Source organism: Oncorhynchus mykiss, chromosome 16, assembly GCF_057628025.1.
Source record: "Oncorhynchus mykiss isolate SJ-2025 chromosome 16, ASM5762802v1, whole genome shotgun sequence".
In the NCBI taxonomy this organism is placed as follows: Eukaryota; Metazoa; Chordata; class Actinopteri; order Salmoniformes; family Salmonidae; genus Oncorhynchus; species Oncorhynchus mykiss.
The window spans coordinates 54,913,912-55,031,704 of NC_143037.1; the positions used below are offsets into that span (position 1 = coordinate 54,913,912).

The 117,793-nt window shown below is 43.5% G+C and overlaps 7 protein-coding genes and 1 long non-coding RNA gene across 15 annotated transcripts in view; 2 read left to right on the forward strand and 6 right to left on the reverse strand.

The window, feature by feature from the left end:
* Positions 1-3,746, reverse strand: part of LOC149976927 (uncharacterized) — a 7,929-nt gene extending 4,183 nt beyond the window's left edge. The window contains exons 1-2 of the long non-coding RNA XR_016487371.1: positions 3,591-3,746; positions 1-3,175 (exon numbers count right to left, since the gene is read on the reverse strand). The exon at positions 1-3,175 is cut by the window's left edge and continues 4,183 nt beyond it. This is a non-coding gene — a long non-coding RNA (uncharacterized LOC149976927). The remainder of the gene's footprint in view (positions 3,176-3,590) is intronic.
* A 16,064-nt stretch (positions 3,747-19,810) lies between these two features.
* On the forward strand, positions 19,811-29,218 carry LOC110492236 (E3 ubiquitin-protein ligase TRIM16-like). Of its 2 annotated transcripts, none has more exons than XM_090203321.1 (8): positions 19,811-20,656; positions 22,742-22,837; positions 23,166-23,399; positions 25,791-25,941; positions 26,101-26,160; positions 26,240-26,302; positions 26,438-26,491; positions 26,669-29,218. In XM_090203321.1, coding segments are annotated over exons 1-8 (1,275 nt in total). In that variant the 5' UTR covers positions 19,811-20,041; the 3' UTR covers positions 26,671-29,218. The 2 variants fall into 2 exon arrangements, with proteins under 2 accessions (XP_090059447.1, XP_021422050.3); XM_021566375.3 differs by having other exon boundaries at positions 26,607-27,718.
* Positions 21,688-53,696, reverse strand: plekhm2 (pleckstrin homology and RUN domain containing M2). 4 transcript variants are annotated; one of them, XM_090203318.1, is made up of 21 exons: positions 52,942-53,696; positions 51,752-51,858; positions 51,524-51,633; positions 50,987-51,086; positions 50,795-50,882; positions 50,379-50,544; positions 49,856-49,909; positions 47,873-48,152; positions 39,604-40,476; positions 39,097-39,166; positions 38,443-38,533; positions 36,596-36,660; positions 35,773-35,861; positions 35,368-35,500; positions 34,853-35,043; positions 33,876-33,941; positions 33,379-33,538; positions 32,343-32,522; positions 31,370-31,486; positions 31,068-31,212; positions 21,688-23,225 (listed from the first exon to the last, which is right to left on the reverse strand). In XM_090203318.1, the coding sequence occupies exons 1-20, from the start codon at positions 52,999-53,001 to the stop codon at positions 31,075-31,077; spliced, it is 3,138 nt and encodes a 1,045-aa protein (XP_090059444.1). In that variant the 5' UTR covers positions 53,002-53,696; the 3' UTR covers positions 21,688-23,225; positions 31,068-31,074. The 4 variants fall into 4 exon arrangements, with proteins under 4 accessions (XP_090059444.1, XP_090059446.1, XP_021422048.2 ...); XM_021566373.3 differs by lacking the exon at positions 21,688-23,225 and adding an exon at positions 27,721-30,527; XM_090203320.1 differs by lacking the exon at positions 49,856-49,909 and having other exon boundaries at positions 52,942-53,669.
* Positions 53,697-53,879: 183 nt separating this feature from the next.
* ddost (dolichyl-diphosphooligosaccharide--protein glycosyltransferase non-catalytic subunit) lies at positions 53,880-59,184 on the reverse strand. Its single transcript, XM_021566378.3, has 11 exons — positions 58,835-59,184; positions 58,176-58,286; positions 57,984-58,070; positions 57,770-57,873; positions 57,474-57,568; positions 57,270-57,363; positions 56,987-57,135; positions 56,702-56,849; positions 56,413-56,533; positions 54,528-54,634; positions 53,880-54,401 (listed from the first exon to the last, which is right to left on the reverse strand). The coding sequence occupies exons 1-11, from the start codon at positions 59,160-59,162 to the stop codon at positions 54,252-54,254; spliced, it is 1,494 nt and encodes a 497-aa protein (XP_021422053.3). The 5' UTR covers positions 59,163-59,184; the 3' UTR covers positions 53,880-54,251.
* A 292-nt stretch (positions 59,185-59,476) lies between these two features.
* Positions 59,477-68,135, reverse strand: zbtb17 (zinc finger and BTB domain containing 17). 3 transcript variants are annotated; one of them, XM_021566379.3, is made up of 15 exons: positions 67,920-68,135; positions 66,066-66,286; positions 65,631-65,807; positions 65,118-65,435; positions 64,941-65,030; positions 64,478-64,737; positions 64,117-64,259; positions 63,441-63,741; positions 63,217-63,304; positions 62,792-62,908; positions 62,494-62,614; positions 62,282-62,412; positions 61,598-61,870; positions 61,319-61,408; positions 59,477-61,064 (listed from the first exon to the last, which is right to left on the reverse strand). In XM_021566379.3, the coding sequence occupies exons 2-15, from the start codon at positions 66,268-66,270 to the stop codon at positions 60,700-60,702; spliced, it is 2,679 nt and encodes an 892-aa protein (XP_021422054.2). In that variant the 5' UTR covers positions 66,271-66,286; positions 67,920-68,135; the 3' UTR covers positions 59,477-60,699. The 3 variants fall into 3 exon arrangements, with proteins under 3 accessions (XP_021422054.2, XP_090059449.1, XP_090059448.1); XM_090203323.1 differs by lacking the exon at positions 67,920-68,135 and adding an exon at positions 66,629-67,496; XM_090203322.1 differs by lacking the exon at positions 67,920-68,135 and adding an exon at positions 66,625-67,496.
* Positions 68,136-68,428: 293 nt separating this feature from the next.
* On the reverse strand, positions 68,429-72,523 carry hspb7 (heat shock protein family B (small) member 7). Its single transcript, XM_021566380.3, has 4 exons — positions 71,929-72,523; positions 70,606-70,785; positions 69,611-69,744; positions 68,429-69,477 (listed from the first exon to the last, which is right to left on the reverse strand). Exons 2-4 carry the CDS (start codon positions 70,769-70,771, stop codon positions 69,298-69,300), a joined length of 480 nt encoding a protein of 159 aa, XP_021422055.1. The 5' UTR covers positions 70,772-70,785; positions 71,929-72,523; the 3' UTR covers positions 68,429-69,297.
* A 2,546-nt stretch (positions 72,524-75,069) lies between these two features.
* clcnk (chloride voltage-gated channel K) lies at positions 75,070-97,465 on the forward strand. The gene is made up of 19 exons (XM_021566381.3): positions 75,070-75,647; positions 77,096-77,227; positions 77,410-77,538; positions 78,183-78,322; positions 78,467-78,544; positions 78,631-78,706; positions 78,947-79,072; positions 79,629-79,713; positions 87,095-87,196; positions 87,356-87,440; positions 87,597-87,758; positions 88,498-88,567; positions 88,856-88,966; positions 89,393-89,609; positions 89,947-90,080; positions 90,783-90,853; positions 90,984-91,064; positions 91,203-91,289; positions 95,831-97,465. Exons 1-19 carry the CDS (start codon positions 75,482-75,484, stop codon positions 95,867-95,869), a joined length of 2,091 nt encoding a protein of 696 aa, XP_021422056.2. The 5' UTR covers positions 75,070-75,481; the 3' UTR covers positions 95,870-97,465.
* fam131c (family with sequence similarity 131 member C) lies at positions 97,087-115,133 on the reverse strand. Of its 2 annotated transcripts, none has more exons than XM_021566382.3 (6): positions 108,459-108,854; positions 101,891-101,946; positions 100,712-100,802; positions 99,642-99,824; positions 98,129-98,227; positions 97,087-97,928 (listed from the first exon to the last, which is right to left on the reverse strand). In XM_021566382.3, exons 1-6 carry the CDS (start codon positions 108,487-108,489, stop codon positions 97,654-97,656), a joined length of 735 nt encoding a protein of 244 aa, XP_021422057.1. In that variant the 5' UTR covers positions 108,490-108,854; the 3' UTR covers positions 97,087-97,653. The 2 variants fall into 2 exon arrangements, with proteins under 2 accessions (XP_021422057.1, XP_090059451.1); XM_090203325.1 differs by lacking the exon at positions 108,459-108,854 and adding an exon at positions 115,031-115,133 and having other exon boundaries at positions 97,291-97,928.
* Between the last annotated feature and the right edge of the window lie 2,660 nt (positions 115,134-117,793).

Below are 117,793 nucleotides of genomic sequence, written 5' to 3' on the forward strand. Positions count from 1 at the left end.
TGGCTGGAACAAACACCTGCAACCACACCGGTCCTTTGCAGATACGTTTGGCCACCCCTGCTGTAAACAAACATAAAAACTGACCATAGTGGATAGACAGAGAGCCATCAGGGAAACAAATTAATTGATGGGACCTGAAATGCAAAAGAGTCTCTTTTATCTCACTCTACCTCTCCTCCCTTCACCTCCCCATCGGTTCCGCTTCTTTTGGAAAATAAGTTATGCACTGCAGTCCTAACTCATGTTGCCAAAGGACGCGTCGCTTGCTTTGAGACATACAGTACAGTTTGGACGGGGAGAGAAAATATGGGTACAGCTTTGGTTAGAAAAATCGTAGCACACAAAAGCAGACAGACGGTAGACCCAAACAGACAGACCGTGGACACTTAGAGCAAGCACCTATCATGTTATGTTACTGAGTTACAGCATTAAACTCGTTTTACGAGACATCTTTAATGGATTGATTAACTTTACTCTAAAATATTATATATGCAGTGCCAGTCAAAAGTTTGGACACACCTACTCATTCAAGGGTTTTTCTTTATTTTTACTATTTTCTACATTGTAGAATAATAGTGAAGACATCAAAACTATGAAATAACACATATGGAATCATGTAGTAACCAAAAAAGTGTTAAACAAAGAGATTATTTTTAAAGCGATTCTTGTTCAACAAGAGATTCTTTGCATACTCTTGGCATTCTCTCAACCAGCTTCATGAGGTAGTCACCTGGAATGCATTTCAATTAACAGGTGTGTCTTGATAAAAGTTCATTTGTGGAATTTCTTTCCTTCTTAATGCGTTTGAGCCAAACAGTCGTGTTGTGACAAGGTAGGGGTGGTACACAGAAGATAGCTCTATTTTGTAAAAGACCAAGTCCATATTATGGAAAGAACAGCTCAAATAAGCAAAGAGAAATGACAGTCCATCATTACTTTAAGATGCTGAAATATTTCAAGAACTTTGAACGTTTCTTCAAGTGCAGTTGCAAAAACCATCAAGTTCTATTATGAAACTGACTCTCAATGAGAACCACCACAGGAAAGGAAGACCCAGAGTTACCTCTGCTGCAGAGGATATGTTCATAAGAGTTACCAGCCTCAGAAACTGCTGACCAAATAAATGCTTCACAGAGTTCAAGTAACAGACACATCTCAACATCAACTGTTCAGAGGAGACTGTTTATTTAGAATTCAAGGCACACTTAACCAGCATGGCTACCACAGCATTCTGCAACGATACGCCATCTCATCTGGTTTGCACTTAGTGGGACTATAATTTGTTTGGGCTGCAATCTGAGGTGCAGTTAACTCTTATTAACTTATCCTCTGCAGCAGAGGTAACTCTAGCGCTTGATGGTTTTAGAGACTGCACTTTCCAAATTGACTGACCTTCATGTCTTAAAGTAATGATGGACTGTCGTTTCTCTTTGCTTATTTGAGCTGTTCTTTCCATAATATTAACTTGGTATTTTACTAAATAGGGCTGTCTTCTGTATAGCCCCCTACCTTGTCACAACACAACTGATTGGCTCAAATCCATTAAGGAGGAAAGAAATTCCACAAATTAACTTTCAATAAGGCACACCTGTTAATTGAAATGCATTCCAGGTGACTACCTTATGAAGCTAGTTGAGAGAATGCCAAGAGTGTGCAAAGCTGTCATCAAGGCAAAGGGTGGCTACTTTGAAGAATCAACAATATAAAATATATTTTAATTTGTTTAACACTTTTTTGGTTACTACATGATTCCATATATGCTATTTCATAGTTTTGATGTTTTCACTATTATTCTACAATGTAGAAAATAGTCAAAATAAAGAAAAACCCTGGAATGAGTCGGTGTGTCCAAACTTTTGACTGGTACTGTATATATATTACTTAGAAGCTTAACAGACTGCATCAGGGAGAATTTCTACTCACCCCATCCAGGACGTTCACGACAAGAAACAAAACTCCCACAATGGCACCGTCAGAACACGGGGACGCACACCCACCACCACACCATTTAAAGGACCACAACGAGAAACAATGGGTAAGCAAGCACCAGTCTTGTGCTGATGGGATGCGAAGAGAGAGAAAGAGGCTACACATGCCATGGGAAAATACTTATGGATGCAATAACTTAGGTTAAGGTTATATGGGTCTGGCTTTGAACACTTTAGCATTTCTATCACCATATTATGACCGTTGTAGTGAGCCCAGTCTTTAAACATTGTGCATATGTTTTTATTGAGTCTGAATCACAGAGCAAACAGGCTAGCTGCTGCTGACTTGAGCAGTGCAATGTTAGAGTTAAGGCTCAGGGGTCTTTGTGTGTGTGTGTGTGTGTGTGTGTGTGTGTGTGTGTGTGTGTGAGGGGGCTATGAAGTCTATAATAGGATATAAAGTCTGGAATTCATTTATGAAGATCAAATCGGTTTCTGTAATAATGTAATATGTAACTTATTAACACCACTGCTTGCACTACTTATACAGCAGCTTTAGAATCAATCAATTCATGTCTCTCTCTGGTTTCACCGCCCTTAATACTCCAGGAAATGTACACTGGATCCAATGGGATACTGACTGTGACCCAAGTGGCACCCTATTCCATATATAGTGCACTACTTTGACCGGATCCCTATGGGCACCCTTTCCAAAGGTAGTGCACCAAATAGGGAATAGGGTGCCAATTTAAATCCTTAATGACTCACTTTATGTGTGTGTAGTTTCAAATGAACAGGAGCCCTAGCTAATGAGTAACCACTAATATAACAGGGATACAACTGAACCGAAGGAGGAAAAGGGTGTTATACATACGCAATAAGTCACGATGGGGTGTGGTATATGGTGTGGTATATGGCCAATATACCATGGCTAGGGCTGTTCTTAGGCACAACGTTATTTAAACAGGGTAAGTCATGACAAATGACAACACATTTTGTTTTGCAATAACAACCTGACCACCACAATGATTCTTTGCAGGAAAGCAGTGGGTGTGTGGTGAGGGTGTGTGAGCATCGCCATGTTCCACTGACCTGGGCTGGAGGCCGGGGCACGCTGACTCACCAAAAGGGCATCCTGATTGTCAGCCAGGGCCTGCTTAGCCAAGTAGCGCTCTCTCTTCATCTTCAGCTCCAGAGACATCTGGCACCATCCAGTCTATCGCTTGCAGGAAGAAAAACACTACAAGCTGGAGAGAGGGATGGAGGGAAAAGAGCATACATTGGGGGTGACAGGAAGGTAAATAAGGATAAATAGATAGTGAGACAGAGGGATGGAAAAGAAGACAGGGTGAAATTAGACAGAAACCTCAGTGGAAGAAGAGGGATTCCGAGGAGAGTAGTATCAATAGAGTAAAGGTGATAAAATATAAAATAGTAAAATACCATTGGAAAGCCTGGGAGGCAAAGATTAGCAAGCTTCAAATGATCACAGGTACAAAATAACATACACATGTAGTAGATAAGGGGGTAGGACAGAACAAGTAATGAATAGAAAGACGGATAGGGCACAGTATAAGGAGAGAATGCAAAAGGCGCAGGTTAAATAGAGGAGCAAGTAGAAAGCAAACAATGACAGAGACAGACAGTCAGTTCCTTGCATACCTCGAAAGCGATGATGAAGCCTAACCTTACAGCCAGGAGTTCCCAGTAAACCAGAGTGTAATTTCCATTGTTGTCCCTAAAGGCTTTATATCTACAGGCAACACATTCATGGTTGTCAACAACAGGTCAGGATTGTCAACATCACCAATTCTGCCCTCTACTGGAAAGACTTGAGATGAAATGTGAAACATGCTAAACAAGGGAGTTTGGTATAAATATCCTAATATTAGCATTTGTTGGCAGTGGCTAGTCTAACAAAACTAAAGTGTGGATTGCAGTTACTCCTTTTCCATAGACCGCTGTCAAGCTACGGAATCACATATCTAAACATTTCAATGAACTATGCCTTAAAGTATATACAACAGCTATACTATATCTACTATAGTGTGTTCCAGTGTGTATTTATGATCATTATTACCTGCACATGGGATGGCTGGTGGAGCTGGGTGGAGCATAGGCCAGAGTGAAATGAACAAATCAGTTCAGATTGTTGTCAAACTTTTACTGGTAAAGCAGTCGCGGTAAGAAACCTGATGTGAAGGCAATCAAGAAAGCCTGAAAGGGGTAGATTGACATACAAAAGCATTTTAGATGGTACAGTAAATTAAAATGAACAGAAATTATAAAAACACTACATAATCATATTATAATCCTTTCAATATACTGCTTAAAAGGACATTACAAAATGTAAGGTTATCAGATGTTTTCAGACAAAATATTTCCAGACCAATTTTGGAATTGAAAGAAATACAGCACACTGGTGATGAGGTCATCACTACACGACTCACATTGATTTTTTAATTTTCCCTTTATTTATACAGGTTTCTCTCACTGAGATAACATCTCTTTTCCAAGAGAGACCTGGTCCAATAGCAGCAGTGTCACGTTCTGACTTTAGTTCTTTTAACATGTCTTTGTTTTAGCATGGTCAGGGCGTGAATTGGGTGGGTTGTCTATGTTCCTTTTTCTATGTTTTGGGATTTCTGTGTTTGGCCTGGTATGGTTCTCAATCAGTGGCAGCTGTTTATCATTGTCCCTGAGAACCATATTTAGGTAGCCTGGTTTCACTTTTGAGTTGTGGGTGATTATTTTGGTTCGCACCCGGGTATGGGCGAGGGGATGGTCTAAAGTTATACTGTTACATTAGTGTTTGTTACCACACGGGATCGTTTTGTTTGTTTCACTTTGTTATTTTGTATTTTTGCAGTGTTCAGTTTGTCTAATTAAAATGGACCCTTACCACGCTGCAAATTGGTCCGACCTCTCTTACTCCTCATCAGAGGAAGACGACAAACGTTACAGAATCACCCACCACCAAAGGACCAAGCAGCATGGTAACGGGCAGCAGCCGAAAGTGCAACTCCTGGACATGGGAGGAGATTTTGGATGGCAAGGGATCCTGGGTACAGCTGGGAGAATACCGCCGCCCCAAGGCTGAGCTGGAGGCAGCGAAAGCAGAGAGGCGGTGGTATGAGGAGGCAGCACTGCAGCGCGGCTGGAAGCCCGAGAGGCAGCCCCAAAAATGTATTGGGGGGGAGCACACGGGGAGTGTGGCGAAGTCAGGTAGGAGACCTGCGCCAACTCCCCGTGCTTACCGTGGAGAAAGAGGGACCGGGCAGTCATCGTGTTATGCCGTGAGACGCACGGTGTCCCTGGTGCGCAGGCATAGCCCGGTGCGACACCTAGCAGCGCCTCGTATCGGCCGGGCTAGAGTGGGCATCGAGCCAGGTGCCATGAAGCCGGCTCAGCGCATCTGGACTCCAGTGCATCTCCTCGGGCCGGGTACATGGCACCAGCCTTACGCATGGTGTCCCCAATTCGCCAGCACAGCCCGAGGTGCGGCGAGGTGGAATAGCCCGCACTGGTCTGGCTACGGGGAGCATTCAACCAGGTAAGGTTGGGCAGGCTCGGTGCTCGAGAGCTCCAGTGCGCCTTCACGGTCCGGTCTATCCGGTGCCACCTCCACGCACCAGCCCTCCGGTGGCAGCCCCCCGCACCAGGCTGTCTCTCCGTCTCCTTTCTACAGGTGCTCCCGCCTGCTCAGCGCTGTCAGAGTCTTCTTCCTGGCAAGCGCTGCCAGAGTCTCCCGTCTGTCCTGAGCTGCCGGAGTCTCCCGTCTGTCCTGAGCTGCCGGAGTCTCCCGTCTGTCCTGAGCTGCCGGAGTCTCCCGTCTGTCCTGAGCTGCCGGAGTCTCCCGTCTGTCCTGAGCTGCCGGAGTCTCCCGTCTGTCCTGAGCTGCCGGAGTCTCCCGTCTGTCCTGAGCTGCCGGAGCCGCCCGTCTATCCTGAGCTGCCGGTCTGCCCGGAGCTGCCGGAGCCGCCGGTCTTTCCTGAGCCGCCGGACAGCCAGGAGCTGCCGGAGCCGCCGGTCAGCCAAGAGCTGCCGGAATCGCCCTTTACTCCGGAGCTGCCAGAGTCTCCCGCCTGTCCGGTGTTGCCGGAATCTCCCGTCCATTCGAGACCTGTGGCTTGGGTCCTCAGTCCAAGGTCAGTGGCGAGGGTCGCCGCCTTAGAGGCCACGGAGGTGGGTAAAGAGGCGGAGAAGGACTATGGTGGAGTGGGGTCCACGTCCCGCACCAGAGCCGCCACCGCGGACAGACACCCACCCAGACCCTCCCCTATAGGTTTAGGTTTTGCAGCCGGAGTCCGCACCTTTGGGGGGGGGGGGGGGGGGGGGGGGATACTGTCACGTTCTGACCTTAGTTCTTTTATTATGTATTTGTTTTAGTATGGTCAGGGCGTGAGTTGGGTGGGTTGTCTATGTTCCTTTTTCTATGTTTTGGGATTTCTTTGTTTGGCCTGGTATGGTTCTCAATCAGAGGCAGCTGTTTATCTTTGTCCCTGATTGAGAACCATATTTAGGTAGCCTGGTTTCACTTTTGAGTTGTGGGTGATTCTTTTTTTGTATTTTTGTAGCGTTCAGTTTGTCTTATTAAAATGGACACTTACCATGCTGCAAATTGGTTCGACCTCTCTTACTCCTCATCAGAGGAAGACGACGAACGTTACAAGCAGAGGGAACAACGTTTCAGACAAAACAACTTACATACACTAAAACAACAGTAAACAAAACTATGAAACACACATACAGTACAACAAAAACATTTGACGTTAAAAACATGAAAGTCTTGACTAAAAACAGCTGGCCTAAAAACAATTACACTCTTCTATGATATATACATCGATCAAGTGTTTAAACTCCACCAATGATACTAGATCATCAAATTTTTAAATGTTCAGGAGAGAATTCCAGAACCACGGAGCTAAGTAACAAACTATTTCTACCATGACCTGTTCTAATTTTTGGTACTGTTAGAAGCAAATCAGAATGGGACTGTAATCAATATTTATTTACCGACCTGACTAAAAAAAAGAACATAGATAAATTGCATTTTACCCAATATGGCCTCATAAATCAGTGTATACCAGTGTTTAAGCCTACGCAAGGTCAATGACGACAAGCCAACAGCGCTGTAGAGATCACAATGATGTGTTAGACATTTTTGATTTGTAATGAACTTGAGGGCTGCACGATACACTGAATCAAGTGATCTCAGGGTGGTGGTTGAGGCTTGTATATATAACATCACTAAAATCTAAAACCGCCATTAATGTACATCATACCAGCTCCTTCCTGGCCTCAAAAGAAAAACAACTCTTATGCCGGTAATAAAAACCTATTTTCAGCTTGAGCTTCCTTATCATGTTCTCTACATGCACAGTGAAGCTCAGCTTAGCTTATCAACCCACACACCCAAATATTTGTACACTTTAACTTGCTCTATAGTATCTCCAGCCAATGTAGCAATGACATGATTAGTAACATGCTAGGCATTTGAAAATACCATGCATTTTGTTTTACCTGAATTTAGAACCAGCTTTAAATCATACAGATTCTGTTGTATGATGTTAAATGATCTTTGGGCATTTTCAAAAGATAAAGATAAACTACTACCACTTGAATAAAGAACAGTATCATCTGAATAAAAATTAACAGCCGCTGTTTCAATAAGATTCCCAATGTTGTTGATATACAATATGAACAACAGTGGGCCCAAAATTGAACCTTGCGGAACACCTGAGCACACCTCTATGGACTCAGATTTACAACCATCCGCCAGTACACATTGTGTACAATTTGATTGGTTTATAAATTACCTATCTAGAGCATGACCAGTAATTCCACAACATTTTAACCTTTCCACTAACACAGCATGGTCCACGGTGTCAAAAGCCATTGACAAATTAATAAAGACACACACACACAATGTAACTTCTTATCAAGAGCACAGTGGATGTCATTTAAAATCTTCAATGTTGCTGAAACAGTGCTGTGGCCAGACCTAAAACCTGATTGCATTCCATTTAAGATGTTTTCTTGGAAGTAGACCTTTAGCTGCCTACTAACTAAAGGACTCCAGTACCTTTGACAGTACAGACAATTTTGATATGGGTCGACAGTTGTCAAGTAGGGTTACGAAGGACACGAAGAGAGTAAAACTCAGTGTCTTACCATGATGATCATGATGACCATGGTGCAAGTGAGAATGCGGGACAGCCGGGCCTTGTCTGGGAAGTAGGGCTCTTTCACTCCCGTCACAGGGTTGTGCTCCATGGGGTCTGAAATTGACACCCTTGATAAAGATTAGCAATAATGACATATATATATATATATATATATATATATATAAACCTGTTGGATGCATTTGCAGTAAGTTTTGGTTGTGTTTGATGTGCCCAATAGAAATGCTAAATAATATATTGTGTCATTTTGGAGTCCCTTTTGTTGTAAATAAGAATACTTTATGAACACTTCTACATTAATGTGGATGCTAGCATGATTACAGATAATCCTGAATGAACTGTGAATAATGATGAGTGAGAAAGTTAAAGGGTTAAAGATCATACCCCAAAGACATGCTAATCTCTCACTATTACCAATAACAGGGGAGGTTTTCATCTTTTGGGAGTATGACCTTTTGACTCTCTCATTATTCACAATTTATTCAGGATGATCCATAATCATGGTAGCATCCACATTCTCATTTCCAATAAAAGTTACTCCAAAATGACACGATACACTATTTACCATTCATTTCTATTAAGCACAAAATAATCTGAAACAACCAAAACTAACTGAAAATGTATCCAACAAGTTTGGAGAGTCACAAGCTTTTTATAGTCATTACGTGCTGGGAATATTGGACCAAATACTAAACTTTTGACTAGTTCTATAAACGAATCTTTAGGGGTGTCAATCATTTTGACCCCTACCTTTTTGAGAAAAAAAGTATTACATGTTAAACTAATTCTCTTTCTCTGAACAATTGTATTAGTATGAAATCATTTAATTTCCCAAATGTTGTTAGCATACAATATACTGTAGCTCAGTATTTGAATTATTTATTTTATACAGTCATTATTGCTCATCTTTATCAAGATCGTCAATAATTTCGACCCCACTGTATGTAAGCACAGCAGTCGTCTCCATATCTGTGAACTATACTACAGTAAAACTGATGTGACCAGTTATTTGAAATGAGGCAAAAAAAATATATATTTCACCTTTATTTAACCAGGTAGGCCAGTTGAGAACAAGATCTCATTTACAACTGTGACTTGGCCAAGATAAAGCAAAGCAGTGCGACATAAACAACAACACAGAGTTACAAATGGAATAAACAAACTCACAGTCAATAACACAATAGGAAAACAAAAACTGGGAGGTAAAATTTGGGAGGTAAGGCAATAAATAGGCCGTAATGGCGAAGTAATTACAATTTAAACACTGGAGGGATAGATGTGACTTGATGTGCGGAAGATGAATGTGCAAGTAGAGATACTGGGATGAAAAGGAGCAAAAAATAAATAAATAACAATATGGGGATAAGGTAGTTGGGTGGGCTATTTACAGATGGGCTATGTACAGCTCTGACAACTGATGCTTAAAGTTAGTAAGGGAGATATGAGTCTCCAGCTTCAGTGATTTGTGCAATTCGTTCCAGTCATTGGCAGCAGAGAACTGGAAGGAAAGGCGGCCAAAGAGGAATAGGCTTTGGGGGTGACCAGTGAAATATACCTGCTGGAGCGTGTGCTAAGGGTGGGTAATGCTATGGTGACCTGTGAGCTGAGATAAGGCGGAGCTTTACCTAGCAAAGACTTATAGATGACCTGGAGCCAGTGGGTTTGGCGACGAATATGAAGCGAGAGCCAGCCAACGGGAGCATACAGGTTGCAGTGGTGGGCAGTGTATGAGGCTTTGGTGACAAAACGGATGGAACTGTGACTGCATCCAAGTTGCTGAGTAGAGCGTTGGAGGCTATTTTGTAAATGACATCGCCGAAGTCAAGGATCGGTAGGATAGTCGGTTGTCTAGCCCAGCTGATTTGTACGGGTCCAGATTTTGCAACTCTTTCAGAACATCAGCTACCTGGATTTGGGTGAAGGAGAAATGGGGGAAGTTTGGGTAAGTTGCTATGGGGGGTGCAGGGCTGTTGACCGTGGTTGGGGTAGCCAGGTGGAAAGCACGGCCAGCTGTAGAAAAATGCTTATTGAAATTCTCAATTATCGTGGATTTATCGGTGGTGACAGTGTTTCCTAGCCTCAGTGCTGTGGGCAGCTGGGAGGAGGTGCTCTTATTCTCCATGGACTTCACAGTGTCCCAGAACTGTTTAGAGTTTGTGCTACAGGATGCAAATTTCTGTTTGAAAAAGCTAGCCTTTGCTTTCCTAACTGTGTATATTGGTTCCTAATTTGATGCTAATGCAGTACGCCACAGGATGATTTTGTACTGGTCAAGGGCAGTCAGGTCTGGAGTGAACCAAGGGCTATATCTGTTCCTGGTTCTACATTTTTTGAATGGGGCATGCTTATTTAAGATGGTGAGGAAAGCACTTTTAAAGAATAACCAGGCATCCTCTATTGATGGAATGTGATCAATATTCTTCCAGGTCGTTAGAAAGGCCTGCTCGCTGAAGTGTTTTGGGAGCGGTTGACAGTGTTGAGGGGTGGTCGCTTGACCGCAGACCCATTACGGACACAGGTTGAAGACAGCAGATATGTATTTAGAGAGCAGGTTGGTCAGGATGATATCTATGAGGGTGCCAGTGTTTACAGATTTGGGATTGTACCTGGTAGGTTCATTGATCATTTGTGTGAGATTGAGGGCATCTAGCTTAGACTGTAGGACAGCCGGGGTGTTAAGCATGTCCCAGTTTAGGTCACCTAACAGTACGAGCTTTGAAGATAGATGGGGAGAAATCAATTCACATATGGTGTCCAGGGCACAGCTGGGGACAGAAGGTGGTCTATAACAAGCGGCAATGGTGAGAGACTTGTTTCTGGAAAGGTGGATTTTTAGAAGTAGAAGCTCTAATTGTTTGGGCACAGACCTGAATAGTATGACAGAACTCTGCAGGCGGTCTCTGCAGTAGATTGCAATTCCACCCCATTTGGCAGTTCTATCTATCTTGTCGGAAAGTGTTATAGTTAGGGATGGAAATGTCAGGATTTTTGGTGGCCTTCCTAAGCCAGGATTCAGACACGGCTAGGACATCCGAGTTGGCAGAGTGTGCTAAAGCAGTGAGTAAAACAAACTTAGGGAGGAGGCTTCTAATGTTAACATGCATAAAACCAAGGATTTTATGGTTACAGAAATCAACAAATGAGAGCGCCTGGGGAATGGGAGTTGAGCAAGGCACTGCAGGACCTGGATTAACCTCTACATCACCAGAGGAACAGAGGAGGAGTAGGATAAGGGTACGGCTAAAAGCTATAAGGACGGGTCGTCTAGTGCGTTCAGAACAGAGAGTAAAGGGAACAGGTTTCTGGGCGTGGAAGAATAGATTCAAGGCATAATGTACAGACAAGGGTATGGTAGGATGTGAATACAGTGGAGGTAAACCTAGGCATTGTGTGATGATGAGAGAGAATTTGTCTCTAGCGACATCATTTAGAACAGGTGAGGTCACCGCATGTGTGGGAGGTGAAACAAAATGGCTAGATAAGGCATATTGAGCCTCTACAGTGAAATAAGACAATAATCACTAACCAAAACAGCAATGGACAAGACATATTGACATTAGGGAGAGGCATGCGTAGCCGAGTGATCATAGGGACCAGTTGGAGGCTAGGCGAGCTGGAGACACGGCGATTCAGACAGCTAGCGGGCCGGGGATAGCAGAAGGGCCTTAGGGGGGACGTCGCGACAGAAGAAAGTCTGTTGTAGCTCCCTCGGACGGTTACGTCGGCAGACCAGTCGTGTTGGATAGGCAGGGCTCCATGTCGGCAGTAAAAGGGTCCAGGCCAATTGGCGAAATAGGCATTGTAGCCCAAGAAATTGGCTGATGGTCCTCTTCAGCTAGCAGTCCGATATGCTCTAGACAGCTAGCGGGCCACGGCCAGCAGGCTAGCGGATGGGCTTTCAGCGAACGTCGCGACGGAGGAGCCTGTTGACACTCCTCGGGCGGATCATGTCGGTGAACCAGTCGTGGTGGAATCGGCAGAGCTCCAGGTCGGCAGTAAAAGGGGTCCAGGCCAATTGGCAAAATATGTTTTGTAGCGCAAGGAGTGGCTGATGGACCTCTTAAGCTAGCCGAGGGCTGGGCCTAGCACGAGGCTAGTTCCAGGCTCACTGGTGCTTGCTTCGGGACAGAGATGTTAGCCAGGTGGGTAGCCACTCGGATAGCAGCTAGCTAGCTGCGATGATCCAGGTGAAAAGGTTCAGAGCTTGCGGTAGGAAACCGGAGATGGAGAAAGAGCAGTCCGGTAAGCTCTGGGTTGAAACGTGCTGTGCAGACTGGCAGGAGTTGACCAGCCTAAGGTTAGCTGATGACTGCTAATCGTTGAGCTCTGTTTTTACAGTATGTATGGTAACACATCACAGAATTACAAAAGTATAGAAATTGAAATGAATGAAAGTCCTTTAATGAATTGGCTCTAATCCAGACCATGCAGTCCATGCAGTCCCAGTGTTGAGCCAGGGTGGCCATCTTACGTTTTCAGTACTCCAGTAAGGTGACTGCCCAGAATGACATGAACACACTGAAGAAAACTGTCCAGGGTGGTCAAACAGGTAGCCCACCTGCCAACACAGACACACCACATGTATTTACATGTTTTATTTTACCAGTTAAGTTGACTGATAACACATTCTAATTTAAAGCAACAACCTGTTACAGAGGAGAGGAATGATTAGGTGGCCATGATGGTATGAGGGTCAGATTGGGAAATTAGCCAGGACACCGGGGTTAACACCCCTACTCTTACGATAAGTGCCATGGGATCTTTAGTGACCACAGAGACGGCACCCTAAACACATCCGCCTGCCATCTATGGATTTAGTAGTAGTGGGACGGCTAAGCTAAAATATCCATAAAGATTGTTCATTAATGTGATAAAAGCAACACATTTGGCATAGAGGTGAATGTATGTATTCTGAAAAGATTTAGATAAGCACGTCAGACAGTCACTCATACCTTGTTACTTCCTATTAAATATAGCTTGTTTGAGTTAGGTTGATGCCTCCGAACATTAGGAGCGTACTTCCTAAACTGGATTACATCAAAATCTGGGCTATGCAGATGAATCCGGACATTCTGGTATTGACTGAAACTTGGATCTCTGGGGACATTCTGAACTCTGATATTTTATATTGAGTGTTATAATGTGTTCAGAGCTGACAAACATTTCGCTGTCTCTATACTGAAAACCATTTCCCTTCCCCAAATAGTTTTGCTGCTATATTTAAGCCTTTGTCTGGGGAAAAATCAAACTGTTATAGGGGTCTACCATCCTCCCCCCACTAACGTTTATGCACTCGAGGAGTTAACTAGTTTATTAAATCAGAAGTTATTACCCTGGGTGACCTAAATTATGATTGGGATTTTCAGGCTTCAGACAGACAATCTAAACGATGTGTAATTATCTAAACCTAACCCAGCTGGTGACTACGCCTACACGGCCCAACCCTAAAGATCCTTCAAAGTCAACTCTGATTGATCTTATCCTAACGAATACACCAGATAAATATGTTTCTACTGGTGTCTTCACCCAAGACATTAGTGATTATTGCCCGGTTGTTTGTGTCAGAGATGTGAGAATAAAAAAAAAACGAAGCCTTGTCACATCACAAAGAGGAACTTTAAAAACTTTTTTACATTATCTTTATTTCATTGACCTTGATTGTATTTCCTATCCCTGAACCTGATTTAGCTTTGAACCTTTTTGCAGATGTCTTCAATATTTTTAAATAATCATGCTCTCTTCAAAAAATGGAGGGTTAAAGGTAGATCGAATGACTGGTACACTTCAGAATTATCAGAAGTCATTCATAAAAGAGACAATGCTTGGGTCAAGGTCAGGAACACAAGTTTAGGCCTTGACTGGCATGCTTTAAGCAACTGAGGAATCATTTTGTAAGACAAATCAAAAAGTCTCAAATCTGATTATGTAACCAACCGGTCTTTCAGATTGTAATGGGAACCCTGCTAAATTCAGGAAAACTGTCAAATTCCTGATGGGTTCTACTTCCTCCTCTCTGCCACAACAAATTAGTTGGCATCATTACGGAAAGAATGCAATCAATTGAGGTATTTAATCACCATTTTATTTCAGCGGGATCCATCTTTGTAAGAACTTCTAAGCTTATTCACAATGATAGTGTTCCACTTTTTGGGACCTACTATCTTCACTATTTAAACACCATCCGTCAATTTGTTAAAAATTGTAAACTTAATCTATATACAGATGTTACTATTATGTATGCTATTGCCCCGACTGTTGATCGGGATGTGTCAAAACTATAGTCTGTCATGCCTGCACCCGCTGTTCCCCCCTGGCGCTCGAGGGCAACAGGCTCATCAGCATTACGCACTCCTGCCACCATCATTTCGCACACCTGCCTTTCCACGTCACGCGCATCAGCGTATTATTGGACTCAATCACCTGTTTATTACCTCCTATATTTGTCAGTTCCCCATCTCTGCTCCCCGCTGCTGCATTGATTGTCGAATGTCGTTGTTTTGCCCGTGTGCCGACACTGTGCCTGTCTTGTTTCATGTCTGTTCTTCATTAAATGTTGACTCCCCGTACCTGCTTCTGGTCTCTGGCGTCGGTCCTTACAGAGTCAGATTTTATAGCTATGCAGGAATCCCTTTCTGATTTACAACTTGTGCTTAATACAGGCAAAACAAAATACATGTTGTTTTCAAACTCTCGTAAGAATGTTAAAGATGAACTACATTACTACTAGTCATTAGAGGGTTCTCCAATCAAACATGTTTCTGTCAATATAAATACTATAGGCATTTGGATTGATATGGATTTGACATTTATAAAACATAGATGAGCTGGTTAAGAAGCTAAGATTTAAAGTTGTTATTTTTCTACAGAAACAGATTGTGCCTTTCTCTAAGCAGTAGGAAGCAGATTATTCAGTCAACCTTTTTATCTGTTCTTGATTATGGTGATATTATTTATTAAAAGGGCAGCTGTTTAAACCTTTGGATGCCATCTACCATAGTGCCCGTGGTTTTGTTGACAGGTGACAGTTTTGATCTTCATCACTGCATCCTGTATCAAAAGGCTGGCTGGACTTCGCTAAAGACCCATAGATCTCTATATTACTCCCTTTTTGTTTACTAGGCCCTACTTCATAATTTCTGTCTTACCTAACTTTGCTGTTGAAGTATAGACACCAGGGTTGTGTAATCAGTTCACAGGATTGGATAACTCGAGGTTCCTTGGGTCTCCACCGAGCTAGGTAGATCTGCTTTTAGTTTTAATGCACCGTATTCCTGGAACTAAATTCTAAATACATTTCATCTTGATGTTCTGGTTTCGTTTGGGCAATTTAGAGTATTGATTGGGGACTCATTTGTGGAGTAACTGTTTTTCTGGGTGATTTGATGTTTTATATATAGTTATAGTTTGGGCATATACAGGGCACATTTGTAAAGGAGACCTAGGTCTAAATATAAACAGTACAGTACCTTAGCCATGGGGCAGATATCAGACATGTTCCAGGGCTTGCAGGTCTTACAGAGAGGACACATCAGGTAGCTGTTCCCACAGCTACAGATCTCCTTGCTGTGGACAGTCAGGCACAGAATCACATACACAATTCACCACTCAAAAGTAGTGAAGTGAGTGCAATTTCAGACACATTTGAATTATTATTATCCGTTGATTGCTTGCTACAGAGTACATCATCAGAGGCTCTCTGGCTTTTATACAGTACAGTGATTGATATTACTAAACCACAATGAACATGAAGAGTTACACTAATGTCTTTGGGCCTGTAAGAGACTCAATGCTTTTCTTCCTTTAATCTTTAGACTCCCTATCTTTATGGCCTGGTAAATTGACTGAGTCCCCACCAAGCCATCAAACACTGGTCCCGAGAAAGTATTATCTCGTGGACAGATTCTGAGTGTAAATAAACGACGAGAAAACAAGTGACAAAGTTATGCACACATTTAACTACTGGGTAACGGAGATGACTGAGAAAACAATGGTCAGCAGTTGCCATGGAAACACATGGGAGACACAGGGAACATTGACAAGACATGGTAGCTCAGTTAGAAGAGCATGTTGTTTAAAACGCCAGTTCAATGCCTGGGATCGCCCATACGTAAAATGTATGCACGCATTACTTTAAGTTGCTTTGGATAAAAGTGTCTGCTAAATGGCATATAGTATATTATTATTTTCCCCCTGACACACGCATAGACGGACACACAAGCGCACACACACACGTTTTCACTCTCTCACACACCTTACTTCCTGGTCGAGGTTTGATGGTCAAACAGTGGGTGCGTTAGAGCGCATAGTTTGAGTGTTGCAGGGAAGCTAAAACATATGTTCATATTCCTGTGTTGTACAGAAGTTTAAAACATGGTTTACCACTATTATTGATGTGTGGATATGTATCATGTGTAATATATTTCCTAAATGTTTTTGTTGACCTTTTTCATGCCTTTATTGCAGTTAATTGTCAATTATGTAATTGGTATAGTTTGTGATGCATTCTGGGTGATGTTACTATAAGACACACACACAGCGAAGCAATGCATTATGTCCTAAGACTGGTACGTCTAAGACTGGTACTGGTAACTCAATTGAGCCTGTACATTTGCAGAGCAGAGCAGAGCAGCTCACAGATTACTGCACCTGTACATAGCCCACCTATAATTTAGCCCTATCAACTACCTCTTTCCCAACTGTATTTAATTTATTTATTTATTTTGCTCCTTTGCACCCCATTATTTTTATTTCTACTTTGCACATTCTTCCATTGCAAAACTACCATTCCAGTGTTTTACTTGCTATATTGTATTTACCTTGCCACCAAGGCCTTTTTTGCCTTTACCTCCCTTCTCACCTCATTTGCTCACATTGTATATAGACTTGTTTATACTTTATTATTGACTGTATGTTTGTTTTACTCCATGTGTAACTCTGTGTTGTTGTATCTGTCGAACTGCTTTGCTTTATCTTGGCCAGGTCGCAATTGTAAATGAGAACTTGTTCTCAACTTGCCTACCTGGTTAAATAAAGGTAAAATAAATAAAATTTTAAAAAAAGAGCTCCAGACTGCGACTTACACTAGGCCACTCTGTTCCTCAAATTATACTGTAATTATATTGTAATAGCACCCCTTTGAGTGTTCTTTTGGTCTCGATTTGTAGTAAAGATAATTATAATAAGAGCTCTGTACAGTTTTCAAACCATGAACCTTGATTACAGGCAAAGAAATGAATGTGTTAGAAAAGCATTGTAAGTGACTGAGTTTCAGGACTCATGCAGGAGTGTTGGTGCCCTCGGACCAAGCCTACAGAGAGGACCAAAGAGACAAGCGGGACCAATACTGCCTCTGGTTGAGCTCATCTGGACACACCTCATACTCTGGCAGCTCAAAGGGGCCCTGAGACACACACACACACACACACAGGGATTCCCAGTTTGGGATTGGGATTCCCAATCACGCCCGGTTGTGATACAGCCTGGATTCGAACCAGGGTAGTGACGCTAAGGCCTGCTGGTGGCCTGCTGGTGGCCTGCTGGTGGCCGAAGATGCAGTGCCTTAGACCGCTGCGCCACTTGGGAGCCCCACTTCTCCATCTAGGTACTCACTTCTCCATCTAGGTACTCACTTCTCCATTTGACTTGCGAAAGGCACAAGTGTAGTAGTCCAGTGGCCTGCTGGTGGCCTGCTGGTGGCCTGCTGGTGGCCTGCTGGTGGCCTGCTGGTGGCCTGCTGGTGGCCTGCTGGTGGCCTGCTGGGCACGGACTCAGCCATGATGCTGGGAATGCATAGCTTCCGAAGGATCCAGTCAGACGTATCGAAGTCTGGGTTTGGTTGAGCCTGATACACAAAACCAATGTTCTTCATAACACACCATAGTATTGGGATTACCGTATTCTATACTACTGTATTTGGTATTAGCACTCTTAGAATGAGCTCCTCTGCGTAATAAACCAACACATCCCAGGGTGCGCTAAGTTTCAGATAATGGATGGATTTTTTCCTCGCTCACTGTCTCCTCCTAATGCCCAAAAAATCATTACATTACAGAACAGTCACAAAATAATGAATTATTTAGTACAGTATGCCACATAAGCATTATTAGACTGACCATAGAACTGTCAGAGCATTAACATTAAGGAGCAATTGTCCTCTCTACGATAACATGCAAATATAATGTTATTGGGTAGGAAGACTAGATCTAACTACTTGTTGAGCTAGGTGATCTAGTGTACATCAAATGTACATCATATGTTACCTTTTCCAGCAGCAGGCCGGTATTCTGCAGGTTTTGGGTGAATTTGTCCCTCCATCGAGCCTTTTCTCCATTCAGACCTGCTTCTCTCCTCCTCTGGCCCTCCCCCGACCTCCCTGACTGCTGGTCTCCAATCTCCCCCTCTTTTGGGAGCGACACTTTCTCTGTTTCACCTCCCACACTAGAACAAAGTCTGATTCAGGTTCAGCCAGACAAAGACACGAGTTAGAATTTGATTGGTGGCATTTTCTTTATATTATCTGTTACCAAGAATCTGGACCAACTCAGTGGGCCTGTGGTTAGTGTTCACCCTGAGATTGGAAGGTTGGGAGTTCGATCTCCGGACGAGTCATACCAAAGTATGACTGCAAAAATGGGATCCAATGCATCTCTGCTTAGCACTCAGCATTAAGGAGATAGATTGGGGTTAATGAAGAGGAAGAATGGATTTGGTATTCCAGCAAGAGATGGAGGAGTGGAGCAGGGAAAGGAAATGATAATACTACCTCAGTGGCGAGGGGGCTGGGAATGGGAGGGAAGAGTGTGTGGATCTGCAGTAATCTCTGCCTTCTCTCCTCTCTCTCTGCATCATTCTCTCCTCCCTCCACAGGGACAGAGCTGAACAGAATGGTATACCGCAATCCTCCCAGCCAAAAAGAAGCAGAGTTTTTCTCCATCCCTTTCAGCAGAGGAAACATGGACATGCCCTTACACCAGTAAATAATGTAACACCTACTCAGTAAGATTTTAAAGGGTAGGGAGAGGACCAGCATTATCTTAGGGGTGGTGAATGCTGTAGGGCATATGAGAGGGGAGGGGAGTTTTCTGATCTTTCTGTCGGAGTGTATTGCCCCAGTCTTCATTAACACACACAATGTGTGTATTGGTTCTCTTACTGGCACATACTCATGAATAATTAATATTACCAATAGAAGAAGCCCAGCCCTTTCAGCTTGGCCACACCTCTCTCACAGCCAAGTCACTTATCGGTATTGCCAAATGTGCCAATACACCAGTACATAGATACGGTCTTAACATAAGGGACCAGGGTGGGGCTTTGTTAGTTGGATTGGGATAGATTTTTCATGCCTGAAAACTGCAGAGATGTTCTGATTCAGAAGAACACACGTGCTTCTTGGTTTTTGTTTTCCATCTGCTGCTTTTCATCTCTACCCCTCCCCCATTACCGCAGTCACAACATAGGGAGAGAGAGAGAGAGGTGGAAGGGGGTTGGGGTAGTGTGAAATATTAACAATCGCCAGAGAGGGGTTATAAAGCTGAGCTTCTAGGAAGCTTCTAGATTTGAGAGGGGGGTGGGAGGAGGAGAGAAGGGGAGACAGTGTCAATGCCACTCATGCCGGGACTCCTGCTTTTACAAGAGGAGGAACAACAGATCCTTTGTGCTCATTAAAACATGACACCAACCACTAGCCAAGAATGAGGAAACAAGCCAAAGCTTACACAGTACAACTGCATTCTAAAAGTGATGCGTGCATTCTCATGTGTCAGAAGGAGTTCCTTGTTTCCAGTAAGTTTAAAACTGGTTCATCACTCAGGAGTTCTGAATGTTACAAGCTGCCACACTTCTTGATAGGTAACATTAGTCACAAAACTTCATGCTGAACCAGTGTTATAAAACAACAGTATTTTTTTTTTTATACACTTGGACGAAATGGCCTCTAAGCTGTGGACAAAGGAGGAAATTAGCTGTCCAGTCTGTTTGAACACCCTAACAGAGCCTACAACTCTTCCATGTGGACACAACTTCTGCCTGGACTGTATCAAAAAATGCTGGGATGAGAGTGGTAGTATCAGCAGCAGAAGCAACGCGGTTTCCTGCTGTCCTTACTGTCGAGAGACATTCAGATTGCGCCCCACACTGACTAAGAACTCAATACTGGAAAATATGGTGGAGAAGCTAAAGATGACTTTACTCGATACCTCTCCTGGGTATCCGTACGATGGGCCTGAAGACGTGGTGTGTGACGTGTGTACTCTTCTAGGGTCCAGGAGGAAGGCAAAGGCTGTGAGGTCCTGTCGGGAGTGTAAGCTGTCCTACTGCCAGTCTCACCTTAGAGCCCACCTGGATATCCTTCTGTTACAGAAGCACACTCTGGTGGGTGTGGTGGCCAAGGAGCTGCAACTGGAGAAGCTGTGTCCCCAGCATGACAAACCGCTGGACATGTACTGCAGACTTGAGAGGAGGTGTATCTGTTCTCTGTGTGCAGTTGAGGAACACAAAAGCCACGAAACTGTCTCCGCTGAGACTGAACAGGCCAAGAAACAGGTGGGTTTTCATATCCAAAGGACATTCGATAAATATTGTAAGTGAGCTTCTAGACTTGAGAAAGGGATAGGGGGAGGATAGGGAGAGGGGTAGACAGTGTCAGTGCCACTCATGCTGGGTCTCATGCTTTTACAAAAAAGGAGGAACGATAGATCCTTTGTGCGCATTAAAAAAAAACTACGAGGTCATCTTTTCTATAGTTACCATGACACCAAACACGAGACAACAATGAAGAAACTAGCAAAAACGTACACCGTACAACTGCATTCTAAAAGTGTTGCATGCATTCTCGTGTCAGAAGGAGCTCTTATTTCCAGTAAGTCTCAAACTGGTTCATCCCTCATGAGTCCTGAATGTTACACTTCCTGATAGGTAACATTAGTCACAAAACTTCATGCTGAACCGGTGTTATAAAACAACATTATTTATAAAAAAATGTATACACTGTGACAAAATGGTCTCTAAGCCGTGGACAAGGGAGGACATCAGCTGTCCAGTCTGTTTGAACACCCTGACATCTTCCATGTCGACACAACTTCTGCCTCGACTGCATCAGAAAATGCTTGGATGAGAGTGGTAGTATCAGCAGCAGCAACGAAGATTCCTTCTGTCCTTACTGTCGAGAGACATTCTGCAGGTGCCCCACACTAAGAACACAATGCTGGAAAAGATGGTGGAGAAGCTAAAGTAGATTACTTTGCTCGACTGAAGACGTGGTGTGCACTCGTGTAGAGGCTGGGAGGAAGGCAAAGTCTGTCAAGGCCCGTCGGGGGTGTAAGCTGTCCTACTGCCAGTCTCACCTTAGAGTCCACCTGGATAACCATCTGTTACAGAAGCACCAGGGATGCAAACTGCTGAGAGCCCAAAAAGGTCACTGAAACATGCAAAAAATCCCTGCTTGGGGGAAATGCAGGTTAACTAATTAAACTAAAAATAATATGATTTACATGATCAGTCTGTGTGTAAAATAAAAAGTGGTTAATGTGAACCTAACTCACAGCTGAAAAAAATGTAAAGAAAGCAATCCAATGTTGTTTGTTGCCTAGACTTTACTGCAATTGAGAAAGAACAATACACAAATATTGCAGTTAGCCATGACATTCTTTATAATAGAACGCTTGTGACCACACGCATCTAAATATTGCACTATGGGAATATTTTATTTTTTTTAAAAGTAGAAATAGAATTAAACAAATATACTATCTATTTTTGCTCTATAATAGTGGCCACTAGACATCGATCAAGTGCACAAAACTACATGTGTGCAGAAATAACGTTCACTGAGTAAAAAATGTAATAATCCCATTCACACCCAAGTGTTACTGTCAAGTTCAACACAAAAGCAATATCTTTGGGCTACACTGCAAATTATTACATTGTACACTTTCTGCCTATGGACATCTGTTCTACAATGTGCCAGCATTCTTTGTTGGAATAATTGATCTCTTTCAGGCAGAGAGTACAGCTGGCATACCCCTTCTTATCCACTGTATTGAAAAAGTGAGAAAGAGGGAAAGTCTATGGTGTTCCTTTCACCTCTATGGTGACATCCATCTTAAGCCAGGCCCAGCTCCAGCTACACTTGTTTAATAACAAGCAATGCCCAATTTTCACCTAATTATCTCATTCTGAAAATTAACCATATACTGTAGAGGGAAAACATTTGTTCACAGTAGTTTGTTTGTTAGCTAACTATAACTAGTTAAAATTTCACACATATTGCCAAGGTCCAGTAAGCAACTAACGTTAACGCTTTATAACTTGAGGAACGGCAAGGGGTCATAGCGAATTGTCAATTGTCAAGCAGCAGGTGGGTTTTCATTTGTATGTGGATAATTAGATAAATATTGTCAGTGAGTAGCTCCATGAACAAGACCTCTAGATATGCACAAGTGTAACATTTAAAGTAAATTAAAGTATGATCTGTTGGAACGAGAGTGGTAGGTGTTGGACAGTATGCAATGTTTTGAATACAGTTCTAACTCAAACCTACTGTTCTTAGGTCAGTGTGGCCTACCATATTGCATGTTGGAGTGAGAATTATTATGGCCTTCTTAACTGAAATGTATGGGTTTGTTCCTTAAGGCACTGTTGGCAGTGGAACAGATCAAATCCGACAGTAAACTCCAGATGAAAGAGGAGCTGCTGACACAACTGGGAGAGGCTGCGGGATCTCTTAAAGTGAGTTACAAAAAAGTAGTTAACATTACTGAGCCACCATTCAGTTTGCCACCCTTCGGCATGCTGTGCCAGTGGAGGCTCGTCCAGGCAGGAGGATGGTCCTCCTCATTAACGTACCCTATGTTCCAAAATAGAGCCTTGATGATGACATAAAATTATTGACTAAACAACTAGGATGCTGTCGACTAAACAGAATATGACATGTAGGTTCCCATTCTCATACTAACATACCACTTAGAATGCATGCCCGGACCATTGCTAAGTAGTACTATGGTAGAGTGGATATTGGAATAGAGCCCATGTTTGACTGTACTCCCACTCCCTGTAGGGATTTGCACAAGCTGCAGTGGAGGTCAGTGACATGATCTTCGTTGAGCTGATCCACTCCCTAGAAAAGAGGAGAGCAGAGGTGAGGGACTCGATCAAAGATAGGGAGAAGACTCTGGCTGCTCAGGCAGCAAGAGCAGAGACACGACTGAGACAGGACATAACAACACTGCAAAGGAGAAACAGCGATCTGGAGAAACTCGCCCAAACACAAGACAGAATACTCTTTCTCCAGGTAACTTCCATTTGGGACACACACACATGCCATCCCCCAGGTGGTAGTGCCAACCGGGTCTCAATGCTGAGCCAAGTCTTTATAAGCTGACAGGTGCACGCAATTAATGCTGCATTTAGATGGTATGAGGTAGAAAGCAAACAGGATGACATTGTTTTCAATGAGAATATGACGGTAAATGCCGTTGAGGCTGGCGGTGAATGGCGTCAGCAGCCACGGTAGACGGGAGTTGCCGCCAGAGTTAAAATATTTCAACATCTGCCTTAGCGTTGTTTTCTGCTGGGTGTTGATTTGCACTGTTTAAGGGAAATCACCATAGCAACGCGTACCGTCACGCTGGCTTGCTTTTGCCGCCACCTTCTCTTGTTTTCTTGTCCCCCATGCTGACTGTATGATGGTTTTTGCATCACTCATCTAAACACAGCCTCAGTCAGTTTTCCAGCTGGAAAAGCTGTGCGGCTGCTGGTTCTATGGGCATATTATATTGTACATATTTATGTTTCGTCACCATCTGAACAAATAATAATCAGCTTGGACTGACCGACCAACAGGTCAAGAAAGAGCTGGCCCTGGGCCTAAAGTAAAGTGGCAGTCTCATGGGTGCATATACAGTCATGGCTAAAAGTTTTGAGAATGACACAAATATTAATTTCCACGAAGTTTGCTGCTTCAGTGTCTTTAGGTATTTTGTCAGATGTTACTATGGAATACTGTATAATTACAAGCATTTCATACACGTCAAAGGCTTTTATTGACAATTACATGAAGTTGATGCAGAGAGTCAATATTTGCAGTGTTGACTCTTCTTTTTCAAGACCTCTGCAATCCGCCCTGGCATGCTGTCAATTAATTTCTGGGCCATATTCTGACTTGGCAGCCCATTCTTGCATAATCAATGCTTGGAGTTTGTCAGAATTTGTGGGTTTTTGTTTGTCCACCTGCCTCTTGAGGATTGACCACAAGTTCTCAATGGGATTAAGGTCTGGGGATTTTCCTGGCCACGGACCCAAAATATTGATGTTTTGTTCCACGAGCCACTTAGTTATCACTTTTGCCTTATGGCAAGGTGCTCCTTCGTGCTGGAACAGGCATTGTTCGTCACCAAACTGTTCCTGGATGGTTGAGAGAAGTTGCTCTCGAAGGATGCGTTGGTACCATTCTTTATTCATGGCTGTGTTCTTAGGCAAAATTGTGAGTGAGCCCACTCCCTTGGCTGAGAAGCAACCCCACTCATGAATGGTCTCAGGATGCTTTACTGTAGGCATGACACAGGACTGATGGTTAGCGCTTACCTTGTCTTCTCGGGACAAGCTTTTTTTTCCGGATCCCCCAAAGAATCGGAAAGGGGATTCATCAGAGAAAATTACTTTACCCCAGTCCTCAGCAGTCCAATCCCTGTACCTTTTGCAGAATATCAGTCTGTACCTGATGTTTTTCCTGGAGAGAAGTGGCTTCTTTGCTGCCCTTCTTGACACCAGGCCATCCTCCAAAAGTCTTTGCCTCCCTTTGTGTTCAGATGCACTTACATCTGCCTGCTGCCATTCCTGAGCAAGCTCTGTACTGGTGGTGCCCCAATCCCGCAGCTGAATCAACTTTAGGAGACGGTCCTGGCGCTTGCTGGACTTTCTTGGGCACCCTGAAGCCTTCTTCACAACAATTGAACCGCTCTCCTTGAAGTTCTTGATGATCCGATAAATGGTTGATTTAGGTGCAATCTTACTGGCAGCAATATCCTTGCCTGTGAAGGCCCTTTTTGTTCAAAGCAATGATGACGGCACGTGTTTCCTTGCAGGTAACCATGGTTGACAGAGGAAGAATTGATTCCAAGCACCACCCTCCTTTTGAAGCGTCCAGTCTGTTATTCGAACTCAATCAGCATGACAGAGTGATCTCCAGCCTTGTCAACACTCACACCTGTGTTAACGAGAGAATCACTGACATGATGTCAGCTGGTCCTTTTGTGGCAGGGCTGAAATTCAGTGGAAATGTTTTTTGGGGATTCAGTTCATTTGCATGGCAAAGAGGGACTTTGCAATTAATTGCAATTCATCTGATCACTCTTCATAACATTCTGGAGTGTTTGCAAATTGCCATCATTCAAACTGAGGCAGCAGACTTTGTGAAAATGTATATTTGTGTCATTCTCAAAACTTTTGGCCACGACTGTACATTCAATACCTCGTCACGCACGTTTACTTCTCACATTTATGCACACATCAAATTAGGTTAACTAAGACCCCTAGACTTAGTGAGTGCAACGATATTAGCAGGCCAGTTATTGGTTTCGTAACAGTACATAATAAGGAAGGTATGAGACCAAAAACTGAAATTATACCAAAAGAAGAAAAAAAAAAAAAAACGGATTGATTAATGCTTCTCTGGTCTCTGTAGAGGTGGCAACCCATCAGCCTGCTGCCGGATTGTGAACCTAGTGTTATCAGTGAAAGACATTCATTTGGAGCTGTGATGTCAATTATCACTGAATTCAAGGAGCTGCTTAAGGACATGAATGTTGACTTCTTAGAAAAGATTAAACAAGCAGGTTAGTAAGGTAACTTAAACGTTTTACATGTGAAATTGGTGGCAGCGGTGAGATTTTCTTCAGTCTGTGAATGAAGGAGGGTTCTGTTTAAATGGAAAGATAATACAAGAATACAAACTTACAATAACCTATTTGGGCATTTCTTGATCCTCTTTGCAGTTGCAAATGTGTACATTTTGGAATCTCCAATACCTATGACCAAACCTCAGGGCAGGCAAGGTAAGACATTTGCCTCTATAGTCCTTTTTCCTGCACACCAAAAATGAAAATGAAATGGATTTTCCACTTTTTCTTCAAGTGAGAAGAGCCCATTCTGAATGCCAGCCAATGCCACCGGTGCGATTGCAAAAAGCATGGAGCAGTAAGTGCATCCTTATTTTCGTTGCAGAATATTATTTATTGAATGTTATTATTAAATGTGGACCCTAAGGTAGTGTCTCTACAACTAGTCGAATGCCCAATCTGTTAACTAAAATACTAACACTCGTCTCTCCAGTGAGCAGAGATTTCACATTTGGAATTCCAAAGACCAGACCCGACTTCTTACACTGTGAGTCATTGTGACAGAGTTATGGCTTTGTATGTACAGTAAGGCTAGTTTTAACAAGAAGGAATGTGAAAGAGAATAACCTGAACAGTGAAGACTGTTGTCTCTTTTTGTTCAGATGCTTTTCAACTCACTCTAGACACTGATACAGCACACCGCAACTTGTGCTTCTCTGACCAGAACCGCAAGGTGACTCTGGTCAAGTCCAGAGGTCAATCCAGGACCAGGTCACGTCTCCCGAAGACCTTTGACTTCTGGGAACAAGTGCTGTGCTGGGAGGGCTTGACCGGTGCCCGTTACTACTGGGAGGCAGATTGGAGAGGCAAAGGAGTGTTCATTGGAGTGACCTATGAGAGCATTCAGAGGGGAGGCAGGGAACTAGCGTGTGGCCTGGGGTACAATGTAAAGTCATGGAGCTTACAGTGCTCTGACACCAGTTACTCAGCATGGCACGATAACATTGAAACCAAGATCACTGCCAAGGTCTCATCCCCTAGAATAGGGGTTTATTTAGATCACAAAGCAGGAACTCTGTCTTTTTACAGCATCTCTGACTCCTCCATGATTCTGCTCCATAGTTTTTTGTCAGAGGACTTCTCAGAGCCACTGTATCCTGGTTTTGGTGTTGGGGTACAATCCTCGTTGATACTTTGCCAATTGGGGAGACAACGACAATTGAGGACATAGACATGCCAATCACTCTTTGCAACTGACTTGTAAGATTGTTTCACATATTATTAGGCTATTTTGCATTCAGAACTACAATGATCCCAATCTGTAATGTATCAAAGTTTTGTATCAAGCTGCTCAGTGCCATATTTGTTATCCTTAGCTATCCAATCTTTTCTGATCTACAAGTTCAAAGGGGTTATGGGGGCTTCTGGACATGGTATCCCTCATGGTGTTGATCACAAGAATGCTTTAGTAGTAACCACAGTTAATAACTGTTACATTCCGGTACATAGATACATGGGATTTAGATAGCGCTTCCAAAGACCCTAAAAAAGGTGCCTTATATTAATTTCAAAGAAACTAAAATCCAAACAAAAACACAGCTAAATTAAACCGAAGCAAAACAGGAAACCAAAAAAAGGCTGCTGAGAGAATAGTCTAGTCCTTACTCTCCATAGTCATAGTTACAAGCCAGGCATCCACAGACGGCAGGGACTTTGTTCAATAACTTAGAACACCCGTGTTAAGGTCATTAAAACAAAGACTAGTTGTTGAAAAGCTATGGTTTGAATTTCTTTATTCATGTTGTTCTATTCACAAGGTTTTTTGTACATTCGTTATTAGCAATATAAAAACACTAAATACATGCAGGTTTTAGTGTGATGATCACAGGTTATCATACAATAGAGCAATCCCATTAGTTTCATACATTTCAAATAAAAAAAGACAGCTAAACACAATACGAAGAATATATATAGATATAAAAACATATTTTCACAAGTAGTCAATCAAAAGAAGTAATCCACCATTGGCCAGCAATGTCCAACATTTAAATTACTGTTCATAAAGACAAACTTCACTTAACTCTGGATATGAATCCAAGATGCTTCATATTTCCTTTCCTCAATCAAATATTGACAAACCTTTCAAATACTTAAGTATCGCAATTGTACATTTCTCTAGAACATAATTTAACATTCTTACTTCCATTGAGCTCTCTAACTCCACTGCTTAGAAAACTAAGGGATAAGTACCAACAAAATAAAAGGGATATAAAATAGCGGAAGTCACTTGAAACTAAAATGTAGGACATGGTTTCTCTGGCTTGAGGTGTTGGGTCTTTTCTGCATGGGATCTAGGCTACTACATTTAAATTATTTGTAACATTTCTAACCTGAGAAGCAAAATTCTGGGATGTCGGCTTCCCACGCCTACAGAAACAGTAGAATAGAGGCAAGACCACGTGGCACTTAAAATGCTCAAAGCAGAGAATGTTTAGTAATTACGCCTATTACTATAATGCAATTTGAGGACAGGGAACACACACATTGTGTATTCACAACCCAGCAAATTAATTTCACTGATTTTTAATCATGTTCGATTAGAAGCCAGCAGCAGTATAAGGCCACATTCAAGAGTAGTACTTTATTTGGTCAAAACAGGGCCTGAGGTCATTATCACCAATCAAATGAAGGTAATGAAAAAGGACGCGATTATTAGGAGCAACAGGCAATTAAACTGAAAGCCTCCAGAAACCTCCTGATGATTGAAGTAAATTCCACAGTAACAGAGTGATCCTGAGACTCAAGATTTTTCACTTTAAAAAAATCTATGGTGAACAAAAAATTGATTGCAAAATTAAACAAACCATAACGACGACTTTTAAAAATGTTGATTGAAAATTTGACAAACACATTTACTGTTCAAGTAGATGTGTTTTTGTCAAATGTTCTGTGGAAATAGTTCAAAGTAGTCCTTGTGCAGAGTTGTATGGTTTGTTTAACTTTGCTATCACTGGTTTTTTGTTTGGCATACATTTTAAAGTCTTAGCATCACTCTGCCCTTGAGCAATTTCAGGATAGCCATGGCATTGGATAAATTCCCCTCTTGTCAACAGTAACACAAAAATCTTACTTTCACATAACATAATTAGCTACATTATCAAACAAATTAATGTGAGGATTTGCATTTAATTATGTGGGGGATACATTGTAAGGGGTAAATTGGATTAATGCAATGTCAAATCATATGAATAAAGTAGTGTAATCTCTAGTCAAACTGCTTTTTATTTATTTACTAATGCATATGGACTGGTTGTACTATAACTACTGGACTAAAAGCAATGGTCTGTCATTGCGCAACAGAGTCTCCAGAGCAATAAAACTACAGGTTGTGCAATAAAGTAGGGATGCACTGATGCCTCCACCTGTTGTAGAACATTGACATATCCCACATCTTGACCAGGCCACTTGCAACACATACAATGCAATGACAGACACTCCCCTCAAAGGATAGAGGTGTGTGCCAAATGACTAGAACAAACCACGCAAAATAAAAGCAAATATATCCCCTTTATAAATTGCATACAATTAGACTCGCATAACAAGTCGTGTTACAAATGAACAACTATTTGCTCCCATTTGTGCTTATATTTAAAAGCAGCACTGAACATGAACTTCGCACAGAACCCCAATGAACTTATCAATACCCTCAAATAAAATCACCACGGCTGAAACACAAAAGCAATGTGCAATCTCGCATTCAACAGCAAGTTACTCTCTCCTCTCATCCTTTTTGTTAAAAGTGTATCCATGCTAGGTTGAGACCATTCTCCGCTCTGATACTTTAATATTAACTTTGACCATCCAACCCGACATTACTAAAAGGTGGAAAACCCAATGGTAAACCAAGATGGCCGACCAAGGCAAGAGATGAGTGCTGTAACTAATAGTGTATGCCACTTCAAGTGACTGAAGAATAACTATCACAACCTTTGCATGGGAGAGAAGGGTTTTGTTTGAGGTATTTGACAACAGACAAACCTATAAAAGACTAAATCAATGTAGGTCTGGATTCATGGAGAGATGGGCAATGTACATTTGCGTAAGGATTGATAAAAATACAATACTATAATTCAATACTATACCGTGTTTTACATACGCACTAGACATGTAGTGTGTTGGTTAAGGTTCAAAAGAACCTCATATATGTGAGTGAACGTCTTATTCTATAACGAGTGCACCTCCTCCCCTGACGGCCGACTCAACGAGAAGAGGAAAGTCAAGCAGAACGTACATACATACATACATACATACATATAGGGCTGGCACAACTACTGTGTAATTGTGTAACTGACGATTACGGATGAAGACAATCATGAAAATAAAATAACAGTAAAAAATATGTATATATATATTTTTTACATTGAATGAGCCGACTGAAGACAGGACCACAGGCATTGTGCAGTTGAGTCCCTTTCAGAGGTAACATGGACTCTTTACAACATGATGAAACTTTGTTGCTCCTTGCTGAAAGAAGCAAGACGTTTTAGCAACAGTCTTTAGTTGCCTAGGCAATGACCCCATCTCTGCAGCAGCAGCACGTGCAGTAAGGAGCGAAGGAGAGGAGAAAGAGTTTAAAAAAAAAATTATATAAAAAACATTTTGCTACTCAAACGATTAAAACAGTGACCAGTCATTTGCCTGACCAATAACCGTCATCCAAAATGCCATGACTGTCACAGCCCTACATACATATTTGTGAAGGCCAGGAGTGTGAACGGAGATTCAAACTGCTGTGTCTCGCAACATCCCATGAAGACACATCCTCATATGCTTAACTTACCGTATACTCTTCATAATGTAGACACAACAGAGAGTGCGTTTCCCTCTATCTATATGGCTGTTGTCATAATTATATGTAACAGGTTTGGTGTGAATTCCATTCAAACTCAGTCACCCAGTTGAAATTAAATTTGACAATTGAACAAATCCACATAGAAAATAATGGTATATTTTTTGCAGAATTGCAGAATTGCAGAATTGATAACATTTGAATGAAATTGACTACGACCCTGATGTGTAGAGTAGGAATAGATAGGAGTGTTAGTGAAAGCCTGTCCATCCACCTGTCTGTCAGCACCAGGGCTCTCTCTGGGCACGTCCCCGGGCCAGGCTGTCACTTCTCTGCCAGGCACTCCTCATCAGAGCCAAGGCCTCGCCACAATGCTTCTGCACCGACGGCTCTGACACCCTCCTACGAGGCAGACACACCTGGATCACAAGAAAAGAGGGTTGAAAAGAAAGTGCGAGACAAAGAGAGCAAGAGAGGGACAGAGACACAGGGAAATCATGTTATTGAGCTGATCCTTTTTTACTGTTATCCTTGCCTGTCTCAAACCCCTTCCTCTTCGATCCTTCTCTCCCTTACCTGGAAAATGTCTCTCCAGGCACTCTCTAGCGCCTCCAGCAGGCGGTCTCTCTCCTCACATCCGCTGAAGTACAACACCCAGGGAGGCAGGAACTGAGCCCTGTCCACTGCAAACTCCTATATACAGAGATAATAATAATAATATAATAATTATGGCAAGAGCAATACAGACAAAGGCAATGCTACCAAATACTAATTGAGTGTATGTAAACTTCTGACCCACTGGGAATGTGATGAAAGAAATTAAAGCTGAAATAAATCTTTGACATTTCATTCTTAAAATAAAGTGGTGATCCTAACTGAGCTAAGACAGGGAATTTTTACTAGGATTAAATGTCAGGAATTGTGAAAAACAGTTTAAATGTATTTGGCTAAGGTGTATGTATGTATTCTCGGCCCTCACTAGCATGAAAACTAAATACAGGCACAGACTGTGTGCGGAAAATTAAATAAGACTGAGACTATCTCCAATACAACCCAACATTGCAAAGTTATGAGCATCATTTCAAGCACACCCTTCTCATTAACCTGTGGTGAGTTATTCACAATTTTCGATTAACAAATAAGGTTTTATATGGAAGATGGTTAAATAAAGAGCAAAATTATTGATTATTATTATATTATTATTTGTGCCCTGGTCCTATAAGAGCTTGTGACTTCACACGAGCCGAATTGTGACAAAAACTCAGTGTGTGTGTGTGGGGCAGGCTTACAATGATGGCAAAAAAACAACATTTGAAAGTGTGCTGACCCTGGTGCTAGAGGGGGTAGACAGCTGGAGGTTGAACGTTTGAAGGGGTACGGGACTACAAACAAAGTTTGGGAACCACTGATCTACAAGATTCTTCATTTAATTAAAATGCTTTTATAGTGGTGGCATGTTCAATAGAACAAATTCAATTTTAATTGAGACAAAGAGAAAAGACTAGAGGGCACAGGCAAGTGAGGACAAGGCAGGCGTGAGGGGACTCACAACAACACAGTATTCTTTGTCGTCCTCCAGACTGACAGCAGTGACATCAGAGAGATCAGCTCCGCCCAGCGAGCGGAAGAAGCTAGTCTGGCAGTCCTGGTGGCATGTCAGCAGCTTCCTGTCTGTCACCACCAGGCAACAAGGAATACACGGTGTGGGGGCCACGCCCTGGGGGATCACCTGAAGACAGAAGGGAGGTTTAAAGAATAAAAACAGCTATGGTGGGGGGTGATATAGGGAAACCAGTCTAATTTATTGATAAAATACAGATATACTTAACCTATGTACTTCAGAGCTACTGTTAAAACGACAGGTTTTTTTCTGGACCAAAATCTGGCTTAGGTGGTGGGCATGGCAGGGTTGTGGCCAATGATGCAGTTTTAGATGCCCTCCTGTTGGCTGCAAAATGTATCTTTTAAAGCAAATTTCCTGCAATTTTTCAGATCTTTCCATGGGGCCGAGAGAAAATGTGCTATTTTAAAGCTAATTTCCTGCAATTCTACACATTTTGCCATGGCTTATGCTATCCCGAGTGACTCAACATAAAATCAATGACAAAAATATTGTTCGTTCTCAAAGATCTTTTTGAAAAAGTATATTAGGTCCATTATGATTTCGACATACTTTATATCGTTTTAATCGTTTAAGTTTACACTGAAAACCTTTTTCTATCCCGGAAATGTTTATATAAAAAAAGATTGGACATAGACGGTACAAAAACAACAACAATTCTATGTAGAAAAACCATGAACTAAATGAAAACAAACATATTTCTGATTTAAAAATCAGAGAAAGATCCCTTGTCTGCAGTGAATCTTTGATTGAACCTGGAGGAACTGAACTCAATGTTGGGAGATAGGGAATGACATGGTGTGGGACAGTTCATGCAAAAATATGTTTTTAATCTAGTAGGGTTTTCTTCCCCTCATGGCTATAGCATGGCAAAATCTGCATGGTCAGCCATGCTCACTCTCATTATTCTCACGGTGCAGTGTGCATGTGTGTCAGAGTGCAGCGTGTGTGTGTATGCCCTCACCCCTTTGGAGACAGACTGGCAGAGCACCAGCATCCAGTCGGCCATGTCTCCCTCATTATCGGCGCTCAGCTCCAGAGGAGGCCGCTCTGTCAGGATCACCTGGAAGGCATGAGGCTGCTCTGTGCTGTTGGAGCGCCGGCAACCTCCACAGTACTCACCCCTGAGAGAGCGAGGAAGGGTGGGAGAGAGCACACAGAAGATGGTCAAACAATGAAAATAGGAAAAGTCAATAGCCTACTATTTACAAAAAATATATATATTTTCATAGCGATAGATACCCGACTATGGGTATCGACTATGGGTCATCAAATTATGACTTTGGAAAATTCAGCAAAATAAGTGCAATCACCTACGTTTGAACCCAGTGCATTTGTCCAAACAACTTGATCCATAAAAGCGCTAGGCACAGATCCATTCCCTTGTGGAAATAATCCCTTCATAAACAGACACAACACACATGTTGGAGGATGAGCAGTAACACGGCGTGCATGCCTTACCCCATAGTGATGGACATTAGTGGTGTCCCATCAGTCTTCTCTGTATACTGGTAGAGAACCCCTTTGCTGAACAAGGACAAGAGGAACACATACTGAAATATATTTAAGCAATAAGGCTCAAGGGGGTGTGGTATATGGACAATATACTACGGCTAAGCTGTTAGCCCCCCAAACCCATGAGGTGCCTTATTACCATCTTAAAAAGGTTACCAATGTAATTAGAACAGTAAATAAGTAGTTTTGCTTCATACCCGTGGTATATGGCCTCATATACCATGGCTTTCAGCCAATCAGCATCCAGGGCTTGAACAACCCAGTTTATAATCTTGCTTTGAGCACAATGAAATGTGCAAATGTATAATTATATTATTACATTGAATATTGCAGTTACATTAAAATAAGAACAGGAATGTGTTACTGTAGCTGTGCTTCAACCTGTTCAAGTAAAGTTACACATTACATTCTATAACAAACGTAATAGAAGGCAGATATATCAGTAACACTTCCTGGAAAACGCATCCAGGTACAATGCTTTATTACTTGTTATAAGCAATTCCGAGCCTGTATGATGTCTTATTATATGGGTTTATTAAAGGTGCAATATGTAGCTTTATGGGCAACCCAACCAAATTCACACAGAAATGTGAGTTATAGATCCGTCATTCTCATTGAAAGTCTTATAAGCGATAGATCTGTTTTATGGGTGTTATGTTTATGCTTACCGTCCTTAACTTTTGTTTTTGCGTCTTTTTTTACTTTCGATTTTGTACACTAGCTTCAAACAGCTAAAGATACAATATTTTTGGTTATTGAAAATATATTACACAGAGGTTTAGACGTTACAATGATTCTCTACACTGCTTGTTTCATCACATAAACAGAAATTAGGCAATCAGTTTAGAACTTTAGCAACCAGGCAATGGCAGAGTGATTTCAGCATATTGTTCCTCTAAAAGCCTATGACTGCCAATACATACCTCAGTACGAGGTAACAGCTCTTCCACAGCTCCTTGCCCAGGTAGGTGGTGCATGCTCTGTAGAGTAGGGGGCCCTCTTTAGTGCTGGACGAGTCCCCAGCGCCCACCAGGGCTGTCTGGGTGGCCAGAGTCACATCCATGGGGTCCTCCCAGTGAATCAAAGAATACAGGCGAATGATCACTTGAGATACCTACACAGACACAACGCATCATTACACAAGTGTATCCCTTGTCTATTACACATTGTTGTACATGTGTTGAGCATACTGATTGAGTTGGTGATGTCTGTGGCTAGTCATAGCTATGCCTATAACCACTCCATCAGATCCATGATTGATGAGAGTTAAGTGTGTATTGTAATGTGATTCCAATCAAAATAAGACTTCATTTCATGAGAGCATAAAATCAGTATACAGGCATTCTTTCAAAATGAAATGTCTTTATTTGTATATTTTAGAAATGAAGGATGTGTGCAGGCCCAGCTAAGTGAGACAGCAAAAATTGGTGGTCCTCACCTCACAGTGGGACTCCTGGGAGACAAACTTGGTGAGGGCCAGTTTCTCCATGGTGGCGTCAGTCAGCACAGAGGGGTAGGGGGGCTCCCTGCACCCCTTTATCATGGCCGACGTCAGGGCTGCCAAAAAACATCTGGGGAAGAGAGAGAAAGAAAGAAAAAAGAGGATGGTGGGTTAGAAGAGAGGGGGAGGGATAAAGAGTAACTTATTCTGCTTCTCTTCTCCTTCATTCGTACTGATATGGAAACATAAGCGAGAGCATGCCAACTAGGAAGTTGCTTTCCACAGTCCAGTCCTTTAGAATTAGCACAGATGGAGGAAAGGAGATGGGGAGAGGAAGCCATTTTAGACTGTGGAGATGACGCCAGGGAGAAGGAGGGAGAGCAGATTAGAGGAGGCACTCACACAGTAAGCGATGAGTCGGCCGTGTCCAGGAGGAACTGCCGTCTTCTGTTGGTGCACACCAGCAGGAATGTCTGCTGGTCCAAGCCCACCTGAGAGACGGACAGGGACAATAACACAGCACAACTTAGTGGACTGGACATTGACAATAATTTCCTTCTTGTCGTTTTCCCTTCTTCTGTCCATCAGCTTTTTAGGTGGAGGCAATGTGCAATATAAAAGTAATCTTTTCATTTTTTTAGACTTCCGGTCACTTCCCCAGAGTCAGTTCATCGGACTCTGGGGAAGTAAATAAAAGGCCCTCATAGCCAAAATCCCAAAGTATCCCTTCAAGGCATCTTTCATGCACTTCCCTCATACAGTCCAAAGTACTTCATAAAATGATATGGTGGCATCAACACTATTTGGAAAATGAAACTCATTACAAGACTCTAGTCCATAAACTAAGCGTTGGGATTTTACTTTTGGTAAATTGCTACCGCTGCACATATGTCTATGAAGGATCTACTACAATTTGCATTTGAACATTTGAATGACAGAAAGTCACAGTCAACAGTTTTCAAATTGGTTGCAAGATTGCCGGCCATCTTGGAATTCCCATAAACAATGACTGGAACAACGCGAATCTAGTAAACTCATCATGAACCATCTGACCTCATGAACATTGTGACACTGTGACCCTGAAGCTAAACATTGACCAAGACAACCCTAAAGCTAAAACTTGAAGAAAAAGTATTGTGTCCTTGCAGCCATTCGACATTACAAGAAACAATTCACAGACAATCCTGACACTAGACAACATATCCCAGCAGTATAGACAACTTACAGAGACAAAGTCCAACTCATTGTAAGAGATGGCATCCTCTACTGTATAGGGCTTTTCCGCTGCACCTGAAAGAGCAAGAGAGAGAGAGAGAGTGTTTAAGTGTGGGATGAACAGACAGACAGCTACAGTGCATTCGGAAAGTATTCAGACCCCTTGACTTTTTCCACATCTTGTTACGTTACAGCCTAATTCTAAAATGTATTACAATACCCCATAATGACAAAGCAAAAACTACTGAAATATCACATTTACACAAGTCAGAGCAAAATATTTATATTTAATGGCTGCCTTTTGACATTGCTTGTCACGCTCTGTCCTATCTATCTACAGTGCATTTGGAAAGTACTCAGTACTTTGTTGCAATTACAGCCTTGAGTGTTCTTGGCACACCTGTATTTGGGAAGTTTCTCCCATTCTTCTCTGCAGATCCTCTCAAGCTGTGTCAGGTTTCATGGGGAGCGTTGCTGCACAGCCATCTTCAGTTCTCTCCAGAGATGTTAGATCAGGTTCAAGTGTGGGCTCAGGCTGGGCCACTCAAGGACAATAAGAGACTTGTCCCGAAGCCACTCCTGCGTTGTCTTGGATGTGTGCTTAGGGTCGTTGTCTTGTTGGAAGGAACCTTTGCCCCAGCCTGAGGTCCTGAGCGCTCTGGAACAGGTTTTCATTAAGGAGCTCTCTGTATTTGCTCTGTTCAGCTTTCCCTCAACCCTGACTAGTCTCCCAGTCCCTGCCGCTGAAAAACATCCCCACAGCATGATGCTGCCACCACAATTCTTCACCCTAGGGATGATGCCAGGTTTCCTCTAGACGTGATGCTTGGCATTCAGGCCAAAGAGTTTAATCTTGGTTTCATCAGACCAGAGAATCTTGTTTCTCATGGTCTGAGGGTCTTTTAAGTGCCTTTTGGCAAACTCCAAGTGGGCTGTCAGGTGTCTTTTACTGAGGAGTGGCTTCCATCTGGCCACTCTACCATAAAGGCCTGACTGGTGGAGTGCTGCAGATGGTTGTCCTTCTGGAAGATTCTCCCATCTCCACAGAGGAACTCTGGAGCTCTGTCAGAGTAACCATTGGGTTCTTGGTCACCTCCCTGAACAAGGTCTTTCTCCCCGATTGGTCAGTATGGCTGGGCCGCCAGCTCTAGTCAGTGTCTTGGTGTTTCCAAACATCTTCAATTTAAGAATGATGGTCACTGTGTTTTTGGGGACCTTCAATCGTGTAGAAATGTTTTGGTACCCTTCCCCAGATCTGTCCCTCAACAGAATCCTGTCTTGAAGCTCTACGGACAATTCCTTTGACCTCATGGCTTGGTTTTTGCTCTGACATGCACTGTCAAAAGTGGGAACTTAAATAGACAGGTGTGCCTTCCCAAATCATGTCCAATCAATTAAATTTACCACAGGTGGACTCCAATCAAGTTGTAGAAACACCAAGGATGATCAATGGAAACAGGATGCACCTGAACTCAATTTTGAGTCTCATAGCAAAGGGTCTGAATACTTGTGTAAATAAGGTATTTCTGTTTCTTATTTTTAATACATTCTGCAAATTTTCTAAAAAACATTTTTTCATTATGGGGTATTGTGTAGATTGATGAGAAAAAAAATGTATTTAATCCATTTTAGAATAAGGCTGTAATGTCACAAAATGTGTAAAAGTCAAGTGGTCTGAATAGTTTCCATATGCACTGTAGATAGATAGGATAGAGCATGACAAGCAAAGTCAAAGGCAGCCATTAAATATAAATGTAATGACCATCACACAAAGACAGAGAGACAGAGAGAGCGAGAGATAGATAGAAACAGTAAGAAAGAGAGTATCTGAGAGCGTGATGAGCAGTAAACCCTCACCTTTCCTCAGCAGGTAGATGTAACAGTCAGTCAGCAGCAGGTAGAGAGGCTGCAAGTCCCCCTCCATGTGACCCGTGCTCATCCTCACCATCTGGGAACAGACAGAACTAAACACTCAGGACTGCACCGCTCCCGAGTGGCACAGCGGTCTAAGGCACTGCATCTCAGTGCTAGAGGCATAACTGCAGACCCTGGTTCGAATCCAGGCTGTATCACAACCGGCCATGATTGGGAGTCCCATAGGGTGGCGCACAACTGGCCCAGCGTCATCCGGGTTAGGGTTTGGCCGTCATTGTAAACAAGAATTTGTTCTTAACCGACTTGCCTAGTTAAAAAAAGGTTCATATAAACTCTAAATATACACTGCAAAGCATACTAATAGTACTTGTTTATTCACCAATACATTTGAATAATTTTTCCCCAGTTATGTATTCAGAATGGACATGGTTGTGGCAGCGTCCCGATTCTCAATGCTTCTCCTAGTGTGCACACTCCCTTTTAAGGATTTAAATGCTTTGGATTGGAGGGAAGCATCTAATATTGTTAAATCCATGACAGGGAGGGTTTAAATCCAATGATAAATGCTCAAATTATCATAATGTATGCCCCCCCCCCCCCCCCAACATAATATACCACAGTGAAACAGAGGCTTACCTTGAAGAGCTGCTCCTCATTCTCTCTGAAGACGTGGATCATGAGCAGCAGCAGGTGATTGTTGTCCACCCTGAAACGGCCACACAGAATCAGCACACCACTGTGGCTAAAGTATTGCCAAAAAATATATACTTAAAAAGGTCCATTGTGTAATTTGGTGTGCGACCTGACTGATTTCAGATAGAAATGTGAATTATACATCTTTCATTATGATTGCTTCCCCTCCGTAAGTTTCATTTTACTCATATCAGCTTCATACAGCAATATTATAAAACTATATTTCTGGTTATTAAAAATGTTTTTCTTAGCGGTTTAGATGGTACAATGATTCTCTACACTATACATTGCTTGTTATGTCACAACCTGAAATCAGACGGACATTAAAACATTTTAGAAACCAGAAATCTAAATTCGAAACCAGAAATCTATATTTGACATATTGCACCATGAAAAAAAAGGTTTCATTCATGGTTCACCTAAAATTGTGTTAAGTAACCCTCAACTCACTTAAATTCTGCAGGATGAGAGTTTTCCGTTGGACTGAGCCTGTCCTCTTCCGTCTCCTCTTCAGTTTCTCCAGCAGCCAATCCATTCTCAACCATTACTGCCTCATCCTTTTCCTCCTCATCATGCTCTTCCTCCTCTAGGGAGGGGTCCTGTCCTGGCGGTGCCTCTGCCTCAACTTCATGGCCACCAAGAAGAGCCTGTGACTGGCCATGCCCTGCAGTGTCATGGTGGCCACTACGCAGGGCAGCAGCATCTGGACTGTGGGGGGTAAAGCAGTAAAAGTCTGCAGGAGCCGGGGGGGCCTGCAGGAAGTTGGGACTCGGGGCCAGAGCAGGGCGCAGCAGGGGGGGGTCCCTGGCTTCCGGGTCAGGCGGCTCACCCATCGAATCCCCTCGAAAGGGCTGCTGCCCCGGGGGCTGCGGGTTGGCTTCAAGGCTGGTGGAGGAGGGCCTTCTGGGGAGGGAACTCTGCTGGGTTTTCACCCCCTCCTCTTCTTCTTCTTCCTCTCCAGCTGGTCGCCCCCAGGTCTTCTCCCCATCCAGAGCACCGTTGAGCCGGTCCATGACGTCACGTAGGGGCTGGCCAACGCTGTCCATGGAGGTGTCTGTCATCTCCGGCAGCCGCAGGAGGCCCTCTGACTCTTCCTCCTCCCCTGTCTCCCTCCTGCTGCTCCTCCTCGCCGTCTCGGCCCCCCCTGAGCCCTGCGGCAACCCCACAGTGGGGCTCCAGGTGTCTCCTTCTGGTCCCTCACATCCAGCCGGGGCTCTATTGTCTGCCTCCGCCTGCTCGAAGGCCACATTGTTCTGGTCACCGCTCACTGTGGAGCTTTTCACGCTACAGCGCTTCTTGGATGGCTTCCTTCGTCTGGCCATCCTGGTGGAAAAGAAACAACCACGTCATAATGGGTAGTTCATGTGTACTCTTCCTGGGCCCATTGTATAAATTAACAAATCACATTTTCCAAGCCATAGAGCTACAAGGCTTGCTGACCTGTATGTGTGTGCCAATAAAACAAATCAAATATTGATTTGTCACATGAGCCAAATACAACCTGACAGTGAAATTTGGGATGCACTGATATGGCATTTTTAGCCGATACGCATATTTTCCTTGCCCCCCAAAAAGCGATACCAATAACAGATATGAAAGATTTTTGCGGCCTTTTAAGCATTCTAGTACAGTTAAAAAGTTCTCACACACACAGCGGACTAAGGCACTGCATCTCAGGGAAAAAAGCTCACTACAGTCCCTGGTTCGAATCCAGACTGTATCACATCCGGCCGTGGTTGGGAGTCTCGTAGGTCGGCGCACAATTGGCCCAGCATCGTCCGGGTTTGGCCAGGGTAGGCCGTCATTGTAAATAAGAAATTGTTCTTAACTGACTCGCCTAGTTAAATAAAAAAGGTCATAAACACACACACACACACACACACACACAAGCATGGTGGCGACACAGTAGAGGCTTAGAGAGAATGGCACCGAATCGCTTGTTCACAGCCTCGAGTACTTTGTAAGTTTTAACCCCACGGTCTGTGTCGGCAGTTTTGTTGAGCAGACGTTTAAATGCCACGACAGAGGGTATCACGTCTGCTGCATACGTAGTTGATCAGCTTATTTCTCGAGTCAGGTGTTTGGAGCTAGGAGTATGTGTTACGGTTTTCTTCTATCGAAAGAGAGGCGGACCAACATGCAGCGTGGTAATTTTGATACATGTTTAATAACGAATAAACACGAACAATTCAAAACAAGAAACGTAACGCGAAAACCGAAACAGCCTATACTGGTGCAAACTAACACAGAGACAGGAACAATCACCCACGAAACACTCAAAGAATATGGCTGCCTAAATATGGTTCCCAATCAGAGACAACGATAAACACCTGCCTCTGATTGAGAACCACTCCAGACAGCCATAGACTATACTAGATAACCCTACTATAATACAATCCCAATACCTACAAAAAAAATAAAAAAGATAAAACACACCACATAATAAACCCATGGCCTGACCAAAATAATAAAGAAAACACAAAATACTAAGACTAGGGCGTGACAGAACCCCCCCCCCCCCCCCCAAGGTGCGGACTCCCGGCCGCACACCTAAATCCATAGGGGAGGGTCCGGGTGGGCGTCTGTCCACGGTGGCGGCTCCGGCGCGGGACGTGGACCCCACTCCAACAAAGTCTTAGTCCCCTTGTATCGCGTCCTTTGATTGGCGACCCTCGCCGCCGACCTTGGCCTAGTAACCCTCACCAAGGTCCCCACTGGACTGAGGGGCAGCTCGGGACTGAGGGGCAGCTCGGGACTGAGGGGCAGCTCGGCACTGAGGGGCAGCTCGGCACTGAGGGGCAGCTCGGCACTGAGGGGCAGCTCGGCACTGAGAGGAAGCTCGGCACTGAGAGGAAGCTCGGCACTGAGAGGAAGCTCGGCACTGAGAGGAAGCTCGGCACTGAGAGGAAGCTCGGCAATGAGAGGAAGCTCGGCACTGAGAGGAAGCTCGGCAATGAGAGGAAGCTCGGCAATGATAGGAAGCTCGGCAATGAGAGGAAGCTCGGCAATGAGAGGAAGCTCAGGCAGGTAAATGGCACTGGCAGATCCTGGCTGACTGGCAGTTCTGGTAGATTCTGGCTGACTGGCGGATCCTGGCTGAATGGTGGATCTGGAAGATCCTGGCTGACTGGCGGATCCTGGCAGACCGGCGGCTCTGGCTGCTCCATGCTGACCGGCGGCTCTGGCTGCTCCATGCTGACCGGCGGCTCTGGCAGCTCCATGCTGACCGGCGGCTCTGGCTGCTCCATGCTGACCGGCGGCTCTGGCTGCTCCATGCTGACCGGCGGCTCTGGCTGCTCCATGCTGACCGGCGGCTTCTTGCAGACTGGCAGCACTGGCGGCTTCTTGCAGACTGGCAGCACTGGCGGCTTCTTGCAGACTGGCAGCACTGGCGGCTTCTTGCAGACTGGCAGCACTGGCGGCTTCTTGCAGACTGGCAGCACTGGCGGCTTCTTGCAGACTGGCAGCACTGGCGGCTTCTTGCAGACTGGCAGCTCTTTGCAGACTGGCAGCTCTGGCGGCTCCTTGCAGACTGGCAGCTCTGGCAGCTCCTTGCAGACTGGCAGCTCCTTGCAGACTGGCAGCTCCTTGCAGACTGGCAGCTCTGGCTGCTCCTTACAGACTGACAGCTCTGGCTGCTCCTTACAGACTGACAGCGCTGAACAGGCAGGAGACTCCAGCAGCGCTGGAGAGGAGGAAGGCTCAGGCAGCGCTAAACAGGCGGGAGACTCCGGCAGCGCTGGAGAGGAGAAAGGCTCTGACAGCGCTAAACAGGCGGGAGACTCCGGCAGCGCTGGAGAGGAGGAAGGCTCCGACAGCGCTAAACAGGCATGAGACTCCGACAGCGCTGGAGAGGAGGAAGGCTCTGGCAGCGCTGGACAGGCGAGGCGCACTGTAGGCCTGATGCGTGGTGCTGGCACTGGTGGTACTGGGCCGAGGACACGCACAGGAAGCCTGGTGCGGGGAGCTGCCACCGGAGGGTTGATGCGTGGAGGTGGTACTGGATTGACCGGAGCGTGCAGGCGCACTGGAGCTCTTGAGCACCGAGCCTGCCCAACCTTACCTGGCTCGATGCCCACTCTAGCCCGGCCGATACGAGGAGCTGGTATGTAACGCACCGGGCTATGCACCCGCACTGGAGACACCGTGCGCACCACAGCATAACACGGTGCCTGCCCGGTCTCTCTAGCCCCCCGGTAAGCACAGGAAGTTTGCGCAGGTCTCCTACCTGGCGTAGCCATACTCCCTGTGAGCCTCCCCCAAGAAACAAACATACAGTCAATAACAGAGTAGAAAAATAAGTCTATATACAATGTGAGCAAATGAGGTGAGATAAGGTAAAGGCAAAAAAAAAAGCCACGGTGGCGAAGTAAATACAATATAGCAAGTAAAACACTGGAATGGTAGATTTGCAGTGGAAACATGTGCAAAGTAGAGATAGAAATAATGGGGGTGCAAAGGAGCAAAATAAATAAATAAATACAGTAGGGGGAGAGGTAGTTGTTTGGGCTAAATTATAGATGGGCTATGTACAGGTGCAGTAATCTGTGAGCTGCTCTGACAGCTGGTGCTTAAAGCTAGTGAGAGAGATAAGTGTTTCCAGTTTCAGAGATTTGTGTAGTTCGTTCCAGTCATTGGCAGCAGAGGACTGGAAGGAGAGGCGGCCAAAGGAAGAATTGGTTTTGGGGGTGACCAGAGAGATATACCTGCTGGAGTGCGTGCTACAGGTGGGTGCTGCTATGGTGACCAGCGAGCTGAGATAAGGGGGGACTTTACCTAGCAGGGTCTTGTAGATGACATGGAGCCAGTGGGTTTGGCGACGAGTATGAAGCAAGGGCCAGCCAACGAGAGCGTACAGGTCGCAGTGGTGGGTAGTATATGGGGCTTTGGTGACAAAACTGACGGCACTGTGATAGACTGTATCCAATTTATTGAGTAGGGTATTGGAGGCTATTTGCTAAATGACATCGCCGAAGTCGAGGATCGGTAGGATGGTCAGTTTTACAAGGGTATGTTTGGCAGCCAATTCTAGTTTTAACTTTGGATTGGAGATGTTTGATGTGAGTCTGGAAGGAGAGTTTACAGTCTAACCAGACACCTAGGTATTTGTAGTTATCCACATATTCTAAGTCAGAACCGCCCAGAGTAGTGATGTTGGATGGGCAGGCAGGTGCAGGCAGCAATCGGTTTGAAGAGCATGCATTTAGTTTTAACTTGTATTTAAGAGCAATTGGAGGCCACGGAAGGAGAGTTGTATGGCATTGAAGCTCGTCTGGAGGGTTGTTAACACAGTGTCCAAAGAAGGGCCAGAAGTAAACAGAATGGTGTCGTCTGCTTAGAGGTGGATCAGAGAATCACCAGCAGCAAGAGCGACATCATTGATGTATACAGAGAAGAGAGTCGGTCCAAGAATTGAACCCAGACGCACCCCCATAGAGACTGCCAGAGGCCCGGACAACAGGCCCTACGATTTGACACACTGAACTCTATCAGAGAAGTAGTTGGTGAACCAGGCGAGGCAATCATTTGAGAAACCAAGGCTATCGAGTCTGCCGATGAGGATGTGGTGATTGACAGAGTCGAAAGCCTTGGCCAGATCAATGAATACGGCTGCACAGTATTGTTTTTTATCGATGGCGATTAAGATATCGTTTAGGACCTTGGGCGTGGCTGAGGTGCACCCATGACCAGCTCTGAAACCAGATTGCATAGCGGAGAAGGTATGGTGGGATTGGTAATGGTCGGTAATCTGTTTGTTGACTTGGCTTTCGAAGACCTTAGAAAGGCAGGGTAGGATATATATACAGTGGGGCAAAAAAGTATTTAGTCAGCCACCAATTGTGCAAGTTCTCCCACTTAAAAAGATGAGAGGCCTGTAATTTTCATCATAGGTACACTTCAACTATGACAGACAAAATGAGAAAACATTTTTTAAGGAATGTATTTGCAAATTATGGTGAAAAATAAGTATTTGGTCACCTACAAACAAGCAAAATTTCTGGCTCTCACAGACCTTCTTTAAGAGGCTCCCCTGTCCTCCACTCGTTACCTGTATTAATGGCACCTGTTTGAACTTGTTATCAGTATAAAAGACACCTGTCCACAACCTCAAACAGTCACACTCCAAACTCCACTATGTACCGGTGCCCGACCAGTCGACGAAAGCCAACATCATCCACGACAGAGAACGGTTGATTGTCAAGGGCAATGAATTCCATTATCTTTGCGTTAAATGGATTTCGACTTTGAGTTGTCTCGCTGAAATGTTCTTATTCTTTCAAATGACTGCTCAACTTGAACTTCTTTAGTTGTTGGAAGTGTGTGCTTAGTATTTCTCTGCTTTTGTTCTGTGTAGCCCTGTACTTTTTGTGGCGTCATTAGGTCATCTACCTACGCTGTATAGGGATGCACGTCAGCTTTGACATCGGGTCGATGCCGATGTTGCCATTTTTAGCTAATATCTTCCGATTCCGATATGCTCACCGATAAATCGTGCATCCCTAAGTGAAATGCTTACTTACAAGCCTTAACCAACAATGCAGTTAAGAAAAATAAGTGTTAAGAAAGTATTTACTAAAATAAACTGAAGTAAAAAGAAAATGGAAAAATAACAAATAATTAAAGAGCAACAGTAGCAAGGCTATATACAGGGGGTACCGGTACAGAGTCAATGTGTGGGGGCACAGGTTGTTTGAGGTAATATGTAGGTAGAGGTAAAGTGAAAATGCATAGCTAATAAACAGAGAGTAGTAGCAGCGTACAAATGGGGAGGGAACAATGCAAATAGTCTGGGTTGCCATTTGATTAGCTGTTTAGGAGTCTTATGGCTTAGGGGTAGAAGCTTTTTGGACCTAGACTTGGCGCTCTGGTACCGCTTGCTATGCGGTACCTGACTAGGGTGGCTGGAGGCTTTGGCAATTTTTAGAGCCTTCCTCTGACACCGCCTGGTATAAAGGTCCTGGATGACAGGAAGCTTGGCCCGAGTAATGCACTGTGCGTACGCATTACCCTCTGCAGTGCCTTCCGGTCGGAAGCCGAGCAGTTGCCATACATGACAGTGATGCAACCATGCTCTCGATGGTGCAGCTGTAGAACTTTTTGAGGATTTGAGGACCCATGCCACATCTTTTCAGTCTCAGTCTCCTGAGGAGGAATAGGTGTTGTCGTGCCCTCTTCTCGACTGTCTTGGTATATTTGGACCATGATAGTTCATTGGTGATGTGGACACCAAGGAACTTGAAGCTCTCAACCTACTCCACTACAGCCATGTCAATGAGAATGAGGACGTGCTCAGTTCTCCTTTTCCTGTAGTCCACAATCATCTCCTTTGTCTTGATCACGTTGAGGGAGAGGTTTTTATCCTGGCACCACACTGCCAGGTCTCTGACCTCCTCCCTATAGGCTGTCTCATCGTTGTCGGTGATCAGGCCTACCACTGTCGTGTCGGCTGCAAACTTGGTGTTGGGAGTCGTGCTTGGCCATGCAATTATGGGTGAACAGGGAGTACAGGGGGACACTGAGCACGCACCCCTGATGGGCCTCTGTGTTGAGGATCGTGTACTGATGTGGTGTACTCCTCAATGTCATCGGAAGAATCCCAGAACATATTCCTAGTCTGTGCTAGCAAAACAGTCCTGTAGTTTAGCATCTGCATCATTTGACCACTTCTGTATTAAGTGAGTCACTGGTACTTCTTGTTTTAGTTATTGCTTGTAAATAGGTTTCAGGAGGATATAATTATGGTCAGATTTGCTAAATGGAGGGTGAGGGAGAGCTTTGTACGCGTCTCTGTGTGTGGAGTAATGGTGGTCTAGAGTTTTTTTATTTTTCTCTGGTTGCACATGTAACATGCTGGTAGAAATTAGGTAAAACTGATTTTAGTTTCCCTGCATTAAAGTCCCTGGCCACTAGGAGCGCCGCCTCTGGATTAGAATTTTCTTGTTTGCTTATGGCCTTATACAGCTTGTTGAGTGTGGTCTTAGTGCCAGCAACAGTTTATGGTGGTAAATAGACAGCTACGAAAAATTTAGATGAACTGTTAAATGAAACAGTGTGGTCTACAGTAAATAGTGTGGTCTACAGCTTATCATGACATACTCTACCTCAGGCGAGCAAAACCTCGAGACTTCTTTAATATTAAGTACTTGGTACTTCGTGCACCAGCTGTTATTTACAAATAGACACTGACCACCACCCCTTGTCTTACCGGAGGTAGCTGTTCTATCTTGCCGATGTACTGAAAACCCAGCTAGATGTATGTTATCTATGTCGTCGTTCAGCCACGACTGAAACATAAGTTATTACAGTTTTTAATGTCCCGTTGGTAGGATAGTCTTGATTGGAGCTCATCCAATTTATTTTTAAATGATTGCACGTTGGCTAATAGTGGGTAGGGGTGCCTTGTAAGGATCCAACGTTTAGTTGATAATCCGCCTCTAATGACAAGGCACCCCGACCTACGTCCCCGATATTTCCGTCTCTTCTTCATGCGAATGACAGGGATTTGGGCCTTGTCGGGTGTCCGAGGGCTTTGTTGATCTGATAACTTTAGCTTACAGACATCGAGATTAAGTGATAATGTGCCAATTGGATTCAACAACTCCAAGCTCTGTGTTGAGGCTGAGAAAAGTATGGGTAACATAAAAGGATAACCACCTAACTAGGCTAATTCCCATGTAGTTTAAGCCACAGAGGCTAATGTTCGGGGTGTGTGCTGTACCTGATAACCTCTAGCTCGTTGCTGATGCTCTCCATGTCGTCCCTGGTGTCGTGGTGGCAGCTGGCTGTGTGGACGGGTGTAATGTCAGCCGAGGTGTTGGTGTCCGAGTACTCGTTGAAGGGGTTGTGTCTGAAGGTGGGGCTGCGGGGCGGTGGCGGCGGCGTTCCCCTCACTGTGATGACGGCAGCGGCTGCCCGGAGAATCACAGAATCACTGAAGACCGTCTGAGGGTCTGAGGCATTTGAGCGAGGACAGCTGACTGGGTCGGTGAGGTCACCCTCTATGGAGGGACACACACACAGTCAAATGAATAGACGAACAGTCACACGTACAGTATGCCACAGGCTACTGAACACACTCTGGGTGTAAATGAATGAGAATAGATACTGGTGCTTTGGCTGGGACAGGGGTGAGAAGGTCACACAGGCAGAAAGACAGACATAAGCGACAAAGGCCTTGGCTAAACCATCCTACCATAGCTTACTGTACAATATAGTTGATAAAGCATACATAAGGGCACAAGTGTTTATTAAATTGATTTAGGATGTTTCATTATCTGTTCAAATTAGGTGCCTAATTGATATTGTTGAAGTCAATCAATGCAACATACCAGGACTTGCTTGGAGAAATTATACTTAAATTAAACTAGTTAGCCTATGTCAAGTGAATGAATGCAGTGCCACATGCTAATGTTGGTGACAAAAGCTATAAAGGCTGGGTTGAACCTAGACCAAATACATGCATTCCAATGTTTCCACAAAGAGAAAGAGAGAATATTCCACATATATGCCAGTAGATACCAGACAGAGTGAGTACCATTTCATTAGGCAATGCAGCTCTCATTAGTAATATTCCACATCAATGCTGCATTAGCTTTAGGATCACATCTTCAAAGAGAAACATGTTGCGTGATTCATTAAAACATGATCGTCAACGTCTAACAATTCACCAGTGCATAGAAATTTCTACTTAGAAAATAACTTACCTGGCCATAAATCGTATTAAATGTTGGCAATAGTGCCACATCATAATTTATTGCATAAAGTTGAGCACAAAATGCCCCTAAAATTATATATACATAAAAAATGTTAACATCTAGGCATCATTATGATATTCCTCCTGTTGTACTCTACAAATGTAATGATATTTGCCAGCAGCATACCACCCTGCATACCACTGCTGGCTTGCTTCTGAAGCTAAGCAGGGTTGGTCCTGGATGGGAGACCAGATGCTGCTGGAAGTGGTGTTGGAGGGCCAGTAGGAGGCACTCTTTCCTCTGGTCTAAAAAAAAAATATCCCAATACCCCAGGGCAGGGATTGGGGACACTGCCCTGTGTAGGGTGCCGTCTTTTGGATGGGACGTTAAACGGGTGTCCTGACTCTCTGAGGTCATTAAAGATCCCATGGCACTTATCGTAAGAGTAGGGGTGTTAACCCCAGTGTCCTGGCTAAATTCCCAATCTGGCCCTCAAACCATCACGGTCACCTAATAATCCCCAGCTTACAATTGGCTCATTCATCCCCCTCCTCTCCCCTGTAACTATTCCCCAGGTCGTTGCTGCAAATGAGAACGTGTTCTCAGTCAACTTACCTGGTAAAATAACGGATAAATAAAATAAATATTAAGGAGTGATGCTTGATTCAGTAGTGTCTTCAAAGAGAAGTGTAAAAGCATTACCAATCCATTTAGCCTACTTCCCAAGAAACTAGCAGTAGATTAATCAAAAGCCCTTTGATTCCTTTCTCTACCATTCCCTCTTAGCATTAGCTAGCTGCTTGTTCTTTATCAGTATTGATATTGCAATTAAGATACTCCAATTAAACCACTGGCTACACAAACACACAGAGGACCAGCATGCATTCAGCACACACAGTGGGATGGCGGACATGCATGATGCTGTGAGACGGGCAAGGGGGTGGCAGGAGAGGTGAGGACGGAGACAGAGAGGGAGGGAGGATAGGGGACGGGTAACCATGTCCCACCTTCCCAGTCTGCACTTGGCTGCAACACGGGGAAGATGTCACCGAAATCATAATCTAAAAAAGGAGGGATAAGACTCAACATTAGAACAGGAAGGCCCGAGAGAGAAGAGACAATGGCACACACTGAAAACATGACATATGAGAGAAATATGATACACATATGATGATAACAGACACAGGTATGGCAAGGCAGACAGAAAACTACAATTAAAAAAAATTAAGACTCGATGGTTTGTGGAAAGTGATGAGAGATACTGTATGAGAACATTCACACCATACTGTGTTGGGTGCTCAATGAAAATCCCTTCAATGTGAGCACTAGACTATTATTTCTACGTAATAACCCATGAACGGGTTAACCTGATCGATCCAACATCAGCTTCAACACCCCATTACTCGACACACCGGCCTATGAATTAGGCTAATGGACCGCATAACACGGAGTGGGTGGAGACTGAAACCAAGGTAGAGAAAGAGAAAGCAAGAAAGAGAAAGCAAGAAAGAGGAAGGTGGAGCCCCTGACCTTCACTGGACGGGGCGATGGCGCTGTCATCCCATTCCAGGTTGGTGGAGGTGAAAGAGTGCAGGGACAGGCTGTCTGAGCTTGGGAGACGCTCCTCAAAGTCCAGAAGGTTATGGGGCTTGTAGTACTCCGGCATGTAGGGGGCCACGTCCAAGTAGGGGACATCCTAACACCCAGAAAACAAAACAATGGAGGTTTGAGAGTGTTGTTGATATTACATTATACATGTCTCTTTATTGACTGAATTATTTATTGGGTTTTACGCACCAACCATGTACTCTGTTTACATTCTTTGGTTAAGCCAAGTTGTACCTTCTTTTGTTACAATAAAGCCTGAACATTGAACTGTTGGACTTTTGTAAATTAGGGGTATTGATGTGAATTCTAATGGTTTCAAACAACGGTTTAATACTGACCAACTCCAGATCAAAGCGAATGAACTCCAGTCCCGACACCAAAGTGAGAAAGAGCGTGAGGTGATCATGGCTGCATACCAATGCATTTCTGGGGGAGAGATTCAAAGCAAATGGTGTATTTACAATAAGGAGACTAGCTACACGCATTAGTCAAAAGGAATAATATGATGCTCTTTAGGTCAGAAGACTCACTTGAAGTAATACTTCTGCAGCAATCCTTGGTTCTCTTGGAAGAGACGGAGGTAGCTTTCTAAGGAGCTCTCACTCAGTGCTAGGTATAACCAGGCACGACCTGCACAGAAACACAACAGAAAAATAATTGCTCAGTACGAGGGACATGGGTATAAGTAGATCATTTTTACAAGCACCCTCTATTCTTTCTTTCCTGTCTGAACTTGCAAATAAGTCAAACAAGTATACCTACAAAGAAACCTCTCTGTAAAAAGAGAAACAAACATGTGCAAACCACAGTGGTAATTACTGTAATCCTGACCTCAAATAACAGCAGTCTTGTGCTACATTTCTGGCATGTGACACAAGAGGAACTTACATTTGCCAAACCACTAACAAATGTCATTCACATTATGACAGTAAATGGGAGTGTATGAATTTATTTACAGAAATGGCATGTATTCGTGTTTACTACTATGAAATGTTTGTCTCTTAAGTTGCCCACAAGACTGATGTGAATGTGTGCGTAAGATGTGGTGAAAATTATTGTGTTCTTACTTCGCCCAAGGTTGGTTGCTATGTGCTGGAGCTCGTCTATCTGCCGGACCGCTTCCCTGCGGGTGAAGTGTAGAACCAGGACCCAATAACCTGAGGAGATATCCTGCAGCCTGCAATGCACAAAACAGGAGAGTTGAAGAACATAGTTCAAAACGTACAATCACAGACAATGTCAGAGTTAGGATGTATCAAAGTACTGAGAAGATTGGTCTCTCTCAGTCTCCTTACCCATAGAGCAGTGCATGGTCGAGGTGCTCACACAGCCGCTGTAGGACCCGGTCGTGATTCCGAATGGCTGGGGTTTCATCTTCACAGGCAGCAAAGTAACTCTGCAACTGCAGTCAGTGCACAAAACAGGTGGAACTGATTGATGTGAGTAGGCCCACAGCCAAACTAGAAATATGGTGATTTCTTCCCTAGTCATGAGACCCTGAGAGGAGTACGCCATGCATCAAATATTGACAGCTGACAAGCATGATTGTGCAACGTCTGTCTGAGGATACAGTATAGGCTTTGATGGAAGTATGGAGCCTGAAATTGGTTAAATGCTACAGTATATCTGATCCCCTAAATGGTATTACCATGACTAACTTAAATTAATCAGACTTTTGTGCGTCACCTCAGAAATGACCAGTTAAACAGCACTGACTGAATATACTGGAATGTAGAAATGTAATAAATTCCAGTCCCCTGATGGTAACGTGACCACGAGACAGACTGGGGACAGGAATTAACCAAATATAGGCAGAAGATGATTTGAATATCATATCAGGCAAGGTCTATAAAGCAGTGGTAGTCTGGCACAGCACAAATACTTTGGAAGGAAGGGACTCAATGTTACCACACTGCACAGGTTTATGCAAAGGGTGAATGTCAACATTCAAACAGGGTTCAGCCTAATTTATGAAGACACCTAGAAGTCAAATACTGAATGTAAATGTTTTCACAGTACTCATGTTAATCTGAAGCAAGTTTATTGAAATGTGTTTGGAAAATTAGCAACAATATGTTGTCCTTCAAATAGACCTAGCTAGCTACCCAAGGGTTGCTGATTCGACCATGACAAAGAATTTTAAAAGCAAGTTTATTACGTGACAGTATCGATATGCGGCATAGTTTTCACCAGACATTGAATGTCTCGACCAACCAATACAATACTAGTGACGTTAGCTAGTAAACAAAACACCCATGTTGATATACTTAATCCATATTTGTTAGCTAACTAAACAATGTTCAAGGACCTTGCAGTCATCAACTGTTTTCTTTCATGAACCAGGCCTACTTATCCTAGCATGCGTTTATTTTTACGCCTGCTACGTAACTTAGGGTAATACTCATGTTTAGTCTTCAAACAAGTTAGCTAGCTAATCATGCTAGCATGAAGAATGTGTGCTTACGAGACATAATATCAAACTTACCTTCTTGACAGACAAAGAAATGTTTTCCAATATTCGGTCCTTGACTTTAAGTTGATCCATCACTGGTCTCCTTGGCTGCCTGCAGCTGTCAGCTGATTCACAGAAGTCTCGATGTGGTCTGTTGATGTTCTCAAAGCTAGACAACTGATAGCTAAGCTAGCTAGCCATTATTATTTAATGCTGGTACAGTAATTGGCTAGCACACAACATAAACCATCAAGCAAGCAGCTGGCTAGGTAACGATAACGTTACCGTATTAACGTTTCCGTAGTTAAACTAGCACACAAGACAGTGGCAAGTGCTAGCTACTAACGTTGACTAGTTTCCTAACTGACGTTAGCTAGCTACGGTCTCAATACTAGCCTCGGAAACGCTTCGAATGACTATTCAACTAAACTGGCTAACAAGTTAGCTTGCTAGCTATCTAGCCAACGCGTTACCTTAGCGCTACAGAATGAATCTCCCGCTGTCATAGGTTGCGTACAGTTTCGGTGTAGCTAGCTACCCAGTATTTTAATATCAGAATTGTCCTTTAATATATACACTTCTTCAAACTTACTTTTACTTTAGATAAACTTATCATTGTGAAATTGCGAGACCATGAGCAAGTTCAGGCCCAATGTTTAGTCTAGTGGAGGAATAAGTTCTTGACAATGATAAGCTCAGCAGCTAGCGATTCCAAGTTCTACGTCACTAACCGCCTGTCAATGAGCTCGTGACACACCAACAAAATTGTTGTAGACAGATGTGGGAACGGATATATTTTCGCAAAAAAATGTAATATATGTTCTGCCCTGTCCTGCTACAGGATATGTTATCGACTAATGTCATGTCAACATTTTATTGTAGCTTTCAAGGACTTGTTTAACTTTCTAGTAGTTTAAAATATGTTAGGCTTACCACAGAAACAGATTTTATAAGACAACTAAAATATTCAGTGCATTTCCATATCAATGTGTTTTTAATTCTCGTACAAGTGGGTGGGGGAAAAAAACAAATTCATGGAATATTTCCAAACAAGTGCTTCACCTGATATTGAGATCTGGACGCAACAACATCCAATTCCCAACTTAATTTTAGAATGCTCACAGATAATTTAAGTGATTATTTTATACATGAACGTTTTTTTTTTTTTGTACAAAAGCTGAGTAAGTTGGCCTGCAAAGCCCTAATTAAATGCCCCCACAACCAATATAGAAGCAACAATTACAATTGTCAACTCTTTTTGCAGGTTCTGACAGACAATTTAAGCAACCAAGAACCTTCACCCCCATTATCTACCAGCCCTCCCCTAATACACATGTATCACCCTAGTCTGACTTCTCCTTTTCTTTCATGTGAAGGAAGACTATGCTGAAGACAAAGAGTCCTCCCATCATAGAGAAGACACTGGCATAGTAAGGAAACGCAGAGGGGATGAAGCGGTCATACTGGGTGTGCTGCAGGGGTCGCACCGACACCTATGGAGAGGATGTATACATTAGCAAATGAGCCTCTTACAGTTCAGGACTATATTATGTTGTTTTCTTATAGGGTGATAGGTACCTTCCATTACAAAACATGTTTTAATGTAACAGTTCCCTCACCTGAGTGGAGGAGTACAGGTGTGTGTAGCCTAGCCTGTTATAGTCCACCTTGAACTGGAACACTCCATACACGTCAGGCAACTTAAACTGGACGCTGTACTTATCTCCTGTTAATTAAGGGGAAAAAAAATAAAAAAATAAAATAAAATCACATTTCAAATCAATTTGTATTAGTTACATGATTCGTAAACAGGGGCAGACTAACAGTGAAATGCTTACTTACGAGCCCTTCCCATCAATGCAGAAATAACATGAATAAATACACAATGAGTAACGATAACTTGGCACCAGTACCGAGTCAATGCGCAGGGGTATGAGGTAGATATGTACACATAGTTAGGGATAAAGTTACTAGGCAACAGGATGGATAAAACAGTAACAGCAGCATATGTGAGCAGTCAAAAGAGTTAGTGCAAAAAGTGTCAATGCAGATAGTCCATTGTAGATATTGGTTAACTATTTAGCAGTCTTATGACTTGGGGGTAGAAGCTGTTCAGGGTCCTGTTGGTTCCAGACTCTATGTATCGGTAGCAGAGAGAACAGTCTGACTAGGGAGGCTGGAGTCTGAATTTTTTGGGCTTTCCTCTAACACCACCAGAGGAAGGCCTTAAGAGGTCCTGGAAGGCAGGGAGCTTGGCCCACGCACTAACCTCTGTAGTGCCTTGCAGTCGGATGCCAAGCAATTGCCATATCAAGCAATGATGCAGCCAGTCAAGATGCAGCTGTAGAACTTTGAAAGTTTAAAGATGCACACTTTTGAATACAATTCTTTGATTTGGGTTATTGGAAAACTATTCTGGCTCGTGAGAAATACAACAAAAAAGAATTATGGAAATAATAATGGAAAAAGATTCATGTCCAACGTTCCCTCTATTTTTTTTGCCAGCACTGAGCATATTTCAGGTCTGTTGAGCAGAAACTTGAATGTTGTGAACATTTTGTGCAACGTCCGGCATGCGTTTACACTGAGCCTGTACCCACTAAGTTACCATTTTAACAGTAGCAAATTAAGCTACAGTGGCTATTTGATCATAATGTAAGTCTATCAGAATGGCCTACCATAAAAATAAAAAAATAAATGGAGAAAAGGCATCCCATAACATTTTCACATGAAAAAACAGCTATTCTATGACAGCCTACAGTAGCCGCCAATGTGTGGCGTTCAATATAGGCCTACATTCCATGAGACTTTTTCAAAACTTTATGCAGAGCTTGACATTAACCTTTTTAGCCACTTGTCCTTCAGACAAGTATGTGACTGAAAATGTATTGTATGATGCAAGAAACCACCTTATTCATTATTCCCATAACATTATATTAGAGAATCAGACAAAAATGTATGCTACCCTCTGCCCATTAGATTCTTCAAGCCCGTCTCAAAATACAATACTGCCCCTCTTAACCTGACTTACTTTTCAAAGATGGCTAGAAATGTACACATTTCATGCATTTTGTTGGCAGCAATGACTCCATTGCGGACCAAAAACTAGCTATAACTGGGATAATAACCTACTAACAAGCAAAGAATATCAACAAATGTGCACACGGGCTCTGCACCTTGATCTCAAAACAAGAGCATCTAGGCTACTCGTAAGTTGCAGTCGCTCGTGCCTGTAAATCCCCATTTCGATACACTCTGCCTACAACAAAAACAATATTTCATAGTTTGCTTTATTTCGGTATGTTGCATTGAAAGGGGCTGATATTGAGTCGATCACAATTACCACAGTAGAGGGAAACGTTGAGCTGAAAAATATTGTAAACTAACAGTGTGAAAATCAAGTCAACTTCAGAGAAGTTGAATGTTGTGCATCTCTGCAGGGGCAGGTATTTTTTCACGGACTGCTTAAAGAGAACATTGGTCATGTCTGTGAAATATTCATACCATTTTTCTTCAGGTAGGTCCTGACGAAGGGGTCAATTCTCACAAACTCCAGCTGGATGTCTTTTCCGTCAAAGGGAACCCAACTGCCCTTGGACAGCTTCTCAATAACAACGCTGTACTCCTGTGTCGGAAGTAAGGGACAGAAACAATGCCATGCCACGATGAAAACTAATATCTTCATGCTCACTCATGAGCTCAACGGGCATATTTTCAACTTTGAATGTCCGCTAAACATAAAAATTGCTAAATACTGTCATCATAGATTAAATCATGGCCTTCAGTGCCTCACCACAAGGTCTGTGATTGTGTAGGCTGCAGGAGGGGTGCTCTCGCCCACAGGATGATGGGTAACAGCTCCCACCCGGAGTACGCCAGCCTCCTTGAACACCCATTGGGACAGAGCCTCAGCCAACTCCATGTTCCCAGTCTGAGCGTACCTTCAAGGAGGTGCAAGACAGGAATTAAAACAGTTCCATTTCTAGAAATACAAGGGTGATTATTGGACAATTAAAGTGAAAAAGTAGGGCAGGCAATTGCAGAGCAGATGATGAAAAGCACTAGGAGAGAGAGTTACCTTTGGGAGCCAGGTGTGGCCTTCTGCACAGCTGAGTTGAAGAAGGCGTCGCTGAAAAAGTACAGTGAGCCGCTGAATACCACACGGGCGTTGTTCCTGGCCTGGAGTCCAGCAATCAGAAGAGTGTTCTTTCCAACAGCATGGGGGTACTGTCCAGAAAGAAGGAGAACATAGTGTCAACCAAAATATAACGTTCCAGGGATAAACACCTTATACATGCACATAAGTTATTACATTTTCAAAGGAGAATGTTTGATAAGGAAGGAAACAGTGCTGGTATTACCTGAGAGATGGGGCGGTCAGGGAAGTAGGAGTAGGATGTGGAGGAGCCAGTCAGGATGTCCAGGACCAGGGGGTTATCTGGGTCTGCCACCATGCTGGGAGAAGATGACAACAATCCTTCACCATGGGAAACAACCAAATAACAGTGTAGTAATAACCCTTGTTAAGAGCAAATAATTGTTCTCCACTGTAATGATAGACTCACCCAACACCCTTGAAGAGGATGGGTTTGTCACTGGGGTTCCCAACAATAGTGGGAGCCTTCAGCAGATTCTCAGGATCAGCAACAATCAGGGTATGCTAGGGGAAAGAAAAACAGTTACATCTTATGATCATAACCCACCTCAAGTGCTCTGTAATTCAAATGGACACTCAAGCCACATCTTTTCTTGAGAAGTCTACATTACCAGACAGGTGTGCAAACAGTGCCTCTATAAGCAATTGCAAAAACTACAGCTTAAAGGTTCACATTAGAATGTTATCTACATCTCTTCTGCTTACCTCACCAGGGTCTGACACATCATAATGGTGGTGGTCAATTACAGCAGTCTTCTCCTCATCAAACTCAATCCCACATTCACTGCCCAGCTCTCTAAGTGGGTCACCTAGGGCAAAAGAGATGACAAGACAATGGCACTAGTTCCAGAGTAAATGAAGAAGCCATTTGTGTGGTTTTTACACGCATCATGGAAGAATAATCCATCTTTGCACTTACCAATATCAGAGCCAGCAGCCACCAGGACATTGCCTCCACCATCAATGAATGATGTGATGGTCTCAACATTGATGTTGCCACCAAAGTCTTAAAGGAAAAACATATGCATTGAATAGTTTAAACTTTGTAACAAGAGTCACTGAGTAAAGTTATGAAATGCCACAAAAATGTTCAACTGCAATATTAACTAACCTTCCACGGATGGGGAGAAGATTATGAGGTGGTCATAGAGAAATTGGCCATATTTGATCAGGGATAGTGAAGGATCATCTGCAGTCTTGAATGAAAGGTCAAAACCACGATCTGCAAAAAGAAACAGCTACATCAGCCGGCTGCAAATGTATTTGCTTTACACATTTGATCCCCTAGGATATGCTGTTAACCAGTCATTTCTAGTGCATAAAAAGAATGCACTACTTTGAGGGATGCTTGTATTAAAAATGTGTATTGCCTTGGATATACATTTGGGAAACGTCATGTAACCGCACATGCGCAGTGGGGTCTGTAAAATGTGCAGGATGTAGCTCAGCAGTACACTACAATCACAATTAGTGCAAAAAGCTAACATCGTCAGGTGGACAGATACGAGCTATCTTCGTCTTCAACATCGACAATGGGAGCTAGCTAGGTACTATTTGACCAAAATCAATGCCACACGCCCCAGCAGTGACACCTTTTCCTATGCAACGTTAACAAAAGTAGCTAAGATTAGCTAGCTAGTAGTGGACAGATACGAGCGCTAACTTGGATTAATATCTGAACGAAAACACGTTGTTATTGAATGTAATATTGCGAAACCATTAGCTACCTAAGTATCAATGATTGAGAAAAGCATGAGTATTCCTTCTCACCTGCCAGACTGCGGAAGAAGATTGAATGGGTGTCTCTTATGTTGAGGTTGTCCAACAAAACGAGTGTCTTTCCGTCAGCCAATGCCATGTGCATCATAGACGATATTGTTAAGAAGAAAATACAATTGTTTCCCAACAGTCTGGATTTTGTTTGAGCCATGCTTACGGTCCGTTTATTGGATAATAACGTAGTACTACCCCGGCTCGTTTGTATGTCTGATGTCCACGTCGCCATTTTGGGAAATAAGCCGACGTCAGCTTTAGCAGTAAACCTACCTTTGGCCTCAGAATTCAGCCAATCGCACACAAGAACGCGTCCATCGTGCATTCATGTTTGACAATGAACACCACCAGGGCACTTTTATTTTATTATGAGGGAGTGTGATTTTCTGTAATATCTGTGCGAATACTTAATTGTTTGTATTTTTTGTCAATAAATGATCTGCAATACTGTGCATAATCATAATTTAAAGACACAAGTGGGTCATACATTCTTGTCCCAATATGCAACATATAATGCATTATGCCGGTCAGTTTTCAGTGTTACTCAACTTTTTTATTCACCCAAGGAACACGTGTGGTGTTAGGTTCAACCACATACATTTAACAGTGAAGGGGGGAAAAACGAGCAGCTCAGTTCTGTTTTGATGTAGCCGTCTTTATTGATCAGTTTTTATACATTCTCCCCCTCACCCCATATTTAATCAGCCATTGATTTAATTTAAAACAGAAGGTGTATGTCATAATCTGTATTATAATCTGTATCAACTAAAAAAAGATTTGCACGACCCAGTATCAACCAGGACTGAATATAATCATAATCTACACACATTGGTATGCGATGTTAGGTGTTCCTGCTGCCATTAAACTAAGCTTTCTCAAGGAAAATTTTTATTATTATTATTATTTTTATTCTAATATAGGCTAGCATACATAGTTAGTTAATGATTTCTTGTACTTCTTAATACCTGCCAAGTCAGTGCTACAAATCATTGAGGAATGACAGTGCAGGGCTGTTTCATGATTTACACAGGGATCAATTTGAAAATAATCTTGTCAACTTGTGGAATGAATCCACAACTTGTCATTTCTCATATGGATCCCACCAATAGGAAGTGATTTCAGTTTTCTAGTTATCTCCACAAAGAGTAATTATAATAGGTTAGTAGGAAATAGAACAAACGTCAACGTGCACAGCATTTACATTGTTTTCCTGTCGACCATGGACGTGCAATGTGAAAGAGAAACAACATTTCTAGCAAATCCTTCTCACTCAAAATGCTAGTAGCACTACACAAAGTAGTCTATCAATCGTTTATGTACACTTGTGCTTTTAATTAAAATACTTCAATGAAGTATACTAAAATACCTAAACTAAGAGAGGAACATTTACACTATCTCAGTAAAACAAGGCAGGAATCTGTAGGCAATATTTTACTACCTATCTGTTTTTTACTGTCAGGGAGAAGAAAAACAAAAGTGGTGTGATGTATCAACTGACCTTCCTGCCCTGGGATATACCGCATGACGATTTTCTAAATGAATAGCCCATTTCTATATTTTATAATATACATTTTAAACATACAGTGCAAAATTGACTATAGCATGTTACATACTACTGCTACCGTCTAAAGAGATTCTAGAATTAGGGGAACTTATGTCAGAAGAGGCTGACAATGCTTTGCTAAATCTCTATAAATCTCTATTAATGATTATGTAAACTCGTGATTAGAAATCTTACTTTCCTTTTCCCACACAGGGCAGGAAATTGTCAAAAATTATGACTAATTACTCACTCAACGCACTGTAACTTGGGGTGTCATTGCACACCAGATATAATCAGTTCTTCAATGTACTTTTCTTCCCTAAGCCTCACACTCCATCTCTTCTCCCTCTGTTCCAGCCTCATCTTTCCCCTCCGGCTGGGAGTCAGCTTGGGCCACCACCTCTCCCCCCCCCTCCACCTCCTCCTCCTCGGCCTCACGGGTGTGGAAGACGAGCTCCCCTCCCTGGATGACCTGCTCGGAGGTGGGTTGCCAGGTTGTGGTAACAACTTCCCCCACGGCGGTGGCTCCTGCAGCAGCGGCGTACTGCTGGTAGAAGTCCGAGTCAGCCTGGAACATGACCAGGGCCTGGGCCGTGTGGATTCGCACGTGTTGGGCCAGCGAACTGGCATCCAGGAACTTGTCACCGCACGAGTCGCACGCATACAGGATCTGAGTGTTGGGGTCTGGGAAGAACAGAGAAGACTGATGGTGAGGATGTACAGTATGTGTATAAGGAAGTATCATCTATAGCCCCAGACTTTATTGTGTGTTATCCTCAATGATTTTATTCATGTGCATGAATGGCTTTTTAAGTTTTATGTGTGCTTGTTTTTTTTAAATGGTCTAATTAATAAACGAAAAAATACTGATATTACATTCCGTGTTATCCAAGTGATGAATAGTAATAGCTGATCAAAGCTGTGTTGGCCAGTCTCACCTGCTTCCTGCACCTTCTCCACAGCCTTGGTGATCTCTGCTTTTAGAGCCTCCGTCTCGTCTGCTGAGACAGATGAAGCCACAGGCACCACTGGAAACAGACAGAATCCATAGAAACGCACAACAGGAGAATTTTCTTCATTATTCCGAGTCCATTTCTTTCTTATTCTCACACAGCCACATTCCTTTCAACTCATTCATATTACAGTCACATCCACTGCATACCACCATTCTCCTCCCCCTATCTGAACTTCATTAACCAGCATGCTATCGGTCTGACCTGTCAGCTGGGCCACAGAGCTGCCAGCCAGGGCCCCTGTCGCCAGGGTGACGATGTCCTCAGTGGTGACGGTGACGATGTTGATCTCGTTGTCGTCCATCTCTGAGGCCGACCCACCGTGAAACCCGTCACCCCCATCGTCGCTGTCGCCCCCAGCAACCACCAGGCGCTTCATCCCGGCCTTACCCTGGTGGACGGTCTTGACGTGGGAGCGCAGGTTGTCAACGCGGTTGAACCCGCGGCCGCACTTGTCACACAGGAAGGGCTTCTCTCCTAGGGGATGGTGGGATGAAAAAATGACTTGAATGTAGACTAATGTTATACCTCAGGGTAAGGAGGTTGCAGGGACACTAAAGACAGAGGAGATATAATGTACCCAGATACCCAACAGCTTTGTTTTCTTCACTGGAAATATACCTATATTCCATTTTTTTTGTTACATATTATGTACTATTTTTTGACTATCCATTAACCTAATGTACAGTAGCAGACATAGAAAGATGCCTGAGCAGAGACCCAACTTCTGTTTTTCAGAGAAAACAGAAGTTAGGTTGAAAATACGGTTTCCCTGAAAACCAGAAAAAAATCTGCTTTCTGTCAATGTCGCCAAGGGTGTGGAATACATTAATATCCACTACTTCCAGGGAACCTCACTTTCTGCTCACTCACAATGGTACTTCCTACCTGTGTGAATGATGATATGCTTGGAGAGATCCCCAACGTTGACAAACGCCTTGTTGCAGATGTGACACTTGTGTGGCCGGATGTTGTCATGGTGACGGATGTGATTGGCCAGCTGACTGGACTGGACAAACCTGAAGTCGGAGAGAGGACATAAACGGCTCTATGTTATATCAATAGGATCATACTGTGTGTGTGTGTGTGTGTGTGTTTACCTTTTGCCACAGCGGTCGCAGACATAGGGCTTCTCTCCGGTGTGCTGGCGGACATGAGCGATGAGTGAACTGGCCTGGGTGAACCCCTTCCCACAGATCAGACACAGACACGGCTTCTCCCCTACAGGAGACACACACACACACTACAGTTACATTACAGTCTCTAACCAATGATGCACTGCACAGGCATTTCCTGTTATTATGGCACATGTTTATGTTACACACATGTTAAGGCTACACAGTACAAAGCATGAGGTAAATGTGAACCGTCATATAAATCAATTTCTAGGACTGTTACCTGTGTGTATGCGCTCGTGTCTCTGTAGCGCCCCGGGGTCGGAGAAAGCTCTCTGGCAGTGCATACAGATATAGGGCTTCTCCCCACTGTGAACACGCAGGTGTCTCTTCAAATTCCCTGGGAAACAAAACTACAGTTATATACCAATACGAAGACCAGAGACTAGTTATATATATATATATCTCTCAACACAGAAAGCGACCAGGGCCTGTGTTCATAAAGTGTGTAAAAGTAAGAAAGAGTGCTGATCTAGGATCAGGTCCTCCCATGCAAACGTATTCATTAGAATCAGTGTTGCCTTTTAGATCATAATTAATAAGATTACATGAACAGTGAGGTCCTGATCCTAGATCAGAACTCCTACTCTCTGAGACGCTTAATGACTACAAGCCCAGAAGTCCACCTCTCGTCTAGTCTGGTGTTACCTGAGGTGGTGAACTGTTTGCCACACTCTTTACACTTCAGAGGGCCGTCTGTGATGTGGATCTTCAGGTGAGCCTTTAGATTCCCAGTCTGTCCAAACAGAGGAATAGCCAGGTTAGAGTACAGTTAAACATTTCAATGCAAGGATAGAGAGAAACTATATACAGGGTTGTACAAAAACACTACAACATTATCAGTGTAGTTGTGTTTTAGTAGTGGTCCTAACCTGGTTGAACCGCTTGTCGCAGTGCGGACACCTATGGCCCTTGTCGGCATCATGGGTCTCCAGGTGGCGCATCTTGGCAGTGGGGTCGGAGAAGGCCCGGTCGCAGTAGTCGCAGTGGTACGGCTTCTCGCCGCTGTGCACCAGCATGTGGCGCTTCAGGTTGCCAGACGTGGTGAAGAGCTTGCCGCAGTCTCTGCAACTGTATCGGGCCTCGCCTGTGTGACGCTTCCGGTGCAAGTTGAGCAGGCTGATCTGCCGATAGCTCTTCCCACATGAGGAGCAGCAGTAAGGTTTCAGGGGGCTACGGAGAGAGAGACATAAGATATATTTAAGTAAGATATAGCTACTTATATTTACTCAGGTGTTGAGAGGTTTGAGAGGATGTTGATGTAACGAAACTCAGATTTTTATGACTGTCTTGAATTTAATTCAGTATCAATTTGATCATCGTTATTATCAGCAAGTTACAAGGGGATGTGTTGCACAAATCGCCTCGTTCATACAAAGTCTTGTTTTTAAACATTAAGAGAGGGTAGATCTCTTCAAGCAAATCTAAAATGAGAAAGTAAACCAATCGATCTGCAAAGAGAACATCAACAAGGCCCCAGAAATAGAACAAAGGGATTGGTTTGTCATTATGCCCATGAGAAAGACAGGTGATGAGCTTGATACGAACCTGTGTGTTTTCTCGTGAGCCTTGCAAGCAGCCGGGTCGGAGAAGGCCTTGTGGCAGTCACGGCAGCTGAAAGGTTTCTCTCCTGTGTGAATGCGAATGTGTCTCTTGAAGTTCCCCGTGTGGGTGAACTTCTTTCCACAGTCCTAGAAAATACATGGCACATAAGTTAGAAATGCGCAACCCCCAATTACATGAGTGTAAATGCAATATCCTCCATTTGATAGGACAATATACAAACAGTTTAAAACAATAAGTCCTCTAATAGGGAATAGATCATGAAAAAACTTTCAAGCCGATAATTTCCATGTTTATTCACAGTGTGCAAAGTAACCACACACATAAACAAGCACGCGGTTCTCACCTCACACTTGTGAGTCACAGAGCCGTAGGACCGTGACTCGGTGCGGTCGGTGACAGCACCCAACCGTAGCTGCTTCCTCTCCTCTCCGCTCTCTGTCCCCTGGCCGTCTTCTCCCTCATCTCCTTCATCCTCCTGCTCTTCTACTTCTTCTTCTTCACCACCTCCCTCCTCTTCCTCCTCCTCCAGCTCGCCCTCCTCCACCTCTTTTTTCTCTTCATTTACTGTCTTTGGTGCGCTACTCCCCTCATTGGAGTCATTATCTATGAATAGGAATTGCATTACCATCAGACACTGTGGCCCACTGCAGTCAAATATTTAGAAAATATAGCCTTCCATCTTCCCTTACTTGAAGTAGTCACTGATCCGATATGATTGGATAGGAGAAAGCAAGGTAGCTTTAACCTATCCAGTCATGGCAGATCTGTAATTACTCCTAGGAAGGTCAGTCAATCTGTTTGTTTACCCTGTGAGAGGTTGCGTCGAGGAGCTCTCCGTGTCCTTCTTCTCCTGGTGCTCATGTAAGACCTACAGGCTGCAGACTTGAATGGCAACTCTAAGTACAAAATAAATATTCATCAGCACAGCAATATCAAACATACAGATCATCAATGAAAAGTATGAAGACAAATTATTCACATACTGGGCGTGTAGTCCGCATCCGAGGGGTCATCCTGAAACTCAGGCACATCTTTGGCGGTGCTCTCCAACTCCTCACTTTCAGCTGCAGCTTTTCTCTGTGTGGCGTAGGTGGAGGTTTTGGGGGGTCTTCCTCTCCCCGGGGTCTGTTTGTCTGGGGTTTTTCTGGAAATCTGGCCATCGTCCAGGGTGGTCTCCTTCGGGTCCTCCTGAAAGCCCTTTGGCCCTTCATCCTCTGCTGAGGGGTTTGGGATTTCCTCATCATGTGACCTTGTCTCTGACGGCTCCTTCTCCGTGTTTTGCTCTCCTTCCTCAATCTTGTCTTTATGGTTTGGAAGAAATTATGGGTGAGAACAATATTAACCAGAAATAGTCAATTTCCTGAAGAAAATCAGTGTGCCTGCTTCAGCTGTCCCAAAAAAATGTACTGATAACATTAGTGGTCTTGTTAAAGCGAGCATGCTAATGACTATGTACTAATAACCGCTGTTTGTGAACTGATCTGTACTGTACTCACGGTCAATTAAGTATTGTGTTGTCTGGGATGTGGAGACTGCCAGAGACTGGTAGGCAGAACAGGCATTGACTATCTCCTGCATCTGCAGGAACGTGGCCACCGCCACCACATCCTCCACATTCTGAGGACTCAGACTCAGCTTGGCCGTGTACATGAACTCAAGGACTTGGCCCAGACCTGCAGAATACACAGGGATGGATCCATGAGCCCTGCTGTGACTGAGGCAGGCAACCTAAGCATGATGTTGAACATGGTCTTGGATATTAAGGTAAAGAAAATAATTCAGTGTTTTCCCTCCATATATTTTTGTCTTAGGTGGGGAATACCATAATTCATAATAGTGTTATCATTTTCGAACAAGGCTTTTAGGGGCAACAGCAGACATCCACTTATTGCAGAAATCCTAACTCATCAACCAGGGAAAGGCTTATGTACCTGCTGCGTTGCTAATATCCAGGTGCACCACATCCTTCTGGTCCAGGAAGAGGGTGCGGAAGTAGGCGCTGCAGGCAGCCAGCACAGCCTTGTGGGCCTTGAAGTCCTCCCCATCCACCACAAAGGTACAGTCACAAAGCAGGCCCAGCTGACGCTGGTGATTGAGCTGTTCCAAAACCTTGCCACTGTGCCAGGGAAAGTCCATCCTGGAGAGTGGGCGCCTTGGGAAGCCATTGACACAGTGGATTGGGTTACAGTTGTATTGATACTTAGTCAAGCAGGTGAGGCAACACATTACCACTGTCAAACTAACCTACATGTTTGGAACTTTAAACAAAAACATATCTGGAGAGGGGATTCATTATTACTATTTTATTGTGTGTTACTATTTTGTTTTTTTATTTGTTAATTTTCTTACTTTTTAACTGTATAGTTGGGAAAGGGTTTGTAAGTTAGTATTTCACGGTAAAGTCTACACTTGTTGTATTCGGCGCATGTGACAAATACAATTTGATTTGATTCTCACTTAAAATGTGACTAATAATTATGATATAATCACCCACGGTTGGTTTATTCCTCAGTGCATCTATCATATGTAATTTAATAATTTGACATTTCCTGACAACTAAATAATCGGGGCTCACAAGATATAGAGCCCACAGTGGAGGTTTCATAATACCCACAAAACCTAGCGGTCAAACAGGGAAACAGTTCCAATTGTATTTCCACCATTAATTTTTTCCCATAAGGGACTTCAGAAACACTTAAAATAGGGGCGTAGGCTTACCCTGGCATGATGTTTTGATAACTCTCTCGGACAAGGTGATTCTTATCAATATATTTGTCTCTATTTACTCTCAGATTCAAAAATGCTAATTAGCATTAAAGTAGACATCTCTAGCTGACGCCTTTGCTAACAGGTATTGTGTCAATTTAAAACTTGCACATGACCATTCACAGAATTGCCAATATATATATTTTTTGTGCCAATTTATTGATTACTAAATTTAGCTAACAGATAGTTAGTTAATCCAGAGATTCTTACCATTGCTTTGATTTGGTAGTCTCGTCCAGATCATCATGGCATTTTTAGTTTTTTTTATGATAGCCCTATTAGCAGATAATAAACATTTATTTTTGGGGTGGTGAATATATTGTATTGAAACAGCAGGGAGCAGGTCTCGAACCCTCGACCTTCTAGCCCGAGGTCCGGCACGCTATCGACTGTGCCGCAAAAGCATGCTCGTGCGGCAGAGACGATTTCCGCGCTTATAAACCCAGGGTCGTTACAATATTCATAAAAGACATCAAACCGTCACGCTTGGGTAAGCCTACAAAAATCACAGCTCTTATTTGAAATGTTTCTAAAAATCCACTATGGGGAAAATGAATGGTGGGAAAACGATTGGAACCATTTCCCTGTTTGACTGCTAGGTTTTATGGGTAATATGACTCATTCTGTGGTACTCTATGGTGTTGTTTTATTTAAACAATTATAGCAATGCAATATTAAACTTATCAAAATAAGCCAGGGTTGGCCTATATCGACAATTGACTGTTTAAAAGTCCTAGTTTAACCATCGATGCGACAGACTGTATACCAATGGTTCGCAAATCATTTGTAATTTAAGGAATTTCATGAATGTATTTTTTGACGATGCAGAAGATTGATTACGAATCCTATATCCTTCTACCCTCGCTATCCGGGATTAATTTAGCGTGTCTAGACATGCATGTTTTGGACAAACAAGATGGCGTTTGGCTATAGAGAGGCCTTTCTTTCTGCTAGTCCTTAGAGCCTCGTTCTGTACTTTAAGCATACGCCATCTTTCAAAAGGAGTGCATTAAAATTACCTCTCAAGAATCGCAGGTTTCTCCACTCCAAACGCTTGTTATGTTGTTGTTTCGTAATATTTTCTCACAATCCGTTGAATTTGTTCAATCGAGTTTTTCGGTGATCGATCTAGCCCCAAAGACTCGATTCACCGCCATCTTCCACTCTCTGATCGATTGATAGTGGCCGGGTGGATAGTTTACATGATGCGCATGCGCAGTTTTATTTCTGAGCGTGGAATGGTGTAAAAAAATGGCCACGTGATGGCGCACTAAACCTGGTCGTATTCAAGATGGTTCTCACAGTAAGAATTTCTTTCACTACCACGTTGTGCCTAAACTAGTATATGTTATTTTAATCCTCATAATGACATACTAAAAACAATGGACAGCTTAAGTGTAAATGTTTGAAAGGGGTAAGAAAATATAAATGTAGCTATGGCCATTCTTAGTGGTGTGCACTTTTTCTTTTTTCTGACACTGGCCTAGGTCTTCTGAGCCATGAATAGACAAACATGAAACATCAAACATTGATGCACACAAACGTTTATATTCTCTAAATGAAAAATCAATCAACTACTTTATTCACACAACTATTACAATGCACAATGGTAGCAGTATCTATAGAGTTCCGTAGAAGAAGTTACTTAGTTGATGGATGGATGTGTGTGTGCAGGCTCGTGGAAAGGGCTGGAGCAGAATAGGTGGAATGGTATCAAATACATCAAACACATGGTTTGATGCCATTCCATTCACGCAGCTCCAGCCATTATTATGAGCCATCCTCCCCCCAGCATTCTCAATTTTGTGTGTGTGTGTGTGGAGGGGATGTGTGTGTGTGTGGAGGGGATGTGTGTGTGTGTGTGGAGGGGATGTGCGTGTGTGTAGAGGTGATGTGTGTGGAGGTGGTGTGTGTGTGTGTGGAGGTGATGTGTGTATGTGTGAAGGTGATGTGTGTATGTGTGGAGGTGATGTGTGTGTGTGTGTGTGTGTGTGTGGAGGGGATGTGCGTGTGTGTAGAGGTGATGTGTGTGGAGGTGGTGTGTGTGTGTGGAGGTGATGTGTGTATGTGTGAAGGTGATGTGTGTATGTGTGGAGGTGATGTGTGTGTGTGTGTGTGTGTGTGTGGAGGTGATGTGTGTATGTGTGGAAGTGATGTGTAATAACTGGGAAAACACAAGAACAAATTAGGCTAACTGTTGTCAATCCAAGGCAGCTATTGGAGGATGTGGTATTTTGAGGAGGTGGTATGGCAGAAGAAAAAAACGTTCCAGCTTAAAGGGCAGAATGAACATATAATGATAAAGACATTAAATGAGAAAAACGGAATATAGCATTACAAAATACAGGCAGTGGGGGAACAGGGGTCATGGCTCATGGGAGAGTCCTGTCTGTCTTCTTAGATCTTGATCTCAGTGCGGAAGGTCTGTGTGAGCTCATGCTTGGATGGGTTTCTACGGGCCTTGACTGTTAGCGTTCCCTCGGTGCCCAATGATGATGTCACAGAGGTGGGGTCCACATCCTCAGGTAGCTGGCACTTGTGGGTGAAAGTGTTCATCACTGTGCCATCCGCTGCCAACTGTTGAAGTGAAGATAGACATGAGAAAATGACCAAGATATTTTTCATATCTCAAATATTTCTAAAATATTTTAGAAACAAAATTCTCAAAATCATAGAGAATTTAATTGTCACTAAAAAGAGATATGCCCACCTTTTCTGCATGTACTTCGATCTGGTTGTTGGAGGTGGTGACAATGACGTCCTCTGGAGAGAAGTCTTGGACATCCACTGTGAACTGGTAGCTGTCTCCCATTGTCTTGATCTTCCCTGCTGTCCCTGTCCGACCTGGAAACACAACCAAGACATATGGTAATGTGCTTACTGAGAGCTATCCATTCTTGACTGGTTGAGTGCAGTCCATTCTTGACTGGTTGAGTGCAGCCCAATCACTCTTATCCTTATATAATAACTAAGATGATCATTCTTACTTAATTAACCTTAGATGCACCTTAAAAACATTAATATGTAAAATAAATTCACACACAGTCCAAAGGTTTGGCCTGTTTACTGTCTATGCATTATTTTATTTTTTTGAAGTGTTGTGTTAGAATGTAAATTAGTTAACGTGTGTCCCCAAATTGGAAATGAGCATTACGCTGTGTGAGCTGCCTGGGTGCCTCTTACTTGTCTGCTTTGGCTACATGATCGCCAGTTTGACAGTGTGTGTGTATGCTGGTTGATATGCAACAGTCTGGCCCGTCCTCTCCTACACCTCATCCCAGTCATTCTCTGTGTGTGAGGTCACGGCGCTGGCAGTGTGTCCAACATCCCCCCTCCCATCCAGCCCTGTCTTCCCTCCATCGGCAGCCACCTCCTCCTTTTTCCGGAGGCACGGGCATACCAGTCACAGCACCAAAATACCCTGCTTTTCCCTACTGCTAATACCCACCAAACAACCCTCCCATTTGCCCTGTGAAGTCCTGTTGAGTAGCCTTAAAGAGAGTTCAGCAGTCAATCTACACACATGAATACACGTGTGTGTGGCACAGAGACACATCTAATACATCATGAATTATCCACAGACAAATTCATTCAGCAATGGAATTTGATACTATATGTATGGAATAAGTAGAATATTACAACCTAATATATCAATCATTATGTTATGCTGGTCCAAAATTGGGAATTCATGTAAAATCAACTCACTGGGAAATCCCAAGGCATCCGTTCCAGGACGCATGAAAGAGCCAAAGTCCTCTGCAAAGAGCCCCCTGCTCTTCTCCATGTATGGGTTGTTGGAGGATGAGGAGGAGGAAGAGGTCTGCTGGAAGCTGCGTTCCGATCTGTAGGCAGAGGAGTTGGTCACACTCATTGATGGCTATCTGCCTGAGAGGTGGGAAAAGGATCCGCTTTTTAAAGAGAGAAAGGGAAGATATCCTTGTTGTTCAGTCTTGGCCCAGTCCACGCAGTTTACATCAGAGGGAAAGTGGGCAGATCTTTGGGTAGTTCGTAAAATGCTTTCTTTACTTTCCCACTGTTTAAAAATGTGTGTCTGTGTCTATCTTTTGGATAAGTGTGTCGGTTAAGTGTGTGCACGAGCATAGCCAGTCAGTCACACATACAGGCTCTTATATATTTGGATCCAAGCTATGTTTTTTTTTGTGTGTGTGGTGGGGGTCACGTGTGCGTTTCTGAAGGATAACAGTGAGCTATATTTATCATGTGAGGGAGAGCGGGTCTGGGGTCGGAAAAGTTATGGGCGATGAGGGCTTGAGGTTAAGAGAGAGAGAGGGGGGCTCTGACAAAGAGAGAGAGAGACGGTGAGAGGAAGGCAAGAGAAGGGGATGAGTCAACAGTTGGCATTCCAGACACTCAATACCCCAAATAGTTATCTACTTCTTTCCTCTACTCTCTCTATCTGTTTTTTTTCTCTGTAAGCATCAGTTTCCCTTTCTTGTCATGACATTTGATCATATTGTGGATCAGTGGTTACATAACATGTACTCTTGGCCATAAAACTTCTGCTGCCTGCTATTCACCCACATATTGGTTACAATTGGTGTTATTATACTTATTTCAAGTAATTACTATTACAAAACTAGTGGTAACTGAACCAATTAGTACTTGGGGTTCATATCTAAATGAAGTAACTACTGCGTATCAGTTTCTAAATATGCTGTTTCTAATTAATTAATAAAGTGCAGCTAACCTTTGTATTCCTGTCCTTTGTTCTTAGTATGTAGGCTACACTGTTTGTTTTTTACTTCAGAGAAGAGGTGAGGTGGAAAGAATGCGCCTGAAAACAAAGCCTTTGGTGGAGGACTGATGATTGCACCAGGGATTAGGTGACATTGTTTGGGAGGGCACAGTAGCTATTAATATCTGTAGGGAATTCAGGACATCAATGGAACATTTTGAGTCTCTTTGAGCCACTCGTCAATGTTGATGATACTTTGCCCGAAAAAATCAACATTGTCCACTGAAATGGTTGTAAATAACAGTCTGCAATTAATTAACTAATTGACTTACTTTTCTCAGCTTCACTGCTCCTTAATCCACGAGGGGAAGCCCAAAATAATGGATGAATTAAGGGCAATAAAAGTTCAGCTCTGTATGGTCTCTTGCTCTGTCCTTTAAGGTCACGTAGAAGTGATTCCAATTATACAATTTACTGCACTGTGACACATCATATTCCATCCTATCAGTGTAAATGCTAAGTCCACTACTAATCGTCTAAATCCGGCTCAGCAACTCACCACCTCCCCACAGAGACTGACCATGTCTCCAGTCAAGAGACCTGTCTGAGTGGGCTTCTATTCTAGACAGATTAGTGATTTGGAGAGACAAGAGAGGGAGAGGGGAGTGGGGGGAAACAGGGAAAAAGATGAAGGGTGCTGGAGAGGGAGATATTTGGGAAGAGAAACTAACAAGAGAGACAGAAAGAGCAGTTTGCCAGAGAAGTGAGTGATTGAAAGAAAAAGAGAGAGAGAGAGAGACAGGGAGGAAGAGAGACAGGGAGAGAGAGAGAGACAGGGAGGGAGAGAGCGAAAGGGAGGGAGGGAGTGTTTTCGTTCTCAGCATGTGCTGTTCTGAGGCATTAAGAGAGGGAACGCACATTAAAAGTGAACCTTATACACACAGCCCAGTAACTCATGTGTCTCATCAGTGACATTGAGTCACTTCTGGAGAGGTCACTGACGCCATTAGCTATGACCAGCACAAGGCATGTGTTTTGGATAGTGGGAAATGTGCACAGCAGATAGACCCATAGACATTCTAACACACACACACACACACACACACACACACACACACACACACACACTAATATCATTCCTATTTTTGGGCATGTGGTTGTGTTTGTCTCAGCTGCCATGTATTATATAACACTCCCATTCTCACTCTCCCACTGTGTGTCTGACTGACTGACTGCCACTGGTCCCGGAAACAGATTAGAGCACTGAGTTCCAACCAAGATGATTTTGTATGGAAGTTACTAACTTGTAATATCATTTTTCACATTCACTTCATTGTGTTGTTTCCATGGAAACCAGTACGGAGTTGAGAAATCAGAATAGGGTGTCATTCACATACGTAGCTGTAAAATAATACTGAAGGTGGCTTAAAGTGCAACTGCACTTCCTGATTTGGCCTCATTTTAGATTTGGTTAATTAAGAAATGTACCATGGCATTATGATTGGATCACATGCAGCTGCACTTTAAATGGATGATTACTTGTGTTCTGCCAGCTGTGGGCAGGATTTATACAAACCCAACCTTCATTTAAACAAACCTTCAAAACTCTGTTTTGGATGAGACTGACTTTTCTTATTTACACGTTGTAGGCTGTTTTCTGAATGAGAAGTTGTTTTTTAGGAGCAGTTGCTCTTTAAGGGAAAGAGGAAGATACAAATTAACTTGTGTGTGGTTGCATATGCATCAGACCAATAATTACCTTCACCTTGAGTGGAGGTGGGTTAGGGAAAAAAATTGTCTGGGAGCCTGAATTAATTCCAGTCACAATTTCAAAGCGGACTACCAAAAACCAAACCTTTACACAAAGGCTCCCCTATTTCTCATGCACATTATTTCATATTGAAAGTGACTTGTGAGGTCTGAGGGGCTCACAAGTCAACACAGGGATGCTGGCCCATGTTGATTCCACTGCTTCCCACAGTTGTGTCAAGTTGGCTGGACGTCCTTTCGGTGGTGGACCATTCTTGATACACACAGGAAACTGTTGAGGGTGAAAAACCCAGCAGCATTGCAGTTTTTGACACACTCAACCCGATGCGCCTGGCACCTACTACCATACCCCGTTCAAAGGTACTTAAATATTTTGTCTTGCCCATTCACCCTCTGAATGGCACACATACACATCCATGTCTCAATTGTCTCAAGGCTTAATCCTTCTTTAACCTGTCTCCTCCCCTTCATCTACACTGATTGATGTGGATTTAACACAAGTCATTACACAATTACAGACAGACAACATGAAAAACTACAGGTAATCTAGTAAAAAAAACATAGAATTCACAAGAGTATAACAAAATCATAAAACAGCTAATTAAAAACATTGACAGGTCAGGGAATCAGCCTTAAAAAACCTTCATTAATTATTTAAAAACAAAAATGTAGGAAAGTTACTAACTTGTAATATCAGTTTTCATGTTCACTTCATTGTGGTGTTTCCATGGAGACCATTATAGAGTTGTTGAGAAATCAGAATGGGGTGTCATTTACATACGTACCGGTAGCTGTAAAATGACACTGACTGCTGAGTGTTCATTGAAAAAAAGTGAATGAAGGGGAAAAGGGTGACCGAAGGGGGCTTATGGGAAATAGGAAGAAAAATATTGTGTGTGTGTGTGTGTGTCACCTTGGGGGGGTCACCTTGAGCAGAGGTGAGAGAGAGAAAAGAGAAAGAGACATTGGCAGGTTGCTTGAATAAATTCCAGTAACAATTTCAAAGCAGGTGACCAGAAACCAAACCTTAACACGAAGGCTCTTATATTTCCCATGCACATTCTTTCATGTTGAAGGTGACATCTGAGGAGCTTTAAAGCAGCAGTCTTTTATATGCACAAACAAGACACATACAGAAGGTCAACTAAGGTGTTCTGTTTCTATCACCTCTCTCCAGACTCCAACTTTCTCCCATATAACTTCCTTGCTCTACTACTCACATTCTCACCAGTGGTAAAGTGAGGGTCATATTGGATGTAACACGTTCTATGCTATGAGACATCACAGTCATACTGTGAGATGACAGAAGGCATTATATTTCATAAGAAATGTTACCCATATTAGATGTTGCAAATAAGACTTTTTCCAAATACATAATATCCATTGGCCATATTGGTCTCTTTCACACACTGAGACACATTGAGATAGAACATATAAACCATTTTTTACATTTAGTTAGCGCTGTGAGGCTAGTTCTGTTTTCAACAATCTTTTAGAATAATAAAAGCATATGAAACTGAAGTTAATCAAGTACAAAAATTGCAAATAAAAACTCAGGAATACACACCCTGCAGCAATGGCAGGTGAAGGGCATTCCTCACATTGGTGGCATACCTAATGGCACTCTATTCCCTATATAGTGCAGTACTTTTGATCAGAGCACTATGGGCCCTGCTCAAAGTAGTGCACTATAAAGGGAATAGGGTGCCATTTGGGACGAGAACATTGAGTTCTTTCAAATTGTTAATATATTCCAAATGGGGCCTTCCACCCATGACCAGTATGGTAATTCATTAGAAGTGGTCTAATTTGTGAATAGAACACACCAATACCACACAGGCATCTTGAAGGCAAGTCCTCTGTATTTTCATTCAATTGATGTGACATACTTGATTTTGGTTATTCTTTTAGTTCACAGAACACTTGTGAATTAGGTAAATGCATTTTCTTTCAAATATATATTAGTACAGAAATGTTCAGGTGTTTAAAATTAAATGTCATGATAAAATGATAGTTACACAGTTTAACCATTGAAATACCCAAGCAACTATATAAAATAGAACATTCAGAACACCTTTGTGGAACTTGAACAACTCCACAAACAGCTTCAAGCAAATGGACTGCGTCCAACATATTGACTCAGCAAAAGTCAATGAAGGAGACAAAAAGGACGTAGAGCTACAAAATCAAAGGGACAAATTCATAGAGGGACAAAGACTCCTAATCCTCACCGATGAGCAGCCGTGGAAACCATGGAAACGGTCCCGCTCCTGGGTAAAAGGTCAGGCAAAAGGGATTATTACATTATTTTTTTTACCGCCGATCAATGCTAAATATAATGTTACAGTTTTTCTCAATTGCGTACAAGCAATTTTTGGATCTCTATTGAAACGTATCTATAGCAGAACAGCAAAGATCAAATCATTTTCTTGTCTTTGTAACTGCTTTGCATATCTCCTGTTTTTTTTTTACCTTTATTTAACTAGGCAGGGGCAGAACGACAGATTTTTACCTGGACAGCCAGGGGATTTGAACCAGCAACCTTTTGGTTACTGGCCCAATGCTCTAACCACTGGGCTACCTGCCGCCCCAAAAGCTCACCTTTTGCAAAATACAAATGTCATCAGTGAATACAAAATTCACTGTTAAGTGTTTAGTTCACAGAACATTAACGCATTGTTTTCATCAGAAGAGAAATGTGTGTAAATGTGTTCACTGTTTCCGACAATCAGTAAATACTACTTTAATAAATTCTAAATCACCCCATTTGAGTAGTGTCATACAATGTACAATATAGGGAAGATCTAGGCAATAGGGACTGTCTTATTTTTATGATTCTTCACAATATTGTGGACATGCCGAGATGCAGAGAAAGTTGGTTACTCCTAAGTAACTTGACCTACTCCTAAGTCATCATCTCCAAACATTGTCACCTTCCATTAAAGAGATTTGCTTTGCTGAGGCCTATAAATTCATATCGGTTGCGTTCCTCCATTGTATTCACCTGTCCTTGTTTCTTTAGTGGATTGTGTTTCTGTGCGCCAATGGAAAGTCTACAAAACTATTAGCAAACCAGCCTTTGTATTGAATACATGAAATTGGAATGTTATGATACCGATTAATAAATCCTGCACACAATGTGCTTCTTTTTTGTATATTTTTTATAAGTAATAATATTTTATTTGATGTGTATGAAATTGTTTGGTGAAATACGCATAAAATTAGAGTAATTGTCCATAATTCTGCAGCTTTGGATAGTTGTACTTCCAATTTTGATCATGTTGATTCACTGACTGCAAACTGTTTTTATTGATCTACTGGGATTTTTTTTAAACAAACTAACTTTCTGGTTTGTCTGCTTGGACTCTGGAGATGCTGTAAGTATGGTTGCATTAATCTTTTTGCAGGCAATTGTGTTCTTTTTGTTGAATGTATTTGCAGTTTTGACAGTATAATACAGTTTTGATTATTTATGATGTATTTATGTGTTGAGGCAAGTATATTTTGAAACACATTTACTGTTTTGCAAAAGACCACAGAGTTCTATGTCTTGTGGGCTCAGTTTTGAAAATCGATATTGTTCCAAAAAATGCTTGTACGGGATTAAGAAATATTGTAAGTGCCTACTTCAAGGGTAATCTGCTCTTATTTCATGTATTGTCAGTGTGTTCTATTACCATTTAGTCTGTGGTAAGTCTGCTAAGTTAACACATGTTGCTCTTTGTCTAGACTTTCTTGTGAGGGTCAGATGTGTCATGGGTTCCCTGATGGGTATGGAGTGGTACTGTTTCGCTGCTCTCGGGATTCTGACCGCCTTCCTTAGTTTTCTCATGGACCTGAGTGTGGCAAAGCTGCTTCGAGGTTAGAAACACACACACATATGCACAAACATTCAGTATAGAGTATGTAGCTGGGTGAGTGATGTCTCTCTCTCTCTCCACATCTCTCTCTCTCTCTCGCTCTCTCCACATCTCTCTCTCTCTCCACATCTCTCTCTCTCTCTCTCTCTCTCTCTCTCTCCCTCTCTCTCTCTCATATTGTAGCTCACCAGTGGTTGTATAGTCAGTTGGAGGGCCACTGTCTCCTGCAGTTCCTGTGCTGGACCCTGTACCCAGTCTCACTCTCTGCTCTATCCACATCTTTCTCTCAAAGCATCTGTCCATTCTCAGCAGGTAGGAGTTTAATAATTTGTCCCGCCCTGACAATGTAACAAAGTCCAAACATGGTGTTTTTATCCAAGTTACATAAACGTTAACTGACAGGAAAATAAAACAATTAGGGTATTTTCCAAATCCACAGAATGACATTTAGAGCTATGTAGCCAACAGAAAAAGTCTAACATGATCTTATCAATTAACCTACTATGAAATAATTTGTGAACCTATGAAACAATACGTCTGGCAGGCAGAAAAAGTCAAACATCATTGAATTGATGAATCGACCCTGAAATAATTAGTGGCATTGTCCTAGTCAGTATTTCTCTGTTTCTACATTCAGTGCAAGGGATTGACAAGCTATTGGTCATCTCCTATAGGCTATTTGAGGACTGCTTAGATTCAAACTAACACTTGAGAATTTGACTGTCATCATTTGTTTGGTATAACTTTTTGCTACCATGTCCTAACCCATGTAGAAAACTGTGAAATATCATTGTGCAACAGGCTTTAAAAGAATAATTATATTGCATTTTTGTATAAAATCCCAGTAATGTGCAGAGTAAAAAATAGTTGGTTGGAAAAAATGATACCACACAGGTCCACTGAGGTTAAAGGTCTAAGCCCCTGGTTGGCTCCTGTCTTTGGCTTTCCGCCTTCAGGTTCTGGGGTTCCAGAGGTGAGGACCATACTGTCTGGTGTGGACATGCCACATTACCTGTCCCTCACCAACCTATTTGCCAAATACGTGGGTCTCATCTGCACACTGGCAGCCGGCAGCACTGTCTTCCTGGGAAAAGTGGTATGATACTCCTCTTTTTTCTTATTTTTTACTTTCTCTCTCTCTCTCGCTCTCCTCTCATGCACACAGACACAAATTCTGTTTTTTCCCGATCTATTAATTTCCTGGGTTTTTCTATGTTTATTTCCCCGTTCCAACTTAAAGGGTCCATTTGTGCATCTCTCCACCATGGTGGGAGCCTATCTGAACCAACTCTGCACTGTTCTCCGTGGTGTGAAGGAGGTAATACTGTGTTACAGAAGAAAAAAAATCCACAAAGGGGCAATATGTTGTGTACTCATGTCCTCTTCTCCATGTTTTTTCTATAGGAGAGAACTGAAGGAGCGATGCTGGTCGTGGCTGCTGCTGTTGGAGTAGCCAGCTGCTTCGGGGCCCCTATCAGTGGTGTGTATAGAAGCCACATCACCATACAGTATCTAGAATAGAGTATTAGAATTCCAGTATATTTTATTTAAATGTATCACCTCACTTCATCTGTCTCTCTCTGAGGTGTGAAATTGACATGTACATCTCTCCTCTCGATCCTTTCCCATCGCGCTTTCCCCTCTCTCTCGTCCTCCTTCTTTTTCTGTTCTGCCTCCCCCACACCCTCTCCCCTGTATCTCTCTCCCTCCTCTCTCCTAGGTGTGTTGTTTAGTGTGGAGGTGATGAGCTCTCACTTCGCCCTAAAAGATTACTGCCCATGCTTCTTTGCGGCGGCCTGCGGAGCGCTCACCTTCCATCTGCTCTCCATGTGGAGCGGCGAGCAAGGTGAGGTGACCAATATAATTAAATATAATACATGTTTGGAATGTATCCCTGACCAAGATGGCTTCCGTTATCACCACACCTTAGAGCTTTAGGCAGATTGGTTGCTTCGTCATCTCCAATATTTATTGAAAACATAAATAAAATTGCACAATGAGCACTTTTTGTTTCTCAAATACATCGTTACGGTTTTGGTTAGCTAGCTAGAGATTTTTTTTCCATATTAGCATAGACGTGACATCAGTCAAAACACCTCAAACCAAGACATCAAGACCAACTGAAGCAAGTTACTTACGATTCCCCACATGGCAGTTTCTTGTCATCAATATCTGGCATCCAGAATCACAACAACACACAGCCTTCTGCTCCACTGAAGCTTGCTTGCCATTTTCGTGGCGTTCTCAGCTAGCCCGTCTATGAGGGTCAAAGCCTAATGTAATTGTTTTAGTACTGAATCGAGATGCATTATATAGTGATTTGATTACGAAAGGCCAAGAGAGAGTTGTGTGCAGTAGTATAGAGTGATAGGGTAGAAGACTGTGTTCTATGCCTCCTCCAGAGACTCTTCGGGCCTTGTTTCAAACCAGCTTCTCAGAAGACCTGCCGTTCTACCCACTGGAGATTCTGGTCTTTGCAATATTGGGGTAAGTCTGTTTTGTCACTATGTTGGTGAATCTTCTATAGTGGGGTAATATTTGATATGCGTATATATCCTGTATACCTCACACGAGACCCATAATACGACTATAAAGTTAATATGACAAAGTATAATAAATAAATTATCTGACTCCATAAAATGATTTAGTGATATACAACCAATACTCTTAAAGAGTTACAGGAATAGACTATCAAGAAGGGAATATGAATTGTCTATATCAAAGGCAGATGTTTAATATCATTGTAAAATTAATGAAATCACATACAAGGCATAACGCTCAAGTTACTAAGCATTAACAAGCATTACAAAGCATTATTCTAGGCATGACCGGAGAGTGAGAGAGAGAAGTCATAGTCGGAAAGGCCATGTCACCAGAGTCCATGGGGTGGAGAGAGAAAGAGAGAGAGTGTATCTCACCAGCACAGGTCAGGAACAAAGAAAGAGAGGGAGACAATGAAGCTTAGAACGTGTTATAAGCATCTGACTTGTTAAGTGAGTCAACTTCCATCAGTCCTACATGATTGAAAGACAACAAAACCTCTGCATCACAGAAATGGGGGAAAATGGGGGTTGGAGAGATATTCCTAAGCATTCCTAAGACAACACAAAGGAAACCTTGCATACAGTTAATGAGTCACTTTGGGGCTGTGCCGCCCTACATGTTCTATATTTATAGTTCATCTACAGTGTTCAAAATTGTTAAAATTGTTATTCATGTAATCGTTGCATCAGAGTAAGTGATGTTGTTCAGCTTTCATTAGATTGCAAATGTTAAACTTTGTCTTACCATCATACATGTTACCATCATACCTATGAGCTTTTCTCCACCATACCTTTTCTCTGGGTAGACTCTTACATTTCACTCTTTCCCTTCTCTCAATGACTTCCAACTGCCCATTGCTGCCTGTGCTATGGCTATATAAATGCATACAGTACCAGTCAAAGGACACACCTACTCATGCAAGTGTTTTTCTTTATTTTTTACTATTTTCTACATTGTGTAATAATAGTGAAGATATCAAAACTATGAAATAACACATATGGAATCATGTAGTAACCAAAAAAGTGTTAAACAAATCTAAATATATTTTAGATTTTAGATTCTTCAAAGTAGCCACCACGCCTTGCTGACAGGTTTGCCCAATCTTAGCATTCTCTCAACCAGCTTAATCTGGAATGCTTTTCCAACAGTTCTTGAAGGAGTTCCCACATATGCTGAGCTGTTGTTGGCTGCTTTTCCTTCACTCTGCGGTCCAACTCATCCCAAACCATCTCAATTTGGTTGAGGCCCGGGTGATTGTGGAGGCCAGGTCATCTGGCACTCCATCACTCTCCTTCTTGGTCAAATAGCCCTTACACAGCCTGGAGGTGTGTTGGATCATTGTCCTGTTGAAAAACAAATTATAGTCCCACTAAGTGCAAACCAGATGGGATGGCGTGTTGCTGCAGAATGCTGTGGTAACCATGCTGGTTAAGTGTGCTGTTAGAGCCGATTTGAACATATTTGTATAAAAGACTGAACATACCGAGCTCCATGTACATTTGTGTAAATATATTAAATATTAATGTATATGATGAAATATTAGGTACGTACCTTTATGATTTATATTTACCTGATTGAGATATATTCATTTGTTGTTAGTGTAACTCAGTTTTTGCCCCTCCCTTGCCCATTCATTGTACTGTGTGTTCGGATAAAGGCAGGAAGTTGGGCCTTCGGGTGAAGGAGTCCTTGCTAGACGCGGGAGCGGTATAGTTTTCTGACCATACAGACAGGTCATAATATGGATTTTCCATATCAAGTATTCTATGCTTTAAGTTGATTGGAGAATCATTTATTTGTTAGATATAAGAAGAATAAACATTTTTGTTGCACCATATCCCTGGATGTCATTGAATTTTTGGCCGTTTGGAAACCTTGAGTGTGGACTGTATGCGTACCAAACAACCCCGCTTCAGGCTTGGGCAGTGGCTATGGCAAAGAGGAAAGGAAGCCACTACATGTGCCTTGAATTCTAAATAAATAACTGACAGTGTCACCAGCAAAGCACCCCCACACATCACACCTCCTCCATACTTTACGGTAAATTCCATATATGCAGAAATCATCTGTTCACCTAGCCTACCAAAAATCTAAAATCTGGACTCATCAGACCAAAGGACAGATTTTCCCCCGTCTAATGTCCCATTGCTCGTGTTTCTTGGCCCAAACAAGTCTCTTCTTCTTATTGGTGTCCCTTAGTAGTGGGTTTTTTTCAGCAATTCGACCATGAAGGCCTGATTCACGCAGTCGCCTCTGAGCAGTCGATGTTACTTGAACTCTGTGAAGCATTTATTTGGGCTGCAATTTCTGAGGCTGGTAACTCTAATGAACTTATCCTCTGCAGCAGAGGTAACTCTGGGTTTTCCTTTCCTGTGGTGGTCCTCATGAGAGCCAGTTTCATCATAGCGTTGGATGGTTTTTGCAACTGCACCTGAAGAAACTTTCTGCATTGACTGACCTTCTGTCACGACTTCCGCCGAAGTTGGTCCCTCTCCTTGTTCGGGCGGAGTTCGTTGGTCGACGTCACCGGTTTTCTAGCCGCCACCGATCCACTTTTCATTTTCCATTTGTTTTGTCTTCATTGTACGCACCTGGTTTCCATTCCCATAATTATATGTTCCTTATTTAACCCTCTGGTTCCCCCATGGTTTTGTGCGTGTTTGTTCGTTGTAAGTTGGTCTGTATTTGTGAGCTTGATAATTTTCCTTCTTAGAGTATTTGTTTTTTTGAGTAAAGTGAATTACTCATCTCTGTGTCCTGCGCCTGACTCCGCCTTACCTGCTACACCTAGACACCTTACAGAAACACGCACCTGAAAATGGAGTCAGCAGGTGCACAAAGCCCTCCTTTGTTAGTAGAGGAGCACATCCAGCAGCACGCGTTGCCATGTTGCATAGTCTCGGCACAGCCATGGATCGCGTGCTGCAAACAATGGAGTGATGGGAGAGAGGAGGTTGTCCAGCGCCCCCATCATCATCACAACAACTTACACCGCTGTCCACCCCTCCTTAACCTGGTCCCAGTGGGATTTGGCTCACGCTTCCGAGGGAATATGATGGGTCGGCTGCCGGGTGCCAGGTGTTCCTACTCCAGCTGGAGCTCTACCTGACGACTGTCCACCCGGCTCCTTCGGGATGCGAGAAAGTGTCCGCCCTCGTATCCTGTCTTTCCGGGAAGGCTCTGTAGTGGGCCCAAGCCGTATGGGGAGAGGACGACGCGACATTGGACCACTATGAGGATTTCGCCGCTTCCGGGCGGTTTTCGACCATCCGCCTGAGGGTAGAGCGGTGGGGGGAACGCTTGTTTCACCTAAGGCAGGGGACGAGGAGCGCACAGGACTTTGCTTTGGACTTCCGAACCCTGGCCGCCGGCGTGGGAGGGAATGACAGGGCCCTGATGAAACATTACCGGTGCAGTCTGCGCGAGGACGTTCGTCGGGAGCTGGCCTGCAGGGTCACCACCCTTACATTCGACCAGCTGGTGGACTTGTTCATCCGGCTGGATAACCTGCTGGCCACCCGGGGACATCCATATCGGGGTCCGCCAGTTCCATCCCCCAGCACCTCCGACACCCATGGAGCTAGGAGGTGCTGCTCTTAGGGTGACTGGAGGTGGGGCCATTCCCTGCACTATCTGTGGCCGTAGAGGGCACACTGCTGGTCGGTGCTGGGGGGGTTCCTCAGGGAGTCGAGGCACCAGACTCACCCGGAGCCCCCTGTTGCTCACCTGTTTGTGTTTATAGAATTTCCTATAGTTTTCCCCGCATTCCCAGCATAAGGTGCTAGTAGATTCAGGCGCAGCTGGGAACTTTATTGATCATTCATTTGCCCATAGTTTAGGGATCCCCATTGTTTCTGTTGATATGCCCTTCCCTGTGCACACCTTAGATAGTCGACCATTAGGGTCAGGGCTGATTAGGCAGGCCACCGCCTCCACTATGCATGGTTACGCAGGAGGGTCATGAGAAGAGAATCAGTCTCTTCCTTATTGATTCTACTGCGTTTCCCGTGGTGCTGAGCCTACCCTATTTTGTGGCAACAGAGCTCTCAAGGGATGGTCATGAAGGTGCTCGGGGAGGTGTGTAGGTGTTTCCATCGGTGCGACTACGGTGGAGAGTCCAGACCAGATCTCCATCGTGCACATCCCCTCAGAATATGCCGATTTGGCTCTCCGATTTGACTCTACCACCCCATCGACGGGGGGTTGTGCGATAAATCTCCTGGTAGACACACACCTCTGTCACAGGAGGAGACGGCGGCTATGGAAACATATGTCTCCGAATCTCTGGGGCAGGGATACATTCAGCCATCCACTTCACCTGCCTCCGAGTTTATCTTTTGTGAAGAAGAAGGATGGAGGTCTGCGCCCGTGTATCGGCTATCAAGGTATCAATCAGATCACTGTGAGGTACAGCTACCCGCTGCCTCTCATAGCCAGTGCGATCGAGTCAATGCACGGGGCGCGCTTCTTCACAAAATTGGATCTCAGGAGCACTTACAATCTGGTGCGTATCCGGGAGGGCGACGAGTGGAAGACGGCATTTAGTACCACCTCTGGGCACTATGAGTACCTCATCATGCCTTACGGGTTGATGAATGCTCCATCAGTTTTCCAGGCATTTGTAGACAAGATTTTCCGGGACCTGCACGGGCAGGGTGTAGTGGTGTATATCGACGACATTCTGATGTACTCCGCTACACGCGCCGAGCATGTGTCCCTGGTGCGCAAGGTGCTTGGTCGCCTGTTGGAGCATGACCTGTTCGTCAAGGCTGAGAAATGTCTGTTCTTCCAACAGATTATCTCCTTCCTAGGGTACCGCATTTCCACGTCAGGGGTGGAGATGGAAAGTGACGGCATTTCAGCCGTGCGTAATTGGCCGACTCCAACCACGGTAAAGGAGGTGCAGCGGTTCTTAGGGTTTGCCAACTACTACCGGAAGTTTATCCGGGGCTTTGGTCAGGTAGCGGCTCCCATTACCTCACTGCTGAATGGGGGACCGGTGTGACTGCAGTGGTCAGCTGAGGCGGACATGGCTTTTGGTCACCTGAGGGCTCTGTTTACCTCGGCTCCCGTGTTGGCTCATCCGGATCCCTCCTTGGCATTCATAGTGGAGGTGGACGCGTTCGAGGCTGGGATAGTAGCTGTGCTGTCTCAGCGCTCGGGTACGCCACCAAAGCTCTGCCCCTGTGCCTTCTTTTAGAAGAAGCTCAGCTCGGCGGAGCGAAACTATGATGTGGGGGACCGGGAGCTGTTGGCTGTCGTAAAGGCTCTGAAGGTGTGGAGGCATTGGCTTGAGGGGGCTAAACACCCTTTTCTCATCTGTACTGACGACCGCAATCTGGAGTACATCCGGACGGCGAGGAGACTGAACCCTCGCCAGGCAAGGTGGGCCATGTTTTTCACCCGTTTTGTTTTCACCCTATCCTACAGACCAGGTTCCCAAAACTCTAAGGCAGACGCACTGTCCCGGGTGTGTGACACAGAGGAGCGGCCCATGGATCCCACTCCCATAATTACGGCTTCTTGCCTGGTGGCACCGGTGGTGTGGGAGCTGGACGCGGACATCGAGCGGACGTTACATACAGAGCAATACTCATCGGCAGTTACATACACTCCCACCCAGTGTCCAGCTGGGCATCTGTACGTTCCGTCTGCTGTCCGCGACCGTTTGATCTATTGGGCCCACATGTCACCCTCCTCTGGTCATCCTGGCATCGGTCAGCCACTGCCCTATCTTAGTGGGAAGTACTGGTGGTCCACCTTGGCTAAGAACGTGAGGGTTTATGTTTCCTCCTGCTCAGTGTGCGCCCAGTGCAAGGCACCTAGACACCTGCCCAGAGGGAAATTACAACTCCTACCCATTCTACAACGGCCGTGGTCACACCTGTCGGTGGATTTCTTGACGAATCTTCCCCCTTCACAGGGAAACACCACGATCCTGGTCGTTGTGGATCGGTTTTCTAAGTCCTGCCGTCTCCTTCCTTCCTCACCGCAGTGAGGCCCCGGTGTTCGCACCTGGTCTGGCTCTCGACCCAAAACCTGCCCCTCCGCCTGCCCTGCCGGAAACTGGGTCCGCGGTTTGTGGGGCCATTTAAAGTCCTGAGGAGACTGAACGAGGTTAGTTACAGGTTACAGCTCCCCCTGATTACCATATTAACCCCTCGTTCCATGTGTCTCTCTTCAGGCCGGTGGTGGCTGGTCCATTCCAGGAATCTGAGGTGCGGGAGGTTCCTCCGCTCCCTCTGGACATTCGAGCCATCATGGACTCAAGGCGTCGGGCGAGAGTCCTTCAGTACCTCGTGGAGTGGGAGGGGTACGGTCCAGAGGAGAGATGTTGGGTGCCGGTGGAGGACATCCTGGACCCTTCATTGGTGCGAGAGTTTCACCATCTCCACCCGGATCGCACTGCGCCTCGTCCTCCGGGTCGTCCCCGAGGCCCGTGTCGGCGCGCTGCTGTAGCCACGCGTCAAGGGGGGGGGGGGGGGGGTACTGTCATGACTACTGTCTCCTTGTTCGGGCGGCGTTCGGTGGTCGACGTCACCGGTTTTCTAGCCGCCACGATCCACTTTTAATTTTCCATTTGTTTTGTCTTCATTGTACACACCCGGTTTCCATTCCCATAATTATATGTTCCTTATTTAACCCTCTGGTTCCCCCATGGTTTTGTGCGTGTTTGTTCAGTTGTAAATTGGTCTGTATTTGTGAGCTTGATTATTTTCCTTCTTGGAATATTTGTTGTTTTGAGTAAAGTTACGTGAATTACTCATCTCTGTGTCCTGCGCCTGACTCCTCCTTACCTGCTACACCTAGACGCCTTACACCTTCATGTCTTAAAGTATGGACTGTATTTGCTCTTTGCTTATTTGAGCTGTTCTTGCCATAATATGGACTTGGTATTTTACCAAATAGGGCTTTCTTCTGTGTACCAGCCCTACCTTGTCACAACACAACTGATTGGCTCAAACTTATTAAGAAGGAAAGAAATTCCACAAATACATTTTTTACCAATGCACACCTGTTAATTAAAGTGCATTCCAGGTGACTACCTCAGGAAGCTGGTTGAGAGAATGCCAACAGTGTGCAAAGCTGTCATCAAGGCAAAGCGTGGCTACTTTGAAGAATCTCAAATAGAAACACTATTTTGGTTACTACATAATTCCATATGTGTTATTTCATAGTTTTGATGTCTTCACTATTATTCTACAATGTAGAAAATAGTAAAAAATAAAGACAAACCCTTGAATGAGTAAGTGTGTCCAAACTTTTGACTGGTACTGTATGCTCCTGCAGCTCTAACTGTGTATTTCTTTATCTCCCCAATCAGGCTTCTGTGCGGAGCAGTTAGCTGTGTCTACCTATTCTGTCACCGTTGGATACTGCTGTTCATAAAGACAAACAAAATCCTAATCAAAGTCTTGTCGACTGAGTGAGCAACCTGTGTTTAGAAACACTCCATTGTATATTTTTCTGTGAATCAGCCATTTTATATTACACAAAAACATATGATAAGTTGGATGTTGATCTAACTGTTGATCCATTCCATGAAATAATAAGATGCTGTTTGGATGTCTCTCTCTCTCTCTAGGAAGGCCCTATACTCCGCTATGGTGGTGTTCCTTCTGGCATCTGTGACGTTCCCTCTTTCTGCTGGTCAATATATGGCTTCCAAGGTGAGAAGGATTTTTATGAGACAACATTGACAAGACATGACATTGAAAGTATTGTCGCAGGATTGTTATTTTGAATGGATAAGTTGGAAGGCTCCAGCTTCTTCTTCTTCTTTGGTGAACCCTGCTGAAGGAAGGTGCTTTGTTTTTCTACCACAGCTCACCATTAAGCAGCTCCTCTCTTCCCTCCTGGACAGCAGGCAGTGGACCTCTCAATCCCACAATGCCTCTGTGGTTTTGCAACCAAACTTGTGTCCCTGGTCAGAGTGGATTCCTTCAGGGAATCCGTACCTCACTTTGGGATTCTTCCTATTCATGAAGGTACATGGGAGGAAAATAATAATGGATAGAATTGAAAGAGTAATCTATATATGAATAATGTGAAAACATTTGTAAAACCTTTATCTCGAATTCACAAGAGATGCTGTTAACGAAAGCAGAAGTGCAAATATATCAGCCCCAAGCTCCGCCAGGGGGCACAATTATTCCTTTAGTAATTTTCTCCTCTGGCGTCCCAACTTGATCTGCCACATAAAACATTATCTTAAGGGTCTGCATATTTTTCACAGGTTTTTTAGGGCTGTTCGGAATTAAAGATAGTTTAGGGGGAAACTGGCACCTTTGCAGCCTGAATGGAGTATGTTTCATGTGGCTGTTTGTCGCGAGGGTATCACGTCTGGGCAGATCCAGTTGGAACGCCATAGGAGAAAACGACACAAACCATAATTGCACCCTCTGGCGGACCTTGGAGTTGGCACTATACATTAATTTGACCGTTGTGCACTACTCTGGCTTTGTACATGGACTGTATATCAGTACATCTGTGTGAAAAAGCTTTTATGTGGGGAAAAAATTGTGGAAAAGCTCATTTAAATGGTTCAATTGTGGAAAGCTAATTTAAATAGTTACATTTCAGCTGATTCTCAAGGCAATTTTCACACTCATACAGATTCCTATTCATATCACAATAATTACAGTCATTCTGACAGTTAAATGCAATTCTTGAATATTTGAGCAGAATGTTTGACTTCCACTGTCTTTCACTGTTTCTGTTGTGGAGCTGTGGATGTTGGTGTTGGCTTGCACCTTACCCCTGCCAGCCGGATACTTTATGCCTGTCTTTATCTATGGTAAGTGAGAGGGGTTAAATCAGCCTGGTCCCAGATATGTTTGTGCTCTTTTGCTAATGACAACTCCATTGCTGTCATTGTCAAGCCATGTCACTGTCAAGCCATAGTTAAAGCCATGTTATGATAGCACAAACAGACTGGCACTTAGGCTAGGGGAGAATAACCAAATCATGTGGCCAAACATGTGACCAAACTGCCGATGAGTATCGCCACCCAATACTAAGTAATGTGTGTTCATTTACATTTTTGATGTTAACAATTGTCCCTGTATTTGTTGCTGTTGGTCAGGTGCTGCTATAGGACGTTTATTCGGGGAAGGATTGGCATTTGTGTCCCTAAATGGTGTCTATTTAGGCCAGGACAGGAATCCAATCAACCCTGGAGGCTATGCACTGGCTGGTAAACTAAGTGTATACAGACATGTCATTTGAAATTGATAAATATAAACAATGGTATCTTTATTTACATGGTTAGCAGCTGGAAACAGAATGATGAACTAATCATTTCAGAAGGGAAATTCTGTTTGTTCTCTTTTGCCAACTCCTACATGCATCTGTTGTAACTCCAAACATGTTTGCCATGACAATTCCATAAGGATTTGGCCAGAGAGGACAAACAGACTAGGAAGCTCCAGCTTTAACCTTTTATATAGCCTTGTAAATATTGTATAGGGCTACCAAGTTCTAATTTGTTTGATCTAAATTAAGAATTTGGGGTGTTCAGCATACCTATCAAATAGAGATAGGAACATGGATGACATAAGGTTCCATCCTTTAAAGCATGGGCAATGAGCTATACTGTATTGTCCATGCTGTATCATCTAAGGTGCAGCAGCATTCTCAGGAGCGGTCACACACACGCTGTCCCCTGCTCTCCTGACTCTGGAGCTGACCGGCCAGTCCACTCACGCCGCACCCATTCTCCTCGCCACACTGGTGGCCAATGCCCTGGCACGCTCTGGGCAGCGGCCATCCTTCTACGATGCCCTCTCCATCAGCAAGAAGCTCCCGCACTTACCCTCCCTGCTCAAGGTCTGCCCAAGGTGAGTCACACAGGACACATTACCCAGCTAGCACAGAACATTATCATAACATTCCCTAAAGATTTTATTTTGGTTATTCAAAGATGACATCTTTTTTAACACAACTTTCTGTCAACAAAATGTTTTAGCTCAGTAGCAACATGAAGCACTGAAGAAAGTGTATGCGAAAACCAAAGATTTTATCAAAGAGACACGTTTTCAAACCGCTCAAACATTTTACAGCCACCCACACATATTAATGGCTCCTCCTTAAATGATTGGACTACAGCTGCATTTCATAAGTGAATCAAAGTAAATACCCCAGTTATTGACATGAGAGATCTTGTGTTTCCCCCAGGCTCTTCTCTGTCCCAATAGGGAAGGTCCTGGATCCTGGAGGTCCAGTGCTGGAGAGGACAGCTGGGCCAACGGAGATTCAGCAGGTTCTCAACACCTGCAGCCAGACACAAATCCCTGTGGTTGACACACTGGGTGAGTGTACCCACTTCAAAACCTAGTAGAGATAATTAGCATAGCGGCAAGCCCCTGTCCACCTGATGGTGATAGAACAGCGGTTTGCCGCATGGGGGGTTCTGATGGCAAAACGACAGCTTGTTTACTGGGACAGACTTACAACATTTAAACCTAGTTTGAAGGTTTTTTGTCCAACATATGGTCGGGGTCCCTGTGACATTATTCCACAATAGTTAATGGCAACCCAACTCTCACTTATACGTCAACTGGCAGTCGCCATGTTGCTATGGGCATGAGATAGAAATGATGAACTATGTAAAAACTTTTACTGTCTCAGTTTGATATGACAGTGCTGTGATAGGAGATGGGGAATTAAGAAATAAGTGAGAAAAGGTCCATCAGGTCAGGTGAGATGTATGACAGCAATTAAATAAGTTGGAGGCATTTGTATGTATTCATTTGAAAGAGTATTGTGTTTCTCATAACTACACAATACTGCAGTTAATAGTAGTTTTGGAATTGTTAGCTAGATTACTTGTTGGTTATTACTGCATTGTCGGAACTAGAAGCACAAGCATTTCGCTATACTCGCATTAACATCTGCTAACCATGTGTATGTGACAAATACAATTTGATTTGATTTGATTTTAATAACACTGCAGTACTAATTGTGTTCGTCCCTGTCCTATGCTTCGCTCTTGGTTCGCTCTTGGTTTGAAGACTCAAGGATTCTGCTGGGATCAATTAACAGATCGGACCTGCAGACATTTCTATGCCACAACCACAATAAGGTCAGTGGATTGATTCAACCAGGAAACGAAGGAATGCTATGTGAGTCTATCACTCTTATTAGGTGTTTTGACATTGACAAGATGTCACATTCTGTTTTTAAACATGACGTACCATTACTTTATTTATCAGGTATTGAAGAAACAGTTGGTGGATATGTGTTCTATTCGGCCTGTTTCTGTCCAGCTCTCTCCTGATACCACTGTCCAGGAGGTGAGGAGTTTGAGGAGACACTCACTTGTCAGGGACACATCTGTGTAGGTGTATGGTGTCAATATAAGGCCAGCCTCCGTCTCAGCTGGACGTGTGTCAGTTTCATGTCAGTGAATTCTTCTCTCTCACTTGTGTCAGGCTCATGGCGTCCTCAGTGTGCTGTGTGGCGAGAGCTTGTTTGTGACTGAAAGGGGGAGGCTATCTGGTGTTGTCACATGGCCAGAGGTGACGAGTGCTTCCCGACATGCACCCACGCATGCACACACACATATAGACATTACCACGCCTACTACTAGCCTAGACAGCTACACATTATATGAGACATACAGTACCAAAGTTTGGACATACCTACTCATCCAAGGGTTTTTCTTTATTTTACTATTTTCTACATTGTAGAATAATAGTGAAGACATCAAAACGATGAAAAAACACATGGAATCTTGTAGTAACCAAAAAAGTGTTAAACAAATCAAAATATATTTAACATTTTAGATTCTTCAAGTAGCCATCCTTTGCCTTGCTTGACAGCTTTCCACACTCTTGGCATTCTCTCAACCAGCTTCACCTGGAATGCTTTTCCAACAGTCTTGAAGGAGTTCCCACAACATGCTGAGAATTTGTTGACTGCTTTTCCTTCACTCTGCGGTCCAACTCATCCCAAACCATCTTAATTTGTTTGAGGTCTGAGGATTGTGGAGGCCAGGTCATCCGATGCAGCACTCCATCACTCTCCTTCTTGGTCAAATAGCACCTACACAGCCTGGAGGTGTGTTGGGTCATTGTCCTTTTGAAGGCCTGATTCATGCAGTCTCCTCTGAATAGTTGATGTTGAGATGTGTCTGTTACTTGAACTCTTTGAAGCATTTATTTGGGCTGCAATTTCTGAGGCTGGTAACTCTAATGAACGTATCCTCTGCAGCAGAGGTAACTCTGGGACTTCCGAGGATACCGGGGAGCCGGGTACAGTGGCGATGCGCTTGTCGTCGATACCTGGAGGTAGTCTTGAGAAGGGCCGACCAGGATCTCTTCCAGGTACGACGACAGTGGTGGACAAACATCTGGGCCGAAGGTATGCCCGACCTCTTCCTCCTGCTCAGGAAAGAGTGGGGACTGATACCACAGGGAACACTCAGAGGGTGATAGACCCGTGGCAGAGCAAGGAAGGGTGTTGCGGGTGTATTCAACACACACTAGCTGCTGGCTCCAGGTGGTGAGGTTGGCGGAGACCAGGCAGCGCAGAGTCGTCTCCAGGTCTTGGTTGGCTCGCTCTGACTGGCCGTTGGACTGGGGATGGAACCCGGAGGACAAGCTGGCTGACGACCCAATGAGTGTGCAGAACACCTTCCAGAACCAGGACGAGAACTGAGGACCCCGGTCGGAGACCACGTACACTGGCAGTCCATGGATCCGAGAGACGTGCTGCACCATGATCTGTGACGTCTCTTTGGCAAAGGGTAGCTTTGGGAGAGGAATGAAGTGGATGGCTTAGGAAAACTGATCCACTACAATCAGGATGGCGGTGTAGACATCAGACGGGGGGAGACCTGTGACAAAGTCCAGGGATATGTGAGACCAGGGACCGTGAGGGACAGGCAGAGGTTGAAGGAGACCAGACGGAGCTTGCCGAGGAGTCTTGTTCTGTGCACAGATCGTGCATGCGGCGACGAACGAGAAGACATCAGGAATCATGGTAGGCCACTAAAAGCGCTGTCACACAAAGGCCAGTGTCCACCTGGAGCCTGGGTGGCAGGCAAGACTTGAGGAGTGGGCCCACTCCAGGACCGAGGAGCGGACTTCGTTATGAACAAACCTCCGGTTATCTGGGTCCCCACTGGGGTTCAGTCGCGAATGCTGCACCTCACAACCTGCTTCCCTATTCCCCAGCTGAGTGCCGTCGCCAGGCATGAGGTGAGAAGGATGGTCTCGGGTTCTGGGGTTGAAGCCGGGAGCTTGCCTGTAATTGAGGCGCTTGGCGGTGCAGAGATATTCCAGGTTCTTGTGGTCGGTCCACACAATGAACGGATGTTCCGCCGACTCCAGCCAGTGCCTCCACTCCTCCAACACAAGAAGGAGAAGAAGGCGCAGGGATGTAACTTAAGGTCCAGGGCATGACGCTGGGACAGGACAGCCCCCACTCCAATATCCGAAGCATCGGCCTCCACCCCGAATTGGCCGAACGGGTCAGGATAAACCCAGATGGGAGCTGTGGTGAAGGTGAACGCCCGGTCAGCAGCTGGGGACCACGTGAACGGAACCTTGGGAGAGGTGAGGGCAGACAGGGAGGAGGCCTGCATAAAGCGGCGATAAAAGTTGACAAACCCCAGGAAACAATGCAGCTGCACACTGGATGTAGCCTGGGTCCAATCCACCACCGCTCTCACTTTTCCAGGATCCATCTGTACACTCCCTGCAGCTATGATGTAACCCAGAAAGGGGATGGGAGAGGGATGGAATTCACATTTCTCTGCTTTTACAAAAAGCTGGTTCCCCAGGAGGCGTTGGAGAACCTGTCGGACGTGGAGCACGTGTTCTTGGGCGGAGCTGGAGAAGACAAGGATGTCATTGAGGTAGACAAAGATGAACCGATTCAACATGCCGTAGAGAATGTCATTAACCAGAGCCTGGAACAGAGCAGGGGCCAAATGGCATGACCAAATACTCGTAGTAACCGCTTGTCGTGTCGAAGGCAGTCTTCCACTCGTCCCCTTCCTGTATCTGCACCAGGTGTTAGGCGTTCTGTAGGTCCAGCTTGGAGAACACGGTGGCCCCCTGGAGCAGCTCAAAGGCCGAGGAGATGAGGGGTAGCGGTTCTTCACTGTGATGTTGTTGAGACCCTGGTAGTCAATGCACGGGCACAGGGGATTGTCCTTCTTCTCCACAAGAAGAACCCTGCGCCGGCAAGGGAGGCAGAAGGACGGATGACCGCTGCAGCTAGGGAGTCCTTAATGTAGGTCTCCGTCGCCTGGGTCTCTGGACCCGACAGAAAGTACAGTTGTCCCTGGGGCGGAGTGGTTTCTGGGAGAAGGTCAATCCCGCAGTCATATAGTCGGTGTGGCGGAAGCGAAGTGTCCCGGGCCTTACTGAACACCTCCAGGAGGTCCTGGTACTCCACGGTAATGGCAAAAAGGTCTGGGGCAACTTCCGAGCCACCAGGAAGACGTTCCGGGGCAGGCTGCGCTGACTTCAGGCAATGGGTATGGCAGAATGGGCTCCAGCCCATGATGGCACCAGCAGACCAGCTCTCATCGGCCCCAGAGATTTCGGCTGGTTCCCCCACAGCAAAATGGCATGAAAAGGGGTGCGAGTAAGGGGAGAGGAAAAGTTATCCGTATTGCCCGCCAGAGTACTCACTCCTACAGGTGAGCCTGGTCTTTTAGTGGACAGGTGGAGACAAAATGACCAGTAGTCCCGCAATACAGGCAACTCTTAGTGTGAAGACTGTATAGCCATTCAGCTGGAGACAGCCTAGCTCTGCCTAGTTGCATAGGCTCGGGAAGAGGTGAATTGGCAGTCTTCGGAGACTCTCAGGGGAACTCGGGCAAGGTGGAATCCTTGGACGGGCGAGTGAAATCAAATCTCCTCTCCTCCCTTCGTTCCCGTAATCGCCAATCAATTTGAATGGTCAAGGCGATGAGCTAGTCGAGATCCGTCGGTAGATCCCGGGCTGCATGCTCGTCCTTTACCTCCTCCAATACATGTGAAACAGCGCTTCCGGGTTCCAGGCACTCTCAGCTGCCAACGTGCCGAAATTCACTGCATAGTCTGTCACACTGCGGGAGTCTTGCCGGAGTAACTTCCGGGCAGCCTCTGTCCCGGACAATGGAGCATTGAACTCCTCTTGCCTGCCGTAGACCACGCAAGAGCCCTTCCGGACATCAGCGTGTTGAGGTACGCTATCTTAGAGTGGTCTGAGGGGAAGGAGGAGGGCAGCAGCTTGATGATGAGGGAACACTGAGCGAGAAATGCCCGACAGGTGCCCAACTCTCCATCAAAGTGTTCCGGGGGAGGTAAGCGGGGTTCCTGGGAAACCGGGGTGACCAGGTAGGCGGCACAGCCAGGTTACTGAGGGGCTGGGAGGTTACCGTCATGGTACGTTGCCTAACAGACAACTCGCAGAATTGCTCCAGCAATGTGTTCAACACTTGGTCAATGCGTTCAGCCAAGGTCTGGAACCCTTCCATAAGACCACGAAGCAACTGACTGACCTTCATGTCTTAAAGTAATGATGGACTGTCGTTACTCTTTGCTTATTTGAGCTGTTCTTGCCATAATATGGACTTGGTATTTTACCAAATAGGGCTATCTTCTGTGTACCCACCCCTACCTTCTCACAACACAACTGATTGTCTCAAACGCATTAAGGAAAGAAATTCCACAAATGAACTTTTAACAAGGCCCACCTGTTAATTGAAATTCCAGGTGACTACCTGACTACTAGCTTGTTGAGAGAATGCCAAGTGTGCAAAGCTGTCATCAAGGCAAAGTGTGGCTACATTGAAGAATGTAAAATATATTTCATCGTTTTGATGTCTTCACTATTATTCTACAATGTAGAAAATAGTTTTTTTTTTAAATATCAAAAACCCTTGAATGAGTAGGTGTGTCCAAACATTTGACTGGTACTGTATGTTTTTTCCATACACAGCCATACTAATACATATACAGTACATCTCCATCAGCTCTCATTCTTGTTTTCTCTCCCTCTCTCTCTCTCTCTCTCTCTCTCTCTCACTCTCTCTCTATCTCTTGTTCTATCTTTCTCACAGATGAAGAGAATGATGGCAGATTTGGCTGATGACCTCTAAGCTATTATTTACTCCCAACAAGGACCTATCCCTAACTACGCCGAATAATATTGATTCTCATAATGCTAATAATGATACTTTGTCTTAATTTTGTAATGATAAGCTTTTTGCTAATCACCAATGTTATGTTCTGCTGGAGGAGATGTAACTCCCTTGCAGTTTTGGACTATCTTGTTTACTGACCCAGAGATATCTCTAAGGACACTGTGATATTCAAAGTAATTACACGTCGTGCTCAAGAACATCCCTTAGCCTTAGTGTGTTATTTATCAGGATATTGCATGTGCTCTTATGCCTTATTGTGAGTTAGAGCAACTTCAACCAATAGTGGATTCTGTGATGCCGCAAACAACTTCTCTTCTGCTTCAGGCCATTATTTACTTATCCGTTGCTCCCAGCAATTTTCTCCCTTCAATTCAGTCCTTTTTCACTTTGAGCAGAAGGACCCATTGTTGTTGTACAGGTCTGATTTAGGGCTAGATTCTATGAGATCCACGGTAGCCGACACACACATAGTGGTTGTTTTGGCGGTGTCGCAAGTGAAACTGTGTTAGAGCTATCACATCCACAAGCGGCTTCCGGCATTATACCTAAAGCGGACATTGCCATTGGCTAAATGGAGTCGCATTAAGAGAAATCCCATGCAGCCTTGTTTACCTGTTCGAAATGTATGTAAATGTATGTTCAAAATTAGATGTAATCTACACCTCAATTAGGCTGATAGGAATCCTCATTATTTTGTTTAATGATTTTCAATTTGATATATAGCCTACACTTTCTCGTTCTGAACTTCTAACGCGAGTGGGACTGGTCTGGCTTAGTGACAATGACCCCACAAGCAGCTGCTCAGCGATTTGACAGCTCTAACATAGTTACACCTCTGCCATCTCCGCAATTGGACTTTGTAGGGCTGCAACAGGGGAACAAAAGCACAGACCCAATGTGTACTACAGCATTGTGTAAATGTCTATTGAAAGAACAAGGGGCGAGATAACGGTAATATTCTAGTCTCCCTTTATCTCCCTGTCTCTCTCTCTTTCTCTCTCACTCTCTCTTTTCCTTGGATCCTTCCTTCTGCTCCCTCTTCCCTTTCTCCCTAGCAGACAAGTGTGAATAATGTCTAATCATAGATGGGGACTCAGATAATTGGGTACACACATTATGTCTGCCACCCTACTCTCTCCCGCTCTCCTGTCTCATAGAGCTATAGGAAGACCCTGAGTGGAGACATTCTGGAGTGTAACGCTAATTCAAGCTTGACATTTCATTGTGGCAATTTTTCTGATTATCTATCTTTTCAGTCCATTTAATTGAAATTGGATTCAATCAAAAACTGCAATGTGAATGAGCAACTCCACCATACGTGTCACATAATTGAACGTATTATGGTACAATGAACACAATATATACACAAAGAAGAATAGTTATTCTTGACTGATGTATTTTCCTATGTACAATTCCATGGTTCACATGATTTGACAATTTACAATGTTGTACATTCAAAAAAGTTTCTCAAAGGCTACAGGTGGTTCTGCGTACACCGCATCTGTGTCTTAAACCTGTACATTTCAACAGAAAATAAATGTCTCACTCAGATATGTCTACGTCCCAATTCCTTGCGGTGGGATTATTCCTCTCCTTTCTGAGAACTGTTCCTCATTTTGTGTTTTAGATTACATGAATTTTGATCAGTCACCGGTCCAAAATTAGTGCTTCTGCTTCATCTCCATTTTTAAAGGTGGGGATGGAAGTGTCCCCCAAACAGTGTCTTCTCTTCTGTTCTGCTAGTTGTAAAAAACCTCATCCTCATATAGGGAGCTGCTGTCTACGTGTTGAACGGTGGTGGCCTCTGAAGCTCCAGTCCTCCCGTCCTCTGGGGGGCGCCGCTCACTGTCTGGCTGAGAGGGGGGAGATATGGGGGAAACAGAAAAGACGGGGTGTGGAGGCCCCAGGTAGCCAGCATCGTAGCTGTTGTTGTCCTTTGTGTGGATACTGTACAGCTGCTGTGGGAGCCCAACGCTGCCAACGTCTAACAGAAAGTTAGACACGAAGTGGCTGTCTGGGGGACAGGAAGTTGACAATACAGAAATTATCATTCAGGGGGTTTTACATGAGAGAACATGACAACATGGGCTAAAATAGTTAGTGAAACAAAGAAGTGGAAAGATGGGTTAGAAATTATATTTAACTAAATACAAGAAGCCTCCACATTTGACAAGGATTATTTTGATGTGGAACTGGTCAGTGAATGGTCAGTACCTTGCAGAGGGTCTAAGCTGGAGGATAGCTGTTCTGGACCTTCGTACATCGACCAGACATTCATGGCCGTTTCAGCCAAGGCAAATTGCTCTGCTACTCCTGAGAAACCAAGGGACATATGGGTAAGAAGACCGCCCGCTGGCTTACCGGCTCCATCCCTCATCAATGCAGGGCGCAACATTCACTGGGGACGGGGGTAAAACTGTCCCCCCAGTTTTATCATTGGAATGTGATAGGAAAACAAAGCTACGGTGTGCTTTAGGACCATGCGGACGCCTCTGAGTGGTCAGATAGCCTGTTTGGAGTGTTCATCCGACAGGATAAAAAAAACAATCTATATATGCCCCCTCCACTTCTAAAACCAAAGTTGTGCCCCTGCATCAGTGACAAAGTGAACCAGGAACAAGAGACACTGGTCTACCTCTGGTTTTAAATTTTACGTTTACATTTCAGTCATTTAGCAGGCGCTCTTATCCAGAGCGACATACCGTTAGTGTATTCATCTTAAAAGGATCGGGCCCTTTTTTTACACTTTCGCCTAAAATGAAATACCCAAATCTAACCGCCTGTAGCTCAGGACCTGAAGCAAGGATATGAATATTCTTGATACCATTTGAAAGGAAACACTTTGAAGTTTGTGAAAATGTGAAATTAATGTAGGAGAATATAACACATTAGATCTGGTAAAAGATAATACAAAGAAAAAAACATGTGTTTTATTGCTTTTCTTTGCTCCATCATCTTTGAAATGCAAGAGAAAGGCCAAAATGTAATATTCCAAGTTATGCGCAATTCAGATTCTGGCCACTAGATGGTAGCAGTGTATGTGCAAAGTTTTAGACCGATTCAATGAACCATTGCATTTCTGTTCAAAATAATGTATCAAGACTGCCCAAATGTGCCTAATTGGTTTATTACTACATTTCCAAGTTCATAACTGTGCACTCTCCTCAAACAATTGCATGGTATTATTGCACTGTAATAGATACTGTAAATTGGACAGTGCAATTAGATTAACCAGAATTTAAGCTTTCTGCCCATATCAGGTATGTCTATGTCCTGGGAAATGTTCTTGTTACTTACAACCTCATGCTAATCACATTAGCCTACGTTAGCGCAACCGTCCAGCGGTTGGCACCGATCCTGTAGAGTTAAGATAGCTAGGTGGGACAACCACTTATTTCAGTCATAATAAGTACATTTTTCCTCAATATAGTAGCTATCATCAAAGTGAGTGCTATTAGGAAAAAATGTAAATTGGGATTATTTAAGATACTCATTGAAGAGCTAGGGTTTCAAATGTTTTTGGAAGATGGGCAGAGATTATTTTCTCTTCTCTGGAGAGAGGGTAGAAAGAGAAGGATTAAGAAGGGAGGAAAAGGTGTAAAAGAGTTCCCTGAGGTTAGAGGCAGAAGCTTGAAATGTAAGGGTTGTGTTCCCTATATAGTGCACTTCTTTTGACCAGGGTAGTATATAGGCAGTATGGTGCCATTTGGGGCATACTCAAGCTAACCTGCGGCGAAGCGGGCCTCCTTGATCTCGTCGGTCAGGTGGGAATAGAGCTGCTCATCTTCCTGCAAGTCGCCGCCTCTTTCACACCCGCCCCCCCACCCATTCCACTCTATAAGGTGTGCAACACGCCCCTGGGCCATGGCCGTGGGCTTGGTGATGTGCTCCTTGATCATCACCACCAGTCCTGAGCGAGAGAGAGAGGTGAAAGGGTATTTGGGAAAAAAGGAGGGAGAGAACCAGGGAAGGGAATGGTGGAAATTACATAAGTAGGAAAGGTGGAAAGGCTTGATGGGACGGAAAAGAGGGAGAGGAAAGATGTAAAAATGGAAAGGGCATTTAGGGGAGAATGGGAGAGCATTTCAAGAAGAGTAATAGATGAAGGTGAAATGAAGACAGAAGCCATGGAGACTGTAAATGTTTTTCACAGCACAAGACTGAAGCTACTACATTAAGGTTACAAAGGGAGGGGATGTTACCAGTAACCTAAATATGATACAATACGTCTTCAAATTCTTCCTGACCCTGGTGATCTTACAAAACCTATTTATTGAATTCTCATCAGTTGAGAGAGCCTTTTGACAAAGCAATTTTCTGCCTTTTCTCAAAGAAGGCAGTCTTCATTAGAGGGAAAATCTATGAACCTTTCAGCAGTTACAGTAGCCCCTCAGCACTCTATTTATTGAATATATTAATATATTATGATTATAAAAGATTAAAGGGGGCTCTCTCTGGAGAAAAAGTTCAGAAAGCCAGAACACATTAGTCACAATGATTACCTTCCAGCTGGAGATTCTGAAGAGGTGAAGCAAAAATAAACAGATGGAAGGGTAAAGGAGTTTAGAACAAAGGGAGAAGAGACTAGGGAAGCAGAGAGCGAGTGTGTCTGTGAGTGTGTATGTGAGTGTGTGCGTGTGCATGCATAGAGATAGAGATATGACACATGGGGCGAGTGAAATTACATTAGCAATCTCCCAGAGAGACTGGCTGGCCGTCTCAAATGAACGATTCATAATGAAAACTAAACAGAGCTTGAGAACAGCATAAACAGAAGTCAATCTAAGCATGTCTCACCCATCAGGGAGGAAGTGGCCAACTCCCCAATGTCATAACTACTGCTGCTCTTCTTCTCTGACTTATTGCCGTTAGATGGAGCGTGGCCGCCCTGCACACACACAATACACCAGGGCAACTTTAGGCACTCACACAAATGCATAAGGTACACACACTCATACTAGAATATACATACATATAGAAATACACAAATGCACTCAAATATACTTACAGGTGTAGGATCTTAATTTGACCAGTTTCTCACAGCAGGAAAATAATCCTGCAGCAACAGGAAATGTGAATTATAGTGTGGGTTATAATTAATTTACATTTTTGTAGGGGTGAATACATTTTTTGTTAGGGCAAATCAAGTTTGACATTTTAAAGTGGAAATTACAACTTTTGTAAACCTTGAATACACTATAAGTTTGCATTTCCTGCTATGCAGGACATTTCCTGCAACAACAGGGTGGTCAAATTAAGATCCTACATCTGTGCACTCAAATAGACACAGACACCGACAAGGACAGACACATGCGTGCACACACACAAACACACACAGGCATGCACGCACACACAGGCATACATACAAGTACACCACAGGAGGTTGGTAGCACCTCAATTGGGGAGGATAGGCTCGTGGTAATGGCTGGAGCGGTATGGGTGGAATGGTATCAAATACGTCAAACATATGGTTTGATGCCATTCCATTTGCTCCGTTCCAGCCATTATTGTGAGCCGTCCACCCCTCAGCAGCCTCCACTGAAGTACACACACAAACACACGCGCACATGCACACAGACACCCAAGCTACACAGTTCCCAGAGGAAGAGGTGATAATGAGGAAAACAAGTGACAGTTAAAGCTCTTAATCTGCACTGCCGCTAACACGTAAAAGTGAGAAAGATCCAATTAAATTGTTGCAACAAAAACTCAACTAAAATATAAAATGAGGAATAGACACATCAATACTCATGGATATTCAATGACTAGACAAGACTAGACATTGGACAGACACTGGGGCTTTGACTAGAGTGAATTCTGAATGCTTTTTTAAAAGCAATATTGGGACGTTTTCTATGGTGATATTCTATGTTAGACTTGAACAATCTTTCAACTTTCAGTAGTTAAATAATGGCAATCAGAAAATAGTCTGGGAATAACAATGTTGTTTCGTTAAACAGTGTTGTGAGAACAGACCTTGACAGGCTGGGATTGCAGCACCTCCATGGGATGCTGGGGAGCACTCTGGAGATCTGTAGGGAATCAAACACACTGGTGTTATGTGTTTGTGTGCGTGCGTGCGTGCGTCAAAGGAGGTTGGTGGCACCTTACTTGGGTAGGACGGTCTTATGTTAATGGCTGGATGAGTGGATTGGTATCCAATGCATTAAACACGGTTTCCATGTGTTTGATGCCATTCCGTTTGCTCCGTTCCAGCCATTATTATGAGCCGTCCTCCCCTCAGCAGTTATCTGTGACATGTGTGCATGTAGAGTACCTGTGAAGAGGATGAGGTAGCCACGCTGAATCTACATGCAGTCATTTAGCTATAGCCACTTGGCACAATGTTCATCTTTAACATGGTCCCTCTGTGTTGGTTAATTGATGTTGATGAGATCTACAAGGGACATGAATTAATACGGTCCAAGTTTTCTCTGGGGTCTGTGTAATCAGATGAGGTACACACACGCACACACGCGCGCACGCGCACGCACGCGCACACACACACACACACACACACACACACACACACACACACACACACACACACACACACACACACACACACACACACACACACACACACACACACACACACACATTGGGGGTCCCCCAGGAGTTGTTGTCAAGACAATTGGCTGTTGCTATGGAACATGGGAGCAGCAGAAGGAGAGTGATCCCAATCAATTTACTTCAGTCACGAACACACACACACACACAAACACAAACACACACAAACACGCATAAACAAATCGCTCCCAGCTGGATCAAAGATTTACAAATCTATCCCGCATCCATCCATACAGGCAGATGGGCTCTATCACACTCCATAAGGAGCTGTTTACACTTTGAAACCAATAGCAAGTCTGTTGTCCTTGTGGGGTCAAATTGCATCCCACACTAGTAATGGAAAGTGAAAAGTGTCTGTGGGCAATTGGGGAGGGCAGCCGGTAGCCTAGCGGTTAGAGTATTGGGTCAGGTCACTGGTTTGAATCCCCGAGCCGACTAGGTCAAAAATCTTTCGATGTTCCCTTGAGCAAGGCACTTAACCCTAATTTGCTCCATGGGTGACGTGCTACTATGACTCATCCTGTATAACAACATGTTCCACTCCACCTATCCGGTGTATGAGACAATAAAACATTTTGGACAGTAGATCACAGGAGGTTGGCAGCACCTTAATTGGGGAGAACGGGCTTGTGGTAATGGCTGGAGTGGTATCAGTGGAACGGTATCAAATACATATAACACATAGTTTCCATGTGTTTGATGCCATTCCATTTGTTCCAATCCAGGCATTATTATGAGCCTTCCTCCCCTCAGCAGCCTCCACTGCTGTAGATGTCCCCTCAAGATGCCCCCTAGAGTACACAAACACACGCATGCACACGCACACATACAGATGCAAACACACACACATACTGCAAAAAAGACACACAGTCGATAATGACAACCAACCCCCATATTCCATGTGACAATCACCCCTCCCGAATTAAGATGCTAGTTACTACATGGCTTGACCTAGATTTAGGTTTTGCATATGTTCATGGATACTACCATAATTCAAACCTTTACAAAGAAAACACCAAAAATGTAGTTTACTTTCACCTATGAAAAACACAAATTCCAATTACCTCAAAGAATTGACTAGGTGGATGAATTATTTTAAAGAATGTACACATTTTAACCATGAAAATATTACACAGTAATTAGCACTGTGGCGATCAACCCGTAAGACAACCCCAGTCTCCCATATATTTTTCTTGAACATTACTTGGAATTTCTGTTTTGCAGTCTTCTGTGAGGGTCTTGTATCTGTGCTTACAGTTGTATGTTGTATTACCGAAGCGGGACTCTTTAACATACCTAAACAATTGGAGGCCTCTTACACTTCAGCGTCGTGATGCAAAATGCTTAGCACATAGAATAAAAAAGGTATTGTCGGATATTAATCATCCTAATCAGACAGGTTTTTTACATGGACGATACATTGGAGGTAATACAAGACAAGTACCTGAAACAATAGAACACAATGAAAAATTGAGAAGGCCTTTGATAAAGCAAAAAACATGACTGGAGTTTATATATACAGTGGGGCAAAAAAGTATTTAGTCAGCCACCAATTGTGCAAGTTCTCCCACTTAAAAAGATGAGAGAGGCCTGTCATTTTCATCATACCTATGATGAAAATGACAGGCCTCTCTCATCTTTTTAAGTGGGAGAACTTGCACAATTGGTGGCTGACTAAATACTTTTCTGCCCCACTGTATATACCAATTGTGCAAGTTCTCCCACTTAAAAAGATGAGAGAGGCCTGTCATTTTCATCATAGGTACACTTCAACTATGACAGAAAAAATGAGAAAAGAAATCCAGAAAATCACATTGTAGGATTTTTAATGAATTTATTTGAAAATTATGGTGGAAAATAAGTATTTGGTCACCTACAAGCAAGCAAGATTTCTGGCTCTCACAGACCTGTAACTTCTTCTTTAAGAGGCTCCTCTGTCCTCCACTCGTTACCTGTATTAATGGCACCTGTTTGAACTTGTTATCAGTATAAAAGACACCTGTCCACAACCTCAAACAGTCACACTCCAAACTCCACAATGGCCAAGACCAAAGAGCTGTCAAAGGACACCAGAAACAAAATTGTAGACATATACATACATATACACACATATATATATATATATATATAGTGGGAAGATCAAGTATTTGATACACTGCCGATTTTGCAGGTTTTTCTACTTACAAAGCATGTAGAGGTCTGTCATTTTTATCATAGGTACACTTCAACTGTCAACTAAAACAAAAATCCAGAAAATCACATTGTATGATTTTTAAAGTAATACATTAGCATTTTATTGCATGACATAAGTAGTTGATACATCAGAAAAGCAGAACTTAATATTTGGTACAGAAACCTTTGTTTGCAATTACAGAGATCATACGTTTCCTGTAATTCTTGACCAGGTTTGCACACATTGCAGTAGGGATTTTGGCCCACTCCTCCATACAGACCTTCTCCAGATCCTTCAGGTTTCGGGGCTGTCGCTGGGCAATACGGACTTTCAGCTCCCTCCAAAGATTTTCTATTGGCTTCAGGTCTGGAGACTGGCTAGGCCACTCCAGGACCTTGAGATGCTTCTTACGGAGCCACTTAGTTGCAATGGCTGTGTGTTTCGGGTCGTTGTCATGCTGGAAGACCCAGCCACGACCCATCCCTCACCTTCCTCATGATCATTGATGCCCCATGAGGTGAGATCTTGCATGGAGCCCCAGACCAAGGGTGATTGACCATCATCTTGAACTTCTTCCATTTTCTAATAATTGCGCCAACAGTTGTTGCCTTCTCACCAAGCTGCTTGCCTATTGTCCAGTAGCCAATCCCAGCCGTGTGCAGGTCTACAATTTTATCCCTGATGTCCTTACACAGCTCTCTGGTCTTGGCCATTGTGGAGAGGTTGGCGTCTGTTTGATTGAGTGTGTGGACAGGTGTCTTTTATACAGGTAACGAGTTCAAACAGGTGCAGTTAATACAGGTAATGAGTGGAGAACAGGCCTTATTAAAGAAAAACTAACAGGTCTGTGAGAGCCGGAATTCTTACTGGTTAGTAGGTGATCAAATACTTATGTCATGCAATAAAATGCAAATTAATTACTTAAAAATCATACAATGTGATTTTCTGGATTTTTGTTTTAGATTCCGTCTCTCACAGTTGAAGTGTACCTATGATAAAAATTACAGACCTCTACATGCTTTGTAAGTAGGAAAACCTGCAAAATCGGCAGTGTATCAAATACTTGTTCTCCCCACTGTATATATACACATACACATATATATATATATACATACAGTTGAAGTCAGAAGTTTACATACACCTTAACCAAATACATTTAAATTCAGTTTTTCACCATTCCTGACATTTAATCCTAGTAAAATGTCCTGTTTTAGGTCAGTTAGGATCACCACTTTATTTTAAGAATGTGACATGTCCTAATAATAGTAGAGAGAATGATTTATTTAAACGTGTATTTATTTCTTTCATCACATTCCCAGTGGGTCAGAAGTTTACATACACTCAATTAGTATTTGGTAGCATTGCCTTTAAATTGTTTAACTTAGGTCGAACGTTTCTGGTAGCCTTCCACAAGCTTCCCACAATGAGTTGCGGGAACTTTGGAGGAATGCTCCTGGCAGAGCTGGTGTAACTGAGTCAGGTTTGTAGGCCTCCTTGCTCACACATGCTTTTTCAGTTCTGCCCACACATTTTCTATGGGATTGAGGTCAGGGCTTTGTGATGGCCACTCCAATACCTTGACTTTGTTGTCCTTAAGCCATTTTGCCATAACATTGGAAGTATGGTTGGGGTCATTGTCCATTTGGAAGACCCATTTGCAATCAAGCTTTAACTTCCTGACTGTCTTGAGATGTTGCTTTAATATATCCACATATTTTTCCTACCTCATGATGCCATCTATTTTGTGAAGTGCACCAGTCCCTCCTGCAGCAAAGCTCCCCCACAACATGAGGCGTTTGGAAATTGCTCCCAAGGATGAACCAGACTTGTGGAGGTCTACAATTTTTATTCTGTCTTGGCTGATTTCTTTTGATTTTCCCATGATGTCAAGCAAAGAGGAACGGAGTTTGAAGGTAGGCCTTGAAATACATCCACAGGTACACCTCCAATTGACTCAAATTATGTCAATTAGCCTATCAGAAGCTTCCAAAGCCATGACATAATTTTTGTGAATTTCCCAAGCAGTAAAGGAAAGTATTCAGACCCCTTGACTTTTTACACATTTTGTTACGTTACAGCCTTATTCTAAACTAGATTACATAGATTTCCCCTTCATCCGTCTACACACAATACCCCATAACGACAAAGCAAAAACAGGTTTTTAGATTTTTTTGCTCATACATTTAAAAAAAACAGAAATATCACATTTAAATAAGTATTCAGACCCTTGTATGACACTACAAGCTTGGCACACCTGTATTTTGTTTGTTTCTCCCATTCTTCTCTGCAGATCCTCACAAGCTCTGTCAGGTTGGATGGGGAGCGTTGCTGCACAGCTATTTTCAGGTCTCTCCAGAAATTTTCGATTGGGTTCATGTCCGGACTCTGGCTGGGCCACTCGAGGACATTCAGAGACTTATCCTGAAGCCACTACTGAAGCTCTGTGCTTAGGGTCATTGTCCTGTTGGAAGGTGAACCTTCACCCCAGTCTGAGGTCCTGAGAGCTCTGGAGCAGGTTTTCATCAAGTATCTCTATGTACTTTGCTCTGTTCATCTTTGCCTCGATCCTGACTAGTCTCCCAGTCCCTGCTGCTGAAAAACATTGCCACAGCGTGATGCTGCCACCACCAAGCTTCACCATTGCGATGGTGCCAGGTTTCATACAGACGTGACACTTGACATTCAGGCCAAAGAGTTCAATCTTGGTGTCATCAGACCAGATAATCTTGTTTCTCATGGTCTGATAGGCTTTCGGTACCTTTTGGTAAACTTCCAGCGGGCTGTCATGTGCCTTTTACTGAGGAGTGATTTTCGTCTGGACACTCTACCATAAAGGCATGATTGGTGGAGTGCTGTAGAGATGGTTGTCCTTCTGGAAGGTTTTCCTATCTCCACAGAGGAACTTTAGAGCTCTGTCAGAGTGACCATTAGGTTCTTGGTCACCTCCCTGACCAAGGCCCTTCTCCCCCGATTGCTCAGTTTGGCTGGACAACCAGCTCCAGGAAGAATGTTGGTTTTCCCAATTTTCTACCATTTAAGAATGATGGAGGCCACTGTGTTCTTGGGGACCTTCAATGCTGCGGACATGTTTTGGTACCCTTCCCCAGATCTGTGCCTCCACAGAGTCCTGTCTCTGAGCTCTGCGGACAATTTCTTCGACCCCATGGCTTGGTTTTTGCTCTGACATGCATTGTCAACGGCTGGGACCTTATATAGACAGGTGTGTGTATTTCCAATTCATGTCCAATCATTTTAATTTACCAGAGGTGGACTCCAATCAAGTTGTAGAAACATCTCAAGGATGATCAATGGAAACAGAATGCACCTGAGCTCAATTTTGAGTCTCATAGCAATGGAGTACTTTCGTAAATAAGGTTTTTCTGTTTTTATTTGTAATAAATTTGCAAACATTTCTAAAAACGTGTTTTCACTTTGTCATTATGAGTTATTGTGTGTAAATTGCTGAGGATGTTGTTTTTTTAATCAATTTTAGAATAAGTCTGTAACGGAACAAAATGTGGAGAAAGTCATCTGTATTTCCTTTTCAAAGTGCTGTTGATCTCCTAAAAAGTTACATTTGTACTGTGACGTTCCCAACAAAGGTTAGGTATCAGAGGGGTAGGTTTAAATGCGGAAGACACATTTCAGTTGAATACATTCAGTTGTACAACTGACGAGGTATCCCCCTTTCTCTTATATCAAGTCAGCACAGATAAATCAACACAGATCACTGGACAGAGAGGATAGACAGAAGGAGGGACTGACGGACACACAGAGGGATAAACATACAGAGGCACTGACCTTTGTGACCTTTGCATAGGCAGGCACCCATAGTGACGAGACGGCCGGTCAGTTATCGGTTTACCATCATGTCAGAGAGATGTGGGGATAAGGGGAGAGCGAGAGAGAGAGAGAAACAAACCAAATATGACGACTGGTCCAGGAAGAAGCTGAGGGGCAGCGAGAACAAAGTAAACTAAAGAGGGATGATACGCCAGGTCTATTTCTTGCAGTATGCCAAATCATTGCCTGTCATCTCTCGTACTGGAGAGGAGAAAGAATGAGACAGTGAGAGAAAGAGAGAGAGAGAGAGAGAGAGAGAGAGAGAGAGAGAGAGAGAGAGAGAGAGAGAGGAGAGTGTGAAATGGGGGAAAGCCTGAATGCCCGTTTGCTGCCGCCTTGGTGTCCCTCCCCTCCACTCTTCTCCTCCCCCTTTCTTTATTCTCTCTGCACCCTTTGGCTGCTGAGGCACCTGAGTGTATCCTGAAATATTCTTTCACACTCACACTTCCACCTCTGACTTATGGAGAGAGGAGACATAAAGAGATAGAGCTATGCCCACAACACTGCTGTGATGTGGTGATATGATTATACTAGTATCTAGCCACAGACAATATGCTTGATAGTTCTATGTTGTTGTCTTAGGTCTCTCTTGTCGTGATGTGTGTTTTGCCCTATATTTTTATTTTATTTTTTAATCCCAGCCCCCGTCCCTGCAGGAGGCCTTTTGTGTTCTGGTAGGCCGTCATTGTAAATAAGAGTATGTTCTTAACTGACTTGCCTAGTTAAATAAAGGTTAAATAAATAAATTAAATAATAATAATTAAGTTCACACACATTGACCATGAGCGTACATTGGATTTGAGTGCCAAATGTATCAGTAATGTGTCATACACATGGAACCATGACGGTAGCCGCGATTGCCAGTTGAGATTACAGTTTTATGGTGTCTGTCTACAAAATACTAAACTCCTAGATCCAAGTGTTGCATAGCTGTAAAATCTAGTGAGCGAAATTAACACAAGATGTTAACACACATGTTATATTCCTTTTGTCTACTTTGTCTCAACCCATCAAAGTTCCAACAAACCCTTATAATGTTCTAACTGGGTCTCCATGTGGTGACATCATCCCCTGCAATGGTTGAATCCTCCTCATTGGGAAAATCCTGTTCCCATGACAACCCCCTACTCTATGTGTTCCAGCTTTGCTGTGCTAGTCGGGTAAGGAGGGAGGAGGTGAATGTGTGATGACATGTATTTGAAGATGGAGAACTAGATTAGTTGTGATAAATTGAGTAAATACTGAAAATCTCCTGCATTCCTAGGATCAGCTAACTGAAAAGAGCCTGCAAAGATATCCTTTAAAGTAGCAAGATTAAAGCAGTGAAGCTTTGAAGGCGATGTGGCTAAGTTATATTATCTAAGTGGAAGAGGAGGAAGAATAGTGTGTAGGAGGAGCCTGACCTCTGCTGGTATTCAGATAAAAGTGCAGCATTTCCAACACTGAATAAATTAAATAACCACACACGCACGCATGCATGCACACACACACACACACACACACACACACACACACACACACACACACACACACACACACACACACACACACACACACACACACACACACACACACACACACACACACACACACACACACACACACACACACGTGTCACCCAACTTTATGCCAAGGATTCTACTTGAAACATACACTCAAAGAATATGTCTTCTGGAGAAATCCCAGATGTGTCAATCATTGCCTTCCCTGGAGTGCACTAGCCTGGCCCTCAACTCTCCTCATGTCCTCTCCCCTCTATCCCATAACCTGTCTCGACCCCACGCCTTTTGTAAACCTCTTTCTAGAGAGCGTAGATACATAACTATTCTCAAATCCTGTGCCTAAATCAACAACTTTCTATTGTCAGAGTGTGTTATTACTGAGAAGCTTGAATTGACTCTCCATGTTCCTCTCTGTCGCCAGTGTGTTGACATGCTTCTGACGCCAAAAACGACACAAATGAATGGACAAAAATGTATCAGAAAGTTCATTAAAAGAGACTTTGTGGTTTTGACAACATATCCCGAGAAAGCCATGTTTCCGTGAAACAGAGAATGTTACAATCCTTGATGTCTCTCTGGAAGGCAACCCTTGCCCTAATTTCGTCCACCTTGTTGTCTAGAGACTGGATATTGGCAAGTAACATACTCGGAAGTGGTGGGTGGAGTTCAGGCCTTCGAAGTCTGATCAGGTGGCCGCTCCGTCTACCTCTCCTGCGGCGATGTTGTTTTGGGTCGGCCTCTGGGATTAGGTCCAATGTCCTGTGTGGTGGTCCGAACAAAGGATCCGCTTTGGGGAAGTTGTATTCCTGGTCGTAATGTTGGTAAGTTGACATCGCTCTTATATCCAACAGTTCTTCCCGGCTGTATGTAATAATTGGGCTGTATGTTTTCAGGGATAACAATGTAAGAAATAATACATAAAAAACAAAATACTGTTGTAACGGCTGTCTTGGGAAGAAGGTGAGGACTAATGCGCAGCGTGGTACGTGTTCATCTTTTTTAATGTAATACATAAAAAACAAAATACTGCTGTAACGGCTGTCTTGGGAAGAAGGTGAGGACTAATGCGCAGCGTGGTACGTGTTCATCTTTTTTAATGTAATAAAATACTGCTGTAACGGCTGTCTTGGGAAGAAGGTGAGGACTAATGCGCAGCGTGGTACATGTTCATCTTTTTTTAATGTAAACTGAACACTGAATAACAAAACAACAAAGAAAACAACCGAAACAGTTCTGTCTGGTGGAGACACACAAAGACAGAAAACAACCACCCACAAAACACAATGGAAAACAGGCTACCTAAATATGGTTCTCAATCAGGGACAACAATTGACAGCTGCCTCTGATTGAGAACCATACCAGGCCAAACACAGAAATAGAAAATCATAGACAAACTAACATAGACAACCCACCCAACTCACGCCCTGACCATACTAAAACAAAAGACAAAACAAAGGAACTAAGGTCAGAACGTGACAACTGCATAGTTTCCTCGAAGCCTCGAAGCGAGGCGACCATCTCTGCTGGGGCCATCTACTAGTTGTATTTAAAAAGTGCCATAATTCAAAAGACTGTCCATGAAGACCAGTATTTGCTCAGTCTTCTAACATCACAACTGCACTCTTTTCAGAGTTCACCGACACATAGGCCAAGCACATTTGACTGAAACAACAAAGAGTACAGATACATGACCAACATACATTAGCAACCCACCCCACATTTTTTTGAAAACATTTTTATATAAAAAGAAATAAAAAAGAAATAAACCTTGGTCTCTTTCTTGAGTAAGGCAGCTCCAAAATTCATGTGTTTCAGCCTAGCTCAGTGCTTTCTGTGGTGGTGGGGCAAGCCAGCAGGTAATACGGAGCATTGCGCCGTGATTGGCTCAGTGTTCTGTCACCCATGGGGACACTACGTCACCGCCGAGTCTAAGTGGAGACCTTGAAAATTCTCACCCCATGGGTGCTGCCATAGACTTACATTAGAAGTGCCTATCTAAGAAGGTTCAAGGTCGTTGGCCACAGATAAATTGACGTCAAATCATTTTATATTTACAGTAGCTTTGATTGGACTGACAACATCATACATGTCAACATCATACTTTCAAAATCTTAGCTAGCAGTCATCATCGTGAATAAAGTCGGCAAATCCTTTTAAATCCATGTCATATAAAGAGAAATTATAAATAAAACGTATCAGTGCTCATCATCCATAGGTCATAAACATTACACAACAAGTTGGAAATGGTTTGGAAGGAATCAATGACAGTGGCTCTTTGGTCCCAAATCTGGGATTAAGGGGATATTTTCCGTGTTTAAAATGATAAACATTCAACATTGGCCATGCTGTCAAGGAAGCATGATTTGTGCCGCTCTCAAAACAACTGTTAACTCTGAACTGAGAAAACTTGACTTCAGTGAGCTCAAGACAACTGGGAAGTCGGGAATAAACGAGCTCCGACTGGGAAAATACATTTTGAACGGTCATCCAACTCGAAATTGTAAATCCGGCCTCTTTCAAGAGCTACGACCTGAAGATCAATGACGTCATCATGATTCAACCTTGTTCCCAGTTGTTTTGAAAGTACCATAAATCCAGAGAATGCCAGACTTTGATGATAACATTTGCCCACGAAGGACCGCAGCGCCACCTTCCTGTTGAAGCACAACAAGGTGAATCCAAAAATATATTGTATGCTGCTGTATAAATATTGTTAGTATGCCAGGGATATATGTACACTGTAGTCAAGAGAGTAATACTAAGTGTATGTTGTGTAGTAAGATGTTAGTAGCCCATGTGCCTCACCCTAATAATTTGGTCTATTTACCCCTCTTAATTTCGCCTACTGTTCTGACTTGGTGGTGCACATGTAGCCTTTAACCTGTTTTAGAGAAATGTAATCATTGAATACTGTAAGATCTTTCATTGTCTGCTTATGTGCCCCCTTCATTTATCCTACGGTTCGGAATTGGTGTACAGGGAGAACACTGTAAGAATGGCCCATGTTTTGAATTCTGTCGCTGTACATTTCAAAAGTGCTATACAAATAGTTACATTGACTATGTCCGCCCTAGCTCGCTCATTAATGTCTTAATCTAAATTACGTATTGCCTCTTATCCGCTTGTCGTCCCCTTATGCCATAGCTTGTACATTCTAATTGTCATTAGAAACCATATTTGTTTAAGCAAGTCAGCCATATCAGCTATGTTTGTTTAAAAGTCAGTAAATGAGGCTGAATTAACTGTTTTGCTGCCATACAAAGCTCCTATGTTAGCCAGGTGTAGCAGCAGTAAGATGTTGGGACTGCTGTTGGGACAGCTTTATGTAGGCCCTAACAGTTTGTGGGCACCGTTTATCACCGTTAGTGCAATTAATGCAATTCATGTATTGTTTAGTGTTGTGTTGTGTACTGGCTTTGCTGGCATGCATCCCACTTTTTTTTTGGCCCACTAAGATTTACAGGGAGGTGTCTGTGGCTGTCCCAACATGTGGATTGCTACTGGAGAGTTTTACCCCATTTGACGTGCTGATGGCTTAGAACCGTGTTCCCTAAACATGCATAATGCTTCTATTGTTCCTAGCACAATGAAACCAAAACATTGACTCAACGATTGCAGGATGGAATTGAAAACCACTGGAAAGATTATCTATTATATTGACAAGATATTCAAGTGACCGCTTGAATACATGTCCTCAATGATGGAAGGCAGGCGAGATCAGGTGGGACCATTCTAGCCAATGAGAGGGCAGATGCGCGGGTGAACAACAGACACAACGAAGTTGTTTTTCTCAAAGTTGCTGGAATTCCACGTGCATCCACTTATATCAGTACATTTGTAACAGCTTAAACATTATGAAACTTCTACTCGATCAAATAAGCCTCATGTAATTAGAAACTCTCTCATATACCTCCATAAAAAAGGAGCTTATCTCACGTGGAGAGAATTGACTGTTCTCTTTTTCCCCTTCTCCTGTCTTTCCTAATCTACTTCTCCCTTTTTTCCCTTCCTCTCCAAAACTACGGGTAGCACTTTTAGCTCCGCACGACACGTTTCGATGACACAAGCCTAAATGGCCGTTTTGTCCTCAAACGCGTGGGCTTTTGGGCTATGATGCCTTGCCTGCAGCTAAATTGGCAAGGTCTTTGGTTGCACTGTCAGGAAATTGCATTAATCCAAAACTGGGCTGAAGTAATTTCCCTTGGTTCTTAAAGCGATGCCAGAGCCGAGGCTCAGTCCTGGATAACAGGGACAGGAGGCCTCAGGGCCAGACGAAGCCTCCTCCTCCATCTGCCTCCTAATTGGTTTAATGACTGTAATTATCTGGTGGAGTTCACATTGTGCACCAACGATTAATGGCCCCCAAAACATATGTAGACAGGAGGAAATTAGGGGGGGGGGGGGGGGGGGGGAGGCTGCGCAAGACTGTGGAGAAATGAGAACGAGAAATGGAAGAATGGTCTTACCATTTTTGTGTTTCTTTGTTTTCTGTGAAATGTGCTAAACCCTGAAGGTTCCTATATCCAGAAGGAGGTAGCAACACTGGAGAGTGAATAATATTGAGGCGTAATTCTTAAAAGTCTAAACTGTTGGGGGAGGGGTGGGGGGTTCTAAGCTGACATATGGAATTGTTTTAAGATGGTCATACTATGGCTCATTTAGCTATTTGATTTTGAATTTTAGGACCCCTTTTGTTATAAAACATATATATATATATATATATATATATATATATATATATATATATATATATATATATATAAAACATGTATTTGATCAAATATTGAATTTGGCCTTTACTACTATAGTTTAGAGAAATGCACTGAATAACACATTCATAAATGGCAAAAAAGACAGTCAAAATATAAATCATAAGAAACAAAGTTTTGAGGTGTCTGTGCTATATCTAGGCGATAGAAAAGCTCAGGAAATATATATTTATTTCTTTACACATATTTTACCCCTTTTTTGGGTAGGCTCAAAACTATCTTCATACTTCCTTTCATTTTTTAAACCGGTACCAGTTACCTTCAGGTGAGTCCCGTGACACTTGTGGTGATCGCAGAGCAAAACGGAGAACACTGCCATGTTTGGGAGAGTCACTCTCCCCTTTCCATTGAGTGGTGACCATAATAGTTTCTAGGTCAAACCATTCGGACGCTACAGAAGTTTTCATGAGAAGACCGATTTTCAGGATGTCTCATGGTCTGACACACTGCTCTTGCTCTGCCACCTTTCACCGCAGATGCGGAAGTGTGAAATCGGCGGATATGGTGGATTGAGACACATCCAAAGCAAAAAAAATGATATAGCTTAAACTGACAGATTTTGATGGGGATTTTTTTTGTGTGGGTTACTTACTTAGATGGTGCGTCAATCGACTCCAGGGGGTTAAATGGCTAATCCAAATTGAATATAATTTAGACCGAACCTGGACCCCATATGTACAACTATTTAAGACTATACCACCCAGGCTGTGTGTTGTTAAAATCAAAAGGCTTTTGTAGAGCAAAATCCTCCTGCGATGAAGCACCAATGAGACTCCACACAGACATATAAATGGCAATTAAACAGTATTCTGTAAAATAGGTAAAAGAAGTTCTGGAGTGAAGACTTTTTCAGAAGCACAGACTGAAACCTTTTGTCTCTGTTTTCTGGTACGAGCCTAGTACTAGACAACAGAGACAAAAAGTAGCTTTTACCTTCAGTATTCAGGCATCCATTTAAATAATGAATTGTGCTAGCAATCAGAAATACTAGCCTCCCAAGTGGCGCAGCGGTCTAAGGCACTGCAGTGCGTCACTACAGACCCAAGTTTGATCCCAGGCTGTGTCACAGCTGGCCGTGACCGGGCGACCCATGAGGCGGCGCACATTTGGCCCAACCTCATCCGGGTTAAGGGAGGGTTTAGCCAGCTGGGATTTACTTGTCCCATCGCTCTGTAGTGACTCCTTGTGGTGGGCCTGGGCGCCAGGTCGCAATTGTAAATGAGAACTTGTTCTCAACTTGCCTACCTGGTTAAATAAAGGTAAAATAAAAAATAAATAAATAAAAAAACCTGAAAGCTGACTTCGGTTGCCTGCAACACATTGGTGCGGCGGGCTTCCGGGTTAAGTGAGCGGTGCAGGTTGGCATGGCTGTGTTTTGCAGGAGGCATGCCTCTCCCGAGTCCGTAGGGGAGTTGCAGCGATCGGACATGACTAACTACCAATTGGGAAGAAAAAGGGGTAAAAGTACCCCAAAAAATGTATGCAATCGGAAACACTGCAATAATCTTATAGGACTTTTTAGATGAAAATGCAAAGAAAACTGGAAAATTGGGGAAAGAGAATCATTTTCAAAAGCATGAGAGTAAGGGAAAGAAAGGAGAGCTGAAATAAGAAGGAAGACCAATATAGACACAAATTGGAGGATGTGTTTTTTGGTCAGGAACCCATCTCTAAAATTAGTATGGATGTAAATTCCACGGTGTTGCCGGTTTTGAATCCACACATGAAAATGAGAGTATGGCAGAATAAAAAAGGAGTGGACGGGAGAAGTCATACATGAACAGTAGCATGGTCATTTCTTTTCCACAATGGCCATTTTCCAGAAGAACAGAGACATCTTTAAAGCCACAAAAAGCAGGAAAGCTAAAAAGAGGGAAAGCCACAGCGGGCCACCACACAGAAGAATCCACAGGGTAGGCTTTACTTTAACCATGTGTCCCATTCGCAGGCATCGACTCACAGCCTTCAACACAATCACCACACATACTATTGTGGCCTGCAGCTAAGCCGCGCACAAATATATGCATGCATGCACACACACACACACACACACACACACACACACACACACACAAACGCACAATGAAATTACTCTACATACAGTCACTGAAAAGTTTCAAGTTTTAATGTCACATGTTGTAATACAGTCAAATGCCTTTCTTGCTCCAAACCCAAGAATGCACTAATCAATAACAATGTAATACTAAAAATAACAAGGTAGACCAAAAACACACGATATATAAATAAGAAAAACACGATAAAGTAAGTAAGCATACTTACAAGGTCAGTTCCAGTACCAAATTCACAATGTGCAGTTGTGGATCGATAGGGGTAGATATGTATGTAAGGTGACTAGGCATCAGAATAAAGGATAAACAGAATAAAGGATAAACATTTTTTTATTTTACCAGGCAAGTCAACAAATTCTCATTTTCAATAACAGCATAGGAACAGTGGGTTAACTGCTTGGTTCTGTGCAGAACAACAGATTTTTACCTTGATCTTGCAACCTTTCGGGTACTAGTCCAACGCTCTAACCACTAGGCTACATGCCGCCATATATGATGACTGTATGTGAGTGTGTCTAGGGTCATTATGAATGCATGTGCATATTATGTGTGTTTGAGCAAATGATGAAGTGAGTGTTTGTATGTGTGTTGGAGTATCAGTGTGTAGGGCCCTGTCAGGATACATAGACACAGCACAAAAATAAGAAAACAAATACAAAAGGTCAATTCAGTCTGTGTAGTCACAGCAACTGTTTGTTGGCTTAAACACATTCACATGGATTCCCACACAAACATCGATACACACATTTAGCAAAGAAATAGCTTGTGGTTCTGCTCTTGTTTTTCACTCTGGGACCATTTAAAGAAAGGTTCCACCACATATGAGAACCCTAAGGATGGAAAATGGTAGACTTTCTTGACCATTTCTAGGCATTGCATGCGCCTTAGAACACACACTGTGTTCTAGGCTAAGTCAAGGACAAAGACCATGACAAGGTCATGCTTACATGACT

What these genes read in the sequence shown, in the direction of transcription:
- fam131c (XM_090203325.1), bottom strand. Translation starts at nt 115,133, where the DNA reads ATGGTCACCACTCAATGGAAAGGGGAGAGTGACTCTCCCAAACATGGC. An exon ending in GGCCACTTCCTCCCTGATGG is followed by an intron (nt 99,825 to 100,711) that starts GTGAGACATGCT and finishes TCTCTCGCTCAG; the next exon opens with GACTGGTGGTGATGATCAAG. An exon ending in CAGCTTAGACCCTCTGCAAG is followed by an intron (nt 97,929 to 98,128) that starts GTACTGACCATT and finishes CCTGTCCCCCAG; the next exon opens with ACAGCCACTTCGTGTCTAAC.
- plekhm2 (XM_090203318.1), bottom strand. Translation starts at nt 53,001, where the DNA reads ATGGATCAACTTAAAGTCAAGGACCGAATATTGGAAAACATTTCTTTG. An exon ending in CTGCAGAAGTATTACTTCAA is followed by an intron (nt 50,883 to 50,986) that starts GTGAGTCTTCTG and finishes TCTCTCCCCCAG; the next exon opens with AAATGCATTGGTATGCAGCC. An exon ending in CTAATGTCCATCACTATGGG is followed by an intron (nt 33,539 to 33,875) that starts GTAAGGCATGCA and finishes TCGCTCTCTCAG; the next exon opens with GGGTGAGTACTGTGGAGGTT.
- hspb7 (XM_021566380.3), bottom strand. Translation starts at nt 70,771, where the DNA reads ATGAGTGTGACCAACTCCTCTGCCTACAGATCGGAACGCAGCTTCCAG. An exon ending in GGATGCCTTGGGATTTCCCA is followed by an intron (nt 69,745 to 70,605) that starts GTGAGTTGATTT and finishes TTGTGTTTCCAG; the next exon opens with GTCGGACAGGGACAGCAGGG. An exon ending in TCGAAGTACATGCAGAAAAG is followed by an intron (nt 69,478 to 69,610) that starts GTGGGCATATCT and finishes TCACTTCAACAG; the next exon opens with TTGGCAGCGGATGGCACAGT.
- ddost (XM_021566378.3), bottom strand. Translation starts at nt 59,162, where the DNA reads ATGCACGATGGACGCGTTCTTGTGTGCGATTGGCTGAATTCTGAGGCC. An exon ending in CTTCTCCCCATCCGTGGAAG is followed by an intron (nt 58,071 to 58,175) that starts GTTAGTTAATAT and finishes TTTTCCTTTAAG; the next exon opens with ACTTTGGTGGCAACATCAAT. An exon ending in GCCACACCTGGCTCCCAAAG is followed by an intron (nt 56,850 to 56,986) that starts GTAACTCTCTCT and finishes ACCTCCTTGAAG; the next exon opens with GTACGCTCAGACTGGGAACA.
- zbtb17 (XM_021566379.3), bottom strand. Translation starts at nt 66,270, where the DNA reads ATGGACTTTCCCTGGCACAGTGGCAAGGTTTTGGAACAGCTCAATCAC. An exon ending in GGATGCGGACTACACGCCCA is followed by an intron (nt 65,031 to 65,117) that starts GTATGTGAATAA and finishes TTTTGTACTTAG; the next exon opens with AGTTGCCATTCAAGTCTGCA. An exon ending in TGCGACCGCTGTGGCAAAAG is followed by an intron (nt 62,413 to 62,493) that starts GTAAACACACAC and finishes CTCCGACTTCAG; the next exon opens with GTTTGTCCAGTCCAGTCAGC.
- LOC110492236 (XM_021566375.3), top strand. Translation starts at nt 20,042, where the DNA reads ATGGCCTCTAAGCTGTGGACAAAGGAGGAAATTAGCTGTCCAGTCTGT. An exon ending in CAAACCTCAGGGCAGGCAAG is followed by an intron (nt 26,161 to 26,239) that starts GTAAGACATTTG and finishes TTTTTCTTCAAG; the next exon opens with TGAGAAGAGCCCATTCTGAA. An exon ending in ATTGCAAAAAGCATGGAGCA is followed by an intron (nt 26,303 to 26,437) that starts GTAAGTGCATCC and finishes TCGTCTCTCCAG; the next exon opens with TGAGCAGAGATTTCACATTT.
- clcnk (XM_021566381.3), top strand. Translation starts at nt 75,482, where the DNA reads ATGGACTGCGTCCAACATATTGACTCAGCAAAAGTCAATGAAGGAGAC. An exon ending in GTCAATATATGGCTTCCAAG is followed by an intron (nt 87,441 to 87,596) that starts GTGAGAAGGATT and finishes TTTCTACCACAG; the next exon opens with CTCACCATTAAGCAGCTCCT. An exon ending in GTGTTGTCACATGGCCAGAG is followed by an intron (nt 91,290 to 95,830) that starts GTGACGAGTGCT and finishes TCTTTCTCACAG; the next exon opens with ATGAAGAGAATGATGGCAGA.